This window comes from Hydra viridissima, unplaced genomic scaffold (assembly GCF_058129835.1).
Source record: "Hydra viridissima isolate aposymbiotic clone 2 unplaced genomic scaffold, HvirCarnegie_v1 scaffold_3, whole genome shotgun sequence".
Classification (NCBI taxonomy): Eukaryota; Metazoa; Cnidaria; class Hydrozoa; order Anthoathecata; family Hydridae; genus Hydra; species Hydra viridissima.
In genome coordinates, this window is record NW_028324302.1 from 8,460,001 (window position 1) to 8,564,919 (window position 104,919).

The following is a 104,919-nucleotide window of genomic DNA, read 5'->3' on the forward strand; positions in this document are numbered from 1 at the left end:
TTAATTTGCTTTTTAATTGTTTTCAGTTAGCCAACTGGGCACTTCATAAATTAGGATTGTTTGAGTATAAAGATCGAATATGTTGTGATTACAGCGGAGGCAACAAGAGGAAGGTTTCTACAGCTATTGCACTGATTGGGACACCTTCGTTAATTTTATTGGTAAAATAGATATTAAGAAGTTATTTGTTTTGTTTTGATTTTCAAATAAGTGAGAACTGATAGTGAAAGATGAGCAAACAATAAGTTTTCATTTCTAGCTCTTTTTGTAAATTAGCCTTATAAATGTTGATAATCTGATCCTTGTAAATGTTATTAGTTTTTAATGCTTATTTAATCTTTATACTTTATTTAATCTTTACATTTTATTTAATCTTTATATTTTATTTGATCTTTATATTTTATTTAATCTTTACATTTTATTTAATCTTTTTATTTTATTTAATCTTTATATTTTACTTAGTCTTTATATTTTAGTTAATCCTTATGTTTTATCAAGTCCTTAAAAACGTTGTTAATTCTGTTTAATTTTTAATGCTTTGTTAAAAACATAGGATGAACCAACAACAGGAATGGATCCTGGTGCTCAAAAGTTTTTATGGAATGTTATAAAATCTTTTTTAAATGATGGAAAGTCTATCTTGATTACATCACACAAGTACTTTGTTTCACCCATTTGTTTTATTTGCATAAGAAGTGTGATTTTGGGCTGTTTTAGTAAGATTGAACCGTTATTTTGCTGTTTAGCATGGAAGAATGTGAAAATTTGTGTTCTCAGATCGCAATCATGGTTGACGGAGAGTTTAAATGCATAGGCACTCCTCAACATCTTAAAAACAAGTAAGAGTCAAATGTAAAACGAACAGTTTTTGTTTTTTTAGTTATTTTTTTATATCTCTTGCATCCAATTCGATTCACATTTTTAAAACTATGTAAGATCATTTTTAATGTTCTTTTTATTTTGTTTTATTTTTTTAAGATACAGCCTAGGGTACATTATAATTATTCGCTGTAAAACTCAGTTATTTGATGATGTAGACATCTTTATGAAGTCCAATCTTCTTGAAGTAGACTTAAAGGTAAATTTAATTTATCTCTCTTTTTTATACGAAAAGATATTTAATTTATCTCTATTTTTTTTTATATGAAAATTTAACTTTAACTCTATTTTTTTTATATGAAAAGATATTTATCTTTATTCTTTTTATATGAAAAGTTTTTATTAAAAGTTATAAAAATTTAATTTTTCTCTATTTTTTTTACATGAAAAAATACTTTTCTTTTTTTTTTGTTTGTTTTTGTCGTTGTTATTAGTTTCGTCAACATAAAACGCTCGAGTATCATTATCCGTATCACTACTTGAAACTAGCTCAGGTGTTCAGCAAACTAGAGTTGCTTAGAAAAACACTTCCTATTGATGACTACTCTGTCTCTCAAAGTACTCTTGAGCAGGTGTGCATTCTTAATTGATTACTATATTGATCGTCATTGTTTTTGTTTTTTTTTCTTTAAAACTAAGCGATAGAAGATATTCAAACAAATAATATTTTTTGTCCTAATGACCTGCAAGATTTCGTTATATTTTCTGAAAACCAGGAATTTTTTTAGTTATCAATCCGCTCTAAATTATGTTAAGAAAATAATTTCAGATTCTGTTAAAGTGATTAATTCTTTTGGTGTAGGTGTTTGTCGACTTTGCTCGATCTCAAGATAAATTTATGCAACTTGACGCTAAAAAAGAATGTTCTTTATCTGTATCATTACGCAATGATACATCTACAAGGTTGGTGGTCTGAAATCTTCCGCAATATTGTAATATAAACAAGAAAAATTATAAAATTCTAAAAGAGATGTTGCTGTTTTTCCCATCCCCACCATAAGTGATAATGAATGGATTGATTCGCTTGGTTTCACTTTAAACAGACTGTTTGTCCACCAGTACTTAATAAGTGTGTGCTATCAGACAGCGTTAAAATTGTTTTGCAAATGATTTGCTGATAAATATTTTGGTTATAAAGTTTATCCACAACATTAGTGTTTTGAAATATGTATTTTAGATCTTTCTTTTTTTATTTTGACGCACATTAACCGCAATAGTATTTTATCTTGAGTAATGACAGCTCAAGAGAGAAGTGCTATTTTTAGTAAGTTTTAGTTACTATCTTTGATCCTCATCTTTGAATATAGGAAACCCCAAGCTGACGCTTAAATGTTTAAAATTGATATTTACTATGATTGAAGTTTTAGAATAGTGTCATTATAAAACCAAAACAAACATAAGATATTGTTAGATAATCCTATTTTATTTGCTGCAAATGTGAAACGATGTCGGATCAAGGTTTATAACCATTTTTTTTTTTTTTTAAACTATATGATTTTTCTGGTAGCTGCTAGAAAAGTTTGTAGAATTCGAACTTTTTGTTGTACAAGAAGCTGTTAACTACGTACTCGAACTAGAATTCTGATTCTGAGTTATTAGACTTAGTTGAATCAGATGAATCAGGGAATGAGGCGGTACTTGAAACTGATGTTCTTTTCAGATCTGAAAAATCTGAGTGAGTCTGTTTTGATTACCATCGAGTTGCTTTGAGAATTGATGTAAATTTACATTCTATTTTTTTATCTTTAGGACTGAAGAAGAAGAAGAAAGTGGTTTTTCACCATTCAACATACCATGACTTTAGGATCTAAAAAGTCTTGAGATGTATCAATTTGATTAATGAATCTCATATTTTAGAAATTATATTTCTAAAATGTGAGATTCTTTATTCAGATTGATAAATACCATGACTCTTCAGATCCTAAAGTATATTTCAAGTAACATGTATAATTTATATGTATAATATATATGTATTTTATATATAGATATATATTATACATATATATTTTACATATATATTATACATATTACTTGAAATATGTTTAGTGATTATGAGGATGATGTCACTGTTAAAAAGAAAGCCTGCAAAGAAGTCGGTCTATAAATGGAGGAAAATGCAACCACCACTATTTAATGCAGCGTTCAAAGGAGAGGAATTTTCTCTAGCAGAACGCAATGACATGACACCATTTGAGTATTTTATACTGTTTTGAGATGATAGCATCACCCAGAACTTAGTAGAACAAAAACTTTCCCCAAGTTTTTCCGAATAAAGAATTTTTTATGATGCTTTAGGGGTAACTTCTGTTCAAAATTTCAACACCCTAGAATAATGTCTTCTGTTGTGGCAAGGAACTTAAAATTTCTAAAATTTAGTAAATTTGCCCTATTTTCATATTTTTTAAAATACCTTTTAAACTTCACAGCACTTTGTAGTATTGTGCAAAAGTTGCATATATGTATGGGTAATTACTGGGCAAAATTTGACGCCGCACGAACCATTTGTTCTGTTCTGGCAAAGAGTCTGAAATTACCTCAAAATCGACAAATCCACTGTTTTTTCATTATTTAACTAAAATTTATAAAAAATAAATTTGAAATGTTATACACTTGCATACTACTTTAAGAATTAAAGAATAAGTATATGAAATTAAGAGTACGAAATTGGGTGCTTTGTAAGGTCTTTAGGTTTTGTAATGTCTCTTGTACCTAAATTCAGGTATTGCCTTTCTCGATTTTAGAGTGAAGCAAATAAATCTGTCTCGTTCGTTATGATCGCACACTTTCTTTGAGGCCTCCGCAACCAATTTTACTTTTCTTTCCGCAGCTTGTGTGTGGCATAGGAACTTTGTAAAAGTGATTAGAAATTCATCCAGAGTGCAGATATTTATCCTTCACTTCATGATATTAAGAATCAAAGACAGATGTTACCCTGAGGGTGTAGTTCTGACAAAAATACCTGCTTCAACTCCTCTACAGAGTATGTTTAATCATACTCTGACAAGGATACTAATAACTACTGAATGCCAAGACTAAATAAGAATATTCGCTAAGAGTGGGGGAAAGTTTGAAGGTGTATTTCACTTTAAAGGGGGTTTTAATGGTGCCTCCATTTAAAGTGTGCATAAACAAAAATATACTGATATAAAAATTGGCGAGGCCCAAGTTAACGACCAAAGTCTTTTTTAGACAACTATTGTTCCAGTTAAATTAACTATCATAAAGGAAACAGTATGGCTGAATAAGAAGCCTTCTAGTACACATTTTTGTAGACCCCTACATCTCCAATATCAAAAGGAAACGAAAGAGTTGATCAGATATGAATATGAACATCCTAGAGGTGAAATGAATAGACTGGTCGAATATGAGGTAAAGATAGAAGTAGCAGAAGGCAAACCTGATGCAACTGTCACTTTTATATTCAAACTAGATTTAACAATGTTTGATGGTGAAGTGGTGAGTGCTCTCACTAACACTCTATCCTCCCAATCCTGTAATATTTGTCGAGCTAAGTTCAGGGAATTTAATAATCCAGTATTGATTAGATCTAAACCAGTCAATGAGAAGGCTTTACCTTTGGGGATTTCTTTTCTGCATTGCTGACTCATATGTTTTGAGTATACTTTACATCTGGGATACAAGATGGACATTAAAGTATACTAAATAGAAGTACACTGCATGCTAAAAGTTTCCGGACACTTGGATTTTGTTTAATTTTTTAACTAAAACTCCCATAATTATTTCAAAAAAATTCAAATATCATATTTATTTTATAAAAGATATATATAGTTACTATTTAAGAAAAAAAAAACACAAAAAATTAAATAAAAAAAAAAAACTAATATTATTATTAAACTGTCTTTTCATCAAAAAATAACCCACGAGTTTTTATCACTTTTTTTTGCGATACGTGGCATCCTATTTATTAATTAATTTATCATTTTGGGTGTAATTGATAACCAGGATTCTTCTAATATCTGCCATAGGTGCTCTTTGGATGTTGGGCATTTTTGTCCGACCTTTCTGTCCAATTCGTCCCACAGTAAATCTATTGGGCTCAAATCTGGTGATTGGGCCGGCCAGGTCATGTTTTTGAGGACACCATTATCCTCTTGTTCCTTTATATAGTTCTTACATAATTTTGAGGTGTGTTTAGGGTCATTGTCCTGCATAAAAACAAAACCACGACCAATAGTTCTTAAGCCAGAAGGTATAGCATTGCTTTCTAGAATTGTTTTATATTGTTCTTTTTTCATAACACCCTCAATTTTAACTAGGTCTCGTACACCAGCTGAAGAAAAACATCCCCATACCATAACTGACCCACCACCATGCTTGATTGTCGGCACTAAACACTCGAGGATCATTTTTTCTTTTGTTGCTCTTCTAATGTAAATTCTACGTCTTTGCCCAAACAGTTCAAATGTGGACTCGTCGGTCCATAGTATTTTTCCCCAGTCTTCTTCTGTCCAATTTTGGTGGTTTATAGCCCATTATAACCTTTTCTTTTTATTTCCAATCCGTAGCAACGGTTTCCTGACCGCTATACGGCCAGAAAGTCCTGCTTGTCTAAGACGTCGTTTCGTAGTGGTTAATGAAATAGATTTTTAATGACTCCTATTAAAGCCTGAAGTTATTTCCAGGGCCGTAAGTCCTCGATTTCTTTTACTCATCAATATTATACTATTATCTTCTGCTTTTTTTGTCTTCCGTGGTCTACTAGATCTTTTTTTGTCTTCAAAAATGCCTGTTTCTTTCCATCGTTTGATGGTATCACTACTATGACTTGCCGATTCTGGCGCATTGACATTTCTTAATACTACATTGATACTTTTCTATACTTAAGAAAATTCAAGATGGCGTCGTGTTTTTAATTTTCTGTCATCATGAATTCTGTCGCATTGCTATTTGTTTTGTTGACTTACCTTTTTTTTGTCTCGTTGATAATCTTTCTGCACTCTGCGATCAAGCTTTTTGACTTACCTGAAATTTCTTTGTTTTCCTCGATAATCTTTCTGCACTCTGCGATCAAGCTTTTTGCATCTGCCTCTGCCTCGTGTTCTGAGCCAAAGAGTTGATCATAGTCCATAAATGTAAAGCATGGTTTTATAATTAAAAGGTCGGGGTAAAATTCCATCCGAGTTTCGCAAACAGATGAGAGCAAATGTCGTCGTAAAATCTTTTCTTGTCGATAGTCTTTAAAACTGAAAAATCTTCCAGACGACAGGGATGACTTCTATTTTGAAGCAGCTGAAACAAAATGTATTGAGCGTTCATGAAACTTTTTCTTTTTAATTCTTTCGGCTTGTCTTTTCCGTACACTAAATCGTATAAGAAAGACAGATCCTTAAAATCTTTAATCAACTGTTCTTCCAGATATTCTATATCGTCTCGCTTACCGACGAGCACGTAATAGATGTAGTTGACGTTTTCATACTACTACTATGACTTGCCGATTCTGGCGCATTGACATTTTTATAATTCTGCATCCTGATTTTCTGCAATCATGACTTGTGAATTCTGGCGCATTGACATTTTTATAATTCTGCATCCTGATTTTCTGCAATCATGAATTGTGAATTCTGGCGCATTGACATTTTTTTAATACTTAATGAATTCAAGATGGCGTCGTGTTTTTAATTTTCTGCAATTATTTTTGTTGACTTACCTTTTTGTGTCTCTGCCTCGTGTTCTGGACTGAAGAGTTGATCATAATCCATAAATGTAAAGCACGGTTTATAATTAAAAGGTGGGTGTGAATTTCCATCCGAGTTTTGCAAACAGATGGGAGCAAATGTCGTCGTAAAATCTTTTCTTGTCGATGGTCTTTAAAACCGAAAAATCTTCCAAGCGACATGGATGACTTCTATTTTGGAGCAGCTGAAACAAAATGTACTGCGCGTTCATGAAACTCTTTCTTTTTAATTCTTTTGGCTTGTCTTTTCCGTACACCAGATCGTATAAGAAAGACAGATCCTTAAAATCTTTAATCAACTGCTCTTCCAGATATTCTATATCGTCTCGTTTACCGACGAGCACGTAATAGATATAGTTGGCATTTTCATACTGGTTCGTGTAGTTGAGTTGTTTTAAAAAGATCAAAATGTGTTCTTTGGTGATGCGGGAGTATTTCACATTGGTGTTTTCAGAATCGATCAGCAAGTTGAGCGCCTTGAATTTTTTCTCCAATTTTTCAAAGACTTCTTCAGGAATCTTGCAATTTTGTTTGCCCTGATACTGTTTGATGCATTCTTAAAAATGAATGATGCGCGAGTAAGTGTACTTGTTCACTGAATTGGATCGGTCGTAGTCTTTATACGGAACAGTCGTTTCTAACATTTCTTGTTGCCCTGAACACAAGAGGCAGTATTTTTTATTGCTGTCGTCCATTTCAAACTGGCTGGGATCGTCGTTGATGCAAAACTTGCATTTGGTATGCAAGACAATTTTTTGAGCAATTTTAATATCAGTCCACTGTCGTTGAGAAAGCGTTTCTTCTGCAATGGTAAAATATTGACGTTGAAGCTGGTTTTTTTCTTCGTCAAATTTAGCACGGTCTTCAAACGAAAGCTGCGTCTGCAGGATGTCTTGATATCGCTGGATAAGGTGGTTTGTCTTGGCGATGAACGTTATTTTTTCAGTCTTGCGTTTATCCAATTCTTCCTTGATCTCCATCAGATGCTTCAGAGCTTCCTCCGACAGGTCGTGTTTGTTTTCCAAAAGAAGAAATATGGATTTTAAGTGCTCGATATCATCAAGATTATCCTTGTCAAACTTTTCCATGATTTTCGTGTTTAATAAGACAATGCTCATTTTTTAAATGAGAGCGAGTTCATTCTTTTAATTCGTCATCGTATTTGTTCTATTACTGTTGACGATAGTGAAAATAAAAAAAATTGAAAATGACTTAAATAAATTTCTTATGTAATAAAAATGGATGAAATAGATGAATTCGATCTTCTTTATATTCTTGAAGGTGAAGAAGTGAAATATCGTGATGAGAAATCTAGAAAATTTCTTAAATTAGAAAGAAACGTTCGAAAGCTTCCAAAGTGTGTTAAAAAATCGTTTATACAAATGATTCAAATGCTATCATTCGAAGAAGTTTTAATAAGATTAAAATCTGCTATTGATACATATAATCATATTGAAATGAGAAAAACAGTGAATAGAAGTTTAGTGCATGCTAACGATGACAAAAGAATTTATCGTGATTATAGTGAAGATATTATTAAGAATACGAAAGCAAATTTCAATATGAGTAAAATTAAAGAATAATTTTATATATCTTTATATATAAAATTTACAATAGCTTTTCATAGAATAGCACCTAAAAAGGGAATGCTATTAAAGGGTGAGTTTGGTCCTAGCAATAATCCAGATCCAATAGATTGATAGTCTTTTCCATTTTTAACAAAGAGTCCTTCACCAATAGTAGGTTTCACCCAAGGTCTTAAAAAGACTCCTGATCCTGCAGCAGTCATTTTCATTCCACTTCCATTCTTTTTCAAGTAAACGATTCCTCTTCCTGCAATTTTATCAACCATAGCAGAGCCAGCAGAAGAGCCTACTCCTGCTAACAATCCAGTAGCGAGAGCTGGAACTACTCTTGTTGCAAGTGTGCTACCTAACATACCTAATAACGGCAGAAGAGCTCCGATGAATCCACCTTCAATGGTTGAGTTGTGTGCAAGTTGTCTTTTGCTCAGTTTGAGTGTGACTCCTTTACCAGCTTCATACGCTTTTGTAATTTTGTTCAATTGCGCATGAGTGATAGCGAGAATATGTTCACCGTTCAAGTCTTGATGAGATAGTCTTATATTGACATCAGTCTTGTCTTGAATCGCTTTTTTTATTTTGTCAGATTGACTTTGTGAAATGTTTAATTTTACTTTTTGGTAACTCATTTTTAAAATAAAAGAAAAAAATTATCGTTGAACAGCGCTGCTCGTAAAAAGGTCTTGAAGCACAGAGGTTATTCTTTCTCTCACGTGAAATCTGAGGATAATGTCTTCACCTCTAAAGTCGATCAAGTTACCGTTTTGATCTATAATTGTTGTTTCCATTCTTGAAATTCTGCTTACTACTATGGGAAGGTAAATCAAGTGGAAAGGTTTTTCGGTAATTTTATAGCCTGGAGGAGTGTCAGGATGAAAAGAGTAAATGTCAGATGTTCTTTTTCCGTTATCATAAGATGATCCAATCACATCGTTTGTGATTCTGATGATGGTCACATCGTCTATTCTCGAAATTGCTTCAGACTCGTAATAGTTAATATAACTTGTGACTTTATCCGGATCTGTTGGATCTTCTTTTTTCTCTACATAGGTATATTCTGCTTTATTAAATCCGAGAACAGGAGCTAAACTGTTATTCACGTTGAAATCCACCCAATATTTTGTTGTAGTTCCAGGTTTTCCAAATTTCAGAGTAGATCTTAAAGTCATTAGGTTTGCACCGATAACAACACCATCCTTTCTATACAAGGTTCCAACTTGTTTTTCCATTTCCTTCTGAAGATAATCATTAATCTCGCTAATTTCATACGCTCCTTCTTCGATGTAAATGGTGTAGCTGTTTGAACCGGCGTTGGGGCTGTATCTGAAAACATTATTTGTCGAATTGATGTTGGTGTAGCTGTGAATAGTGTCAAAGCCAACAAGAGCCATTTCATACTTTTTATTAGGATCAAATTCAATAGGGTTGTCAAACTCGGTTTGGATGACGCTGTTTCTTATGGTTGGAGTTTCTTTTTTTGCTTTTGCAAGGAGATAAAATCCGCTCATCTTTTTATATAGAGTTGGGAAAATAAAAATTGTCAAATCCGCTTCGATATTTTCCACAATCCTTTTTAGAGGATAAATCAATGACGGCGAATCCGTGAGGTTGAGACCAACAATATTTACAAAACTTTTTAAACTCTTCTATCTTCATATCGCTTGAAACGTGATCTTGATAAATGTGGTTTATGTTTTTAAAGTCTTGAGGAAACAAGCAAATGAAATTAGCATTTTCTCTGATGGTTTGTCAAGGTAGCATAAAATAGTTTTGAGCGAGGTAAAAGCAGTCAACGTTAGAATGTCTTCCTCGGATGTAATATTTTTCACATTTGTTTTGTTTGGTTAGTTGTAAATCGTCAAAGATCATTAAATTGTTTTTGGATGAATCAAGATCTTCAGGATTAGGCACATCGTCAGCCGTTTCGAAAAATTGGCATTCCATATCTTCTGTGTTATCCCATTTTTTTGAAATTTCATTAATAACGCATTCAGGGCTTACGTTTAATTCCTCAATTTTGTTTTGAATGTTAAACAAATTAAGAATAACTTCCTTTGGCAATTTCTTCTCGAACGAGTTTTTGAGTATTTTATATTCCGGTTGAAAAAGAGATTTTCCAAACACTTGCAAATGATTATAGTCTAACCACCCAGGTCTTAAAAGTAAATTGAGTAGCAACGTCGTTTTTCCACATCCTGATTTCCCAATAATGATTCCACGTATACTTCTAGGCAAAAGCTTGTTATTTTTCCTTTTGTTTTTATTTACATTCCATGACAAATCAATCACTTCCATTTTTTATTATGTTGAATATAAAAAATGTATTGTGTCAAATGCAAAAGAATAACAGAAACGAACAACTTGTACCATTCTATAAGCAAGAGCAATAGAAATATGCTTAAAGGAACTTGTGCCGTCTGCGGAAGAGGCAAATGCAAGTTTGTTTCTGCGAATGAAGTCAATGGAGGAGACTTGGTGGAATCGATCAACAATTTTTCAAAAAAAATAAAGCTTCCATGGGCAAAGTTTCCAGGAGAAATGCACATTCCAGGGATGAATTTTGCAGGACCAGGAACCAATTTAGACAAAAGACTCACATCCACCGATATGTATCAAGATTGGAGCAAACCAGTAGATCGAGTGGACAATGCAGCATACCACCACGATTTAGCTTACAAATATTTAAACGATGTTAAAAGCAGAAATGTAGCAGATCAAATGATGCTTGAAGAAATGAACTCCATTCCAAACCCCACTCAAAAAGAGATTAACGAAAGAAAACTGATCACTCCCATCATCAAAGCCAAAGCTAAATTCGGATTAGGTCTAATAAAAAAGCACCGGAGAACCTGAAATGGACGGATCAGCTTGCAGAGGAGCTTCATAAACCAGTAATACATCATTTTAAAAGAAGAAAAGTGTTTGTGAACGACATCGACGAAATATGGGCTGCAGATTTGGTTGACATGCATTCGTTTTCAAAATTCAACAACGGGGTAAAATATTTGCTCATGGTGATCGACGTGTTTTCAAAGTATGGATGGATCGTTCCGTTAAAGAGTAAAACTGGAGTTGATGTAGCTAACGCTCTAAGAAAAATATTTGAGGAGAGAAAGTGTACAAAGATGTGGGTGGATAAAGGTAAAGAGTTTTATAACAAGCATGTACAAGCTCTAGGTGTGCAATTATACTCCACCGAAAACGAGGAAAAAAGTTCTGTTGTCGAGCGATGGAATAGAACGATGAAAGAGAGAATGTTTAAATATTTTTCAGCCAACAACACCAATAAATACATTGACGTATTAGATGAAATGGTGAAAAATTACAACAACACAAAGCACTCTTCCATCAAAATGACTCCAGTGGAAGCTAGCGATGAAAAGAATAAAGGTAGGGTATGGTGGAACCTGTATGGAAAGGATCAAACATTACCAGCAAAACCAAAATTTTCAATGGGTGACAAAGTGAGGATCGTAAAAAAGAAGTCTCATTTTGAAAAGGGGTATACGCCGAGATGGACTGAAGAGGTTTTTACCGTGACAAATGTTCAGCATACGAATCCACCTACGTATAAAATCGCTGATGCTAACGGTGAAGAAATTAAAGGTACATTTTATGAACAAGAAATGCAAAAGACGCAACAAGACATATTCAGAATTGAAAAAGTCATTCGAAAGCAAAAGAACAGATCACTAGTCAAATGGCTAGGATATCCAGACTCTTTTAACTCTTGGGTGAACAATAAAGAAGTGATTTCTATGAAAAAAATGATCTAAAAAATCGTAGATTTTCATTATTCCGAAAAACGAGTTAAATAATTTTCTTTTCTATATAAAAGAAATGAGTTTTATTACAATTGAAAGTTTTGATGAGAGTAAATTATCAGTCGGAGAAATTTACTCAGCGACCAAACCAGTAACTTATCAAAAAATACCATTAAAATATTCTTATTCCAATGGCGACGCTCCTCTTGTATTACGATCTCCCATCTTATTTTCGTATGGTGTATGCGAGAATAAAGAACCAGCAACACAAAAATTGACTGGTTATTCCATGTCTTTTGTCTGCTTTGATGCTAAAAAGGGAAAGACAGAAGAAGAAGCAAAGTTTATTAGCATGATGGAAATGATTACTTTGTTCATTAGAGGTGAAGTAGATAAATTGTCAACCAAACTTAAAAAAGGAGGAAGAAAAAAGCAAATTAATTCAGAAGAATTGAGTATTTTAAAATATAAAGCTGATAATGCTGAATCTGCACCAGTCTTTTATGCAAAGACGTTTACTAAAAATGTGCAAGATGAAATACTCATTACTTCTTTATTCCATAGAAAGAAAACAAATCTTGATATACAAAATGGAGTTAAAGGAGAACGCAGTAATAGAAATTTGGTCAAATGCTCTGGACATGATTTTATCAACCAAAGATGTTATGCTATTGGAGGACTTAGAATTGAGGGGGTGTATATTGGTCCTTCGATTGTGTCTATTCAAGTTAAACTGGTGGAGGCTGTCATCATAAAAAATGCGTCTTTGCCTCATAGCATGATGCTGTGTGAAGACTTTGATTTAGAGGTGAAAGAATCAGATGAAATAGAGCAGGATTAAAAAATTTTTTTAGATTCTTTGAATACATAGAATTTCACATGTGAAATTTTTAAAATTTTTCTGAATTTTAAAAAATGATCAACGTTGAAGGGATTGTACTACCGAACAAACCTCTTACCAACTTTCAATTAATAGAGGCTGCAAAAAAGCTTAAAATTAAAAACTTTAGAGGTGTTTTTGTGAGGGATGAATTGCCAGAAAAGACAATGAAAAAAGAATGTGGAATTGTCAACACAGGAGATTCAAGCACAGATGGATTTCATTGGGTGTGTTGGTATAAAGACGGTGATAAGAAATACAGTTTTGACTCTTATGCCCAGCCTCCTCTTGTCGAGCTAGTTCATTATTTGAAAAGCCCTGTTTATTATAACAGCGAGAGAGTTCAATTTGGTGATACGTCTTATTGTGGTCACTTGTGTCTCTACGTCTTGAAAAAATTACAGGAAGGGGTGAACTTTCAAAGCGTTGTTAACACACTTTGGTGAAAAATTTTTTCCCTCATTAAAAAAATGATTGACAAATTTGGAAGAACTGAATTAGGGAGGTATTTTTATGATCCTTATTCAGCAACAGCTATAACAGGTGATCTCTATGTCAGAACAGATGGAAACAGCACCATCACTGCAGATTTAGATTACAACTCTCATAAAATCATCAATTTGGGTGAACCCACCAACGCACACGATGCAGCTACGAAGAATTATGTAGATACGCATTCGTCAGGAGGAGGAACGGTGATTGGAACTGCAGATTTGGATTTGAACTTTCACAAGGCGATCAATTTGAACGAACCGGCCAATTTGCATGACGCTGCCACCAAAAACTACGTTGACGTCAGCTCAAGTCAGTGTGTTAAAACAGACGGATCCAGCACCATCACTGGAATCATCGACATGAACTCTCACAAGTTGATCAATGTGAGCGATCCAACCAATTTAAAAGACGCTGCAACAAAAGGATATGTAGACACCAAAGTCGCTTACAACGCTATTTCATACACCGACATCAACATGACAGCTCATAAACTAACTAATTTGGCTGAACCAACATCAGCTTCTTATTCAGCTACAAAAAATTACGTGGACACGCATGCTTCAGGTGGATCAGTCATAGGTACAGCAGACTTGGATTTGAATTCGCATAAATTAATTAATGTGACTGATCCAACCGACGCGCAAGATGGATCGACAAAAAATTACGTGGACTTGTTGTTGCAAAAATCAAGTCTGACAAGTGTCGTTCCAGGATCCAGTTTTACCAGTTTAGGGTTCAAGTCTCAGACAGTGGCAGCATTAACCACTTCTCCTGTGTTTGCGTTTTCTGGAAAATCTGGTGTGCTTAGAAGATTGTGGTTGGCTTTATACAGCTCCTCTGGTACGAATATTCCAGGTCAAGTTTTTATTAGAATCTTTACTGACGGAGAAATCAATGTAGGGAATTATGCAGAAACAACGGAAGGAATTGGAGTGGATCAAACAGGACTTGCCACTGATTTGCTTTTTTCACCATTGGGAGGAGCTTTTTACGCCAATTCTTTGCAGGGATGTAACATGTATAACACCACTTCCTTGGGAGGATATTTCACGTTGGACATGCCTTTCAGAAACGACGTCTCCATTCAACTCGTCAACAGAAATGCTACTGCTATCACGTACTGGATTCAACCGTTCATTTCCACACTTGCTTCCATTCCTGCGACCATCCCTCTTTACAAGCTGTACTGCAGAACGTTTCGATATTTGAATACCACTTACGGCAGCGAATACGTTTTGCTGAACACCAGCGGGAAAGGAAATGGTGTCTCGTTGAAATACATCAGGATGCACGTCATTGGCTCTTCTGGAAACTGGTGGGAATCAAGAGTTAGAATGTACGATGGAAATGTACCTCCAGGTAACGGAACCGTTCTCACTCCTTGGACACCGTACAACACCAACAATTACACATATTTTCAAGGATATGACGGTGACAGCACATGCTTCTTTTCCTCTTCTGGATTAGAAGATTTTTACTTGTCGTCGTGGAACGGATCAAATGTGACTTCCTTCAACAACAAATCGACTGGACTTTTGTATCAATCCACTTCATCCATCGGTTCCGCCACCACCATCTCTTTTTACAGAAATTTCGGAGAAGCAGATTCTATGCCTACTGTTGCAGCTGGAAGAAGACTCGTTGTCACGCTCAACTCTGGTGATGCTCAAGTCGGCCAATCCGGAAGCTTTTACCTTCTTCTAGGACAAGCCTATTATTACGCTTAAAAATTTCACTTGTGAAATCCCATGAATCCGCAAACGGATTTAAAAATTCGAAGAATTTACATGGATCTAATGTACAGATAAAAAAATTTGAATTTTGAGTTAAATAAATTTCTTTTCATATAAAAAATAACAATGAGTATGTCAGATAATGAATTTTTAGAAGATCAGTGCGATGAACTCTATGAAAGCGAAGACGATGATAGTTCTGTTGCTGAGGATAGGTCTTACAATTGGCGTATGTTGGTTAACCCTGAAGATGATGATCCAGAGGATATACCTAACAATAATATTGAAGCGAGTGCAAACAGAATACGTCCTCGCAATAGACTTATATTTGTTGACGCTGAAGATGATGATGATCCTGAAGATTTGCCTTACAATGGACCTTACAATGATACTATAGTTTTAGATTACAATTCGATGAGTGTTGAAGAACAAAATGAATATGATGATTATATATATAATGAATTTTTACAAGATATGCGTAATGTAAGCGTAGAATACATTAATGAGGAGGAGAAAAGAAATAGATTAAAGATTGAGGCGTTGATTGAAGGTTTTAAAAAAGATGAATATAGAACGTGTGCTTCTGCTGCTTAAAAACAATAATCATTTTATTCTTTACATGTGAGGAATAAAATGATGTATAAAAAATAATTTTTTTGTGATAATAAAATGGAGAATCATGTGCATAAAAAAAATTTTTTTAATAACGATCGAAAGGCTCGTCATAAATCATATCTTTTTTTCGATAAGTATTTGAAGCATCCTCCTGTAAAAGTGGGAAGTAAGTATGAAATATTTGCTCAAAAAGACATCACACTACTTCGTCTGAGTCATCAGAAATTAACTTTTATGTTTGGAATAAAACTTAAAAGCGGATTAGCTTTAGTGAATTTGAGAGAAAGCATAAAATCTAAATTGGATTATTTCAATCAAAGCATCATACTATCAGAGTCGGTGGATAATGTGATCATGGAAATTCATAGTAACAGCAAGTCAGATGTTATTATTAAAAAAGGGGAAAGTTTAGGCTTTGTCATTTTCATAAATGAGTGAAAAAAAATAATTTTTTCGTTTAATATAAAATGGAATACAATCACGATGCTAAATCTAAACTTTATCCAGTTCTTCCAACAGCTCCTGCAGATGATGGAGGACATGTTTATAGGCTTCAGAAAATAAGCGAAGTCCAAAAAGAAATGGACAACGAGAGGAAAAAGAGAGTGCATCTCAGCAAAAAGTATCATCGCGCTTTCAGAATCATTTCTTTTGTAGACTCTACGTTGCAAGCAGGTGGTCTTGCACTTGGAGTTGTTGGAATTGGAACTTTGAGCACCATCGCTGCTGCTCCTATTGCGATTGCGTGTGAAGGTGCGGCTATTGGAATGGGGTTTTTATCCATTGTAGGAGGACAAGTCAACAAAAAACTAGCATTAAAAGCGGAGAAGCATGAAAAGATTAAAGTGTTGGCAGAGTCGAAATTGAACACCATCAACAGTCACATTTCAAAGGCTTTAGTAGACAACATTGTGAGCGATTCAGAGTATGAATTGATTTTAGACGAGCTTCAAAAGTTTAAGAGTCTGATGAAAGAAATAAGAACTAAAACAAAAATCAACATTGACGAAATAACTAAAGAGTCGTTGATCCAAAAAGGAAGAGAAGATGCAATAAAAGCGTTCAACAACATGTTTAAGAAAAATTAATATTTTTTAACGGATCCAAAGAATCTAAGAAAAACACATTTAAAAACATAATTAAGTCTGCGTTTAAGTTTTTTTCTTGCGTTTTAAAAAATGTCCTTTTTTAAAATACTAGACCCTAACAAGAGGGATGAACTGGTGAAAGAATTTGTTGAAAGAAGAAAAAGAATCTATCAAGATAGTTTGAATGAGAATATTTATGATACTAATCTTTAGACTGATTTGAGCAAACTTTACAAGCCTCTGATTGAAAGCAATGAAAAGATGATCAAAAGCATCGAAGAAAGACGCGATAAACAAGTACCTCCCAGTTTTGATGGGACAAATCATTTAGGAGACATTTCATCCTTCTATTTAAATAGGTATAATAATCGATTCGTAAACAATGTTGAAAGAAATTTCGAAATTAGTAAAATTGGTGATAAATTACACTTTGGAAAAATGGAGGTGAAGGTGGATGGAGATGATATCGTTGTCGGAGGAGAAAGGTATAAAGGAACAAAAGGCCTTTGGGAGCTTATGACAGAACCTGAATCCTTAAACGAATGGATCGATGTTAACCCCGAAGATTTGGAAAATTATGAAAAAATTATTTTCGACTCTGGTGCTATTTTCACGGAATCAAATCCAAACAAGCCAAAAGCCTCCGGAAACAAAAAATACGTTAAGATTATATCACCTTTTTGGGATAAATATAAAAGTAAAACTAAAGTCAAAAAAGGTCATGGCGTGATTATTCTTCCGAGCGATCCAAACGCTCTTGTGGAAAATCTCAACTTGAGCATCGCTGCAGGACATGCTGGAAATAAAGAGTCGAGAAATGTAGCTGTTTCCATTTGCGACGAGCTGTTGAGACAGAATAGGATTAATAAAGACGAGTACAAGGCCATGATAGCGTATATCGATATGAAATAAAAAAATCTTTGTAAATAAAAAAATGATCGTTTATAGAAATAGATATGTTAAGAGACATATTGTAGGTGGAAGTGGAATCATGGAAACGTTTAAGAATTTTTTGAGAAGAGCAGCAGCTTCAAGCGCTTCAAGAGCAGCATCTACTTTGGCTAATAAAATTGCAAAAACTGAATTGGGAAGAGAAGCCATCATGGCTACTAAATCTGCAGGAAAAGAGCTTGCTTCAACAGCCATTTCCACTGCTAAAGATGTGGCTATTGATAAAGGTAAAAAGACCATTGAGAAATTGTATGCCAAGACTGGAACTCCAAAACCGCGTGAAGCTGCAAAGAATGATCTCAGTCTTAAAAGCAAGGAAATTATTTCAAGCATTGTTAACAAAGCAGCAGCACCACCAGTTATAGATGAATATTCTATGTTTGGATCAGGATTGTCAAAGAACAACGCGATTAGAATACAAGACTTGGTAAAAAGAGGAAATGAACTTTTGATGGCATGAGGATTCGCAAGCGAATCTAATAAAATTTTTTTCTTTGATGTATAAAAATGGCAAATTCCGATGTTTTAAATTTTACAGAAGAGATTACTGTGGATGAAGAAATTGAGAGATTCGAGTTTCATGAATACGAGTCTGTGAATAAGAATCTAAACGATGGAGAAATAAGAATCAATATTGAACAGCAAGATTTGTTCACGCTTCCATCTGAGGCTTACCTTTTGGTTGAAGGAAGACTTTTAAAAGCGGATGGAACTTCCTACGCTGATGCAGACGTTGTTACTCTTGTAAATAACGGTATCATGTATTTGTTCAGTCAGATTTCTTATCATTTGTTGAATTTAGAGGTGGAGACTGTTTACGATCCTGGACAAGCTACCACCATGATTGGATACCTCAAATATCCAATAGAGTTCCAATTTTCTGAAGGAATGAATCAGCTGTGGAATAGAGACACAACAGCTTTAGCAGATCTTGTCAACAACACTGGATTTAAGCAAAGACATGATTACATCATCAAGCAAGGTGAAGAAAAAGGATCGTTTTCGTTTTGCATCCCTTTAAAACACATTTTTGGATTTTGCGATGATTACGATAAAGTGCTATATGGATATAAGCATACACTTACTCTTGTGAGAAAAAGCGATAGTGATGCTATTTTTAGAACAGAAGCAACAGCTGCAGGAAAAATAGATCTTAGCAAATTATCCTTGTTTATGCCTCATGTCACACCCTCTGTAGCAGCTAGCAACAATCTTTACAAACTCATTGAAGCAAAAGTAAATGCTCCCATCGCGTTCAGAACTAGACAATGCGATACCATTGCCGTTCCTGTAGCCAACAACTTTAGTTGGACGCTAAGCCAAAAATCTGGTAGTGAAAGACCGAGATATGTCATTGTTGGATTTCAAACCAATAAATCTGGAAGTCAAACAGAGAATCCTTCAGTCTTTAATCACTGTGACTTGAAAAACATATATGTCACTTTAAACAGTGAAAGATATCCTGCTGTGGATTACGATTTAGACTTTAATAACAACAAATACTCAAGAGTATATAGAGACGCATGCAAGTTTGACAATAGACTTTATGGGATAAACGAAATTATATCTCAGCCTAATTTGACCGCCTTAAATTATAGGTACATTTGTCCTCTTTTTGTTTTTGATGTAAGCAAGCAGTCTGAGAGGTTAAAATCAGGAGTGATAGATTTTAAAATAAAAGCGACATTCAATGCAAACGTTCCTGCAAACACTCAGGCCTTTGCTGTCATCATTTCTGATAGATTGATTATGACTAAATCAAATGGAAGCAGAATGGAGTTTGTTTATTAGATGCAGAGCATCCAATTCATTGAAATGTTTTTCAAAATAATATTTTTTTAAATAAAAAATGAGATATACGAAAAAGGATTTGAAAAAATTACTGAAAGAAAACGGAATTTCCAAAACGTCAAACAATAAAATGTCGCTCATGATGATTGCGATTGAAAACAACTTGATAGATAAAAACATATTGATTAAAGACGTGAAGGAAGATCGACCTGTGGGTAGACCGAAAAAGTATTTAAATCTGTTAAAAGAAGAATAAAATGATACAGTTTTTTCCATTTTTTCTAGAATGTAGTATCAAAGAGACTGACATAAATAAAAAAAGACATCTTGAGCTTCTTGCATTTGGAAAAATAGGTGTGTTTTGTGAATCTGTTTACGCCACTGAAAACGGAAATTTTAATATTCCAAAAGAGTACAGTGATGAAGAGAGAGACAAGCTTTACCTACTTGTATGGAGTGGTGAGACAGAATATTCACGAATGAAAAAGAAAATCAAAGAGCATCTCAGTACTTGGAAAGTCTTGCCTAAAAAAGAAAAGCTAAGAATGATTGACAATTATGTGCTTGGTTTGGATTGTGATTTCGAGGAGAAGAAAAAGATTTCTGGAAATCTAAAAAGCGCAATTTTAAATCATTCGCTTGGTTCCAATGACATTGTGTATGAAAACTTTAGAATCCTTCAAATCCATATAAATTCTTCAGATGCTAGAAATGAAAAATTAAAATTGATTTAAATAAAAAAAATCTTGATATAATAAAAAAATGCCATACACAAGAAAGTTTTTGAAAAATTTGTTAAAAGAAAATAATGTTTCCAAAACGTCAAACAATAAAATGTCGCTCATGATGATTGCTGTTGAGAACAACTTGATTGATAAAGATGCCATTTTGGAAAACTCAAAAGAGGTGAGACCAGTGGGGAGACCGAGAAAAAATGAGAAAAAAGAAAAGAAGCCTATTGATCCTAAATATGCGAGACTTGGTTTAATTAGAAATAATCCTTTAAGTTTGAGAATAACTCATGTTGATACAGGCGAGGTGGTGGAATACAAGTCTGCTTACGAATCATAGAAAAAGACTGGTCATGGATGGAATTACTTTGAATGTAGAAATGGAAAAGTAGTAGATGGATACAAGTATGAGATTTCTGGAGTAAGAACTTTTTAAATTCTTATATTGAATTTAAAAAAAATTGAAAATGATATAAATAAAAAATCTTGTGTTAATAAAATGGAAAACAAAACGGTGAAAGAATTAAAAGAAATTGCTAAAGAGCAAAAAATAAGAGGATACTCTAAAATGAGAAAAGGAGAACTTATAATGGTTTTACAACCTCCTAGAGTTGTCTCTGCTCCTGCTGCTTTTCGTAGACCTACTGTGGTTAGGTTTGTTCGGCCAGCTGTAAAAGTTTCTGTAAAACCTACAAAAGTTTCAATAAAGCCAACAAAAGTAAGGATTGTTCCTTCCGCAGTGCGAAAGCCTCCTATTGCTCCAAAACCTGTTGTGTGAAAGCCTCCTATTGCTCCAAAACCAATTCATTTGCAAAGACCTATCCTTGACGAACCTGTTTCAGATTTAACACCTGCTATAGCACCAAAACCAGTCATTCCACCTAGACCTTCATTTTTTTCAAGTCTGAAGGCAACTACAAAAAGTGTGGCGTCCTATGTTAAAACTAAGTTAAATGATGTTAAAGAATGGGTGGATCCTTACGTTCCCGAAGTAGTTAAGAATCAGGTAAGCAAAGCAGTGAACAAAATTGATGAAAAGATAAAGTCTATCAAATCGCTTGTATCAAAAACAGAGTATAAACAACCTGCTGTAAAACAACCTGTGGTAAAACCAATTAAAGTAAAGTTTAAAATGACTGAACATTCGGCAGAGGGTTCTGTAAGACAATTTTCTTATAGACCTTCTTCTCGATACCAAGACCTTGCATCCTTTTTTAATTTGGTGAGAGAGTCTGCTATTCAAACCATGGAAGGGGAAAGAAACACCAGAGTAAGAATTATTTTAACGTGTGAAACGAAATCTGTAAGCATGATGACTGGTGAAGAACTGACTCGGGAAGCAAGCTTTTCATCAAGATCAGAGATTGTTCTAGCGACTACAGATGTAAGAGAGCTCATGGGTGAGATGGAAGGAAAAGTCTTGGAAAGTAGTGTCAAATACAATGCTTTAGGATCTAATTGCACTATATCTAAGATTTTAAGAATGGACATTAACTTTACTGATTACGAGCCTATCAGCGGTTCTTTCTATATTGAGCTGTCTAAAGAGCTGAAAGACAAAAAGGCAATCATCAACATGGAAAACAAGGACGATCAATGCTTTAAATGGTCAGTCACTCGAGCGTTGAATTTAAAAAATAGAGACAACGAAAGAATTGATAAAGACTTGGTTCTAAAATCAGAAGAACTGAATTGGGAAGGAATGGAGTTTCCTGTCAAGCTTAATAAAATCAATAAGTTTGAGAAAAATAATCCAGACATTAGAATCAACGTCTTTGGGTATGAAAATAAAAAACTTTACCCTTTGAAAATATCTGACTTTGTAGATCGAAAGCACTGCATTGATTTGTTGCTTATTTCAAACGAAGACACTGACCATTATTGCGTGATTAGAAGTTTGAGTCGGTTATTATCTACACAAACATCAAATCATCAGCACAAAATGTATTATTGCAGAAATTGCTTACAAGGTTATGACCAGGAAGAAAAGCTTCAACAGCATCAACCTTATTGCTATGACAACGATGCAGTAAGAATCGAACTTCCTAAAGAAAGAACGACCGTTCATTTTAAAAACTATAACAAGTCTATGAGAGTTCCATACGTTGTATATGCAGACTTTGAAAGTTTCATCAAACCTCTTAACACTTGCACACCGAATTCGAAAGAGTCGTACACCAGACAATATCAAAAGCACGTTCCAAGCTCCTTCTGCTATTATATCAAATGCTTTGACGATAGCCTTTACAAAGGAGAACCAGTCATGTACACAGCTGAAAGCGAAGAGGATGACGTAGCTCAAAAATTTATAACCATGCTTGAAGCTGACCTTATAAAGATTCTCGACAAGATTGATATAGTAAAAAAGAAAGTGGTAACGGATGAGGATGAAAAGAATTTTGAGACTGCAACTCTATGTCATATTTGTGAATCAGATCTTAACAGTGACAAAGTGTGGGATCACTGTCATTTAACTGGAAAGTATCGAGGAGCTGCTCATAACAAATGCAACTTGAATTATAAACTTCCAAAATTCATACCCATCATTTTCCATAATTTGTCCGGTTATGACAGTCATTTGTTCATCAAGAAATTAGGTGGAAAGCTCAATTGCATACCCAACAATGAAGAAAAATATATCAGTTTCTCGAAAAAAATCAAAGTAAGAGAATTTATTAATAAGAAAGGTAAACTTCAGGAAGTATGGAAAGAGCTAAGGTTTATCGACAGCTACAGGTTCATGAGTTTCAAGTTAGAAGATCTAGCTAAAAATCTAAACAACGACCAATGTAAAAACGTTGCTCAATATTACTCTGGAGAAAAGTTTGATTTATTAAGAAAAAAAGGTGTTTACCCTTATGACTGGGTGGACTCGATTGAAAAGTTCTCCGAAACGCAATTACCTCCTATTGAAGCATTCTATTCCAAACTGAATGATGAGGGGATAAGCTGTGAAGACTATGCACATGCGCAAAACGTTTGGAATGTATTTGGATGTAAAACGTTTAAAGATTACCAAGAACTGTACAACACGTCTGACGTTCTGATACTTGCTGATATCTTTGAAAATTTCAGAGACGTGTGCCGTACCTATTACAAGCTTGATCCTGCTTGGTATTACACCTCACCTGGTTTGGGTTGGGATGCCATGTTAAAACTAACTGGAATTCGGTTAGAGCTTCTGTCTGATATTGATATGCTTAATATGATAGAAAAAGGGATACGTGGTGGAATTTGCATGATCAGCAAACGACATGGAACTGCTAATAACAAATACATGAGTGATTATGATCCTTCACAACCTTCGAAATTCATTCAGTATTTTGACGCAAATAATTTATATGGATGGGCTATGTGTAAGCCTCTTCCTTTTAGAGGATTCAGATGGATGACTGAAGAGGAGCTTGCTAATTGGAAATCCATGCCTTGTATTCTCGAAGTCGATTTAACCTATCCCGAAAGCCTACACGATTTACACAACGACTATCCTTTAGCTCCTGAAAGACTAAAAATTAATAAAGTGGACAAGCTCGTTCCTAATTTAAACAACAAAGAAAAATACGTCATTCATCATGAAAACCTAAAACTCTATGAACGACTTGGATTGATCACTACTAAAATTCATCGAGGTGTTACCTTTGAAGAAGAACCCTTCATGAAACAATACATCGATCTCAACACTGGATTAAGAGCAAAAGCTAAAAACGAGTTTGAAAAAGAATTTTTTAAACTCATGAATAACTCTGTCTTTGGAAAAACCATGGAGAATATTCGAAAGCATGTTGATATTAAACTAATCACCACAAGAAAAGAAGTCTTGAAATTGTCAAGAAAGTCTAATTATGATAGAAATACCATTTTTGATGAAAACCTTACTGCAGTTCATATGAAAAGAACAAAACTCTTTTACAACAAGCCTGTTTACTTAGGACTAAGCGTTCTAGACATAAGCAAAACTTTGATGTTTGATTTCCATTACAACTATATCAAACCTAAATACGGAGATCGCGCGAAACTACTCATGACTGACACTGACTCGCTCATCTATGAAATCGAAACGGAAGATTTTTATCAAGACATTTCTGGCGATCTTGAAACCAAATTTGACACGAGCAACTTTTCTAAAGACCATCCTGCTATTGAAAACGCTGGGTTTAAAGTAGGGTTAAATAATAAGATTATAGGTATGTTCAAAGACGAGGCTGGTGGAAAAATAATTAAAGAGTTTGTTGGGCTTCGTCCTAAGCTCTACTCTTACAAAACCTATGAAAAAGAAGAGAAAAGATGCAAAGGGGTTAAAAATAAAGTCGTTCAAAAACACATCACTCATCAAGATTATAAAGACTGCTTATTCAGTGGAAATGAAAAGCTTGCAGCCATGAACGTTATCCGATCACATCAGCATAACATTTACACCGAAGAGATCAACAAAGTCGCTCTCAGCGCTAATGACGACAAAAGACACATCTTGCAAGACGGAATTCACACCTTAGCCATTGGACATTACAAACTAAAACCATGCTTTACATTTATGGACTATGATCAACTCTTTGGCTCAGAACACGAGGCAGAGGCAGATGCAAAAAGCTTGATCGCAGAGTGCAGAAAGATTATCGAGGAAAACAAAGAAATTTCAGGTAAGTCAAAAAGCTTGATCGCAGAGTGCAGAAAGATTATCAACGAGACAAAAAAAAGGTAAGTCAACAAAACAAATAGCAATGCGACAGAATTCATGATGACAGAAAATTAAAAACACGACGCCATCTTGAATTTTCTTAAGTATAGAAAAGTATCAATGTAGTATTAAGAAATGTCAATGCGCCAGAATCGGCAAGTCATAGTAGTGGTATCTTGTACAGTACTTCTGGCAACTTGTACTTTTTTGCAAATTTCACGAACTGAATATCTTTCTTTATGTAATGTAATTATTTCAGAACGTTTTGCAACCGTTAAAGAAGGTTTTTTACCCATATTTTTAATTAAATAGACGAATTATAAAATTTTAAAATTTTTTTGAAGATTTTTTAATGCAACCGTTATTAATACCAAATGAAAACTAAACAAAACTAAATATTCTTAATCATTTTAGTCCGCTATCATTATATTATAAATATTTCCTTCATGTTTCAACAAATAAATAACTTTAACAAGACCAAACTTATATAGCGTTTCATTACTCTTAAGAGTAATGAAACGCTATATATCAAGTTAAAATAAACAATTAAAAAAACAAACTTATTTATGTAAGTTTGAGGTCGGTAATACCCAATTACTGACCTCAAACTTACATAAATACTTAAAATTAGTAAGTTTAAGTATTATAAATTAATATTATTGATTAATTTAATGATACAGGATAGATTTTAGCTTTTTATGTAAAAATATTAAGTGTCCGGAAACTTTTGGCCTGCAGTATATATTCAACAGAGGTTTAGAGAAGAGCTAAGCCGTATAGTTAAAATGCCCAACCAGGGTTTTTTGTAACACTAATGATGGGAACACAGCCAGAGGGCATTTGAAAATGCTGAGATCTTTGTTGATATAACAGGAGTAGTGGTAGATGTAATTATCGGGTTGAGGACAATCCTAATATCAGTATGCTCCGGTTATGAGTTGAACTCTGAATGGTTTGGTCAGTATTGTTACGAAACTACTGCTCTTATGTTAGAAAAGTATTCTTGGTATATGATTCCTCCAACTGTTCATAAACTGCTCTTGGAACATGGGGTGCAGATGTCTGAGGCATTAGAACTGCCTATCGTTTTTTACTCTGAGGAGTCACAAGAGGCACTGAATAAGGAAATTCGCAACGCTAGATTGAACCATACAACTAAGATATTTAGAAAGAATGTTATGATGAACCAGTACCAAAGATCTAAAATACATAACTCTTGATCAGAAGTGATCCTGTAATATCTAACATTAGTTTCAAAAAACATAAATCCGAAAATGGAAAACCACTTCCCCCTGAATTTTTGTCTTTATTAATGACGTAATAACAAATTAAAGCTGCCTTTGCTAATGCTATTATTTTCTTTTTGCTGTTTTGGTCATAGAAAGTAAGATAAAATAATACAGCATTTTGGTTTTTTAAATGCAAGTTTTTTTTAATTTGTATACATGTACGTTTTAGTTTGAGTAACCCAATTTTTTTTATTTAAATCAATCTTTGTGCGTGTAAAAGACCCTGACACGCATACGCGTGTGCAGTACGCGCTTTAAGTACACGTAAAGTTTATTTAAAAAATACATGTCATAAATTTTATACGTGGTACTTTATGATATTCGGGATCGAAGAATCCAAATTTTTTATTTAAATCATTCTTTTCGCGCATAAATGTCATTGAAACGCGTACGCGCGCGTAATACTCGTCTTAGGCACGCGTAAATTTTTTTTAATTAAAAATTTAAATTTTCTAACCCAAAAATACTAGAATCGATGCATCACATTTTTATATTTGATGGTTAAATCATTTTTACCGTTTTTTTGCCTTTCTGACTGTGCGGCCGTCGAAGTAAAGACCAACTAAATGATCATCATCAATGTTCGAACTTTCACTTTTAAGCTCTTGCATGGTTTGATACCTCTCTCTACCAATTTTTTTCTTATCAATTAATAAAGATGTATCCAATTTAGTGACTAGGTCTACGTCGTGTAAAACACTATAAGCTATGGCAGCCGTGGCTTGAAGCGATAGCCGAAATCTTTGACTTATTAAGGCGGTATTAGTAAGCTTCATACGGATTTGCGAACAGGACGGTCTGGAATTATAGTCGTAGTCATCAGGTTCAGGATCCTCATTAATTGCCTCGTAATCTTTTAAGAAACATGATGTTGATGAAGGCTTATCACCATAAGGCTACGATAAGTAAAACGCAGTAGATTTTGAACTATGAAGGAATTCTTTTGTCCTCTTTTCAGCACGGGCTTTGGTTTCTTGCAAATTGAGCGATCCAATGCACATTAGACGCTTTGTTCTCTTACCAGAAAAAAATGTCTGTTCCTTACAGGAGACCTTGGATTCCTTTAGGCAATTGCAGTCTGTAAATGTAGAGCACTTACAAGCTGCTTTATCAAAAAGAAAACGTAATTTGTCTTTAAACTTCCCTACTCGTGCTTTTGTTGCCATGTTTTTCTCTATTCTTTTATAAACAGACTTGATATCGATATATCAAGACTGTGATATTCATGAATCATATCAATAACAATTTTCTTTGAAATCGTCGGAATGGAAGCATCAGAATACATTTTTTATTTGCAGCTTTTCACAAGCGAAATGTGATATGGAAGAAAATGTGGGTCCCTTATTTCCAGTTGCTTCAGATCCAAGATGCCACCTTTTTAAATAATTTTTGGTTAATTAATTAATAATGATAATCTGGAAAACAGTATGCTAAATAATAGTTAACACCGTATATGGTTACGTATAAGCCGAGAAATATTCAAAGGTGCAACTTCGACTTGTGTACGGATCATAAAAAGTAAATTCTTGGTTATTCGAACCCACTAAGGGAGTAAGAATTTACTTTGAATAACAGAAATTTCGAATAACTGAGTTTGTTAGTTTGTTAAGAAAAATTCACGGGGAAAGAAAATTGCTTCGAATAATCGGGAAATTCAAATAAGTGCCAGTTCGAATAACCGGGAGTTTACTGTACAAATTAATTTTTAAACTTTAATTTTATAATGTTAACATACCGTAGATTTCCCTAATTCCGAACAAAATCGTACTTAAAGTTGAATAACTCCGCTTGCTTTTTGAATTTCGTATTAATATTTTTAAATAAATAAACTGGAACCTAAACTGAATCGAACCATATTAAGTAAAGAGTATATTTATTATAAAAAGATTGTTAATTTTTAAACTTAAAAAGTAAAGTTTTCGTTCGGAATTAGGAACACATGTTCCTAATTCCGATCGTACATATCAAATCCCAAAAAATGGAATTCAATTTTAAAAGTAAATAACTTATACTAGCGTAGACCTCTAGCTTAGAGTAAGGTAAAAAGATTTTTAAAATTTAAAATTACTTTTATTTTAATGTAAGTGTATAATATTGTGTTGGTGCAGAGTGTGCATTAACTATTTATTAGATCCTGTCTTCCATTATTTTTTTGTAATCAGTTAAAAAAAAAACCTTCACAGTCACTGCCTGTTTCTGTCAGCTAACCAGAAATCTCAGTTGTTAGTATTAGGTTGGTTGCAGCCTTAGCGAATGCTTCCCCATAAATCAAATAGGAAGCTTGTAGTGCTTTTTTATCATATTGCAATGCAGTTTTATCCTTTAAGCAGTTGTATTTTGAAATGGCAGTAATTCAAAGACTTGAAAATTAGGCACCGCCGATTCGATTCATAAAATCCGCAAAAAGCCAATCCGACTTATTTTGCGGATTAAAACAGCCAGTTCGTAAAAATTTTTCGGATTAATAATCCGAAAACTAATTTACGAACCACTAGCGAATTTTTTTTTTGCGGATTTTCTTTGCTGTTCGGATTATTAATCCGAAAAATTTTTACAAATCAATTTAACTTTAATTCGCTTAGCGAATTATACGAATCGGGTTCCGTTCGCGTCACCATTAAATGGGGTGGTCCAAAAAAATTACATTTTTATTATGTGCGCGTCCTATAAATAGTGGATTTCTTTTTTATTTTCAATCAGTTCTATTTGGAAATCTTAACCTACAACAATTCGTTGAACAGATCAAGTCTACTATTCTTCACCTACATTTATTACGGTAAGCCATTGTTATATTATTTTGATTTAAAAGTTAAGAATATTTCAAACTGAACTTTTGCGTTTTTTTTTTGTTTTTTTTTGTGGATCGAGTTCCTTTGCGAATTATTTCGCTTTGCGGATTGCTTCAATTAGTGGATTGGTCCGATAAAATTTATATTGTTATATTTCTTCTACTTAAATATTTACAGAAATAAAAATAGAAATAGAGATAAAAACTAGTTTGAAAAATTGTTATGTTCATTTCAATAATTAAGGTAAATAATTAGTTCTTTTATTGAAAACTTTATGCATGCCTCTAAAATATCATTTATTGTTAAGACGAATATTAAGGGAAATTTTCAAATAACTTAATAAATAATTAGTTCTTTTTCGGAAACTGTTTGTATGCATGAAAAACTATCACGTTTTATTAAGGCAAATATTAAGGAAATGTTGAGGCAAATATTTCAATAAAAAGTCCGTAAACCGAAAATGTGATTTGATCTGTGTTTTCGAATTTTTAATCCGAAAAGTAATCCTTATTAACAATCTGATCCGTTTTTGTGGATTTTAAATTCAATAAATAATCCGAAATATTCGTCCGATCCGATATGGCAAACTTAATCCGATTTGTTTCTTTTTTTTTTTTATTTCACTTTTTTTTCTTTTCAGATGCCTAAGCTGTCTAATATTTGGAAATTCTTCAACAATGTGGAGGAAAACAAGGAAAAATGCAAGGCCTGTGGCAAAATATACTTAATCAATAAAAGCACCACATGTTCTTTAAGGAACCATTTGAAAAGAGTCCACTTGAATTTATAAAAACAATTAGAAAGGAAAGACAAGCAAAAATCAACAATACCAGACATTTTTGATGAGCTTGCCTCTGAAGATTCAGATTTTGAACAAACACAAGAAAGAGGAAAAAAGAGGAGATGTCCACAGACACAAAAAGATACGCCAGCATCGCCACAGCCTGGACCAAGTGGAACTTGTGGCACTTCCAACACACAGACACGGCAAGGCAGAAAACAGGCTACCAAACCTGAATGGGAAGTTACTGACATCAATCAAATAAGAACTGTTGTTGACATTACTAAATGGGTGATTGAGGACACTCAACCATTTTCTATTACAGAAACTGACGCATTCACCCGGATGACGAAAACTGCAACCAACGGTCAATTCAGAGCCATTACAGCAAAGAATATATCTACAAAATACATTCCTCTCCTTTTTAAATTCATCAAGGAACAAGCAAAAAACATTTTTAATACAGACAAGTCAAATCTTGATGGAGTGGCCTTTACATCCGACGTGTGGACCACTGATCACACCAATTTGTCTTTCATGAGCCTTGAAAGTTTCAAAGTTCCAATTAAAGAAGCTCAATGAATCTATCAACAAAACTTGAACTTGATTTTGGAGTCAAAACCTGGATAACAGTCGACGGTGCAGCTAATGTTCAAGCAGGTGTCAAGAAATCAATTGGGGTTCAAAGTGCAATTTGGTGTGTCGACCACCGTCTAAATCTAGTTGTCAGTGGTGCTGTCGATGATAAAAGATGTCCAAAATGGTCAATTCTCAACCACAAAATAAAAAAATTAGTAGGTCACTTCAACCAGTCCTCTCAAAAAGCTATGACTTTAGTTAATGCTGCCAAAGTCTTAAATAACTCCAGAACGAACTTAGTACAGAGATGCCCCACAAGATGGAACTCTGACCTCCATCAAATGGAGTCTATGGTGGATCTTCTTCCGGCAATGCATTCTTTAAAGAATCCGAACCCTACTGTTTCTGGAGGTTGTAAGTTGACAGATCTTTTACCAACAGATGATGAAGTGGAATCTATTCAATCTGTCATCCGGCTTCTGAGAGGCTTCTCAGAATTCTCTGAGAAATGCAGCAGCGAAAAGAATGTTAGCATCTGTTCCGTTATTAATTGCCTATACAATATCAGAGGAAGATTAGCAAGGGAGATGATCAAGCCAAAAACCGAGGTGTCATCAGAGCTTGCTCACTACTTCAATGAAGATCTAAACAAAAGATTCGAAGGGGAGTTGATGAATATTGAATTCTCTATAGCTCATTTTTTAGATCCTAACAGCAAGGGCTTGTGCTTTGTGGATGAGGGGGAAAAGTTTGAAGTAATCAAAACTGCAGTAAAGAAAGCTATGAAAGAACTGTCAAAAAAAGAAATTTTGGCAAGCCAAAGCACTCCTTCCCCTTCAATGTTGGATGATGAAGATGATGACGACTTTGATTTCACTGAACAACTGAGGAAGAAAGTGTTTGGTGCAGGTTACATTAATCCTGAAGGTGAAACAAGCACCAAGAAAACCATTTCTGTCAAGGCTGGCCAGAAAAAACCTCTGTATACCTGCTGCATCATCAACATCTGAAAGAGTTTTCTCAACAGCAGGGAATATATACAGCTCTAGAAGAACCAATCTTTCAATCTCAAAGGTTGAGATGTTGGTATATATGAAAGAAAACACTAAGCAACTCAGTAAAATTCAAGATATTGTGTGGCCAGGAAATGAACTTGGAAAATGATTAACTTTCAGTGTGAATTTGACTTTTTTTATTTCTTAACAAGGAAATCATTTCGTTTCATTGTATATTTGAATATTATAAATAAATAAAAATGAATCTTATTTCAAAAGCATTTTTTATTCTGAATCCGTATAAATCTGTAAAAAAAATATCGATTCGGATTCCAATTCGAAAAAAATTTTTCGAATTGCAATCCGATCTGAAAGTATCGAATCGGATTGTAATCAGAAAAAATAATCCGAAAAAATTTTAACGAATTATTTTCCGATGGATTATTTTCGGATCAAATCAATCCGTAAGTAATTTGAACCGTTTAGCATAGATAATTCGGTGCACAATCCGCAAACCGATAAACAGTAACGAATCGGCGGTCTCTAATTTACATACATTCTGATTCTGTAAAATTGTGTCTACACACGTTAGACCATTTCAAAAGTTTTTTAACTTACATGATGCATCTTTTGGCAAAGTATGAATGTGTACAAAACTTTAGATCGTTTGATGATGTTTTGACCCCCGCCCAACCCAAATAACTGAGTGATTATCCTGTTAACCACCACTGAGGAGGATTTAAACTGCCTGACTTTTGTTTAACTTAAGATAAATTTACTTAAATTCAATTTACAGTGTAACTTTACAGTTGAATGAACTATATTATCAATATTATTATGTAATTGTACCTTTCAGCTACCGTGTACTTAATCTTCTCTTTTTGTTAAACCGTACTGCATTACAAATATTTCTTCATGATTTTAGTGTGGAAAATGATTCCTTCAGTAAGTCAGTTATTTGGGTTGGGCGTAAGTAGATGTAAAATGCGGGTTCTGGCGCATGACACCAAAATCGGTAAAACAGCCATCGGGTTCTGGCGCATGAAATCAATAAAAACCCAACAATGCGTCAGAACCCGCATCATAATTTAAAAAAAGCCTCAAAAATTTAGTTAGAAATGATCTAATTAAATTATAGCATTTAAAATAATTAAAATAAAATAATTAAAATAAGATAATAAAGTTTATCCAATTTGACATAAGTAAAATCAATTTAAATAATAAAATGTTTATTGCAAGAACCAAGTATGCAAGTGAAGTAAAGTCCATGTTTGATCTTTTGTTTTATAATATGAAGATGGTTAGCTTGAATATTAGCAAAAAAGGAATTCTTTTTTCAAAGAGTGTTCAAAGAGTGTTTTTTCTTGATCGGTTTTTATCTAAGGAAGAGTCTAAAAGAAGAATTTCAGTTTCAAAATTTAGCGACATGTGCAGGATGATTAAGCCTACTTCTGAATTTAGTGAGTCAAGAGATAAAGGGTTGTTTATTTTTACGATGAACACTCAAGATATTTCTTCGGAGAGTTTTAAATTTGGAGTAGAGGATTTGTTAGATGAGATGAGAGTTCATAGCGTGTATAAGTTGGAACAATTGTATCGAATATCAAAGATTGTTTTATTTTCTAACGTGTTGGACGTTTTTGTGGAAAAGTATAATCCGCTTATGTTTATGTCTACTAGAAAAATTGGAGTAATAAAAGTCTATTTTTTTTAAAAACATTCGAAAACGTTTTAAAAGAAGTTTTATAGAATAGCACCTAAGAAGGGTATGCTTGAGAAGTGTGAATTAGGTCCAAGCAGCAAACCAGAGTCAATGGGTTCATAACCTTTTCCTTTTTTAATAAAGAGTCCATTTCCGTAAATGGGTTTGTTTTTAGTCCAAGGTCTTAAATATAAACAAGAACCTGCAGCAGCGAGTTTTACTCCTTTTCCATTTTTGCTCATGTAAACAATTCCTCGTCCTGCGATTTTATCAACCATAGCTGATCCGGCAGAGGCGCCAACACCTGAAAGAAGACCAGTGGCAAGAGCAGGAACAACCTTTGTGGCTAGAGTGCTTCCAATCATTCCTAATAAAGGTAAAAGAGCTCCAATGAATCCTCCTTCTACTTTATAGTTGTATGCGATTTGTCTTTTGCTAAGTTTAAGAGTAACACCTTTTCCACAGCTGTATGCTTTTTTAATTTTGTTCAATTGTGCGTTAGTGACAGTGAGAATATGTTCACCGTCTAAGTCTTGATGAGTGAGTTTAATGCTAGCATCAGTTTTATCATGCATCGCTTTTTTAATTTTATCAACCTGTCCTTGTGAGAGGTTCAGTTTGATGTTTTGATAACTGCTCATTTTTTAAAGAAAAGAAAAAAATTTTTTTTCAATTTGCAATTTCATAAATTTCACAGGTAAAATTTATCGATCAACAGCACTGTTTGTATATAAATCTTGCAACACAGAAGAAATTCGTTCTCTAACATGAAATCGAATAATGATGTCTTCTCCTTTAAAGTCGATTAAATCTCCATACTGATCAATAAGTTGCGTTTCCATTCTTGAAATTTTGCTAACCGCAATGGGTAGATAGATGAGATGAAAAGGTTTTTCACTAATTTTGTATCCAGGAGGGGCATCAGGGTAGAAGGAATAAATATCATTGGTTGATTTTCCATCTAAATGGGCTAAACCTATAATGTCGTTGGTAATTCTAATGACGGCAAGTTCTTCAATTCTTACAATGCTTTCAGATTCGTAAAAGTCGATAACTTTGGTGACTTTATTAGGGTCAATAGGATCTTCTTTTTTCTCAACGTAAGTGTATTCTTTCTTATCAAAACCGAGAAGTGAGGCTAAACTGTTGTTTACGTTAAAATCAACCCAATATTGAGTATTTGTTCCAGATTTTCCAAAAGTGAGAGTGGACCTTGAAGTAGTATCACTTGTTCAAAGAATGACTCCATCTGCTCTGTATAAAGTTCCAGTTTGCTTTTTCATTTCTTTTTGCAAGTAATCGTTGATTTCGTTAATTTCATAAGCACCTTCTTCGATGTAGATGGTATAACTGGTCGATCCTAGGTTAGGGCTATATCTAAAGACGTTATTGTTCGAGGTAATATTGGGATAGCTGCGATACGTCTCAAGCCCCACAAGAGCCATTTCATACTTTTTTTCAGCTCCAAGTTCGATAGGAACGTCAAAGTAGGTTCTGATGACGCTGCTGTCTACGGTAGAAACTTCTTTTTTAGATTTAACAATGAAATAAAATCCAGACATCTTTTTTATACGTCCGGAAAATAAAAATTGTCAAACCCGCTTCGGTATTTCCAAAGTCTTTTTTAGAGGATAAATCAATGACGGCAAATCCGTGAGGTTGAGACCAGCAGTATTCGCAAAACTTTTTTAATTCTTTTATTTTCATGTCTCTCGAAGAGTGGTCTAGATAAATATGGTTAATAATTTCATCCTCTTGAAGAAAGAGACAAATAAAGTTGGAATTTTCTCGGATGGTTTGTCTAGGGAGCAAGAAATAGTTTTGAGAGAGGTAAAAGCAATCTGCATTAGAATGTCTTCCTCTAGTGTAATAACTTTCACACTATTCTTGCTTTTCTCCTTTTAAGTCGTCAAAGATCATCAAATTGTTTTTGGTTGAATCGAGATCTTTAGGATCTGGCACATCATCGGAATCCTCAAAAAAGAGACACTCCATGTCTGTTTTTCCTTCCCAATTTTTAGAGATTTCTTGAATGACGCATTCAGGACTGGAGTTTAACTCTTCAATTTTGTTTTGAATGTTGAACAATTCAAGGATGATTTCTTTAGGCAGTTTCTTTTCGAAGGAGCTTTTGAGTATTTTATATTCGGGTTGATAAAGGGTTTTGCCGAATGCTTCTCGGTAAAAGCTTGTTGTTGTTTCTTTTATTTTTGCTAATGTTCCATGATATATCAGTAACTTCCATTTTTTTTATATATAAAAATTTTTTTTCGTTATATGTAAAATGTACTGCGTTAAATGCAAAAGAGAAACCGAAACGATTCATATGAGAAATGAAAAGACAAAAAATAATCGAAAAATGCTCTAAGGGACTTGCGACTCTTGCGTAACGACCAAATGCAAGTTTGTTTCTACGCATGCGCTCAATGGATCATCTTTGAAAAAAAGGGGTGATTTGGTTGAATCGATCAACAAGATGTCGAGCAAAGTGAAGCTTCCGTGGGCAAAATTTCCAGGAGAAATGCACATTCCTGGGATGAACTTTGCAGGTCCTGGTACGAATTTGGATAAGAGATTGACTTCCACGGACATGTATCAAGAATGGAGCAAGCCGGTGGACAGAGTGGACAATGCAGCCTACCATCATGATTTAGCTTATAAATATTTTAATGATCGACAAAACAGAAATGTAGCAGATCAGATGATGCTTGAAGAGATGAATTCTATTCCTAACCCCACTCAAAGAGAAATTAACGAGAGAAAGCTCATTACGCCGGTGATTAAAGCCAAAGCCAAATTCAGATTGGGTGTAAGTAAAAAAAAATTTTCACGGATTAAAAAATGAGTAAGATGATGTTTTTGTTTGAACCTTTTATAAATGAATACCTTAAGACGGAAGATTACGAGGAGTCGTATTATTATTCTCCTTATGAAGAAAAGTATCATTACAAGATTTACAACTTTGAAAATGATTTAGATTTTACCGTTATTCGCCGAGTGGATGAATTTAAGTTGAAAATAAATTGTGGAGGGATTCGTTTTGAAAAAAGCGGCATGGTGATGAAGGATATGCTTGAATAAGCTCGAAGAAAAATAAATAAAGTCAAGGAGCAGAATAAAGTAAAAGTGTCGAATTTTGAAATGAGTTACGTAAATTTATTTTCTATATAAAAAAGATGAATTATATAACGGTTGAGAATTTTGATGAGAATAAATTATCAGTAGGTGAGATATATTCAGCAACAAGTCCAATTCAGTTTCAAAAGGTTCCGTTGCATTATGAGTACCCTTTAGGCAAAGGTCCAGTTGTATTGCGCACTCCTGTTTTACATTCTCTTGGAGTGTTTAAGAGTTTGAATTTAGAGACTAAGAATTTGAAAGGTTATTCCATGTCTTTATTAAGCGAGGAGGGTAGTAAGTTTGCAGAGGTGTGTGAAAAGATATCAAAATACCTTCGTGAACAAGTGAAAGAGTTGAGTCCTTTGTTGAAAAAAGACGGAAGATCAAAGAAGATAGTAACAGATGACATGTCTATTTTAAAAACAAAGCCAGGCAGTTCTCCTATTCTTTTTGGTAAATTGTATACGAAGAAAAAAGATATTAGATATCTTTATTGTTAGATATAGAAATAAGTTCAATGTTTTATTCGAAGAAGGATGGTAAAATGGAAGTGAATAAAAGTCCTTTAGAGTATCTTAATCAAAAATGCGATGTGGTTGCTTCTTTAAAAATAGAGTGAGCGTTTATTGGTTTAAAATCCGAGTCTATTCAAGTGAGCGTTTCAGAAGTGTTGGTTGTAAAGATTAATCCTATTAAGAGCATTATGACCGATTTGGATTTGGGAGAGGTAGATAAAGGGTTGTAAAATGATTTTTAAATTTTTTTAATTTAAAAATGATCAACGTAGAAGGAATTATTTTGCCTAATGAAGCATTAACCAACTTTCAATTGATAGAGAATGTTAAAAAGCTGAAAATAAGAAACTTTCGAGGTGTTTTTGTTAGAGACGAGTTGCCTAAAACTGGAGATTCGAGCACAGGAGGGTTTCATTGGGTGTGTTGGTTCAAAGACGGTGATAAGAAATATAGTTTTGATTCTTATGGCCAGCCTCCTCTTGTAGAATTGGTTAATTATTTAAAAAGCCCCGTTTATTATAACAGCGATAGGGTTCAAAAAGGAAACACGGTTTTCTGCGGTCACTTGTGTCTTTACGTCTTGAAGAAGATGGATGAAGGGTTTGCCTTTCAACAAGTTATTAATACCCTGTGGTAAAAAAATTTTTCTTTAGTAAGTAAAATGATTGATAAGTTTGGAAGGACAGAATTGGGGAAGTATTGGTACAACCCTTATTTGGTAATAGCAAGTGAGCTGTATGTGAGAACAGATGGAAACAGCACCATCACTGCAGATTTGGATTTCAACTCTCAAAAAATCATCAATTTAGCAGAACCGACCACTTCGCACGACGCTGCCACAAAAAATTACGTGGACACGCATTCGTCAGGTGGTGGAGGAACGGTAATTGGCACAGCGGACGTGGATTTGAATTTTCACAAAGCGATCAATTTGAACGAGCCAACCAATCTTCACGACGCAGCGACAAAAAATTACGTCGACGTAAGCTCGGACATGAATGTTAAAGTGGACGGATCGAGCACGATCACGGGAAGCTTGGATTTGCAGGAAAAGTCGATTTGACCAAATTGTCTTTGTTTATGCCTCATGTTACTCCCTCTCTTTTGGAGAGCAACAGTTTGTATAAAATCATCGAGTCTAAAGTGGACGTTCCATTAGCGTTCAAGTCTCGACAATGCGACACCATTTCCGTTCCCGTGGCAAACACGTTCAGTTGGAGATTGAGTGCGAGATCTGCTAGCGAAAGACCGAGGTATGTTGTGATTGGATTCCAAACCAACAGAGACGGAAGTCAGGACCAAAATCCTTCCGTTTTTGATCATTGCGACATTAAAAACATGTATGTGACCTTAAACAGCGAAAGGTATCCTGCTGTGGACTACGACTTGGACTTTAAAAACAACCGATTTTCAAGGGTTTACAGAGACGCGTGCAAGTTTGACAACAGGCTTTATGGTATTGACGACATTGTGGCTCAGCCTAACATGTCCGGCTTAAATTACAGATACATTTGTTCCCTTTTCGTTTTGATGTGAGCAAGCAGGCTGAAAGGTTAAAATCAACCGTGTTGGATGTTCAAATCAAGGCCACCTTTAATGCAAACGTTCCTGCAAATACTCAAGCCTTTGCCGTGGTGATCTCTGACAAGATGTTCAGGATTAAATCTGACGGGAAAAAGATGAACGTGGTTTATTAAAGTTTCTTCGAATTTATTGATTTTTTAAAATAACTTTTTTCAGTTAAAAAAAATGAGGTACACGAAAAAAGAGCTGAAAAAGCTGCTGAGAGAGAACGGCATCACTCAAACTTCAAAAAGCAAAATGGCTTTGTTGATGCTGGCGGTGGAAAACCATCTGATTGACAAGAACTGGATGAAAGAAGTGATGGAAGAAAGACCTGTAGGTCGACCTAAAAAATTGAATTCGGGTTGATAAATTTCTTGACATAAATTAAAAAGATGAGTAGATTCGGAAGATATTATACCACCTCCTCTGGTGAACAACTTTGGATAAGTCGCGAAGGGTTTGCTTTACCCTATGAATTAGACTCATTTGGAAAAAGGGTTTTGATTTGTAAGGATGAATTTGGAAATAGGTATGTCGTTCGTGTTAACGAATTGGGCCATCAGTATGTGGAAATGCTCGATGGAGTCGTTAGGAGAAAAATTAATTTGGAAGAGCTTGGTGATGAATTTTACTTTGACGAAACTGGAAAAAAGTATCTCATCATTCACGACTCTACTGACAACGAATTTTTAATTAAAGATTATTTCATGGATGAATTTGGTCATCGTTATTTTTTAAAAAATGGCAAAAGGGTCATTATTCATAAAAACTTAAGGGGTGAAGACCTTATGACCGTCATATACAGATTAGGCGATCAGGATTATGTGCTGGCGTATGATATGGAATTTCTAATCCTCGATCCAGAGGATGACATTGATTATGACAGCGATGCCAGCAATCATGGTTCTGAAGGCGATGAAGAAATAGAGTTGGAAGATATGAGAAGACGGCTTGAAAAAGATTTGGAAGATGATTCGTCAGACGCGGAAGACGATAAGTCGGAAAATGATATTATCGCAGAAGAGTGGGAAGAACTTCAAAAATTTATTTCATCTAGTTGGATGGGAAGATGGTGCGCTCCTGCTGCTTAATTCTTTTCAAAGATTTGTTTTTTGATTCTTTTTTTAAGAATTGAAAGAGCTGCTAAAATTGAATTCGGGTTAAATAAAATTCCAACGAAAATAAAAAAAAATGGGTAATATGCAAAGTAAATTTTTCGCTGATGAATTTTTTGGCGGATATGAATTTTACAAGCCAAGTGATGAAAAAGAAGAGAAAATTATTATTCATGGGAGAAAAGAGTTGCCATTGAATAAATTGAAGAACTTTCATAGAATAATTTTCTATCAAAATCGGTTAGAAGAAAGTCAGTCGGAAGAAGGTCTGTCACCTACTTTTAATTTAAGGGTTTAAGATCTCTGAATTTTTTTAATTCTTTTTGAAGAATTGAAAAATTGATCTAAGGAAATTTTTTTTCTCTAGTAAATAAAAGATGGATAGAATGACCGTGAAAGAGTTACGACAATCCACTAAAGAATGCGGCGTTAAAGGCTACTCAAAAATGAGAAAAACCGAATTTATTGAGGCTATAGAGCCTCGCAATGACTTTGGCGCAAGACAAAGTCCTACAGTGGTTAGGTTTGTTCGACCTCCTAACGAAAGCCAACGTCCTACCGTAGTTAGGTTTGCTCAACCTGTAAAACCTACAAATATCCGGATTACTGTTGAACCTACTGGTATAGTATCAAGAGTGACGACAGCTGCTAATGTGGTTGCTGATAGCTTTAACAAACTTATTACATCGATTGGTTCATATGTTCCAGAATCGGTGAAAAAGAAAGTTTTGGACTTGAGAGACTCCATCTTGTCAGCTCCAACTGGGTTAGTTTTGGGAATAACAGAAACTGTGAAAAATGTAATTCAAAGACCGGTTCCCACGCCTCGTCCTGCTAAGCCGGTGCCTGCTCCTAGGCCGGTGCCTGCTCCTAGAACCAAGTTCGTGTTGACTAATTCAGCTCTCAATTACATCACCAAGCAATTAACCTATAAGCCTTCTGTCTTATATAAGGACCCTGCAGCCTTTTTAAACTTGGTTAAAGCAGCCGCGATTAAAGTGATTGAGAAAAACACAAAAACCAACATTTCTTTAATCTGCGACATGATCCAGACCGACATTGCTACTAACTGACAAAGATTAGACCAGTGACCTTCCCGTGCAAATATGAACTTATTCAAGAATCAACAGATAATGCGAAAAAGAGTGAAATGTTTGAGACGTGGAAGGAAAGAATTATTGAAAACATTGAAAATTACAACAAAGAAGGATCCAATTGGGTAGTTCATAAAATTTTAGAAGTTAGCGTAAACATGGTTGCTTGGGATCCTCTTACTGCTTCTTCCTATATTGAGCTTCCTGATGAGCTAAAAAATAAAAAGGCGATCATCAACATGAAGAACAAGGATTTGCAATGCTTCAAATTGTCTATGACCAGAGCTCTAAATCTGAAAAATAGAGACAATCAAAGAATGGATGAAGACTAGATTAAAAAATCAGAAGAGTTGAATTGGGGAGGAATAGAGTTTCCTGTTTCTATTCATCAAGGTGTTGACAAGTTTGAAAAGAATAATCCAGGTATTAGCGTGAATGTCTTTGGGTATAAAGGAAAAAAGGTATTTTCTTCAAGAATATCCAAAATTTTAAATCCGAAGCATACTATCGATTTGCTCATGATTTCAAACGATGTGACTAATCATTATTGTGTAATTAATAGCTTGAGTAGACTGCTAGCCTCTTCCACATCAAAAGGTAATAGAAAACGTTATTATTGCAGAAATTGTCTTCAAGATTTTAATTCTGAGGAGGTACTTCTTAAACATTCTGAATACTGCTTTGACGATGCTCCAGTTCGTATGGAGCTCCCTGAAAAAGGAACCATTCTTAAGTTTCAAAACCATAACAGATCATCAAAGGTTCCGTATATCATATATGCAGACTTTGAAAGTTTCGTAAAACCTGTTAATGACAACACTGAATATCCTGATGAAGAGTCCTATACAAAACAATGTAAAAAGCATGTTCCAAACTCCTTCTGCTATTATATTAAAGGTCCTAAAGGTTTTAAAGGGAAAATAGTTGAATACACAGCAAAGAGTAATGATGATGATGTGGCTCAAAAGTTTATTAAAAGTCTTGAAAAAGATGCCAAAGCCATTTTTAATAGTTACATAAAGCCTGTCATGACCTATGAAAACAAGAAAAGTTATGAAGGTGCAACTCAATGCTACATTTGCAAAGAAGATCTTAACGGTGACAAAAAAGAAAGCCACTGTCATTTTACTGGAAAGTATCAAGGTGCTGCTCATAAAAAATGCAATGATAACTGCAATCCAAAATTCCTTCCTGTTGTCTTTCATAATTTAACCGGCTACGACTGTCATTTGTTCATTAAAAAATTAGGTGGGAAACTCGATTGCATACCCAACAATGAAGAGAAGTATATTAGCTTTTCTAAAAAGATTAAGGTAAGCACATGGAAAGATAAAGAAACTAGTAAACTCAATGAATTCTGGAGAGAAATAAGGTTCATCGACAGCTTCAGGTTCATGGGAAGTTTGTTAAAAGATTTAGCTGACAACCTTACTAGAAATTTATGTTATGAATGTGGCAGTGCTGGTGTTAATAAGTGTAAAAAGAGCTGCACTGATAAAAAAGGAAAAAAATGCAAATGCAAAGCAAATTGTGTAGATTGCAAAGCTCGTCGACTTGAAAAAGCCAATAATGAATGTAAAATCTTAAACTCGCAATTTAACGGGAATAAACAAGATTTGCTATTAGAAAAAGGTATTTACCCTTATGACTGGGTAGACTCGATTGAAAAGTTCTCTGAAACAGCATTGCCTGATATAAAAAAGTTTTTCTCGCAACTTAACGATAAGGAATTAGAAGTTGAAGATTACGAGTATCCTGACATGCTTCTCATGATACGAGAAGGAATTCGAGGAGGAATCAGCATGATCTCCAACCGACTTGGAATTGCTAATAATAAATACATGAACGAATATGATCCTATAGAGCCGTCCAAATTTATCCAATATTTAGATGCTAACAATTTGTATGGATGGGCAATGAGCAGACCTCTTCCCTTTAGAGGTTTTGAATGGGTGACTGAAAAAAGAGCTTTTAAATTGGAAAAATATCCCTTGCATTTTAGAAGTTGACTTGGATTACCCTGACAACCTTCACGATTATCATAACGATTACCCTTTGGCTCCTGAAAGAATGCTCATTGGGAAAGTTGAAAAGCTGGTTCCTAATTTAAACAATAAAAAGAAATACGTCGTTCATCACGAAAGTCTAAAAATGTATGAGCGAATGGGGTTAGTCATTACAAAAATTCATCGAGGTATTAAATTTGAGGAAAAAGATTGGATGAAAAAACACATTGATCGCAACACTGAATTAAGATCCGATTCTAAAAACGACTTTGAAAATGACTTTTTTAAACTCATGAACAACTCTGTCTTTGGAAAAACAATGGAGAATATTCTAAACCATGTAGATGTCAAACTTGTCTCTGATGAAAAAGAACTCTTAGAATTATCTAATAAGCCTCAATTCGAAAGCAGAACCATTTTTGATGAAAACTTAATTGCGGTTCACTTATCAAAAACAAAAGTCTTTTACAATAAGCCTATTTACTTGGGAATGTGCATCCTTGACATCAGCAAGATTTTGATGTTTGAGTTTCATTATGACTACATCAAGCCTAAATATGGTGATAAGGCAAAGTTGTTAATGACTGACACTGACTAGCTCATTTATGAAATCGAAACTGAAGATTTTTATAAAGACATTGCTGGTGATGTATTAGAAAAATTTGACACGAGCGAATTTGACAAAGAACATCCTGCTATTCAAGGTGTTGGGTTCAAAGTAGGAATTAATAAAAAGGTTATTGGAAAGTTTAAGGATGAGACAGCAGGTAAGAAAATTAAAGAGTTTGTTGGGCTTCGACCTAAGCTATACTCTTACAATACCCCTGAAGAAAAAAAGAAAGAAGATAAAGAGCATAAAAAATGCAAAGGTGTTAAAAAGAGCGTTGTTGACAAAAAGATTAATCATCAGAATTATAAAGACTGCTTAATGGAAGGGTCTAAACATTATACAAAAATGAAAATTCTTAGGTCTCGTCTTCATGATGTTTACACGGAAGAGATTAACAAAATTGCACTTTGCGCTGAAGATGATAAGAGGATCATTTTGGATGATAAAATCAGCACTTTAGCTATTGGACATTACAAAAACAGACCTGGTCCTGAGCCCTGCTTTAAATTCATGGCCTTTGGTCCTGATAATTAACTTATGATTTTATGCTAACTATTAAAATGAATATCATTTCACTCAACGAAAAAATATTAAAGGAGTTTGATATTGAAGCTGCTAAAGAAAACTTTAAAAAGTTCGTATTGAAAAGTCTTTCTTCTTTTTAAGAACCATTCCTCTTATTCAAAGGTATGAAGAAATTCTAAGGATAAAGCTTCCTTTTGAAGAAATTAATAAATTTAAAGCTGAAAAAGAAGAGATTTGAAGGCAATACATTCAAATGGCAGTAAAGCTTGTTGAAACCAAAAAGTGGACTCATATTAAAGTTAAGCAAAAGATAAAACACTGTAATAAGTGCAAATACTGTTCAAATGAGGACTTGAAAAAATTTGATTTTGATGACTGCAATAATAAGTTTTGCCTTATATGCTCGAGTCAACAAGACACTCTTGACATCAAAGTATATTGTCAGTCTAGTTTTAGTAAGCTTAGCTCTTCAAGAATTGATCATTTTAAAGAATGCATCAAACAATACAGCGGAACGCAAAAATGCAAAGTTCAGAATGAGGTGCTTGAAAAACTAGAAAGCAAATTTCAAGCTTTAAACCTTCTTATTAGCTCAAATATTAAAAAAGAAAAATATTCCAAAATCACCTAAGATCATATACTCATTTTCCTTAAGCAACTCGGGTTCGTTAAACATGAAAATGCTAATTATATTTATTTTGTCCTCACTGATAAAAAAATTGACGATATTGAACACTTGGAAGAGCAAATCATTAAAGACTATATAAAGTTCTCTTCTTTCTATGATATCTATTATAAAAAAGGCATGTCTAAAGATATTGGTAGAAAAAATTTCATTAGCTCATAATACATGCTGTTCCAACTCTTAAGAAACAGAAATCATCCTTGCGAAATTAAAAACTTTTCTTTCCCAAAAAATATCTACAACAAAAAAATGTATGACTATTTGCTCTCATATTTTTAAAGAACTTGGATGGACTTTTACTCCCACTTTTTAATTATTTTATTTTAATTATTTTATTTTAATTATTTTAAATGCTATAATTTAATTAGATCATTTCTAACTAAATTTTTGAGGCTTTTTTTAAATTATGATGCGGGTTCTGACGCATTGTTGGGTTTTTATTGATTTCATGCGTCAGAAACCGATGGCTGTTTTACCGATTTTGGTGTCATGCGCCAGAACCCGATGGCTGTTTTACCGATTTTGGTGTCATGCGCCAGAACCCGCATTTTACATCTACTGGCGTAGTCAAAACATCATCAAATGATCTAATACTTTGTACACTTTCATATTTTGCCGAAAGTAACAAGATAGGAGGGGTGCATCATCAAATTTAAAAAAAAACTTATTTTTCAATGGTTTAATACACATCTTTAGTACACACCCAAATAAATACATTATTAGCTCTTCATGTAAGAGCGCTTATATCAAGTAGTGGTATATTTTTTTTTGCCAGACAAAAAAAATAAGTTTGACTGGGTTTATGTTGGTAGAGCTAGGCAATCCGATATATTTATATGTTATCATAGATGTAACTACAATAGAACCAAAACAACAAAAACATGGAGATAATCAAACTTATAAAAATTCTATATGTACACTCATATTTGTATGAAACTACAAGTTTCGTTATGAAAATCTCTCGCGCCACTATTTCAAACTGATCCAAACTCGTCCATCCAGTCAACGTATTTTTTAATGTCAGCTTCAGAAACAGATTTTGAACATTTTTGAAGAGCTTCCAGAAAGTCTGCTTGAGTTACTGGAAGATCAAGTTCTTCTTTAGATATATTTTTTATCTCTTCAGCTGAGAGCCCCATAATTCGACGTCGCATGACCATCATTGAAGCATCTCTATGCCAGTAACAAAAAAAAACCATCTACATATTTAACTTATTATAGATGTTAGCATTTCTACCTTAATTTTTAAAAAGGATTTCAAAAGTATACCATCTCCATTTCACTTTTTAGCAAAATTTTGTTTTCTTTTTTCTCTAGCTTGAAAACCAAAAAATCTTTAAAAATAAATATTTAGATGCTTTACATGGCACCATTCTGTAGTTTAATGATACCTGCATACGTTTGTTATATCCGAACCACTATAACCTTCCATCTTTTCAGCAAGTTTTACCAAATCCACATCACTAGCGCATTTCACCTCTCTTAAGTTGATCTTCAGCAATTCTTCTCGGCCAACAGCTTTTAAGAAAAAAAATCAGAATAAGTTAACAGGAAAACAACTTTAAAGCGTAGTTAAAATGCTGCAGGGATTGTTTAAATGAAATGATGGATTCAAAGCAAAAGACAAAAGAAATTAAGTTTGACTAGATTCTGTTATGATGTAAATAAAATTAGCATTAGCAGATACATAGCAGGTACAGTGAAAAAAGCTTTCTACTAAAAAAACATTCCTACCAGATGGCAGGGGAATATATATTCGTTTTTCCAACCTCCTGCGTAAAGCCTCATCAATATCCCAAGGAAAGTTTGTTGCTGCAAGTACCATAACAATTTTTGTTGCATCGGTCTCTGATGTGTTACCAGAAACACCTAGAAAACAACAAATATTATCATTATAAAAAATAGCATACATAAATAATATGGAACAAAATATGTAACAAAAATAAAAAATATTAACCATCCATTTGTATAAGAAGCTCTGACTTGACTCGTCTACTAGCCTCATGCTCACTTGAGCTGCCTCTTTGACTACATAGAGAATCTATCTCATCAATAAAAATAGTGCTGGGTGCATAGAAACGAGCCTAATTAAATAAAAAGTGTTCAAAATTCAAACACCTTGGAATTTTATCAAGCCCCTAGAATAATGAAATTATAAAAAGTAGTAACCTACCATTTCAAAAAGCAACCTTACAAGTTTCTCAGATTCCCCTCTATACTTTGATGTAAGTGTTGATGAAGTAACATTAAAAAATGTTGTTCCACATTCAGTTGCAACAGCTTTTGCTAACATTGTTTTTCCAGTACCAGGAGGGCCAACCATCAGAACACCCTATACCAAAATTGCCATTTTTTTTCAAATATTGTAATGGCACAATTCATTTAAACAAATTACAAAAAAGTTAAATAATAATTGACAATATATTGCTTCACAACATATTATATTAAAGCTAATCAAAACGTCTGTAACCTTCCAAGGCCTTCGTATCCCTTTAAAAAAATCAGGCATCCATAATGGTAAAACTACAGCCTCATTTAGAAGTTTTTTTGCTTCATTAAGTTCTGCAATATCATTCCTAGAAAGAAAAAGAAAACATTTCTTTATAGTAAATAATAACTTCATTCTTCTGAAAAGAAAAGAAAGAAAAGATGGTATGCTAAAAATAAAAAGTATATACCATTTCACATTTGGGTTTTTCTGAACAATATCTCTTTCCAAACCATCCACCAACTCTTTATCATATCCAGAACCATCAAATTTAGCTTCTCGATCTTCATCCTACAATTTTATATTTATTTTAAAATTTACATATATTTCCTTATTTACTTCATTAAAAGGGTCTCAAGAGACTTCTTAAAGGATAAAAGAAATAATTACAGTTCAAATTTTTTTTCAACGCAGCAAAAAAGTTTTTAAGACAAAACAATAAACTTGCATTAGATGCCTTATCTTCTTTAGACCTTCTAGTATCAACCTTTGGTTTTGCAACAGCAGGTGCTTTACTTTCACGACTGCTACCTGGTTTACTAGGAGCTTTGTTTTTTGAAGGACGAGATAAACGATCATCATTAGAGCGTTCATTGCGAATGTTTCGAACAATAGGTTTTGACACAGGCTTTGATCCCCTTGAAATGTAAATAATTACCTACTAGCCAATCTGATCATTATTACAATAATATAGCATTATATCATTAAAATATTATAACAATAAAATTTTATAATTTGTTAATTTTTATAATCTGTTATTAAGCAATAATTTTATTGGAATAAGAATAAATTTTCATTAGTAAGTTGACAATTACCTGCTCTCTCTGTCAACAGGAGTTGGAGGAGCCCAAACATCTGGATCTCTTGTTTCTCGTGTAGGTACTTCACCATAATCACGTGCTTTTAAAGATGATACTGCAGGATTAAATGTGTCACGTTTAAAATCCGCTAAAGTTCTATTAATATCTTTTACATACTCAAACTCTTGTGCCATTTCTTGTTTTGCCTAAAAAAAAAAAAGGGTTTAAAGGAAAAAAAAACTGTATTAAGTCTAATCATTAATGTGTTGCAAAAATTATGAAGAAGTTGCAGCTAAGGTAATAAATTAGTAGTTTATTGTTAAATGAGAGGTTCATTCATTGTGCAAATCAATTTCACACCACTAATGCAAAACTATAATAACTAAAAACTCATTTTTCTGTTTACTCATGAACTAGCTAACATTTATCATAACTCTCAAAAAATATTTTAGTGACATTAATGGTCAAGACAGATTTGAGGCTCCACTTTAAACTACCAATCAACAGTTGGCATTCAGTCAAGTTTCTAGTTCCCCCAGTAAACCCTGTACGTTATGGAAATACACAAAGTTTTAAACACTTCAAAAGTATTGTGGAAAAACACTTTATCAAGGTAAAAAATAGGATATCTTTGCTCCTTTTTCAAGAAAGTTTTTCTCATTCAGTGTTGATGACATTATCTAAATTTTGAAACAGAAGATTTGAAAATCAGGATCTTTACTCTCACTAAGTTTTTTTGAAATCATAATTGAGATTATTAATAGAAAGTAGTTGAATGAAAACTGAGCAGTCTATTCAATATATCATTAGTTTAGCAAGAGCTAAAAAATCATTGCAGTCTGTGCAATTATTTTTTAGCTCTTGCCAAACTAATGATATATTAACTTTCTACTTATCAAATGTTCCTTTTGTCCAGAGAACCCTAAAAATTGTGTTGGTCACCCATTTTTACTTTAGGATATACAAAATATGCTTAAATAACAAATGTGCTAATATTTTGAACTTTTACAATTTCGGGATAGTTAAAAAAAAAACATTAACTGACTCAATATTTGAAATCTGCCAAATTAAGTCTAATTTAAGTTAAAAAAATCAAACTTAAAAGATAATAAGTTCAAAATTGTTTCCCCAGTATTATTAATCTTCTGTGAAAGTTAAAAAAAACAATGTTCCTATGAAACAAACTTTAGTAATCAAAACAAGTAAACAATTAATAAATATTATAAAATTGAATTAAAAATGGATTTACACACAACAAACTATTTTTAAAATTCTAAACACAAAAAACTGTAAAATTTGTAATCTAAGTTTGCTGTCAAAATTTCATTTATGCAGCTATCTAGATTAACATTAACCATAAAAAAAGCCAGTTAAAATAAATTTAATGCATAAGGAGAAATACATATCAATTCAAAAAAAGATAATATTTATATACTTACAACTTGCCATCTTTGTTTACGTAAAGAGTCCCTTGACTGTAACATCATTTTATGGATCTGTTGCAAAACTCCTTGATAATAAACTAAAGCTGAGTCATATTGTCCTAACAAAGCACTTTCTCGTGCCAATCTAGCATTCTCACATATCTCATTAAAGTCCCTACTCATTTTGTTGTTGCTTTAAGCCTAGTAAATATATATAGTATTTAGAGAAAGCAATAAAACATAAATATATAAATTTTTAAATACATAAGTGTCTAAATAATTTACAGGTTTGTATAGATTGGTAATTTTTTGATGGTATACACCTATACTGCAAGGCAATTAGCTGAGTGGGTAACAATTTATTGTAATTCAATGATATCACAGCAAAGACACTAAACTAAAAAACTTTCGTATTACTATTATGCATTCGTTACATGTTTATCTATTAAACGTATTTAATGAAGATATTTAATTTGAACTTCTTTTTTTTTAATTTACCTGAATAAAAAAAATAGTCTAGTTATGGTGTTTTTACCGATCGACCAAATATTGTTTGGTGGTTTCGTTAGGTTGTGAAGATTTTATAATAACTTTTAAAACATCGTTAATATAGTAGCGATTCCACCGCTCAACGAAAAACATTTGACGTTTGACAAAAAACACGTAATTTTCATGAACTTTACTCTCTTATATCTTTTTGTATGATTAAGCAAACACCTTGAAGTTTTTTGCATCAATTAGTGATACTCAACCTCTTTTCAGCCATATATAGAAAGTAATATGGTTTATTTGACTTCATTTAAATTTTACCCATATCTTAAGACCACTTTTGAGAAAAAAGCTTGAAGCGGGAACGTTTTTTTAAAACGAAGCTTTTCGAGGTTAGGATTCCTTAGTACCAAAACACATCCAATTTTTACAAAACTTTCCGTATATATTAAAAAACGGACGAGGAATCTAATGGAATGTGGACACTTTTTAACTTTTATACATAAATTTTTAGTTCTTAGCGTTTCAAAACTTCAAAGTTAATTTTTATAGAAAAAAAAAAGTGTTTTTTAAAAGTGTCCAGGTGGAAATTGCAAGTTTAGTCTTTCCTCTTTTTATAACAAGTATTTATTTATGTTTTCTTGAAGAATTGGTTCTAAGGATTTGTAGATAGAAATTATGTATATATATATATATATATATATATATATATATATATATATATATATATATATTCCTTCACATATTTTATGACGTTTTTTGTTTTGATTTTGCGTTTCCGAAATTTTAACTTCATATAAAATTAAAACTGAAAGTATACTTCTTGATTAAAGACTCCAGTTTTCAAGGCAATAGAAATAAATTTATTAAGGTAATTTGTCTGGATTGTTCAACTACAAGCTTGATTCTTACAATTTTTACTCAAGTCTGTACTACAGATTCTTTAAACAGTTTTTTTCAAAACAAAACCCGGAAATAGTAATCAACAAACGTTCACAAAATGGAAATGTGTAAGAAAGTTATCAGTTTTTTTTCCAGTTATTTTTCTATTTTTATATTGGTTTAGTAAAAGAACCTATAAACTCTAATGATAATTTAAATTCCTTTTTGTTATAATTGCTTAAATTAAGTTTAATATTAATTTTAGCTACCAAATTGTTGTCAGTAACACCAACCTACAAGAATATTTTGGATTTTCTAAATATAAATGATGGCATTATTTCTGTCAAATATCCTGATTTTATATCAAATAATAACCACTTTTTAAAAGTTTGCAAAGAAAAAGGAAAATATAACTTGACTTGGCAAAATCTTTCATTATTTTTTACAACCTACTGTAAATATAATATCTCTAGAGTGATACTAATAAAGTACTTGAAAAAGTTTAAAGATTATGTTGCAAAATTAAATAGAGAAAAAAATTTGGACTTAACAAAAGCTTTTTTAAGCTCTGTTTTATCTTTTAATAATGCTTTTTCTGATGTTGTTGGTTTGTCACCTTCTGATGCTTGTTCTACTTCTATCTACAATAGTGAAATTGTTCCAAATCATGCTACTGTTTTTGTATCTTCTGACTTAAACCTGCAAATTGCTAATGATGATTTTTCGTGCTCTGTTACCCCGAATTCTATTGTATACACTCCTTTAGGAAATGGCTCTGAAAAATTTTTTTTTGAAATGCAAGTTAATGAAGAGAATCTCTCAGTTTCCAATTTAGATAAAACACTACCTATATTATCTGGTGATTCGACCTATCAAATAAAAAAATACAAACGGAGAATTAATCATCTCAAATTAAAAAATAGACAAATTAATAGGAGATGTAATGAATATAAAAGAAAATATCAAGCAATCTTGTCAAAATATAATGTCAGAAATGTCAACAAAAGAGAAGTTAGAAAGGATTGTAGGATTAACCAATTGTTGCAGAAAAATTTTGAATTGGAAAAAGAAATTGATTTGGCTAGAAAGCGTTCACAATCAGATCGACAAAAGGCACGGTATTTAAAGAAAAAAAATTGAAAACACTGTTTTGAAAACATCTGATGAAATGAATGATTCAATCTTAATGGAGAGTTTAAATTACTTTGAAAATCTTTCAGAAGAGCTGAAGGAAAGAATTAACTTTTTTGAAAAAAATATAATTGATGTTTTTGAAGGAGGTAGATATAATGTTAAAATTCGCTCTGTATATGACCTTTTAAGTAAAAATGTTTCTGTTAATAATGTTGAATCTGTTATCAGAACTGTACTACAAAAAATGGCTGGTATTTCATATGGCGCACTTCCAAAAAAATCTTTGGCTGCTGAATTTTTTAGTAAAATGAACCTTTTATCAAAAGCTCAGGTTAGAGAGCTTTTGATACCTTTGATATTTTGTATGAACTTTCAAAACTTACAAGTTATAGACATGACAATCAACGGAATGGGAAACCTTTGATATTTTGTATGAACTTTCAAAACTTACAAGTTATAGACATGGCAATCAACGGAATGGGAAAGCTGATGAATGGAAAGCATTTTTGCATAAAAAGTTTTCAAAAAATTTTATGGTTTCATTTCTGCATCATCGATTTAACATTATATTTTTACTTGGTGGAGCAACGTATTTTCACAAAGATCATCTTAAAGAATTTGTTTTTAATCTTAATGGTTCAAATTTCCTTCATGAATCAATTAGGCATGATATTGACAACATAATTTTTCATGCTTCAACCAGAGCTCTGGGAATTCTTATTAAACTGATATCAGGACCTCTTTTTCGTATTATTGAAGAGGAGGATCATATTTTTTCTTTGAATACTGTTTGGTCGCAAATGTTTAATTATTTTGTTTGTTGTTCTTCTGATGCATCAATAATGTTAAGTGGTTCTACAATTTGATGTCAAATATCTCACCAAGGATGAAGTGTTTGATTGTTTATTTTCTTATTGTAATGACCCACTTTTGGATGCCTTAACACAAGAATGTCTTGAAGTTATATGTTGTTCGTGTTCGGTTATGATCCAGAGTCAGTTAAGAGACCAATTGCCTGGAGGAAATTATCACAATCCAGATGTTGATGTTCTTGAGGAAACTCAAAACTGCCCACGTACTAATGTTGTCTGAACGTGACTTTGCTTCTTATGACCGCAGGTTAAAAATGAAACCTAACATGACAACAGTAGCTGCAGCTGGTGTCATCATGTTTAACAATAACAAAACAGCTGATTGGCTAAATGGGAAATCACAGGAAGAAATTCCAAGGCTAGTTTTACTAGCAAGGCGAAATAGAAAAGGATATATCAGAAAGTACAGAGAAAAAAAAGCAAATATATTGCAGTACAAAATCAATGAGATGGACAAGCGCAACTTAGAAAAGGAAATAAAGGAACAAAAGACAAGCGAAGAAAAAGAGTTTTTGACAACAGAAATTCGAAAAGATGGTGGTTTAATTTTGTGAAAAGATGATATGGAGCAAATCCTAGGCACTGAAAATGAAATTCTAATGAAGTTACAAAGACAAATTAAATTTCGAAAAAAAGTACTTCAGCAAAAATTTCCAGAAAAGTGGTTACAGTTAGGAGAAAAGGGAAAAGGTGAAAATTACAAAAAATTTGGTATAGAGGCATTAAAAACAAACCTGCTATCAATTTTTAAATTTTTAAAAAATGCTCCAGAACAACGAGCAAAAACAATAAAATGTTCAGTAATCAGACAGAATAATGAAAGACAAGAAATGTTGTTAACATTAAAACAAAAGGTCAGGTTAGAGGGTGAGGCTAGATTATTAATGGAAACTGAAAAAAAAAGAGCAGGCACATCAAAGGGAAGGGTTCCAAAGTTTTTAGGAAAAAGAATTAAACATAAAATGGTAGATAAAGGTGGCAAGGGTGTATGGTATTCAGGGTTTGTAGTAAGTGTTTTAGATGACAATGAATTTAATGAGGAATACGAGTTTGAGATACTATATGACGGATTTGAGGATAAATACAATATTGAGTTAGTCAAAGAGTGGAGGATGAAATGTTTTGTGATAGAGGGAAAGGCTGATGGTTATGTGGAGGGTGAAGTTCGAAAAAAGCATAAATGTTGTTAATTGTTTTTGACGCAATGTCAATTCAACTTCAATTTATTTTATTTCTGTTTGTTATTATTATTATTCAATTTAATGTCTTTATGTTTGTAATCTGTTTGATCATCTAGAGCTGTGTAGGTGCACCCACAAATCATGATATGAATACCTGTCTTCTGTTCACCCTTGCAGCAGTGTTGATTTACCGGTAAGTAATTATTTGTATGTTTGTGTGTACCCACCCATAAGTCACTATATGTATGTTTGTGTTTATGTGCCTGTCAGTCATTATGTGTATGCTTGTGTTCATTTGGACCTCTGGAGCACTATTTAGGTACAGGTAAGTTCTGCAAATTGTTGTGTTTATGTACCGATGAGTCATTATATATACACTTGTCTTCTGTTGGAACTGTGGCCAGAATTTCATGTGATAATACTGGTCAATATATGTGAGTTTCTTTTTATGTACCTTTAAGTCATTATATGTATGTTTGTGTTCTGTTAAATCTATATATATATTTTTTAAACATCTTTATTTTAACAAGGCAACCATTGCAAGCAACCACTTTTAGAGTTGGAAGTTAATGGAAGAGCCAAAGCAAAGTTTATATAGCTGATAACAATTAACAGACAACTTAAAAGGTTGCAAAAAGATGGGTAATTTTATCATGCCAGACTTTATCAAAAGCCTTTGATATCCAGAGAAGTAGAATTTGCTTAACCACTTCTATCTAATGCTATGTAGTACTGTTCTGAAACAACAGTTAGAAAGTCAGCTCTAAGACAAGATGGTTGAAATCCATGTGCTTTTTATTTTATCTGCAAATAGAGCCACCTTTAAGCTTTTCAGGATGACCAATAGTTTTGGCTAAAAACTAACCCATTACTTAGTTACACTAGTGTGAATTAGGAGCGTTCCGTGCCACATAGTCTTTGTGTTTTGTATTGTGATGTTATTGTTGTGCTGTTTTGTGTTGATAGACAACTTGGCTTACCTTCTCGTGGTGTCTATTGTTAAAAATGATTATTAGGTTGTTTCGTTACTGAAACTTGCTACCTCTAATCATTCACTAAAAGCCAAGAAATAAGTTTTAGAATAAAAACATTTTTTTATGTTATTTTCATTTTTTTTTATCTTAGGCGTTTTCATAAGTTCACATAAACAATCTTAAAGAGTAAGTTTCTTATTTTATAATTATTTTGGTTTCAAATGTTTTTAATTTATACATTTTTAAAATGAATTAAAATATTTTTAACACGTTATTATTTATCTGTGTTTCTAATAATAATATTTTACATTTTTAATATTAACATTTTTACATTTAACAATAATATTTTTACATTTCTGCTGTTATACCTGCCTATTGCTGTTGTAAAAACTCCAAATTTCAAAAAGTTCATTTACTGTAAGTTATTTTCATTAAAAATTAAATTTTAACTTTATTAAAAAACCTTCTGTCTGTTAAATAGTTCGTTCTGAGTAATTTTGACAGTTTTCAATGCACAAGAAATTTCCTTACACAAGAAGTTACTGATCAGTCGGTAAATTAAGCAATAGTTTTAAAATGTATTATTTGGATTCCATGATTCGATTATGCATATTTGCATGGTGTAATTATAACTTAACCCCAAATTTTAATATCCAAAACCAAGTGAATAAGTAAAAACCCTCAGCATGTAAAATAGAAGATTCTGGTCAATCCCTTCCAATTTAAAAAAAAATTGGATCAGTATGGAAAATTTCAAGTGAAATGTAACAACAGTTCAAAAATATCAAATACATTAAAAGTCGATATGCCAATTGGTTTGTGCAGCCTTTTTGCAGTAATTTACTGACCAGTCTGTAAATTAAACAATAATTTCAAAATGATGTATTATTTGGATTCCATGATTTGATTATGCATATTTGCATGGTGTAATTGTAATATAACCCTAAATTTTATTTTCCAAAACTAAGTAAATATGTAAAAATCCTCAGTATGTAAAATAGACGATTCTGGACAATCCAGACAGAATTGAATAAAAATATTTTGGCAATTTATTTTTTTATAGTTGGTTAATCAATATGGAAAATTTCAAGTCAAATGTAATTACGCTTCAAGAGTTATTCAAGAGTCAATATGACACCAAAACTAAGTAAATAAGTTAAAACCCACAGTCTGTAAAATAGACGATTCTGGGCAATCCCTTTAGAATTAAAATTTTTTTTGTTGGTATTTTGTTGTTTTATAGTTGTTGAATCAATATGGAAAACATCAAGTCAAATGTTATAACGGTTCAAAAGTTATTCAAAAGTCAATATGATCCATTATACTCTCTTTTTTTGGTGCCATAACAATGCAAATTTTCCATACTTAAGCCCTATACCTTTCGTCAAAAAATCATCAATTTTTGCACTACAAAAAACTCAATAACTTTAGATCCGTTTAACTTCAAAGGCAGAATGACCCCTCATTTTTTAAGTCAAGTCAAGCTCTATACAATGATATAAATTATATATGTTTATTTGAATTATAAAAAAATCGTCTGGAATGGCTAAATATTGGTATGTGCGTATCCATCCAATTACGGCACCGATTTTGTAATCAAAATCTGCGACCATTTTACTGTACTTGGCGTATGTGTTGTAAGAATGCATTCTGTCGTGTTATTTTTTAGAATTTCATATCAACATATTTATTTTTTAAAAAGTAGAATAGTTAAACTTCATTTTTGTGTTTGTATTTTTTTTCATTTACCACTGCTATTATTGAATTAACTGTTCTGAAAAACTTCGTCGTAGTTCAGATATAAAATTGATATCGAAGGGATGTTGAATCTTTTTTTAAATGTATTGGGCCAAGTTTAAAAACTAATTTTTTATGTGCATGCGAAATTTCATTGAAAAATATTATCAGCAGACACCTAATTTTTTGTAACAAAATGAAATAGAACATTATTATAGCCAATTTCTTTAAAAACAAAAACGAATATCATCATAATAGCTTAATAATTTGAAAAAAGTATCTATATGATGCACCTCTGATTTGCTCATAATAATCTCTTTGCATTATATTATCATAATTATTATAACTAAAATATATTTTATTGTTATTGTTTAATGTTGTTAAATAATACTGCATTATTTAATAACAATATGCTATCATTCAATAGTTTTATTTTATATTTTAATATGTTGATAATTTATGATAAATTTTTTATGATGATTATGTGTGAATGAGGTATGGGATGGTGTGCATTATATGATGCATCATATGGTCGTTTTAAAAAAAAAATTTAGCATGCAAATAATATTTATGTTATAATAAAGTTGCTCATAATTATTATTTGATAATAATTATGTGCACTTTTGTCATCAACAGAAATAAGTAAGTGATTTTTGTTTTTTAAAAAAAATGAAATTAAAGTAAACATTATTCTCTTTAAAAAATTTTTTTCATTTTAAAAATAATTTTACTTGACATTTTAAGGTATCATGGGACCCAAAAAGAATATCCGTGTGTTTCGTGGTGCAGCAAAAAAATATCTAGCATCAAACTTCACTTTGCCTTCACAAATAGACATAGACTGTAGAAATGGACATATACTGTTTATATTCATTAGCAATAATAAATCACAAAAAGCAACTATTGAACAACTCAATAAGCTTTATGGCTTCAAGATTTGTAGAAGTCATATTAAACTTCTTCTTAAAGAATCAAAAAACCGGGCATGCAATTTTTTAAGAGATTCTAAACATTTTGTTGACTTTTGCAATAAGCTTTTCTTTTGTCAAATGACAGTATTGCCAACAGCACAGTCATTACAGTCAACCTCAAAATTAAGTAACACTACTTCATCTTTGTCAGTTAACTCATCTCCTAAACATATAAGTGTTTTATCTTCATCTGATTCAAGACCATCATTATCCAGATTAAGAGCTGACCAGTTAAAAGTGTTAAAGAAAAAAGGTAAGGGCAAGATTTAAACATCTTAATGAGAGCATCGCTCGCAAAGACAAGACAATTAAAAGTTTGAGGAATAAATTAAAACTCCAACATTTTAACTTACAGTTAAAAAAGCTTCAAGTTGCAAATTTTCATTTAAGAAAACAGCTAGAATTTGCCCAAACAAAGCTGTCTAATGAAGAAACCATCTTACGCCAACAAATTACTGAAAAGAATGTAGAGATTTCTGCCCTTCAGAATGACATGCTTAAGTTACAGGAGAAGATAGAACAAATGCAGCAAAAAGTACAAAACACCAAGTATAAAAATGTCTTCTCAAACAATATTAGGGCAGTAATCTATGACATGTTGGCATGTCAAGTTCCTACTCACTGTGTGCCACAACTTCTTCATAAAGTTGGAGAACACACTGGATATATATTTAGTGAAATTCCACGTCGCACAACTGTGGAGCAGATGATGCGTGAGCTAGGTGTTATTTCAGAACTCCAGATTACTGAGATAGCATTCTCAACAAAAATTTTGACACTTGGTTTTGATGCTACAACCCAGGAGGGGGTTCATGTAAATGCTGTGCACTTAACAACTAAATCTTTATGTATGGTTGTAGCCATTGATCAACTTGCTGGAGGTACAGCTTATGACTATATGAGTCATATTGCAAAGTCTTTGGATAATCTTGGTAAAATGTATAGTGACTTTTACCAGAAACAATATATTGATGTACGAAGCACTATTATTGGCAACATAGCTAACACAATGAGTGACAGAGTGGCAGTGAACCATGCAACGATAACAAAGTTAAATATTTTTTGGCAGAAATCATTAAATGAACTGAACTGTCACCTTCACCCCTTAGACACAATCACCACTGCTAGCAAGTCATCACTTAAAGCCTTGGAAACTTCAAAAGGCAAGCTTTTTAGTAGAGATTGTTTTGCAGCAAACATTGTTGTTCAGCTCAATAAACTCCGTTACAAGGACAGTAAAGGTAAATAAATAAATAAAGGTAAAGGTAAATAAACTATTTATCATATTATTACTCTAATATTGTTTTGCTGATAAAATTATGATTTTGAATAATATTCTGAACAAAAGTTTGTTGATTAGCATACTTGTTTCAAATTTACAAACAAGTTCTTTGCATTGCACACTTGCTGATAATTTTTTTTATTTTTTAAGGTGATCCAAAAGGCTTTGTTAACTTTTTGGACAAACATGGCCTGCCCAGAGGATTAATACCACGCAATAGAAGAAATAGACTGCACATCCTTTTTCATACATGTGGAGTTTTGATCCATCACTTCCACAAACTTCAAAGTTTTCTGTTTTCTGGAGTAGTTTTGTGTGGAGGACTAAGAAATTGTTTGTTCCAAGACTTCACATCTGAAACAGGTTAGATTTTATGGTGTAATAATGACCTTATCATATACTTTATGACATTATATTTAATTTAAGGTATCCGTGAGATGTGTGCCCTAGCATTAATTGGAAAGCTACTGGCTGGTCCTTGGATGAAAAAGTTCTACGTTGCATCAGGTCATGGACTTGACTACTTGTCTGGCATTCAAGTTGTCAAAGATGTTTGCAATGCACTTGTTGAAAGCAGCACAATGGCCCTTTCCCTTATTCACAGAAAAACAGACTTTTTTGGTGGTGATCTCAACGATCCAGTTTTTAATTCAATTATTGACTTTTGCCCAAGGACTGAAGAAATGAGATGCGCATTAGCCAGCTGCCTAAATGCTATCATTAGTGTTATTGACCGTCAGTATGAGTGACAGTTCAACATGACCTCAACTGATCAATTGAAGTCCCAAAAACTATCGGCACAACCTCATAAGATTGACTCTGAAGAACTTGTAGGTATGTTTAGCGCTGCAAAACAGAAAGCTTGTAATGCCACTCTTTGTTTCTTGTTGTTAATACGACAACTTTGTTTACTTTTATTTTCTACTGTTTTTATTCAATTCTCTTACAACTTTTATACAGAAACAAAAAATTCTCGAGAGCGTAATTATGTACAAAAATAGCGTATGACTTGACTAACAACTTACATCAATTAACTTTAATGACAAGAATTTTATAAACGTAATAATAAAGTTTTATAACGATCAGCTATTATCACATCACCCCAAGAACTAAAGTTCTTAAGTAACATAGTTGTTTAAATATGTCGGCTTTCTCCTTTCTCTGGTTGATCGTCTTATCGCTGGTAATAAATTATCGACGATTTCTCTGCCACCAGCTTCCTCCTCAGCGTCAACAACTGTTTCTTCGGTTTCTTCCTCCCGTGCAGCAAAAATGTCTAAATCTTCAAAATCACTTTCGTCGTTGTCGATCTCTTCACTGATAATAGTTTCTCTTGAAGCGTTTGAAACATTTGAGGCAGGAGCTATTCTCACATCTCGCACATGTCTTGGTACACCATCAATTTCAATATTTGTGTTTGTGAGTATGTCAGTTACAGTACCAATTTTCCAAACTGAAGTGCACTTTGCATCAGCAGGGCGAACGTAAACTTTTTCTCCAATTCTATAAGTTTCCATAACTCGTTGTGATCTTTCCTGAGTTTTAGTGTTTTTCTCCTCTTGAATTGGAAGACGCCAGACGTACATATTTTTCTGAGAAGCAGGTGCAGATTTCTCATTTGTTCCCACCGTTGGTGTTGCATTGTACCAAATTACCGCTAGTAACGGACATATTTGTGCCCTCGCAGCTGTTCGTTTTACTGTGCGGTGGTTACGCTCCACTATCCCATTCCCTGAAGGTCTATATGCACATCTATACTTCTTTTTTACACACCATTTTTCGCATATGTTTGAAAATTCCTTGGATTTAAACACCGCTCCATTATCCATCAACAGTTCTTGCGGTGGGCCATGCTCCCTAAATACGGATTCCAATTGACTTACTACACTTTTGGTATCTTCGCACGGCAACTTTCTCCAAACTGCAAACCGACTTGGTCCACAGTCAATCATTGTTAAATATGGCGACCCTTTATAGTGAGTCACGTCACAAGCAATTCTATACCATGTGTCTGGTACATCTAGCACTCCATTTTCCCATTTTACTGGTGCTGGATCAATTGAATCACATTGGCAACAATTGCGAACACATTCTTCAACGTCTTTTCTTAATACGTACGGAAATCTTCGTTGCACTGTAAACATTGTCCGATTAACGCCAAAATGATGCTTTGAGTGACAATTACTTACCCCAGCTAGTTTTTTAGTATTTCTTTGTGAAAGTTCATTTATCCAAATTTTTGGAACTCTTGTCAACACGTCAGCTTTGTTTTTGGAGGACGGAACCCATTTCAATGTGATGTTTATATTATATTCTTTTATTAAGTCTTGCAATAGAGAAAGTCTCCTTTTAATAAGCATTTCTGATAATCCATTTGATCAAACCCTATGACTTTCAGTCAGCATACTTTTTAACCATCCATGAATTGTTACTGAATCAGTGAATACTGACAAATTCTTTATATGCCACTTAGCAGCTAGGTTTATCCCACGCACCAAAGCATGTAATTCAGCAATATTAATATGCATGACATCATTTATACTTCGAAGCCAGGCTGCATCCTCAATTATTACGCCATTGTATTCTATAGCAACCCCCATTGCCATGCTGCTTGCATCACACCACAATGTCGCTCCATTTTGAATTCCTTCAGCATTCTATTTTCCTCTCACAGAATCACTAACTTCCAATCGGCGCAATATTTCAATCAACCATGACTGAGCTTGATCTCCAATTAGATCATCCCAAGCATCTCCTTGACTATGTCGTTTTATAAAACTGCAGGCAATTCTGAGCCAACCTCCAACAGGATAGTGACCTAATAAGTGTCCACATATCGAAAAAAGTTTCCGTCGTGTTACTTTTTCAGTTTTAATATCTTGTGACTTTGGAATGGTGTTTCCTCTTTTCCAACAAAGCTCCTTTTTTTCATTTCTAAATAGTTGCAAACCCAACACTCGTGCAGTATCGCATTGCTCTGCCTCTTTGGTTACCAATCCATAACGCGCCAAATGATTTACGACCTTTTCAACTGATATTTTTTCCAAATTAACAATTATATCGTCAATGTAGTGGTCAGTTGCTTCACGAATACCTGCATCTAGATTCAACACGCTGCCTAAGATTGAAGACATTATTTTTGGAGCAAAATTTAACCCAAAACCAAGACGTGTAAGATAGTATTTTTCTTCTTTGTAGATTACCCTCTGATGCTCCAATAAACTCGGATCGATGTGTACTTGCATATAGGCGCATCTAAGATCAAGTGTTGCAAATTTGTCACCAAGAGTTCTCCATTTTCTAACTTTTTCATCACATGCATCACTTGTGGCATTATGCGAATTAACGTACTGATTCAATTCGCGAAAATCCAGAACAGGTCGTACCTTTCCTTTATTTTCCTGCTCAACAGCCATTAACGGGACAATCCCTTCTGTACTTTTTTCTTCTTTGTTGCATGGTTTCAACCAGCCATTTTTCACCCATAAATCCATCTCATTATTAAATTGAGGTATCAACTGGGGTTTTACCTTGTACTGCGCGACAGAATTTCTCAGTTGTGGTTGACCTTGTTTCCATTTATATTTAGCAGTCCACTTTGTACCATCAAAGTAAGCATCAAAATCCTTGTCATTTATACCAACACTTTGTTTCTCTGTATAAATTGAAACAAAACCAAATTCAATTTTTCCATTGTACAAGTGCACTCCTCCACAGCGATTAATGACATCCATACCAATAATAGCATCAATACCGTTGACAACACTTTTTAGAATCATTACTGATGCTTTGAGCTTTTTTCCTTCAATGATTAATGTTACCGTAGCTTCTCCCTCCGTTTTCACAGCTTCTCCATTAACAGCCAACACCATAATGTCATGTCTTCTAATACGAACACCAGCTTTCCGAGCTATGTCGTTTGAAATAATAGTTCGGGTACATCCGCTATCAACCAGTGCTTTTCCTGCAAAGGTGTTCACCTGCACAGTGCATATTGGAAGCGCCGTTAGTTGTTTAGGGAAACAGCTGGCGCTGGCAATTCCCCATTTGAGTTTCCCTGATGCAACAAACAAAATCTTGCAATGTGTCCAGATTTTCCACACCTGAAACATTTTATCCCATCACTGACAATTTGTTTCTTCGAAAAACAGATTCGAGCAACATGTCCAGGCTTGCCACAGTTGTAGCAGATAACATCAGTAGCGGATGGTTTCTTAACATTTTTATGGAACTCAGAGATGGTTGTTGAAGCATACTCTTCTTTTGTTTTTTCTGTCATGAGTACTCTTGCATGGTTTAATGCATCCTGTAAACTGATCCCAAATATTTTCACTTGTGCTCGTAGTTGCTTTGAAATTTCACCCGGCAATCCAGTTATGAACGCTCTTAGCAATAATTCTTCGCTTTCAATATTGGCCAAATCCATAAGTTGACGCAAACTGGCCAAATACACATCGACAGATTCACCGTCAATTCATCTCCGATCTCTGAACTGCTCGTAAGCTTGGAAACCATCAACTGCGAATGCATCTAGTAGGGCTTTTTCAATGTCCTTAGCGGAAGTTTTTTGGCTCTCCCCAAGTTGCTCGTATAATGCAAACGCACTGCCTTCAAGAAACAACGGAATGATCAAAGAAAGATCGCCCAACTTTTGCAGCTCTCCCACCAGTTTGATCTTTTTCAACCACACTACAACATCTCCAGATCCATCAAATTTTCCAATCATTTTTGCCATGGATGCCATACCGCCGAAATAGCTTGTTAATACGACAACTTTGTTTACTTTTATTTTCTACTGTTTTTATTCAATTCTCTTACAACTTTTATACAGAAACAAAAAATTCTCGAGAGCGTAATTATGTACAAAAACAGCGTATGACTTGACTAACAACTTACATCAATTAACTTTAATGACAAGAATTTTATAAACGTAATAATAAAGTTTTATAACGATCAGCTATTATCACACTTGTCATCAAAAATTCGCACATGCAAAAATAGGACAACTGACTTCCTTTCTAAAAAACCAACTGATGTACGAAATAAATTGATAGCTTGGTCCATCTCCTCAGCCTGAAAAAAGCGGTTAGCAAACATACAATGCCATGAAGAAATGAAGGTGGAGTTGATTAAATGCATGGCGAAAATGATTAAAATTAAGGAGGACAAAGAAAGAAGAAAAGTAGAAAAAGTATTAAAATCTTGCATGCCTCAGCAGATAAAGCAACTGTTTCCTGATTTGGAAAGTAATGCGGCTGCAGATATTGAAGACATTCTCAATGGTACTGCTGTTGGAAGAAATATATGCCACATGTGGCATGATGCTGACACTAACACCCAATATATAATATGGCAGACTTCTTAGCATTAAAAAAAAGAACAGTGCCATACATATAGTTTCTTATTGGAAACCAAATGAGAATGAGGATGATGATGGTGTTGAGTACGATATGACTAAATATCAACTCTCTGCATACATCATAAGCGGTGATATGGTGATATCATAAACAAATTGTGATTGAATTGATAATAGTATAGTAAGTTTTATTATAAAAAGTAAAATGGTTTATATGCTTGTGTTAATAGATATCATTTACAGATAATAGGTAAGTCAAATTGTTAGAAATATTTTTGCAATTGTAATTATTGTATATATTATGCTCCTCCCAGCATTTTTATTATTTTTTTGTAAAGTTATGAAATGATATATATTTCTCTCATTCATTATTTGTACATATCAGATCTTATTTCAGGAACTGACATCCAATATTTGCTTGGATCCTGATGTATTAACTAGACAAGATGCTGGTGTTTAGTAATTTTAATAAATCAGTATAACTTGATCATAGTCTAGCCATCCTCTAATGGCTAGTCTATGAACAGATCTATACTTTTTCATTATCATTTTTATATATCACATCTATTTTATTTCAGGTATTATTGTGAGGAATTGTCAAAGCAAACATTAGGAGATCGACTTACTTCTATTGATGTTTAAATGGTAAAATGTGTTATGCATCAGGAGTTAAGTTATTTTGATTTATTTTTACCCTAGGGCATACCAGATATAATTTATTTTGTTTATTATTGCAAGGTTTTATCAGAGCATGCTGAAAGTTAGACTTTTGCTTCTGTGGATATTGATACCTTCAGAAGACAAGAATCTACATTTTCTATCTATGATGTCAATGCTGTTTGGTAAATAAAAAAGATGCGTCTTGTTTGGATTAGGCAGTCACAATCATCACGAAAAAGGCTATTTTCATAGCCACAACTCTGTTAAAAACATTATTAAGCAAATGAGTTTTTTTTTGTTTAACTATTTACATTTATAGAAGTGTTCAATTTCTTGGGGGTGGGGGGAGTAGTAATCGAAATAAATCGATTACTACTTTTATTAAAGTGCTATCCGAAAACAGGAGCACGAAAAATAGGTATAACTTAAGTAACCATGAATCTTTAAGTTCGCTTTTGACTTTCTAGCTGGGTATATAAATACACACTATACACAGCATAAAATAATATATAGTAATGGAATACGCCTTTAATTATATACACAGTATTCATTACATATTAAAATATAACATAATATAAGTATAAGGTATTATATTATAATATTTAGAGCCTAATATAATATTATAATTACATAGAGGTTATTATTACGCTTGCATCCGCGATATTTATCATATTAATTTATAAAACTCTATTATTAATTTTTAATTCATTATAAAAAATATTTTATTACTTTAATCAATATGATAAATTAATTAAAATACTAAAAAATTTTTTAACATAACTTTTTTTATTAAAGTGTTAAGTTGAATGAAAACTTAACGGAAGCAAATATTGCGCAAATAAACAATGAAGTTTGATTACAAAACTGCCGTTAGCCGAACATGAAATTTTTATGTTGGTCGCAGTTTTCTTAAGCAATTCTTCTTATGAAATTTTGTTACTTAAATGTGCATAATGTTTTGTAGAATAATTCGTTTTTTATGAAGTTTTCACCATTGTAATACTTAATTAAAGCTCTTTCCAATGATATATAATAATCAAATATATAAATATTTTAATATTTTTACGCACATACCTATATTATATAGTGGTTACAACTGATTATAGTTCTTGTATTTGTGGTTAATTTAATTGAGTCTTTTCCTAAAGCAGTAGTATTCTTTTCTTAACGTATTTGTAACAATTGGCGACGAAGTGAAAATGATGCATTTAGCTAATATATTGAGTTTTTATTTAGAAAAGGATGATTTTATCGAATACATAGAACGGTTTGAAAATTATTTACTAGCCAATTCTACTAAAGATGCAGAACTACAAAAAGCAGTGTTTTTATCAACTGTCGGAGGACCTGCATACAAACTTATTCGTAGTTTGTGCGAAAGTAACACTAAGAATAAAACTTTTACTCAGATAATAATGCTAATCAGGTATCACTTAAAACCTTCCCCAAGCTTCATTGCTCAACCATTCCAATTTTTTAAACGAGACAGGGAGGAGGCAGAATTAATAAATGAATATATCATGGAGTTACGCAGACTATCAGAGTATTGTGAATTTAGTGAGAAATTAAATGATTACTTAAGAGATAGGTTTGTATGTGGACTAAACAATGAAAATGTTCAGCAAAAGTTATTAACCATCAAAAATTTAACATTGGAGACAGCACTAGACACAGCAAGAGCATATGAAGCAGCATATAGAGATGCTAAGGCTATTCATAGTACTAAAGAAGGCCATATAGAACAAGGTGAAGTACACATGATGGATACTTGGAAAAAGTTTGATGTAAATAGAGAATGTTTTCGATGTGGCTACACAGGTCATCTGGCAAACAATTGCCATTTTCGCAACTCAAAGTGCCACACATGTAGCAGAATTGGACATATTAAAAGAAGATGTCGATCAGAAGAAAAAGAATTTGATAGTGGGAAGGAGAAGAAATTAGGAGTGAAACAAATTGAAGTTTGTGAGAGATTAACTAAAGGAAACACTGTTGATGCAGATGAAAACAAAAGTAATTTTTTAGCCTTGTATTTAACAGGTAAGGAATCTGAGAGGGTGAATGGACCAGTTATGGTTAATGTAAAAATCAATGGTAAAGAGGTTGGAGTGGAAGTTGACACTGGGGCTGCTGTTTCCGTAATAGGTGTTTTAGCTTATAGAAGAATAAAAGGAAATAATGAAGGCTAAGAAGCTCTGAAGTAATGTTAAAGACTTATACAGGAGAACTTGTTAGACCAAAAGAAATAGGGTTTGTTGAAGTAGATTATAAAGGACAATCTTGCTGTTTACCTATAACTGTAGTTAAGGGATATGTGCCCACATTAATGGGAAGAGATTGGATTCAGATACTGAACCTAAATGGATAGAATTGTGTAAAGGAATGAGAAATGTTAATGTTTGCAATGGGTTTGATTCAAGAGTAGAAACATAAGTGGCGAAATTTCCAGAAGTGTTTAGTGAAAATTTAGGATGCCTAAAAGATTTTAAATGTCACATACCCTTACGTAAGGATGCGCAACCAAAGTTTTTTAAACCAAGACCAGTACCGTATGCTTTGAGGACTAGGATTGAACAAGAGCTTGATCGCTTGGAAGACCAAGGGGTTTAGAAAAGAGTCCAGTATTCAAAATGGGCAGCACCCATAGTGCCTGTTCTAAAGAATTCAAAAGATCATTTGGGTCCGTTACGTATATGTGGGGATTATAAAGTTACAATAAATCAAGCTGCCCGTCTGGATACCTATTCAATACCAAAAACAACTGATCAGTTAGCCACTATTGCAGGAGGGCAGAAATATACCAAGCTTGACTTGTCCCAAGCATATCAGCAACTTCAGTTAGATGAAGCCTCACAAGACCTTCTAACAATAAATACGCATCAAGGCTTATATCAGCCGACATGTCTTCAGTTTGGTGTTCATAGTACAACTGGGATCTTTCAAAGAGAAATGGATAGAAGGTTGGGCAGGTTAACATTTGTGAAAGTACGAGTGGACGATATACTCATTTCAGGAAAAACTGATAAAGAGCATTTAAGCTATTTTGAATCCGTATTAAGAATATTAAAGGAACCAGGATTAACTCTTAAAGCATCTAAGTGCTCTTTCATGCAACCTGAAGTGGTATTCTGTGGTTTTATAATCAGCCAAGAAGGTTGCAGAACAATAGCGCAAAATGTGGAAGCAGTCAAGGTTGTTCCTTGACCCACTAATGTCAAAGAGTGAAGATCATTTTTAGGCATGGCTAACTATTACAATGCCTACTTACCTAGGATGGGTTCCATTACAGAACTACTCCATAATTTGTTGAGGAAATGGAGTAAAAACAGCGAAAAAGCTTTTCAAAAAGTTAAAACTTTGTTATGCAATGCACCATTGTTAGCCCACTTTGGTCCATAAAAAAAAATCATAGTTCACTGTGATGCCAGTCCACATGATGTGGGAGCTGTTCTGAGTCAAGAGCAGGATGATGATAGTAAAAAATCTGTTAGTTTTGTTTCAAGAACATTAAGTATGGCTGAACAAAATTATGCCCAAATTGAAAAGGAAGGATTAGCATTAGTTTTTGCAGTTAAAAAATTTCATCAGTTTTTATATGGATACAAGTTTACTTTGTACACTGACCATAAACTCTGCTGGGGCTATTTTCAGAAAATAAGGAACTTCCTGCAAGAGCTGCTGCAAGAGTATTATGCTGGGCCCTGCTACTGTCAGCATATGATTATAAACTACTATATTGTCCTGGTGAAAGGAATACAGCTGCAGATGGTTTAAGCTGTTTACCATTAGATGCATCGAGGGAAAAGTCACGCATAAAAACCATGGATGTGGCTATGATGGAGCTAGTAAAAACCCCTATTACAGAGAAATAGTTAAGGATAGCCACATACAATGATCCCATACTAGGAGTGGTTCTAAATAAAGTGTTAGATGGGGGATTAATGATGGAAGATAGTAAAATGGAGCTGAAACCATACACATCGAGGTTTTCTGAGTTGTCAACAGAAGAAGGTTGTTTGTTGTGGGGCGAAGAGTAGTGGTGCTTAAAGTGTTATGAGAAACAGTATTGGAACAGTTACATGATGTTCATCTAGGAGTCAGTAAAATGAAAGCTTTAGCTAGAAGTTGTGTCTGATGGCCCGGAATTATTTCGATATTGAGAACAAAGTAAAAAATTGTGAGACCTGTCAAAGAAATCAGAAGTGTCCATTTACTGAGTCACATCCGTGGGAATATCGATGGAGACTATGGGAGAGGTTACACACTGATCATGCAGGTCCAATAAATGGGAATATATTACTAGTAGTAGTTGACAGTTTCTCAAAGTGGATCGAAGTGCAAAATGTGAAAAGCACTGAAGCCAAAACAACAATTAAGGTACTCAGGAGATTGTTTTCAACCCATGGTATACCTAGAGTTATTGTTAGTGATAATGGGTCTGGGTTTTCAAGTGAAGAATATAAACAGTTTTTGCCTTTAAATAATATCAAACCAGTCTATGCAGCACCGTATCATCCAGCCTCAAGTGGTCAAGCAGAATGAATGGTTCAAACGTTTAAGACCTCTTTAAAAACTTTTCAAGGGAGTGATGTTGAGATGCAATTGTGTCGCTTCCTTTTTAAATATCGCTTAACACCACATTCTACAACTGGAGTTTCTCCGGCTGAACTTTCATTAGGTAGAAGATTAAGAAATCCATTGTCGATGTTACTGCCTGAGGCCATCACCAAAATCAACAAAAAACAGCTTCCAGGTATTTTTAGTAATAAAAGTCGATTCTTTCAACCTGAAGACCTTGTTTATGTAAGGAATTATATTAGGGGGGAGAAGTGGATCTCAGCCATTATTGTATCAGCAGTTGGAAATGTTAACTATAAAGTGTTGACATCGGATGGTCGTATCCAAATTAGACATATAGATCAGATTGTAAAATGTAACGTGAAAGATTGCATCAAACCTTTAGCTAAAACAGCAGAGGGCATGAATAGCCCTTTGTTAAACAATCAAATACCTGAAACAATTGAAATATCAGTTCCAAGTGATATTATGTATGATGAATGAGAACCGATTAACAAGGATATTAATTCCAACAGAGTATGTGAACAGCTTGAAAGTAAAAACGTTGGTCCTGAGAGACCTTGTGAACAACCTGAGTCATTTTCTGAGCCTATTTCTACAAAAAGCCGAAGGTCAGGTCGAACTTGTCGTAAACCATCATATTTAGAACAGTATGAATGATTTATGGGTGGAGGATTGTTGTAACTGTGTAATCCGAATTCCGGCAAAATATGGATGCGCAATGTGTCAGCGATTATTCCGATACAGACCGAGAATGAGCATAGAAGAAATGTGTTCTTGTTGATTTTTGAACTGATGATATTATATAGTGGTTACAACTGATTATAGTTCTTGTATTTGTGGTTTATTTAATTTAGTCTTTTCCTAAAGCATTAGTATTCTTTTTTTAACGTATTTATAACAGTTTGTTGTTTTCAAATATTCGATCTCCAAGTATGCCTTTTTCATCCCTTAGTTCTCTTGCCTCTCTTACCATATACTGTGTAGTGTAAACTCTTGCATTGTAAATTCAAGTGTCCAATGTATAGGGACAAGTGTCACTAATTTTATTTTTTCAGTTATGTTTACTTCTTTGTCATACTTCTCCCTGGCGCTACTGCAGTTTCTCCCCCCCCCCCCCCTCTTTTTTTTTTTTTTTTATGATTGATTCTGATAGAGAATTTTATGCTGATTAGTGATCGACCGGAACAGATATTTTGCCGGAACCGGAACCAAACCGGTAATAGATTCTAAATGTTCCTAACCAGAACCGGAACCGAAAATAAATCCAAACCGGAACAGGAACCGAAACCGGAACCGAAAATAAGTAACATATTTTTAAAAAGTTAGTTCTAATTTAAACAAAAATTAATGTAGTAAAAATAACTAAAATTTTACATTTTTTTTAAAGTTTTTCCGAAACCCAAGGCATAGAGAAGCAGACAATCCAAAAAAATCATTTAACGCCTAAATTATTTTTTGGATTGTCAAAATGCACATTAATCGTTTTCCCCTGTTCGAAGTTGCGCAATAATTTTTACAATGTGCGAAAAAGATGAGCTGCAGGAGCCAAATTCATCTTTAGGAGGTTCAAAATTGTCCATTTGGATCATGACAATATGTTTAAGAAAATGAGCTGGTAAGAATCAGAATGGTGTAACTTCAGCTCAAATAATAGCGATAAAAACATTACAAGATATGAATATTAATTTAAAGTTAATTTAAACAAGAAAATTAATTAGTTTTCAAACAAAGCCAAATTTTATTAACATTAATTCTCAAGCTTAACAACTAATTTAAAAATTTTTTTAATCATTTTTATCAAAATGATCATAACGGTATTATGCTAAATAAAGCTTTATAATATATATTTTCGGTAGCATTTTGAACCGGAAATCCGGCCGGAACCGAAATCTTAAATATGCCCGGAACAGGAATCGGAATTTCGGTTCCGGTCGTAATTTGGCCGGAAACCGGATCCGAACCAAATTCCGGTCGATCACTACTGGTGGGGCCTATTTTTTTTACGAAAAAGAGGCTAACAGTATATATATATGTTACCTTTAATAATTTGATAAATTAAAAGTTTTTAAAACCTTTAAAGGTATTCTGACATCTAGATAAATCTATTTATTCATTTATTATCAAATATTATAAAAAAAGGCTTTTTAAATAAATATTTTCTAGCAAACCCTGGTGTTTTAAATCTGAATATATATATATATATATATATATATATATATATATATATATATATATATATATATATATATATATATATATATATATATATATATATATAAATATACACACGTCTTTTAAAGCCGTCATTAATAGGTGTTAAATATGACAACTTTAGGATGTTTTAAATAAGACGACTTATAGTTTTTCATTTGACACCAGTTTAAGACATCTTTAATACCAATTTCAAGTCGTCTTTCACCCAACAACAAGTCGTTTCAAAACGACTTGTTGTTGGGTGGGAAACGTCCATGATTAAAGACATCTTAAACTGATTATTCCGAAAGACGTCTTGTTCAGATGTCTTACGGATGTCTTAAACTGGTTGTTCCGACAGACGTCTTGTTAAGATGTCTTGCAAATGTCTTAAACTGGTTGTTCCGATAAACATCTTGTTCAGATGTCTTACGGACGTCTTAAACTGGTTGTCAGAAGACGTGTTAATGAGGTGTGGAAAAGCCGTCATAAACACGTCTTTAACTAGTTGCAGACGTCTAGACGAGTTAAAGATAAGTTTTGGACTCTAAAAATACTTTCTATGCTAAAAAAAATGTAAAAAGAAAAAAAAAGGTTTTAAACTTAATAACAATGATGATGTATGCAAAAAATAAAAAATCAATTGGTAGGATTACGTAACTGATAAAAGTTTCAATTACAATGTAAATAGCGGTAAAAATTAATCCAAATATTGTCCAGTTGTATTTCTAGATCGCACACTGGGAACTTAAAAACGTATCTGAATTTTTCCAGTGATTAGTAATTGCCCAAACCGCTGAATCATTGAAAATATCAAATTGAAAAGTGGAAAAGAATAGAACTATGAGTTAATTACCTTTGGTCTGGAAGATATATTACCTTTGGTCCGGAAGATATATATATATATACATATATATATATATATATATATATATATATATATATATATATATATATATATATATATATATATATATATATATATATATATATATATATATATATATATATATATATATATATATATATATATATATATATATATATATATATATATATATATATATATATATATATATGTTCAACAACAGAAATATATTCAGTTAAGAATAAATAACTTATACTAAAGGTGACTCCGATGTGATACGATGAAGAGGAATGGTATCACTTCGGAGGTGCGATATAGTCGGAGGCCGATAGGGAGAATTTCACGCACTCTCCGATATATTTCGAGATTTACGCATCGTCGTACGATATTTTCGCGTAATTTCACAATAAATCGTATTTACAGTGTAAACTAGTAATATTGTGATATTTCCGATGTATTTATCTATAATTACGAGGTTTTCGAAAAATTACAGCAAAATTTTACGAGCCGCCACAATCCATCGAAAAATATCTGAAAATAAAAAGATTAAACCTTTTTTTTTTTACATTTTATTTACATTTCGCAAACCATCTCAATCTAAATACTTTTTAAAGTAAATTATTTTCACATGACTTACTTTCAAATTTATTTACATAGACAAAGAAAAAGTAAATTTTAAAAGTACTTTTACTAGTAATAATAAATTACTTTAACAAGTAAAAGTTACACATTTTTAAAATTAACTTTATGTAAGTAATTTTTACATGTAATATATTATTTTACAATGCTACTTTTTAAAAAATGAATTACTTTTAAATGTAAATATATTTGATAATTTAATCTAAGTTATGTAAAGTAATATTAGTTTAAAAGTAATTTTTTTACATCAAGTTAAGTAAAATGGCTATCCCTAATCAAATTTAATTTAATCAAATTACAGCTTTTATAGCTTTACTAGTTTTCTCTCCATAGGAAATTGATTTCCAATTAATTTTTGATGGATTGTTTAACTGAGGAGGAATTTTGCGAAAATCTTAGTCGGTTTTTACAGTTAATTCACTCTTTTTACAGATTACCATCGCAATTTAATCTTTTTATACATAAAATGAATACTAATACAATAAAGTAAAAATAATTTGTCACAGTTTTAAAGAATTTAGCAAAGCCAATTTATGGCCAACCGCAAGAATAACTAAGAATTTGATATTCACATAATATGATTTACCAGCTATATATAACCTTAATTTTACTTGAAAAAAAACTAATGGGTTATTATGTGCTTTTTATGATAAATGAAATAACATACGAAATATTAAAAACAAAAACATATCTGCCGCATTTTGTAAGATAATTATAATTTTGAATCATTTTTGAAAATGTTTTGAATTATCAAATAAGTTATAAAATAGCCTAGTAAATGAAGGACTAAGCTGGCGAATGAAGGACCAAGGAATTGAATCAAATTAGATCTTGATAAAAAAGTATATTTAAGCTTTTTTCTATTTAGCTATACTTTTTTTTTTTTCATTTTAAAATTAACCTTACAAGTCTATTTTATCATTCACAGGCTTTGTTTACGCGAAAAAAGTTCCCAAATTTACGAATGTTCATCTTAAAAAAATGCCGAAATCTGCTCGTGCCGACAACTAATTTCCTTTATCTTGGTGTAATTTGCTTAGTAATTTGTCAACACGTGAAGTAGTTAATTTATCATGAACAGTCTTATTGAAATGTCTTAAATAAGGCAACTTCAAGACGTTTTAGTTAAGACGACTTACTGTCTTTCACCTGAGACCAGTTTAAGACATCTTTAAGACCAATTTGAAGACGTCTTCAATTTTTCTTTAAGACGACTTGTTGTTGGGTCGGTAATGGTTTAGTGCCTAGATTATTAAACCTATGGTCTGCCAGAGGAAAATGTTGTTGAAGTAATCACGGAAAGTCTTCAGATTAAATCATAATGATTTAATGCTGAAAACTTTCCGTGATTGCTTTTTTTATTTACCCAACAAAACCATACTCAATATTACTGTTTTCTCAAAAGTTTTAGCCTCAGAAGAATGGAGTTTTACGTACTCCCGTCCCTTGTTATATTTATTGGTTTTTAGGTATTGTCTGTTAACCACCGTATTTTCATTTATTTGATCGGATTATAAGTGCTTGAGGACCTTAAACTTTTAACGCACGAGTTTCACAACTATAGGCCGGGTGAATAAAAATGAGCTATTGCTTATACTCAGTAATTGGTCAACTTTACGAGAATAAAAACATCAACAACTTTTCTTAAGTTTTTATTCACGTTAAATTGAGCAATTACTAAGTAAATTGCTTACCTTTACGTGAATAAAAATGAGGAAAACTGCTGAAGTTTTTATTTACGTAAAGCTGACCAATTACTGTCTAAAAGAAATTGCTCATTTTTATTCACCCGGCCTTTTATCAATTTATTTTACTAAAGCTTGGTTTCCAATAGTTGTAGGAATGTCGTACAACAGTTGCACAACAACTTTGTTTTATAATGGAAACATTTTCTAGTGTAAGTTGCACAACTTAACGTCGGTTGTACAACAAATTTTATGTTGTACAACTGCGGTTGTGAGTTTTGAAAAAAATCTATTTCTGCAACAGTTTTTTGTTTTTTGTGCAAAACGCGCAGCTTATTTTTTAAATGGAAACCACACAATAACTGTTGTACAACAATAAAGTTTACAAAACATCGCCATTGTGAGGAATTATTTCAACCTTCCCTGAGACACTAATGAGTCATTGCTTTCTTTATGAACTTGACAATATTTTTCCCATCTGACTGTGAATCATACAATTTACAAACTCAACTCCCCTTTTGCACAGTAGTACAACCGCCTCATTTTAATACATTGAATGCATTAAGACAAATTTGAAAATCCGATTAATGACAAAAGGTGTTCAAGTCTGTCAGGAGACATTCTTAAGTATCGATAAAAAAAAAATTCCCTATCAAATAGCATCATTTTCTTGCACCAAAGAACTAAACGCACCTTGCTGAACGAGTTTTTTAAATAGTTCTCTGACCCAAAACATATGCTTTCTTTTCTTTACGCTTTTTCGACGTCTTAAAATTAAAAGTGTAACAAAAAGTCGATAATTTAGAGTGATATTTTTTTTTATGACGGCCATTTTTTGTTTGTTTACACTTTTTTTTTGAAAGATTTTTGCGCAAATTCAATCTAATGGAAACATTGCGTTGCACAACAATTTACCGCACAACTGATCAAACGAACGTTGCACGATTTTGGTACGACATTTCTACAACTATTGGAAACCAAGCTTAAGATATTTATTAAAAACGGATATCTTGTACGTAAGCAAACTTTTTTTAGTTTCAATGACAGATGAATCATCTAATTAACTTTAATGGTTCAGATAGAAGGAAATGTTGCTTGTTTATAAGCATGGGAATTTCGAAGTTCGAAATTCGATGATTTCGTAATTTCGGATGTTTCGATCTAAATTTCGGTCCGAAATGTATTCAAAATTGGATCGAAACTAATTTCGAGTCGAAATTTTTCCACAAGTTTTGGGTCGAAATAAATTTCGTATCGAAATTTATATTGAATTTCGAAAGACGAAATTTCGAATTTATCAGAAAAATAAATTTCGCGAATTTCGAAAGAACGAGACTGGCAGGTAAATCGAATTTCGCAATTTCGTGAATTTAGAAAAAAACAAAAATCGAAATTTGAAACATACCGAATTTTCGCCTAAATTTCGTCAAATTTGGAACTAATTCGCCTATTTCGTCTTATCTCGTCAATTTTGATTTTATTTTGATACTTTCGAAATAATTTTGTTGATTTCGTGCAATAATTAATAAAACGTCGAAATTAATTTTATTACTTTTGGTAGATTAAATTTTTCATTAAATTTCAACCAGTGGGAGTATTAATTTCGCCTCATGAGTATTAATTTCGCCTCTTTTTTTTAATTTCGATAGGTTCGTTTTAATCTTGCTGGTTTCTTATTAATTTCGATAATTTTGATTTAATTTCGCTGGTTTTGTATTAAATTCGATTTGAATATAAATATTGACAATTTTAACTTAAAACTCATTATCATTTTGTTAACCAAAACTACTACTACTAGTTTCTCTGTGCTACTACTGCTACAGTGCTACTTTTTGGATTTAAATTTGATTTGATTTAAATGTTTCTACTGCAAAAGAAATAATAAATTACAATTTATTTAATTTCATTTCATTTCATTTTATTTCATTTTATAATAAATTAAGGTAAAAATGGGGAAAATAACAAAATTAAATCGAAATATACGAAATTAGAACGAAATAAACGAAATTAAAACAAAATAAACGAAACTATTACTTCTTTTAATAATTTTGTATCTTGTAGGGGAAAATTTTGGGTTTTAAGGGGATTTCGCGAAATTAACAAAATTAACTGAACTAACGAAATAATTTCGACCTTCCAAAATTATATCGAAATCAACGAAATTAGATCAAAATTGTCGAATTTTACTTCAATATGCTGAGTTCTTTCTAATTTCGGTGATTTTGATTTCGAATACCGTCAATCCGAAAATGTGGGTAAAGTACAATTTCGCGAATTTCGAAAAACCGAAATTTTTAAACATTACAAATTCACGAATTTCGAAATTACGAAATTAAAACTTATGTTTAACTTCGTGTCAATTTCGTTACTTTCAATGACCCGAAATTATACGAAATTATTTCGCGAAATTAAACAATCCAAAAAATCGAAATTTCGTTCTCAATTTCGATCCGAAATTGAAACACGAATTTCGTTTCGTTTAATTTCGTCGATTTCGAAGGCCGAAATTCCCATGCTTACTTGTTTAGTTTAGTTGTTGTTTAGTTTCAACCGCAGTTGCAATCTTTAAACCTGAGTCAATTATCATTTTGTTTCCCTCATTTGCAACTTATAGTTTGATTAAGTTCGTTTTTAAACAATCAATCTCCCTTATGTAAACTGGATGTTAATGTTCATGGTACATTTTTGCCAGAGCAATTTTTTTTTCTGTTCTCCATTTAACATCTTTAATCTGTCACGGGGTATGCTTGTATACCTTGAATGCTCGTATAACCTTGATGAATTTCTGAAATAAACGTCTGTGACTTTGGTTTTTGATAGTTTATATGATGTTTTACAGTAAGCTATACTTGCTAACCTCCTTCCTAATTTCTCGTAAAACAGAAACTAATCTATTGCTATGTCAGGAAAAATACTGCAATTTGCTAGCTTTCGTAGTCTAGCGATGAAATTGCTGGTACTATCTTCTTTCTTTTATTATCTATCTCCAAAATTCTAACATACCTTAAAATTTCTATATTTCCTACGTTCATACCTTACGTTTTTATTACTTTCATGCTGGATTTACACATGTTGAATTTCGTGCATTATTTTCTTCGAGTATTTTCTAGACTTTCTTCACATTTTCTCAGCTTAAATTTATGCGTTCTTTTGGACCATTTGTGTAAATCTCACTCGCCAGCAAAAATAATTCCTAATCTTCTCCACGAATCCCAGAAAGCTTCTTAAATCCTCATCTATGCTATTAACTTGGGAACGTCACAACATTAAGAATTTACAACCGAAAAAATTTCTGACATTTATGGGCATAGATTGCGTGAGGTAAAATACGCACGACTGTAATTGAGACGTAAGACAATTGAGACGAAAGAACATCTGCCATGTGTGACGAGGATTATTTCCCGTGCGTGATGAGGATCGTTTGGAATATTCTTGGTAATAAGTAACTAGGTGTAACAAATAATTCAAAACCTACGAATCATACTCTTGCTGCTCCTGAAGTAGTTTTAATTGCACAATTCTTATGATTCTCCCGCTCTCACTACGCGCCTTTGCGGAAAAAAATCAAAGCCAATAAAAGCTAATAAATTTCCAAATGAAACTCAAAGAACTAAACAACATCGTAAAGTTATATCATGAAGAAATTATATCAATTTTGCTTTGGTGGGTAATAACCCTCAGAAGTAACATTATGACCATCAAATAACGACAAACGTTTTAGAATTTTCATTATTTTAGATGTTACAGTAACTCTTTGCCAAGTGGTATTATATAATTACACTTTTTAACTTTTTGCATTTTTATCTTGTTAATATTTTGCATATTTATCCTTGATTTTTCAATAAACTTATATACCCACCCAACAAAAGACGTCTTTAAGACAACTTTAAGACGCCTAGACGACTAATAGATGAGTTAAACACGTCTTAAAGACGTCTTTTGTTGGGTGGGTAGTTTGTGTTACTTGAGTTATGTTGTTTGAAACAGTTCTATGCGAATCATATAAACAGTAATTAATAACTTAAAATTTGTATTGTACTTCAGCCTATTAGATGCTCAATGTGATCTGATTTATTAAAATATAGCTATTATTTCACTGCATAACACACAAAAGAAAAAATGTCACAGGATGTTCAAGGGCTAAATAATCCAGGACAAAAAGTTATCCAAAATCTCCTTAAATGTTTAAGGAATCAACGACAAAAACCTCTAAATGTACTAGAAATTGGAAACGTAAAAAGATTCCTCTTCTATTTTTTTTAAAGTTACCTGTATTTTTCTTATATAACTAAGGATTCCAATGAATCCTTTTGGATCTGAGTGAAAATATTTGTACCCATTTAGTGCAATAAGTCCTGCATTATCTCTAACGTAACTAAACGAACGTAACGTTTTGTTAATTTTATCCACGAACGTAACTAAACGTAATTGACGTAACTAACAAAACTAACAGAGGAGAGGTTGAGTGATTTTTCTATAAACAAGTATTCACAGATATAAAGAGAAATTTTTCAATAAACAAATATTCACAGATATAAAGAGAAATTTTTCAATAAACAAATATTCACAGATATAAAGAGAAATTTTTCAATAAACAAATATTCACAGATATAAATGTTAAACTTTGTTTACTTCAGAGATAAAAATGTGCTGTGATTTAAATTTTTAATTTGCGAATTTATCACTCCTTCAAAATGAACAAAGGACCGAAAAACAAGAAAAATGTGGTCCTCTGGGACCACTTTGAAATATACAGTGCTGACAGTGACGGTATTCCAAGAGTGAAATGTAAGCACTGTCCAAATGCAATTTGCAGAAGAAAAAATGGCTCTACAGCTGCCATGAGGACTCATCTACGAACTCAGCATCAAAGCAAGTTTACAAAAATGATAAAACAACAGACTCAACGAAAAATGGAAGAACTAAATGACGAAGCTGATTTATGTGAAGCCACAAAATAAAATGAAGATTTAGAAGCGGAAGTTTCAACGTCAAAAAATTCTACAACCTCTTTACAAAGTGAAGGATTTCTTCCACCTGATCCAAAAAAGCCAAAACTTGCCAAAAGCCTTAATAAGTTTCATCCTGTCCCATGCCACTCAAGCATGAATTTTTTTTGCTCTAAGTATTCCTTGTTTGGCCAAAGACAACTAGAGTTTGACTGGGACCTAATGAAGCTATTGGTAATATGTGACCTTCCATTCACATTTGTTCAGTCTAAGGGTTTCCAATCCTTTTGTTCAAAGTATCTTCCAAGTCATCAACTGAAATCAGCAACAACCTTTTCAAGACAGAAACTCCCACTACTCTATGAAGAAGTGAAGAAACATCTTTCATCTCAACTTGCTAACATTTTACCAACAACTTCTGGAGTATCCTTTACAACAGACTTGTGGACATCTAGAAATAATGAAGCCTAAATCAGCATTTCACTTCATTTCATTTATGAGAATTTTGAGCTCCAGAGGATCATTTTAGCTTGTAAGCCATTTCCATCTCCTCACACTGGACAAGCTATTGGTAAAAAGCTCGATGATTCAATCACTGAACTTGCACTTTCACAAGACTGCTTGCGTGTAGTGGTACATGGCTGTGCTGCCAACATGAAATCAGCATCATCAAAAGCGGATCAAATCAACGAATCATTACTTTGCATTGACCATATGTTAAATCTTGTATTATCTAAAGCAGTCGATTCACTCAAAACTACCAAAGAACTCATCAAATGTGCAACCAATCTGTCATCTTTTGTTTATCAGTCTACAAAAACAAATGAGGCAATCTCCAAAGCATTTAAGCAGCTTGATGTTGCTTACCAAAAAATAATTCCACCAGTTGTCACTAGATGGAACTCTAATTGTCTCATGTTGAATTCAATCCTGCAGTTGAAAACACCACTTCTCCATGTCAAGAATTCTGAGGCTGATTTTTCAGAAAAAAAAATCCGAATGAACAGGAATTTGAGCTAATGGCTGATGTTCAACTTTTGTTAAACATGTTCCTTGAAGCATCTAAAAAGTTTGAGTCAGACAAAGTTCCTACCATTCACGAAGTTCTTGTACAAATTTTCATTATTCGAGAGAGGCTCATTAAGATAAAGACAGAAAAAGAATTTAAAGGTCGAAAATTTTTGTCAGAAGCCTGCAAACTTGCTACTGCTTTGCTTGAACAGCTAGAAAAGAAAATTCCTTCTGGTGGAACAGATAACAAACTATATTGCTTGGCTCATCTTCTGGATCCATACTACAAAGGAGCAATTTTAAAAAAGTTGAAGACTTTTGATCAAACAGTGAAAAATGCAACTGAATTATTCTCCGAGGAAACAAATATCAGTACAGATAAAGCAAAAGAACTTCCACCAAATTTTGATGAAATGAATGAAGCCCAGCAGCTGGTTTTTGAGATCTCTTCTGATATCCACAACGCAACCAAAAAATGCAGTGATGTGTCACAGGAGATTGAAAAATTCTTGGCTATGCCTTTGACAGATGCTTGTGAGAAAGAACCTTTGAAATGGTGGGAAAAAAATGAAATACATTTTCCTCATCTTAGCAAACTTGTGCGTAGAATCTACCACATCCCTGCTACATCTACAACTTCAGAACGTGTTTTTTCAGCCTCTGAAAGAATTATCAGTGACAGAAGATCTAACCTCGATTCAGAAAATGTTCACATGATTGTGTTCATTAGAGCAAATTTGGACAAATTGAAACAGATCAAAGTTCTTGAAACTGAAGAAGAGCAAAGCTTAAGAATGGCTGCAGAAAAGTGACCTTAAAAAATGTCAATTTTAAGCATTTTTTTCACATTGTATATTTTTTCTAAACTTTTGGTATTTTTCTAGTATTTTCAAAATCTTTCAAAAAATAAGTCTTAAAATATGGCATTAATGTAGCCTATAGTTATCAGGAATACTGACAATGAGTCACTTACGCTAGTAAAGACTGTATTTTGGGTCAATTTTAACATCTCATTTTTTTGGAATTTCACACAAACCCTTAATGCCAGAGTTGACCTATATACATTGTTACATAACTCAACAGTTCAGTTTGGCATCCTATCATTTTTTTGACAATAGTTTTGTCAACAGAATCATTTTGTTTACAAACACATAAAAGATTCATTTTGTTGACATTCTTTTAAAGTAACTTAACCTAACCTAAAGAGTTGCCAGTGGAGTTCATTGAATTGTTAGGTTAAATTTGGTCTGGTTAGGTTAGTAAAAGATTGTAGACAAATTACCTTTTTATTTGTTGATGAAATGATGTTACGTTATATGATATGTTATATTTATGTCAACTAAATAATAGTTTTATATCTTTATGTTGACAAAGTAATAGTTTTATTTTTATGTCAACGAAAGTATAGTTTTATTTTTATGTTGACTTAATCATAGTTCTGTTTATTGTTGACAAAATGAATGTTTATAAAATGAAAAGAAGCCTTCAGTTTCATTACAAAGTGTCAAAATCACAAGTAGGATATTTCATGTTTTACTAATTTTTGGTAATCAAAGTATTCCTTCAGTATTTTTGTGTAATAAAAAATTAATAGTTAAATTTCCAATGTGTGCCTTCTTTTGTAATAAATAATGCAAAATATTTCTTTTAAGCAAGGTTCATTTTGTTTAGTTTTAATAGATTATATTTGGGAACTTATTATGTTACATTTTTGGATAAAATATGTTTGGGCATAAAATTTTTACCTGCTTGCATTACTAAAATAAAAATCCCAAAATAATTATATTGATGATGAATTGTAAGGTTTATTTACTTGGTATTGTAATACTGCAAGACGAACTGAGTTTTGTTATTTATATTAGTTATGTTTAATTACATTCTATAATGAAATTAACAAAATAAATACTTAATTTCATTACAGTCAAAAGAAGAGATTAATGTAATTTTATTACCTTTATTTTTATAGCACTGGGGATGATACAGATTCTTATCCAAATATTATTCAATTATTACTTAATTAACAGAATTGAGCAACCATAATGCAGTATTTTATGTAATAGTCTTAAATTTTAATAAATTCTTTACAATTCCGTTAATTTCGTTTAATTACGTACGAAACGTAACTTGAAAAATTCCGTTTAATTTTTTAACGAAATAAACGTAAGGCTGAGTTCGTTTTGTTCGTCAATTATGTTAATTACGTTTAACGTAATTAACGTAATCAGGCGTAATTGAACGAACGTAATGCAGGACTTTATTTAAAATCGGCTTAAAAAGATCTCCTTAAATCATTGCCGTGTTTATTGGATAAAAAGTCAAAAAACGGAAGACGGTTGTTTCCAAAAACAATTACCGTTAAATGAGATGATTTTGACCACCCATTTGACTTTGGTCACTAATTGTGATTTTTTTTTTCCTGCAAAATATTTCTTTTGTTATTGGACGTTCTTAACTTCTACTTTGTTGCTGGAATTCATGGTTTTGTTAGATTTTTCTGATTGTTAGTGAATGAGAAAATAATTTACTGAGAAACAAAATCACAAAAAGTCCCCACTTAACGAAATGTATCTGATTTAACTAGCCGCTAAGATAGCAACTAAGCAAATGACATAATTTATTCGGCTAAAATATACAAAAAGTAGCAGACATGTGCATCGAAAAAAAAGCATCCTAGATGCTTTAAAGGTGTGAAAAATACTCCTTGCTGCTATCGGGCCCAACCAAAAAGTTGGATGTCGGCAGAATTATTTGAGGAGGGGGTTAAAGAAATTGACCAAAAGTTTAGTTTTCAGAAAAGGAAGATTGCTTTAATTATAGATAATTGTTCTGCCTATCCTAACGTGCAGAAACTTGATTGGGTGGAGCTTATCTTTCTTCCACCGAATACAACTTCGATCACCCAACCTATGGATCAAGGAGTCATCCGATCTCTAAAGCCAAATACCGCTCATTTGCAGTGAAGAAGCAAATTGTTGCCTTAGAAAAAGAGAACAAGATGCTTAAGTTTTCTATCTTAACTGCTATATTTATGCTAACAAAAGCATGGAATTCCATTCCAGATCAAACCTTCATAAATTGTTTCAAAAAATCAGGAATATCATTAAAAGCAGTGGAAAAGCATGTAAATGATGATAATGACCCTTTCTGTGGCTTAGATGTAGACGAGACTGTAATGGAAAACTTAAGAGATGATCTCGAATTGTTAAAAATTCGATTTAAAAGCCTCAAAAAGATTACTGACTACTACAATTACTGACTTTTTTTTGAAAATGTAAAAGTTTAAATCACATAATATATATTGTATTTAGGCCTAAGAATCACTATTTGTTTGTTTGTTTCATTTCTATTCGTTACTTTAACCTGAATATTTGAAAAAAAGTCAACTTTCTATAATTCGAAAATCTCTCTAATTCGAACTTTTTTTTTCCCCCTTTAATTTCGAATTAAAGAGATTCCGCTTTGGCAAGCAACGACGCAATGAATTCAGACCATGGCCGTCTGTACTAACAGGCCTCGTAAACGCGTAAATCGGGGCCTGGGGCTGGGGGCCATCAAAAAACAATAACAACTTTAGAAAAGATAATGATTCATGAACTTTTGCTCGTAAAAAACCGTTTACATTTAGTATGCATGAACTATAGCTAATTTTTTTTATCCTACTAAATAAATGAAACCAATTTATAAATAACAAGTTGACACAAAAATAAAAAAAAAAGCATTCCCTAGCTATAAAGCTTTATCTACAAAAACAAAACCTAGTAAAACATTCCCTAGCTATAAGGTGCTAAAAATCATGCAAAATCACATAATCATTGATTGAACATATACATAGAAAATATAGGAAATATATCAAGGTAGCTACACACACAAAAAAAAGCCTAGGTATATTTTAAAGTGCAAAAACATAAATTGAATATTTATAGTCAAAATGTAAGTAACAGCAAGATTGTAACACTTTTTAAAAAAACTCCCAAGCTATATATTAAAGTGTTATATTTTTTACCAAAATCACATAAGTAGAAAATACACAAAACATATACGTAACATAAAAGTTGTTAAAAAACTGATAGGTTTACTTTGAAAGTTTCAAAATCTTTTGTTGTGGCTCTTTAGACGACCTTGGTGCATATAAATTAACATAGTTTTTTAAAAAAATGTTTGAAAGTGAAATAGCATGTTTTCTTTCCATATTAAAGTTAAAAGACTCTGATATCAACATTAGTACATTGCAGAGTGACTTTCGGCAGACTTTACTAACAATTTCATGAAATAAAATATAAGAGAAAATTGTCCACTGACAAACATTGTCATTTGGTATCTTCAAACCTCCACGATTTATTTCTGCAGTATAATCACCAAATTCTCCATAGTAAAATTTAGCTTCTTCTTGCTCTTCAACTTCATTTTGCACAATATATCCAGCAATATATACTAATCCTGCTTTTGTATCTATTTGCAAACACTTTTCTAACTCAGGCAAATTGTCAAATATATCAATAGCATTACTGCTAAGAAAGTATCCACATTTTTGGCAGTTATGTGCACTTTCTGCAGATAAAAAATCAATGTCTATACCAATATGGAGACTTAATTTAGCTCTTTGAATTTTAACTTTTTCTATGATATTTTGCACATTGATAAAATATGTGCCTCCAGATCCTTGTTGAAGTTTTCCAAACATTTTTTCTAGTGGGTCAGTTGTAAATTTTCCCAGTATTACATACTTAAAAGAATGTTGTAACAAAAATTTAGTAATGGCTACTAAACCACGACACGTATGAGCTAAAGCTGCACCTGTATCTCTGGTCAACTGAAATTGTCTGTTTCCCTGTTTGCTGGACATTTGTTCTACCATTGTTGCAAGAGAAAGTAAAAATGCCAGTCTAGCATCTTCTGAAGTTGATATGACTGCTCTGTCTGGATCTTTATATCGAATATCAGCATAAGGTCCTTTTACATTGACAATTTTCCAGAACCTCACAAATATTTCAATAAAAGTAATGGTACCGTCTGCTTCTTTTATGCCACTGTTAGATTTTAGAGCAGTTACAGTTTCATCACAAAAGACTTTTAGGCAAGTGGACACTTTTTGTCTCTCAATAGGTTTTGGTGCAACAGACACACTTGTAAGTTTAGACAATTTTACAATGTTATTTCCTTCAAGTTTGAACAAACTTAAGATACTAGACCAGCACGCATATTTTGTTTTCCCATCATATTCATAACGTAACTTTTGACTTTTTTCTGTGATCCAGTTATTACGAACAGATTTAAGTAAATGCACAAAGTCATATAACAAGAACATATTGTCTTTAGTCAACCATGGATCAACACAATCAAACTTTTTAAATAGTGCTTGATTTACTCGATTATTGTCACATATTAGGGCTACAGGTATCCCTCCAGCACTCTTTATTCCTTCTAAGACAAATTGAGTTTGTTCAAAGAGAAATTTAGAATCAAGCTCAAAAACTGGTAAAATTCTGCAGAGATATTGCGGCCCCCCATAAAGTGACACTAACATAAAACTTAAAACAGTTGTTGCTAAAGAGTCTGGTTTATTTACTGCTTTACCAAAGACTGAGCCAGCATGATAAGTAAGTGATGATTTAACATAGACTTCATCAATTAAAAGTATACATTTTTTTTTGCATTTCATTGTCAAGCTTTAAAAAAACTGAGTTTAAAAACTCTATATCATCCATTGCAGAATCCAGTTTTGAAGTTAGTTTTGTTAAGAGGGAAATACTTGGAAGTTCAAAATCTTCCCTTAATCTTTCATATAATGATCTTGAAATTGCAAAATAATCAAATGCTCTAACAATAGTTTCTGTGCTGTATTTTTTCTTCCCAATTGTAGCAGAGCTCATGTCACGGATGAGCTGTAAAAGATTCATAATTTTTCTGCCTTTTGTTAAGTTATTTAAAAAATTAGGCGCTACTCGACTTTCGCACCCCCCTTTTTTTATGATTGATTCTGATAGAGAATTTTATGCTGATTAAGAATCGTATAAAAACATAGGTCTCAAAATCAACGGAAAGTGCTCTAATCTGAAGTTGAAAGTACAAAAATATACGAAAAATCCCTAATATTCGCCATCTTGAATAAACTAATTTAACGGTTTATTTTGTTTTCTAAAGCAAAACATTGCTAACCTGGTTTTTACTATAAAAAAGTGTCTTTTGACGCGAATGCTCTTTCGAGTGTAATCAGGCAGACAGGCGACGTATAAAACATGTTACTCTTGTGAAACATATAATTCCTTCTTGTGAATTTTAATTTTATAACAGAACTTTAAACTATTTTTTCAGAAAAAATTGTTTCCTAATATATAAAGCACAAAGTTTGTGTGTACTTTATACAAGTCTAGTTTTGATCCGAATCACAGCAAATTTTGTACAGACCCCTCATTTTACCTGGAAAAGATCATAGGCTGCTTTTCGTCTCAGAACTTTGACCCTAGGGGATACTTTATTTACTAGGATTCCCCTAATTTGCTACACTGGATACCCCTAGGAAGCAAAGTCTCACAAAGTTATCTGTAGCAAAAGTTGTAATTGTGACTTTTCTATAATATCTTTTTAAGTATATTTTGGAGATTTTCATTTTTATCCCGGGGAGCGCCGGATACTAACCAGCTAAATATTGTTTAAAAAGGTAATTGAAAAGAACTTTTATCAAATAGTAAAAATGGGATTCCTAAATACTCTTTGCAAAAATGTTTTTAATTAATTTGTGTGGCTATGAAAATAGCCGTTTTGGAAATACAAGATCCTCGGCATGAACTATAAATGTATGTTACGTTCGATGCACACAAAAAGCTATAAATGGTAGCCGTCAAACAGGATATGCTGTAACAACCTGATCCCAAAAGTGAAAAAACCGATGTTTGGGAAACCTCTGCATCCACATAAATTCGGATAAATAATCAGCAACCATTTCGCGGTTAGTTGGCCCCATCATTGATTTAAACTTAGATTTGGCTCGACACCACATAGCTTCCACGTGATTTGTCGTCACGCCTGTCTGCGGATCTACAAAATTGAGGGTATGGTTAACGGTCCCATGTAAATATGCAGGAGCTTGCATATCATTAAATGCTCTCCACATGTCACTCCAGACAATAGAACCAGGAAGTATCCATTGATGTATGATTGGAATCAATGTTGCAGCATCGCGATTTTGGACAGGAACTAAAAAGCCTTTCTTTGTTGCAGGTTCATATCCACCAAATATCCACTGCTGCGGGATTATTCTACCAACTTGATATTTTCTTCGACAGAAAACAGATTCATCTACTTCAACAATACACCCTGGACCGCCAATTGGATCAGGGTTATTGAGGAAATATGAGACGCAAATATCTCTGCAAAATTGATTCCAATCAACAATGGTGTCATCGCTTCCAATATTTAGTTCTTGCCTTATATTGCTTATTGATAATCCCCGACTCTTACCCGCACTTCTTCTCCAAACGTATGTTAAGCCTAATACTTGCCACAAGTGTAGATGGGATTTCTCAAAGAAGCTGCCTTTTCTTATACTGAAGGTTCTTTTGCAGCGCTTAACTGGACATCTCCAAATGACTTGATCGATTGATCTATTATGTACTTGTTGTGTGCAGGGCACGTTACATACACTACAATTCATCCTTTCAGCGAGTAAACCATAAGTTCTGCACCAACGAATTGTAGCTTCTAAATTGTATTTGAATTTTGCTCCTATTTCTGTTAAGGAAAGAGAGTCAAAATCGTTTACTATTGGTCTTCGAAGGGCCATGATATTTATGTAAATGAATTTACAAGAAATCTATTTATGAAACATTCCTTTTTATACGACGGGCACGATGAAAATAAATTTTTACGGGGGGTTTAACTAAAAGTATGAGAAGAAAAAGTCAACAGTTTTAAATATAAATATTTTTAATATAAACAATTTTATACTATCAAACTTATTTCAGTATATAATCAATAAAAGAATTTTACAACTTCTTTGATAAAAATTTCAAAAGATATTTTAGACAACAAAGTAATAATCCCAGTTAAAGCAAATTTGCGTGACAATTTAAACTTGAATGAATTCTCAAAACGTTCCATAATTGGAAATCTTTGTTATAAAGTATAAAAACCAGGTAGCTGGTACTTTAAAATGATAACTTTTAAAACAAAAAAAGTCACTTTTCAAGATGGTGAATATTAGGGATTTTTCGTATATTTTTGTACTTTCAACTTCAGATTAGAGCACTTTCCGTTGATTTTGAGACCTATGTTTTTATACGATTCTTAATCAGCATAAAATTCTCTATCAGAATCAATCATAAAAAAGGGGGGTGCGAAAGTCGAGTAGCGCCAAAAAATTAATAGCTTCTTGTAATTTTGAGCAAGAATCGATTGTGAAAATCCTATTTTGAGATAGAGATGCAATTTTGTACTTAACTCCACAAAAGTATCCCTCAAAAGTAAGATCATCTTTAATCTTAAGCATAAATCTGACAATCGAAGAGTTTTCTTCAAAGTCTGTTGACTGAATGATTAGCAAATGTTCACCAGCAAAATACCAAGTTACATCAACTACACCAAAATCAATTTCTTTATTTTGTAGCTTCTGGTGTAATGATTTAAAACAGGCAATCTTATCAGCAGCTAAAAACATATCAAGTTCATCGGCCATAATGTTCCGGACAGATGAAGATGCTTTAAAAGTTGTTCTTAATGGTGGTGGAAAAGTAGGTATCAAACTAGGCTTGACACATGTGAAAACTGATGGAGGATCACGAGGCCTTTTATGGCCGAATTTGGTAACTGTTGGATATCCAGATGGAAAGTGTCTTTCGCAAACAACTGTATCTGGGCTGTCAGGTATATTATCTCGTGGAATGGCATTCATCCAACGATTATATTCTTCTTTTTCAGAAGGAAGCCGAAAAACTTTCTCTTTATTTTGCTTATTGTAATTACCATTACAGTTGGTCACGCAACATTTTTTAGGCATTCTAGATAGATTTTAGATTCAAACAAGATAATATTTTGCTTAATTTGAAAACTAACCGAAATGTCGCTAGAAATTATTAAGACAAGATAGCTTTAGAGTACTAGATTGGCCCCCAGCTCCAGGCCCCGATTTACGCGTTTACGAGGCCTGTTAGTACAGACGGCCATGATTCAGACCCAATAGGCATGCATCATCCGCTTGATGTCCAGAGGACAGTAAAATACCGTCCATTGGTCCCCGATATGAATGGTACTTCCTACAGACTTCTTATGGACGTCAATTTTCACAGTTAAAAACTGTTTGGAAATTGACGTCCGTAGGACGTACCATATTAGAAAAGAACTTTTATTTCTTTTTATTATTGAAGTTTGAAATATAACGTCCAGTATTTAAAAAACCAAAAAGATCTTTTGATTTTCCATCAACCAATGGAATTTAACTATTTCAACGAGGTTAAAAAAAAAAAACAACTCGTGGTTTAGATCACTTTTATAAAATTTTGCCAGTCTTTTGCCAACATTAACTTTTAAGTAAAAACAAAGAAATCCCAACATGAATAGGCGTACAAAAAAAGAGAAAAAGAGAAAAAGAAAAGGTAATTGTTTAACTTCATGTCATAGAAATATTTTTATATATAAGATTTTTTCCCAAACATGTTTCTAAAGTTTCCCTCAGGGCACCAACATATAGTATTTGTTGGTGCCCTGAGGAAAACTTTAGGAATATTCTTAGGGAAATTTTTCAAATTTCAACAGAGTTAAAGAACTTAAAATTACTTACATTGAAAAATAAAAACATTCAACTGGATTGCCACTAAATCTTTTAACAGAATTCCTGATCATCCAACTTATTTACTATTATATTACCATATTTCCAAGAGAAATGTTGTAATTTGCCATTATCTCAGATACGGAAAAATAATAACAACAACCCTGTTTAAAGTTTTTTTTGATGGACAGATTATTTTGGTTTTTAACCACATTAATTTTAAATTTTGACCAATATACTTCTCCTTCTCAAATAATGTTCTTTGACAAATCAAGAAATGTTTTGAATTTCCTTGGTTATTGAGTATTTAATTATATTTTTAATTTTTTCAAAGAGGCTGAACAAAGAGACATTTATAATTGTGCCATCATCGTAGTACTGTGTATGCTTTATCTGAAGTGGTTTCTTTTAGCCAACATAAAACTAACAATCATAAAGATATTCCAAATGTTAGCACTAATGAATGTAGTAGTTCAAATAATCAATGTTTTGATCTTAACTGCAGTTTTTCAAGTTCATGTTACAATTATAATAGCAGTGAGCTTGACAGCAGTTCTTCCAGTGAGCCAATTGATGATTCTGTTTTGGTGAGCAATTATAAGAATGATAATTCTGATATAAATTCTTGTGAATCAATTACATGAAAATTTTCTGAAAACTTGAATAAGGATAATGATTTCTTAGATTCCCAATTTTTTAAATCATTAAAACTATTGAATTTACATTGAAAGAATATTAAATTTACATGAATACAGGATACTTATTTAATGTGAATATAGATGGTCTGCCTATATGGAAATCTAGTTCATATCATATATGGCCAATCTTAGTTCAGTTTGGAAAGTTTCAACAATTTATGGTAGCTTTATTTGGTGGCAAATCTAAGCCGAAAATGGCAAAATTTCTTTCTGAATTTGTTCAAGAATTGAAAGAGCTCTCTAGATCAATAGTAAACATCAACGGTAAACAATGTAACTTATCAGTGTTTTGCTTTGTTTGTGATACCCCACTTTTAAAAGGCACTGTTCATGTTTGCTTCCACTATCAATTAATTTTATACAAGATTTTGTATTAGACTATATGCATTTAGTTTGTCTTGGAGTGGTATGTTGTATATTATATTTTTTTAAAGGTGCATTTATTGATATATTTGATGGTCAGTTGTCTTCTGTGTGGCAAAATATAATTTCTGAGCAGATAAAGTTTAATGGAAGATTGCCAAGTGACTCTGTCCACCAAACAAGGTCAATGTCAGATATAAATTGGTGGAAAGAAACCAAGCTATTTAGTTTCCTTCTTTTACTGGTTTGGTTGCATTAAAAGGTGTATTAATTAAACAAAGTTACAAGCATTTTTTGAGTTTGTTACTTTCTATTTAAATGTTATAGGAGAAGAACATTATTTAACGTAATAGTAATATCGAGTCAGCTAGACAGCTGCTTAATTACTTTGTTAAGAATTCCAAACAGCATTGTGGCTCTTCTTTTAATGTATATAATGTACATGGAGTGTTACTTATTGCTGATGATGTAGAATATTTTCAGTGTAGCTTAGATGAAATATCTGCTTTTCAGTTTGAAAACTATTTGCATTAGATAAAACAATTAATTCATGGAAAACATAATCCAGTTATGCAAATTGTTTTGAGATTAAGTGAGCTTGAAGTTACTCCAACTTTAAAGGAAGAAAGTATTTCAAAGATACGAGTTGGTGCAAAAGATTCATGTTACTTGGTCTGGAATGGCATTGTGCTTGTCACTGTTATATGTCAAGATGGAGGCTTCCAGTGTGATTTTTATCCAAAATCTACACTTGAATATTTCCTTACTCATTTTGTTGATTCTAGAGACCTTAATATATATTGTATTAAAGAAAATGCCTGCCCTTTAAAATGTATTATTCAAAGAACTGATTTAATTCGAAAATGTGTATGCTTACCATATAGAAATAGTTATGTTATAATACCTTTAATGCAAGATATGTAAGCAAGCTTGAATGGTCTTAATAAATGAATCTTATAGCTCTTTTAATCTTTTTTTTTCAATGTTTTAAATTTTCACTTGCTTTCAATGTACTTACTTAAAATTCACTCTTTCCTGCTTGCAGGTTTGTAGAGGAAGTTTTGGATAATCATGACAAGGATAAAGTCTTCATGGACTGAATTCAGTAACTTTGCAATGAATAATTATTGTTAAAAACTTTTTTTTTAGATATTGGGCTGCATGTGTTGTTCTGGAAAATGGTTCAGAGTGGAAGACCATGCTTTGTCCATAAGTTGATACTTTACATCAGGAAATCTTCTGGCAACTAAACAAATCCAAGTCTTTGAATTTCTACTTTAAGGAACATGAATCACCAGGCCTTAATTGGATGACATACCCAATAGTGGAGGTTTTGCTCCACCAAGGCACACGTGAGGAAGCACAAGAGTTGATTGATTTTGCAACTTCAGCTGAGTTATGTATCATCTTCTGATGCCAATGGTACTTCATTGGTGTCTTCTTTTTTCATTAATTTTAATAAATGTTGAGGTGATTTGCAACACATAATTTTTTCCACTGAGATATGGTATAATATTCAGCAACTTTATTTTGTCTGTTTTTCTAACTCAGATCCACAGAGTCTAAATAATAATAGACGGAAAAAATTTTAAATTGTTCATTAATTTCTTTGGATAACTAAGTGGCCACTCTAACCCTAAATACTTCACCTACCCTAAATACTTCACCATCTTCTTCCAGTAAAACTAAAAGAGAAGATTTTTCAGTAGCCCCTCCTCTTCCTTGCTCTGCTAGCTAAAGACAGATATGTCTTAAAACACCCATAAATGCCTTTGCTGATGGTGGAGCTGGCTTTAAGGAGATGACAACTAAATGTAAATCCTTCTTTTAATACTTTGATTTTTTGTTAACAGTTCTATTTAAATTTTTTATATGCAATTACAGTTCAGTCGTTTCATTTTTATTACCAAAAGTCAAGGTCTATTGATAATAAAAATTTACAATAATGTTTTAAATAATCATAAGGTTTTTACTTATTAATTGGTCTTAATCTCTGTGACCTATAAAGAAAAAAAAGCCCTGGTGATTAATTAATTGTAAAGATAAATATTTTGATTACATAATTTAATTATTTTTTAGAGTTCCCAGATGTTATGTTTATGAAAATGGAAAAATTAGAAGAGAACCAAACCCAGATCATAAATATGTTGGCATCTCTGATTGATGGTGGTGAATGTGATACACACGTCGGAGTGGAGGACCTTCAGCCTGTGTCATCAATAGAAGAGTTTGATATAGAGGAAATATAACTTAAAAATAAAACTTATTGCAATAAAAAGATAAAACTTTTTATTAGTTTGTGCAACAACCTTTTTTAAGAAACTCTGAGATTAAATAATACTTTTCTATTTAATTTACATTTTGAATGTTCATAATTTTATGTTGTTGAGGGTACCATTTTAAGAGGTCTAAGAGTTGGCTGTTCAGTGGTAAGGGTGAAGATTCTCAGGTGATTTCGATAGAAAAGGAAACCTATTTTTTATTGTACTCTATTTTAACATTCTAAAATGATTTTTGAGAGAGCATGCCATATATTATTATTTATATAGTGGTATATTACCACTATATATATAATAATATATGGTATGCTCTCTCAAACACAATAAAAATACTTATTCCTGATCTGCAAAACAGGTTAACGCTAGGAAGGGCACCCAGTTCTAAAAAATTGCTTCAACTCTTTTAAAGTTTTTTAAATTAGAAAATGGCATTATGGAAACCTGTCCAAATCACACAAGTGTGGAACTATGGACGTTAAACATTACAAAAAAAAGACAAAAAATTAAAAAAAAACCTTAACATATTCATCATGAAATTTTGTGAACTGGAAATGGAATGAAAATTTATTGGTACTTGCATGGTGAATTTATTTGCAAATTTTGAATGGAATAATATATTTCCCAATCGAAATGAAAATTTTATAAAACTTTTTACCACAAAACAACATTTGTTATATAGAAAATGGCTATAAAGGCGATTGGAGGAAAAGATGAATGAGCAACTGTACGGCTTAGATTAGATACCCAAGATTTATTTAGTAAAGATGGAATAACTGGGAAAAGAACATTGCACTATAGTTGCTGGCTAGGTATGTATTTTTAACATTTCCGTAAGGTTTACGGTACATACTAATCATTTCATGAATGAAGCTGAAGAAATTGAAAAATGTTTCTTCACGCTATTTTTTGTATCATTAAAGAAGCCCGTGAGCTAAAAGCTTATTGTGTTTTAGTATTAAGTAAGCATCGGCGTTACCGCACCGTCGGTAAAAATGCGTAAAAATGCGTAAATTTGCGTAAAATGCGTAAATTTGCGTAAAATGCGTAAATTTGCGTAAAAATGCGTAAATCTGCGTAAAAATGCGTAAAAATGCGTAATTACCGCGGTAATTTTGCGTAAAAATGCGTAATACGCAATTTTACCGCATTTATCACTTTTTACCGCATTTATCACTTTTTACCGTTTTTATCACTTTTTACCGCTTTTTATCACGATTTACCGCATTTTATCACAAATTACCTCTTTTTTTGCTGATTACCGAAAAACTAAAAAAAGATACTTTAAATTGCTTTTTGTATTTCTATTAGTAAATATTACATTTACAGTTTTAAACAAACAAGTTATTGATAAAAAATTAATCATCAGATATATCATCATCTGTCTCTAATAAAATGTTTGCAAGCTCAGATGCTCTGTACTTTTTTTTCTCATTCCCCTTCCAATTTGACTTCATTATATTACCTAATTTTGCTTTTTTGATTCTACTTTGATTGTGCTGGAGTGTCATTGGAATAAACAAAGAGACACTTTGAGTTTGGTCTTTACCTTAAGTCACTTCATACCCTTCTTGTTGAGCTAGAGTCCTTTGGCTCTCTTGAGTATCTAACTGTAGCTGTTGTTGCTTATTAGGTTCAGGACCAGTTTGAGTATCTGATAAAGTTGGAGAAGCCTTTTCAAGTGCACCTCTTTTTTTAGTTTCAGTTTGACTATGTGATTTTCCCTGTTGGTGAGTCTTCTTAGTTGGTGGTGTGACATGTGGTAATTCATACGGCTCTTCTTCGCAAGTTTTTTCCCAATCGTTGAGGTTAGAAGGAACCCTTGCGTAATTTTGACTCACAAAAACTAACATGCTAGTGTTTTCTGGTTTTACATTATGTCTAAAATCAGTAACTGTCCTACCTCCTACTGAAAACATTCTTTCTGATGAAGCAGAAGTCACAGGTATAGCCAAGTAACTTCTAGCCAGACCAGCTAGCAAAGGTAACTCATTTTTATTTTGCTTCCACCATTCTAAAGCATCCACATCCCTTTCAGGTAAGGCCATAGTCTGATACTTTTCAAATTCAAGCATCAAGGGTGGCTTGAGCTTTGATTGGCTAGGCTGTGAAGTCCCAGGGCGATGCGCTGAAACCTGCCTCCTGTCTTTCAAAAACTCAAGGTCCACTGGATCCATAGTTTCGTCAAGATCTGATGTTTCTAGCGAAGTATGATCATTAACCAATGACTCGCAGAACTGGATTGTGGTTGGGTGATTGTCAACCAATTCCTTGATGGTGGCCTCCCTCCCTTCCTCACTGTTTGCAATATTTTTGAGTGTATATCCTCTATAATATGGGTGCAGAAGTGAACCCACATTATAGTATTTGACTCCAACGCCATAATTAGGTAAACCCTTCTCAAATTCTTTCATGAAGTTGTGTAGGCACTCTGCAATTTGAGGGTCACGCTCTTCAATGTCATTTATGGTTCTTTTGCAAAGCAAGTGGAGATTTAATATGTCTTTTTGAACTTTATGCATAGTCACTAGATTTTCAGAAGACCAGGAATCAGAGCATCGCTTACATTCTGCCAGAAATGGTAAAATGTTGTAAATACTAATAAACTCTAACTCATCCGCAATCAAACTTTGAAGATCTGGTTTGTTTAGAGTTTCTAGAGCAACCAGTAAACCAGCCTTCAATCTGAGGATTGACTTAAGCATCATAAAGTTAGAATTCCATCTTGTTACAATTGGCTGAATGATCTTGACTGGTTCTATATTTGCTTCCACGCACGCTTTCTTGATGTCCTGCCAGTCTAATGAACTTTGGTGGGTCCTTTGAGCAAGCCCTTTACATTTCTTAATTATACCATTGATTCCTTCTGATTTTTCTACAGCCTTTGTTAAACAAGTGTTGAGCAGATGATCGGCACAGGTTAGATGATCACTGATCTCTTTGCTTTCCGTGATTGCTTTCTTCATGTTGGCTGCAGCATCAGTAACACCCACTTTGTAAAGGTCTTCCCTCTGAAGACCAGGAAATTGAGAAATCATGTGGTCTATTCCTTGTGCAAGCAAAACCCCTGTATGTCTCCCAATAAAGTTTTGGCAATCCAAAGATAAGTTTTTGAGTTCAAAGTCTTTGGTAACATAATGCAATGTAAGGGAGACGAAGGGATCACCATTTCTTGCAGTCCATCCATCTGTAGTGAAAGCTGCCATTTCGCAATGCGGGATGTCTCTCTCAATTTGCATTTTTACATCACGTCTTAGATTGCGATAAATCATTGGTAGCTTGAATTTGGATAAGGTGGTTGGACTTTTTAGGTTGGCTTGTGGACAAAGATAATTCAGCAGCATTTTGAAGCTAGCAGTTTCAATAACGTGAAACGGGAGGTTAGAGAGAACTAGTGAAAGGGTTAGGATGGTATCAAATTCCAACTGTTGAGCACTTTGTGAAGGCCACTTTATTGTTTCAGTAAAGTCGTCCATTTTTGTTTGGTGACTTGATGATGCATCATGTGGGAGGTTATCAAGCCTTTTGTTTTTATTAATAGGACCAAAATATCTTCTTATGGTACTGGACTTATCAGCCTCTGCCTGAGCATTCCTCTTTTCTTGAAATTTCTTCTCTTTATTTTCGTTATCGACTTTTTGCATCTGGTAAAAAGATAGCGGATTGCAGGATCTGAAATAAAATAGTGGAATTATATATGTTTAAAAGGATGCGAATTACAATGTTTCAGTAGTAGATAGTTCATAAAAAATCTACCGACGCATCATATTTATTCAAAATATTGAAGTTGTGAAAAAATATATAAAGATACATATTTTGGGTATGTCCAGCGACGTAGCAGACATCCCCTAGACACGCCCTGAGAAGGTTAGTAGCACAACTGCATGTTGCGTTATTGAAAATATAAAATTTGTCAAAATTGTAGGTAGACACCACTGCCGCTTACCATTCAGTTGTGTTATCAACCTTCTAGCACACTGTATTGGATAACTAAGAACTAAAAGGTACATAAGTTATACATAAATATTAATTTAATCGTAAATTGCACATAAAAAAGTTATATCGAATATTTTGAACTTTAACATTTAAATAAACAATTTCTTTAATTGTCTAATTTTTTTAAAATCATTTCATTTCTATAAACTTTTTAAAAATTTGTTTGTAAACTTTAAAAAATATTGAAGGCCAATTTTTGCTTCAATATTTTTTCGAAAACAACAATAGAATACGCTATCTAGCTATATTTTGAGATCAGTGGTTTAAAATATACTAAATTATAGTAAGAGTAAAACACTTACTTTAAATGAGCTTTAACTCCACTGGTGCTACCTTGAGACAGCTTAATCACTTTTTTGCACTTGTTGCACTCAGCAAATCCTGATTTTCTGCCAGAGCCAGAGATGTTATCCTCTTCTCTGTCTAGCTTGGTAAAATAATTCCAAAGAGACATTGTTTCTTGAAGATGGTTTGATTCGGTAGTGATTTTGGTATACTAATCAGATCACTGAAGAACTTTGAGGTTGGTAGTCTTTCTTGACTTTTGTCAAGCTTATATAGGAGACTAATTTAATTTTAGAGGGTAATTAATTATTTAACAACTATCTGACTTGATAAAAACAAAGTAATTTTTTACCATAATAATTACCGCTTATACAAACTTTTATCACAATTTACCGAAATTACCGATTTTTACCGCTTTTACGCAGTTTTACCGTATTTACGCAATTTTACCGTTTTTACGCATTTTTACGCATTTTACGCATTTTTACGCATTTTTACCGATTTTACGCATTTTTACGCAATTTTACCGTCTTCTGTTACAAGAAAGCGTAAAAATGCGTAATACGCATTTTTACCGCATACGGTAAAAGTGCGTAATACGCATTTTTACCGCACTGCGGTAAAAATGCGTATTACGCGTTTTACCGCATTTTACCGCATTTTACCGAAATTTTTTTACCGCTGGTGCGGTAACGCCGATGCTTAGTATTAAGCAGGGCTGTGGAGTCGGTAAGCTGCTGTTCCGACTCCGACTCCTTGATTTTATCATGGACCGACTCCGACTCCTTCATAAGTAACCACTTTGTAACAACAAATAGTTGTTTGTTTTACTACAGTTATTTGTTTGTAACAACAAATAACTGTAGTAAAATGTTAACATTGGCTATTTCATCACTATGATACAAATAATCCAACCACTTAGTGCTTTAAACAATATTTATAAGAAAACAATTTCTGAATAAACAACTTTTCTGAACTCTTGTTATGCAATAAACTCTTATGCAGTCGCTAATAGCGTTATGAATTTGTCAAAATCATGTTTGAAATATTGTCAGTTGGACAATATTTCAAACATGAAAGAGCTTGTTCTTCTTTAAGTTCATATTCTTTAGGAATCTTTTCTACTAAGACTTGGAGAAATTCGCTGGTGTGATTAGTTTTGGCGTCTTTTACTGCCAATGTCTTGGTAACTGCTTCATTTTTTTCAAAAAAGAATTAAACATTGATTGGAAAATAGCTCACTCTGTTAAGAAACACAAAGCGTCCCTTGAGACATTCATTTAGTTCTTCTCTTTGTTTAACAGCTTCTTCAATCACTAATTTTCTAATACTCTCTCTCTCTCTCCAGAGAAACAAAGTTAATTGAATACTTACAGTCTTTCTGTTTGTGGAGCAACTCTTTGGTGCTTGGTGGTGGCACGCCTAGCTTTCTACTAAGAATATTGTGCACAGTGCTAGACAATTTAAGTCGGGAGTTAGGGGATCATGAAGTAATATAGTTTAAGGGAAGGTAGAGGAGAGCGCAAGGGAGGTGATATATGATTCTAAGTGATAAGCAACAAAATACCCTATTGCTTATCACTGTTTTAAAGGCCTAAAAATAACATGTCAAACTCCTTATCCTCCAGTTGTTGCAAACTACAATTCTCCATTGTGTCTGGATATCCTACAGCTTTCAGACCATCCTGGGACTTGTAGTTTTGTAACATTTATAAAATCCTTATGAAAATTATGAAACTTTGAAAGATTTTTTTTTAAACCGGAGTCGGAGTCGGTACAATTTTTCCGACTCCGACTCCGACTCCAGCCAAAATGAGCTCCGACTCCACGACTCCGACTCCACAGCCCTGGTATTAAGTGTTTCCATAAAATGAAGTAAAATAACTCAATGACGTAGTGAAGTAATAGAATAAAAAAAAAAAAAAACAAATCAAAAATTTGTATTTAAAAAACACAAGTTACATGAAAATTGCGTAAGCATCAAACACTTTTACATCAAACACTTGTAATTTACAGTTAAAAAATTTCAAAAAAACAATTTCATTTACAATTTGATGGTATAAAAATTATTGATATGTTTTCACACAAAAAAGTTTTCCCTTAAGGACCGTTTCTGGATCCTACAAAAAACTTGGAGACTTACTCAAAAGAGTTCCTCGAAGTAGGAAGCTGGAAGTTAGAACAAAGAGACTCAAGAGCCTTATAATTAATGTTTTATTATCTTATTTTTTTTTATGCCTGTTTTAGCAGAATTTATTTTGGCGATTTAGATTTTGAAATTATTAGGAATTGTCTTTTTTTTTTATGAATAAACATTGTTCTCTGTTCAGAGAGAGAATTGTACTTGCTGAAGAAAATTACAAATTAACAATATAGTTCATTTATTTATACCTTGATTAGTTATTAATTAGTATTATTACTGGAAATGAGTCTGATATAGTCCATAAACAGCGGATTTTAACATCTTTACTTTATTAAAAAAAAAACCTAAAATAAAAGATGTCCGTAGGATGGAGAAATCGGTGACGTCCTAGTGACGACGTAAAGCGTTTTAATTGTTACGTTCCTTGGACGTCTCCGCTTCGTCCAGTTGGGGTGTCTACTGGTCCAAAACGGACGTCTTTAGGACGTGCCATGGGCGTCCTTTTACCCACTGGGCAAAATAAAACCGAAATACAAAATGAAAGTTTTTTTAATTTTATTAATGTTTTAATTCAGTAGAAAAACAACTTTCAAAATTATTTTGTGAATGAAACTAACTTTTTTCTTTGCTATAAACTTAAAATTCCATTAAAATAATGATTTAAAATTTCTAACAGCGAGCAGCTTGTTAGCTGGGCTGCTCCCCTTACAGCTTTTATGTTGTATAACATAAAAACTATCTTGGTATTATATAAGATGATGTAATGCTAAACAGCTTATAGCTTAAGAAATTTGAAATTCTTTATATTAAATAGTGTTGTAGTATTAAAACATATGACTTTCTTGTGGGATTAAAACAAATTAATATCAATTTTAATTAAAATTTTTATTCTTTGAACCAATCCCGTAAGAGCCTGATTAGGGATAAAAAGTGCTAGTTTAAAAAAAAACTTTAAGCGGCTTTTTTATCTCATATTTTGAAAATTTAGAAATCATACTTTCAGGCTTTTACTCTGAAATTAAGAGTATCCATGGAGGATACCCTTATACTTATCCTGGGAGGACAAGTATAAGAGTACCCTGAGAGGGGTGGGGGGTGGATTGGAGACTTAGAGATTCAAAATAACTCGTTAATTAAGAAAGCACAAAAAATGTTTGTAAACTTTTTTCGAGAGTAGAACATGAATTATTTTTGAGAGAAACTAATTAAATTATAAGAGAATTGATTTAATTCCTAGGAATCTTATTTTAAGAATATTATTTGTTTAAACAAACAAAAGCCATAATAGACTGAAAAAACAAAATAAAAAAACAAAACAAAATTAGGATTACTAAATGCTGATTCAATATTTTATTCTGATGAGGAAAAAGTTTAAAACAATTTTTTGGTTACTCAAGGAGTTAGATGATTTTTTGTCAAATTTTAATTCTATATTACATATTACAAAATGTTTCTTCTTTTGACCTTAAATACACTAATACTTCTGATACATAGCGTAAAGTTTGAGGAACATCTTGTTTTAAAGATTCGTTTCAGAGTAGTACTCCCAAAAAGGTTAGAGAGCAGCTCCTGATATTTTGCTAGCAAGGCTAATATAAACAAGTCAACTTAACTACAAGCTTGACAACGAACTTATAAAAAGTAAAGACCAAGCTGATTGAGTTACGAAAAATCTCCATTCATTCATGTTATTAAATATTTTAATAGAAATACTGAGTGGTGTTGATTTTAATTCTACATGACAATAGTTTTATTATAAAGTTATTGTAGACTGGTAAAAGCTATTATAGACGGGTTAAATATGTTACAAACTGGTAAAATGTAATGTTTAGACTGGTAGTTTTAATGCTTACGGTGGTAAAAAGTAGGATACAAAGCAGAAGGTATGACAATCAGGAACTTTTTACCTATTTATTACAGAATACAAGTTCTGAAAAATTTTCCAAAACTGTATTAAATTTTACTTCTTAAAATCACTATCAAGCCAAGCTCTTCGGAGATTTTATTATTAGCTGCTTGAAGATTCTATTAATATTTTGTTATGTATTATCAGGATCTCCTGGTATGAATAGTAAATTAAATCATTGAACAAACAAGAAATACTTGTTAACTTAAAATAGAATTTTAAAATCAACCGCAACATCATACAGTTCTTTTAAAGACCTATTTAGAAGAATCTGATCCACCCAATAATTAGTTAGCAGAACAATAGTCCAAAATAAGGCGGAGTGATGAACTGTAAAGAATCCACCATCAATTATGAAATGGAATATTATGTTTGCAATAAGACAAAATGGCTCATGTTTTTTCTCATCATCGAATAAGAATGAATACAATAAACTATTAACAAGTGCCACGATATCACTTGATATCCTTCATTGATGAAGCACAGAGATTTTTATGGAAGATAGCGCTAAATGTCACATGAGTTAAGTTTTAAATGAAGACGAAAACAAAACTTTGTGACGTTTGTTGGGACCCAAGTTCACCGGAAATCAACTATATAGAGAACTTGCGGGAAATTGTGTAATTTTAAGCTTCTTTTAAAACAATAGATGTGGTTAAGAGTCGATATGAGTGACGGAAATCACTTCGGACTTGAGAAAAAATCTTACCGATTTAATGCCAAAAGCGAATGTTGCTGTCTTCAAGAATTTGGGATTTCAGAAAAACTCATTTTGCTGTTGGTAAAAAAATCTTTCTTTTGAAGTTATAAGTCTTCTCTACTTTTTCATAAATTACAACTTAAAAAAAATAATTTTTAAACTTTTGAGATGTATTTCTTGCAAAATTTCGTTTGAAAATGACTGTTTAAATGAAACAAAATAAATTTTGATATTGAGCAACAAGAAAAATGTATGAAAGTTTTTTACAACACTAAATATAACCACACAATTCACAATTTCACCTCAAAACAGCCAGCAAATTTTAGGATTTAAAAGGATAAAAGATTAAAGAACCAACTTTTTAATGACGTCAATAAAATAGGACAATTTAGTTCAATGAAAGAACTTTTAAAATATTCTACAAAGAAAACTTACTTGAAATACAAAAAGTTACATATGAAACTTGTATTAGTATACATACATACATACATACATACATACATACATACATACATACATACATACATACATACATACATACATACATACATACATACATACATACATACATACATACATACATACATACATACATACATACATACATACATACATACATACATACATACATACATACATACATACATACATACATACATACATACATACATACATACATACATACATACATACATACATACATACATACATACATACATACATACATACATACATACATACATACATACATACATACATACATACATACATACATACATACATACATACATACATACATACATACATACATACATACATACATACATACATACATACATACATACATACATACATACATACATACATACATACATACATACATACATACATACATACATACATACATACATACATACATACATACATACATAAATACATACATACATACATAAATACATACATACATTTATGTTTGCACAATCACACACATATGTACACGCATGCATACGTGGTGCAAAAGAAAACAAACAAAACAAGTTAATTTCATAATAACAATAAAAAAAGCAATATTTTTATGTCATAGTTAGCTTTTTGTTTAATTTATAATTTAGCAAAATATTATTATGTAAATACTTTTTTTTATCTCGATATATGTAAAACATTAGCTGATCTGATGCTTTGAAGACTGATCGTACGCTTTTAACAAAAGGTGGCGTCATTAAATAAGAGAATCACTGATGCGGTCTCGATCATCCAAAACGACGTTTATAAGTTTTCGGTGGGATTTTTCATTGGATTTGAATCCCTCGAAAAATCTTTCTCTTCAAATCAAACATTCTTTTTGTGGAAGGAATTTGTAGAATCTCCTTTTCATCTGTGGTCTTTAATTTTTAAGTCTAATCTGTTTTCCTTTTCCAGTAAACTTCTCAGCTTCATACTTTGAATGCACTGAGCTGTTCTGCAGTTTGAAGTTGTATCTTTGTTCTGAGCTATTATTTCGCTCGTTAAGTTAATAATTTCCATAAAGTTCACGACTGCCCGATCGAGCGGCTCAGAATTAAAGTCATATTGCTGATTAACGTCAAAGCAGAAAACGTTCGAAAATAAAAATATAAGTATGAGTAATGCAGTTGATCGACTTTTGCTCAACTTTTGGCAATGTGTAAAATTCATCTTGACACAAAGCATGGGAATCAAGGCTTTCTCTTTTTTATAATTACCACTTTAATCCAAATCCAATTAATAATTTAATTTAACTGAAACAGATAGCAACAACACCACTGATTACATATAATTTTTATCACGATTAGAACTTTGAGTTTGTGCATTAAATGCGTTCAAGTAATCGCGGGGCTTTTATTACACAATCAAAATTCCTTTAAAGTTATTTAAGGATTGTTTATGTTAAGGCGTGGTAAAAATACTCTTAAAATTAAATATTTTTAGAAGTATAATCTAATCTGCATTGTCTTAATAACGAAAGCAATTGAAAATTTGTAAAGCAAGTGAACCTATTGTTTGTTCTTTTTAGTGCAAAAGACGATCAGCCACGATCATTTAAACTGTTTTTTTAATGCAACTTTTTCTCAACAGTTAAAGTGTAAATTTTTTAAACTTTGTATAACTTTATAATATTTTACTAACATACAAAAAAATTAAATATTTTTTATAAGAAAAAAAGAGAACTGTTTAACAAATTCGTAAAAATGGCAATAAACCAATTAACAGAAACTTTTAGACAAAATGCTTTAATAATTAAAGTAGACGTCCAATTAAAAGGTTTGTTTGAATAAATTGAATAAAGCGTTAATAACAGGCTAAAAAAATGTTGACGCGTTTAAAATGCCACACGTCTTCTGAAGTC

The 104,919-nt window shown here is 32.7% G+C and overlaps 7 protein-coding genes, 1 long non-coding RNA gene and 2 pseudogenes across 14 annotated transcripts in view; 8 read left to right on the plus strand and 2 right to left on the minus strand.

Annotated features, from left to right (window-relative positions):
• The window catches only part of LOC145180735 (phospholipid-transporting ATPase ABCA1-like), a 58,301-nt gene extending 56,455 nt beyond the window's left edge, over positions 1–1,846 (plus strand). For both annotated transcript variants that reach the window (XM_090083336.1, XM_090083337.1), the window contains 6 exons: positions 27–161; positions 554–657; positions 747–839; positions 979–1,078; positions 1,314–1,451; positions 1,682–1,846. In XM_090083336.1, coding sequence (XP_089939462.1) covers positions 27–161; positions 554–657; positions 747–839; positions 979–1,078; positions 1,314–1,451; positions 1,682–1,795 — 684 coding nt within the window. In that variant the 3' untranslated portion in view covers positions 1,796–1,846. The remainder of the gene's footprint in view (positions 1–26; positions 162–553; positions 658–746; positions 840–978; positions 1,079–1,313; positions 1,452–1,681) is intronic.
• A 16,293-nt stretch (positions 1,847–18,139) lies between these two features.
• Positions 18,140–19,474, plus strand: LOC145194768 (uncharacterized). Its single transcript, XM_090081981.1, has 2 exons — positions 18,140–18,149; positions 18,222–19,474. The coding sequence occupies exons 1-2, from the start codon at positions 18,140–18,142 to the stop codon at positions 19,472–19,474; spliced, it is 1,263 nt and encodes a 420-aa protein (XP_089938107.1).
• A 25,659-nt stretch (positions 19,475–45,133) lies between these two features.
• On the minus strand, positions 45,134–49,546 carry LOC145201276 (katanin p60 ATPase-containing subunit A-like 1). Of its 4 annotated transcripts, none has more exons than XM_090082176.1 (11): positions 49,462–49,546; positions 48,979–49,164; positions 47,555–47,745; positions 47,188–47,377; positions 46,930–47,030; positions 46,722–46,827; positions 46,425–46,583; positions 46,209–46,335; positions 45,986–46,120; positions 45,643–45,769; positions 45,134–45,424 (listed from the first exon to the last, which is right to left on the minus strand). In XM_090082176.1, the coding sequence occupies exons 2-11, from the start codon at positions 49,144–49,146 to the stop codon at positions 45,226–45,228; spliced, it is 1,503 nt and encodes a 500-aa protein (XP_089938302.1). In that variant the 5' UTR covers positions 49,147–49,164; positions 49,462–49,546; the 3' UTR covers positions 45,134–45,225. The 4 variants fall into 4 exon arrangements, with proteins under 4 accessions (XP_089938302.1, XP_089938305.1, XP_089938303.1 ...); XM_090082179.1 differs by having other exon boundaries at positions 45,729–45,769; positions 49,462–49,537; XM_090082177.1 differs by lacking the exon at positions 49,462–49,546 and adding an exon at positions 49,249–49,342.
• Positions 49,547–50,452: 906 nt separating this feature from the next.
• LOC149890852 (uncharacterized) lies at positions 50,453–53,530 on the plus strand (annotated as a pseudogene).
• A 3,451-nt stretch (positions 53,531–56,981) lies between these two features.
• On the plus strand, positions 56,982–63,992 carry LOC149890853 (uncharacterized; annotated as a pseudogene).
• Positions 63,993–65,700: 1,708 nt separating this feature from the next.
• On the plus strand, positions 65,701–66,690 carry LOC149890854 (uncharacterized). Its single transcript, XM_090081982.1, has one exon. It carries the CDS (start codon positions 65,701–65,703, stop codon positions 66,688–66,690), a length of 990 nt encoding a protein of 329 aa, XP_089938108.1.
• A 12,882-nt stretch (positions 66,691–79,572) lies between these two features.
• LOC149890855 (zinc finger BED domain-containing protein 4-like) lies at positions 79,573–80,436 on the plus strand. The gene is made up of 2 exons (XM_090081983.1): positions 79,573–79,839; positions 79,933–80,436. Exons 1-2 carry the CDS (start codon positions 79,573–79,575, stop codon positions 80,434–80,436), a joined length of 771 nt encoding a protein of 256 aa, XP_089938109.1.
• Positions 80,437–87,265: 6,829 nt separating this feature from the next.
• LOC149890856 (uncharacterized) lies at positions 87,266–88,207 on the minus strand. The gene has a single exon (XM_090081984.1). It carries the CDS (start codon positions 88,205–88,207, stop codon positions 87,266–87,268), a length of 942 nt encoding a protein of 313 aa, XP_089938110.1.
• A 1,369-nt stretch (positions 88,208–89,576) lies between these two features.
• On the plus strand, positions 89,577–94,448 carry LOC145191950 (uncharacterized). 3 transcript variants are annotated; one of them, XR_016451279.1, is made up of 4 exons: positions 89,577–90,014; positions 92,398–93,062; positions 93,328–94,108; positions 94,207–94,448. It is a non-coding gene; the product is annotated as an uncharacterized LOC145191950 (long non-coding RNA). The 3 variants fall into 3 exon arrangements; XR_016451281.1 differs by lacking the exon at positions 94,207–94,448 and having other exon boundaries at positions 89,595–90,014; positions 92,398–92,670; positions 93,328–93,603; XR_016451278.1 differs by lacking the exons at positions 92,398–93,062; positions 94,207–94,448 and having other exon boundaries at positions 89,595–90,014; positions 93,328–93,603.
• On the plus strand, positions 91,819–92,172 carry LOC149890857 (uncharacterized). Its single transcript, XM_090083457.1, has one exon. It carries the CDS (start codon positions 91,819–91,821, stop codon positions 92,170–92,172), a length of 354 nt encoding a protein of 117 aa, XP_089939583.1.
• Positions 94,449–104,919: the final 10,471 nt, after the last annotated feature.

Excerpts from the sequence above, each read along its gene's own strand:
- LOC145201276 (XM_090082176.1), bottom strand. The coding sequence starts at position 49,146 with ATGAGTAGGGACTTTAATGAGATATGTGAGAATGCTAGATTGGCACGA. Across the intron at positions 46,828-46,929 it reads AAAAACCCAAATGTGAAATG|GAATGATATTGCAGAACTTA; the intron begins GTATATACTTTT and ends TTTTCTTTCTAG. Across the intron at positions 45,770-45,985 it reads ATATATTCCCCTGCCATCTG|CTGTTGGCCGAGAAGAATTG; the intron begins GTAGGAATGTTT and ends TTTTCTTAAAAG.
- LOC149890854 (XM_090081982.1), top strand. The coding sequence starts at position 65,701 with ATGATGCATTTAGCTAATATATTGAGTTTTTATTTAGAAAAGGATGAT.
- LOC149890855 (XM_090081983.1), top strand. The coding sequence starts at position 79,573 with ATGAATTTTTTTTGCTCTAAGTATTCCTTGTTTGGCCAAAGACAACTA. Across the intron at positions 79,840-79,932 it reads TTTTACCAACAACTTCTGGA|AGGATCATTTTAGCTTGTAA; the intron begins GTATCCTTTACA and ends TTTGAGCTCCAG.
- LOC149890856 (XM_090081984.1), bottom strand. The coding sequence starts at position 88,207 with ATGGCCCTTCGAAGACCAATAGTAAACGATTTTGACTCTCTTTCCTTA.
- LOC149890857 (XM_090083457.1), top strand. The coding sequence starts at position 91,819 with ATGCAAATTGTTTTGAGATTAAGTGAGCTTGAAGTTACTCCAACTTTA.